Source organism: Crocodylus siamensis, chromosome 4 (genome assembly GCF_052110815.1).
Source record: "Crocodylus siamensis isolate JL-2025a chromosome 4, ASM5211081v1, whole genome shotgun sequence".
Lineage (NCBI taxonomy): Eukaryota > Metazoa > Chordata > Crocodylia > Crocodylidae > Crocodylus > Crocodylus siamensis.
The window spans coordinates 71,994,625-72,138,803 of NC_143398.1; the positions used below are offsets into that span (position 1 = coordinate 71,994,625).

At 45.7% G+C, this 144,179-nt stretch overlaps 2 protein-coding genes across 3 annotated transcripts; both read right to left on the reverse strand.

The window, feature by feature from the left end:
- Positions 1 to 8,156: 8,156 nt before the first annotated feature.
- On the reverse strand, positions 8,157 to 20,047 carry KRR1 (KRR1 small subunit processome component). 2 transcript variants are annotated; one of them, XM_090042557.1, is made up of 10 exons: positions 19,847 to 20,001; positions 19,032 to 19,210; positions 18,348 to 18,482; positions 17,905 to 18,030; positions 17,738 to 17,821; positions 15,291 to 15,347; positions 13,913 to 14,083; positions 13,657 to 13,734; positions 13,450 to 13,543; positions 8,157 to 12,270 (listed from the first exon to the last, which is right to left on the reverse strand). In XM_090042557.1, exons 1-10 carry the CDS (start codon positions 19,938 to 19,940, stop codon positions 12,128 to 12,130), a joined length of 1,161 nt encoding a protein of 386 aa, XP_089898683.1. In that variant the 5' UTR covers positions 19,941 to 20,001; the 3' UTR covers positions 8,157 to 12,127. The 2 variants fall into 2 exon arrangements, with proteins under 2 accessions (XP_089898683.1, XP_089898684.1); XM_090042558.1 differs by lacking the exon at positions 19,032 to 19,210 and having other exon boundaries at positions 19,847 to 20,047.
- Positions 20,048 to 26,258: 6,211 nt separating this feature from the next.
- Positions 26,259 to 114,594, reverse strand: LOC149865860 (uncharacterized). Its single transcript, XM_090042559.1, has 7 exons — positions 114,413 to 114,594; positions 93,188 to 93,243; positions 52,418 to 52,633; positions 51,798 to 52,033; positions 47,645 to 47,924; positions 46,910 to 46,987; positions 26,259 to 35,801 (listed from the first exon to the last, which is right to left on the reverse strand). Exon 7 carries the CDS (start codon positions 34,004 to 34,006, stop codon positions 32,078 to 32,080), a length of 1,929 nt encoding a protein of 642 aa, XP_089898685.1. The 5' UTR covers positions 34,007 to 35,801; positions 46,910 to 46,987; positions 47,645 to 47,924; positions 51,798 to 52,033; positions 52,418 to 52,633; positions 93,188 to 93,243; positions 114,413 to 114,594; the 3' UTR covers positions 26,259 to 32,077.
- Between the last annotated feature and the right edge of the window lie 29,585 nt (positions 114,595 to 144,179).

Genomic DNA, 144,179 nt, shown 5'->3' on the forward strand with positions numbered 1-144,179 from the left:
TCTGGATGAAAGTAACTGAAGCATCTCACTGGTGCTTCTGCAGAAACACTGGTGATGGTTAGGGTGTTTTGATCTTAACTGACAACATACAGACACTGACCTCTATTTCTTTGTTTCCTTTATTTTAAACCAGGATTACAGTTACCCAAACAAGGTGTTTGAAATGGGCAGTTAGAAACAAAGTGTATTTTGAACAACAACAAATGTATTTATTTATTTTCCCCCCAATTTCTCTTCTCTTTTAAAATCCATTTTACATTCATTTATTTGCATACTTACTGACTCTGTAGCTCAGTGGGTAGGGCACTCACCTGGGATGTCAGACATCTAGGTTCAGTTCATTGTTCCAGCGAATAGTTTCATAGTAGCTAAGGTCAGGAGGGACCTGAACAGATCATTTGGCCTGACCCCCAGCCACAGGCAGGAATGAATGCTGGGTTCACAAGACCCCAGACAGGTGATCGATCATCCAACCTCCTCTTGAATTTGCCCAAGGTAAGGGCGAGGACCACTTCCCTGGGAAGCTGGTTCCTAATTTTGGCCACCCAAACTGTAAAATATTGCCTTCTGATCTCTAACCAAAACCTATTCTCCATCCGCTTATTACCACTGTTCCTTGTCACCCCAGGAGGTGCTGGGGAGAATAGGGCTCTTCAGTTACGATAAAATGGAAAGCTCCCGTCTCTACCACCATTCTCCACTTCTCAATAGCCTTTTGAACGGGCCATAAAGGGGAATTCCACTGAGAAATGGTGGGCTCCACCAATCCGGCCTGCAATAGTCCCTGCACCATTTCACTCACCCCTTTTTCAGCCTCAGGCATCACGGGACAGGGATGCACAAAACGTGGCTTTGCTCTCTTTTCTAGTTTGACTTGTATTTCAACTTTAGTATTCCCCACATCCCACTCTGAGCAGACCTGTGGCCCGTCCATGGGCATGGGAACCTCCTTTTCTAGGGCCATCACTCTTTGGCAGGACCTGTCTATAACACAGTGACTCAGGACATTGGTTTCTAAAATCCTTATTGGGTGCCAAGTAGCCAAACTTTACCATACCTTTAATTTCTCGTCCTCTAATTGCTTCACCCCCTACCCCTTTTAGTACTACAGGGCACCCATTGGGGGGGGGGGTCTCATTGAAAGACTGTAACCTCTGCCCCTGTATCCATCAGGAACCACCCTGCCACCTCCCCACCTTCCATCTTAATTTGGACGAAATGGTACCTCCTAGAATCCCTGGGGATTCACCCCATCGGGAATGAGGGAAGGGGCGTCTGTTGCATCCCCTCCCTGCCCCCCCCCCAGTCTAGGTGTAAAGTCTTCAAATTGGGAAAGTGCCTGACCAGTGTCAGGCTTTTCTGGGGGGGTGGGGGGGGCAGGGGCGGCTGAGGGGACCGCCACAACTGCACAGCAGTTTTTATTCCCCGAGGTTATTCTCTCTCCAAAGTCTATACAAGTCACTGGTGGGTTTCCCATCAATTTGCCGTAAAGGGATCCCCTTCTTCCTTAGCTCAAACCAGAGTTGTCGGAGGGGAATTTTCTTTGAGTTCACTGACATCTCTTTTACTATCGCCACCTGCTTCAACTTTGGGTGTTCCCCTGTCAAATTAGTTGAGAGTTTGCAACCCTTTTATTATCTCCTTTAGGGGATGGTCTGTCCAGGTGTCGTATCATTGCAGCAAAAGGCCTTGCAAGGGACCTGACCCTTTACGAAGGGTGCTTTCCCAGGCAGTCCCAGTGACTATGACCCGCAGCGGGTCTGTCTCTAAGCGTCCCTTCAAAGCTGCCTCGATGAACACATCTCTGCTTAACTGTTGCACCGCCCCCAGCAGTCAACGCACCTTGGTTCTGTAGCGTGCCAATCTTTAGCCAATTCCCATGTGTCCAAGGTTTTTAATGCAAACCCAATTAACTGATAAGCATAATACCCTGACATCTTCAAATCACAGAATCATAGAAGTAGGGTTGGAAGGGACCTTGTAGATCTTCAAGTCCAACCCCCTGTCCGAGTGGGAGAAAAAAAGAAAAGAAAAAACTGGACTCAAATGAGTCCAGCCAGGTAGGCATCAAGCCTCTTCTTAAAGACCCCCAGGGTAGGAGCCAGCACCACTTCCCTAGGAAGTTCGTTCCAGCTCCTAGCCGCCCTAACTGTGAAGTAGTTCTTGCGGATGTCTAATCTAAACCTACTCTCCAATAATTTGTGTCCATTGTTCCTTGTCATGCCAGGGGGTGCTAGGTGAAACAGTATCTCCCCCAAATCCTTCTGGTCCTCCCTAGTTTATAGACAGTCACCAGGTCCCCCCTCAGCCTTCTCTTGTGAAGGCTGAACAGGTTTAGGTCCTGCAGTCTTTCAATGTAGGGTCTGCCCCGTAGTCCCCAGATCATGCGGGTGGCCCTCCTCTGGACCCTTTCAATGTTGTCCACATCCCTCCTGAAATGGGGCACACAGAACTGGATACAGTACTCCAGCTGTGGCCTGACCAGCGTCGCAGAGGGGGAGGATCACCTCCCTGGCTTTACCTGAAATGCACCTGTGGATGCACAACAAGGTCCGGTTAGCCCTGCCAACCGTGACCTCACATTGTCGGCCCACGTTCATCTTGGAGTCAGTAATGACTCCAAGATCCCTTTCTGCCTCCGTGCTCTCAAGAAGGGAGTTTCCCATTCTATAAGTGTGCTGCTGGTTTCTACTGCCTAAGTGCAGCACCCTGCACTTGTCAGTATTCAAACGCATCCTGTTTATGTTAGCCCACTCCTGTAACCTATCCAGATCTTGCTGCAATCTTTCCCTCCCTACTAGCGTGCTCACCTCACCCCAAATTTTGGTATCATCAGCAAATTTAAGTAGGTTGCTTTTCACCCCGTTGTCCAAATAGCTGATGAAGAAATTGAACAGCAGGCCCAAGGACCGAGCCCTGGGGGACTCCACTACTCACTTCCCCCCAGGTTGAATATGACCCATCCACCACCACCCTCTAAGTATGACCCTTGAGCCAATCTGCAATCCATCTGACTGTGTAGGCATCAATGCCACAGTCGCCTAGTTTTTTAAAAAGGATGGGGTGGGAGACGGTGTCAAAGGCCTTACTGAAGTCTAGAAAGACTACATCCACAGCGACACCTGCATCCATTGCCTTTGTGACCTGATCATAAAAGGCAATCGGGTTGGTCTGACATGACCTGCCCCTAATGAAACCATGCTGGTTGCCCTTGAGTATCATCCCTGAAGCCAGCCCATCACAGATGTGCTCCTTGAGGATCTTCTCAAAGTTTCCCAAGGATAGAGATAAGACTGACAGGCCTATAGTTGCCCAAGTCCACTCTCTTCCCTTTTTGAAGATGGGGACTTCAGCTATCTTCCAGTCATCTGGCACCTGGCCCAAGCACCACAACCGCTTGTAAAGCCATGCCAAGGGCCCTGCAATAACCTCAGCTAGCTCCCTCAACACCCTGGAGTGGAGAGCATCTGGACCCGCTGACTTGAACACGTCCAGCCCCTCCAGCAGCTCTCTAACCCAGTCCTCCCCAACCTGAGGTCTGGAGGCGTTCCCCTCAAGTCTGTCTGGCATCACAGCGGGGAAGTCCTGGTCCTTGCACAAGAAAACGGAGGTGAAGAATTGGTTAAAGAGTTCCGCTTTCTCCTCTGGCGCAACCACCAGATTGCCCAGCGTACTTTGCAGGGGCCCTGCATTACCTGGTGCCTTCTTCATCCTCCCTATGCATTTGAAAAAGGACTTCTTATTATCCTTGATCTTGGACACTAGTCCTAGCTCTATGTCCACCTTAGCTTTCCTGACAGCCCCTCTACAGCCCCAAGCAGAGGAGGTATACTCCTCTTTGGAGATAGCACCCCCCTTCCACTGGGTGTATGCCATCTTTTTGGTAAGCAGGCATTTCTGGACACCCTTGGTGAGCACTCTTGCCCCCCTTGCTTTTTGTTGGGATGGACTCTTGGGCCCTGAGTATCGTTTCCTTAAGGAACGACCACTCGTCCTGGACACTGAGTTCCCCTGCCCTCAAGGACCCCAGCGTCTCACCCACTAGTCTCAACTTGTTGAAGTTGGCCCTCCTAAAGTCTAGGACTACCATCTTGCTGCAGGCCCTTGACACCCTATTGAAATATATTCTCCGAAGCTTGTGCTGACTTATACCATTTCCCTGTGAAAATTTTTGTTATTACTGTCATTGCCTCTCGCAGGGTGAAGAATTTATCTTTCTGCCGGGTCACTACTTGATTAGTGGCCAAGTTTCTTTTGCGTCTTTTTCCCAGCCTCCCAGTTCAGTTTGGAGGTCTGCTGGCTTCCAAGGAGTCACCTCCCATTGCTGTAGGCCAGACCGCCCATGTTGATCCTGCTGCACTCTAGACTTCATAATGTTACTTACCTCTGATTGCACTGGAGGGGATCCTCCCTCCTAGGAGGTTGTCTCCTCTTTTATTTCTGGAACAGAGAGGGCAGGTTGGTCACCCTGGTCCCCGACTAGATCGGTTGCTGCCACTTCTGGTCCCTCCCCCTGGTTCCAGATCCTCTGATGGCAACAAAGTCGTCACCATTTGCCACAACAAAGAAATGGCACCTTTTAGCAACACGGTTTTCCCGAATTTTCTGCCTATTTGCCACTGGGCAAAAATGCCTTCCACCACAGCAAGGTCCCTCACCTCAGAGGACACCCATAGATGCACTCTTTTACTAAGCTCCACCAGACTCGTGGTTTTTCCCCGGCGTATGAACATATCCACTACTCCTCAGACACAGCTGGCCAGGCCGCCCTCAAGGAGGGGTCTTTCATGCCTGCGTTCTCCACCACTTGTAGGGGCTCCCTCCCTTCCCAAGGGGGAAAGTGAGTTACCCACAAGTTACACGCCAAGGTAAAACCCAGTTAAAACTCTTCATTGCAAAGAAAGCAGTATACACACAACCCAAATTATTATTGTAGCACACCTACAAACTGCTAGTGCGTCAGGCTGGAGGCAAAGGCACTCCAAACCCTATCCCATGTATTACCTGCTAGGTCTCAGGAACCCCACCCTGTGTCCAAGGTGGCGAGACTACCTCCTTTATCAGGTCCTCAACCTTGTCCTCTCCGAAGTAGTTCCGCCCAAGGCTTTGTTCTTATGACCTTTATACCTTTCTGCCTCCCAACCCCATGGGATCCTCCAATCACACAAATCTAGCCTTATCACCTTTTACGGGTTAGAGCAAGCCTCAGCATATGCTGCAAAGCAGAGTTACCTCGGGTCTTGCCACAGTTCCCTTTCCAAGGCAGTTATTTCAGGCCCTTAAGTTACTTAAAGCAGATCCCCTTTTTGTTATCTGCAGCAGATCAGCAGATGCATTAGGTCATTATCCCATGGCCTCCGGGTTCTCCGAAGCCCACTCCCACCCTGGGATGTCAGTTTGGCCTCCTCAGGACGGGCCTCACAAAAGTGCGGTGCCCAGTACTGGACACAGTACTCCAACTGCTGCCTGACCAAAGTCGCAGAGAGGGAGAGTATCCCTACTCTGGACCAGCTTGAGATGCATCTTTGGATGCATGACAAGGTATGACTGGCCTTGCTGGCTGCGGTCTGGCACTGGCAGCTCATGTTCATCTTGGAGTCAATAATGACCCCAAGATCCCATTCCGCCTCTATGCTTTCAAGAGGAGAACTCCCCAGGCTGTATGCATGATAGCTGCTCATGAAAATAGCTGATCATGAAAAACAGAACACCTTCAAACAGGAGAGACTGATAGAAGCTCACTCCACAATACACAATAGACTAGTGGTTAGAGAACTCCCTTGGGATATGAAAGGCCTAGGTTAAAGTCCCTCCTGCAAGTCAGGCAGAAGAAGGAGTTAAAAAACAGGTTTCACACCTCCTAGGTGAGTACTCTAACTAGCAACTTGGAACAATAGAGGATAACACTCTCTCTTCCACCTCATCTCCAATTATCTTGCAAGAGCCCAGTCTTTTAGGTCTGCTAGATCAGTCCATCAGCAGCAGCAGAAAGGGGTTTTGAGTACCTCCTGTCACTAGGCAACAAAGCTCCTTTCTAGATTAAACTCCAAAACCTAAGGAGCCAGATTAAAAGCCTTCTGCTCTGATCTCTTCAAGTGATTTTGCACAGCTGTATCTTGTGCTGATATGGAAACTGGTGCAAACATTTGCCTGCATGGGACAAATATAGATATGTCACCTTTATGATCATACCTCATTTCCTACCACAGTAAGAGGAGTGCAGAGGCTCTGCTGCTGGATCCTCAGGAGTCCTAATGAATAAAAATAAGCACAGCAAGAATTCTACTCCCCCTATCAAGGTTAACTTACACCCTGTTTTAAGTACATTGAAGGTCAAAGAGAGACTGAAGTCCGAAGTGTTCACATTTTGACATTTCTGCCACACTTTCAGCATATTCTCATCTGAAAGCTTTAAATCAAGAAAGTTGTAAATACTCATTATTTTAGAAATAAGACAGAGAACACTATATTTATAAAACAAAAATGCTTGAAAGTTGAGAAATTCAGCATGAAGGGTCACTAAACAAACTTTGACCTCATAAAATGAGTGTTAACAAGCCATTTTTTCCCCAACCACTATATCCCCATTTCCATAATTCATGCACATTTCCATTATGAACTACAAACCTTCATTCTCTCTAGTATAAAAGCAGTTACATATGGACCAGTCTAAGGCACAAAGCTTTCCTCCTTCAGCTACTTTCCATTTCTCAGGCAACCTGCAGTGTAAATAACCTATCAACACTACATTAAAGACCCAGTCTGCTTGAAGTACTGTGGCTCACTGCTGGGAAAAGGAAAACCAACAAGTCCAAATCATCACTTTGCCTTTCTTTTTCAACTTTTTATGTACTGTGCTGTTGGAACTGCAGTGACATCCCATTGTGAAAAGATACAAACTATAGGATGATTACATTCAGCTAGCTACCAGTAAGGAGTAAACATTGGGCAAAAAAGATGGTTAGATTAAATGGCTCACAGAAATTTAATTGGACGTTTCTTTATTTTCAGTGCAAGCCTCTTCTACTTAAAATTCACAAACCAACAGCCCCTGAAAGCCACCCTGCCATAAATTAAATACAAAGAAACTCTACCTGAAGCAGAGATTTTACCCTGAAAATGGTGAAATGCTGTAGATTTCACCAGGGACTTTACTATTTCTAATGGTTTTCCATTAAAAGTTCTCAGACACAGATATGAAAAAAACCCAGAGATAGTCAGATTTTTCCTCTTATTTGACCTTACTTTTGCATTTCCTGAGTCGAGGTGGAATGCGCTCACTGTCTCTCTCTCATTAAACACAAACACAGGCAAACATAAGGGTAGATCCCCCCCACCCCCAACACACTTAAGTCTTATCAAACGTAACATTTACCTTTGAACACTAAACTTATGAATGGAAGGTGGTCAAACATCCACATTTCAGGGTAGAATTTGACAAACAGAAACTATTTATCGAGGTCCTCTGTAATTACAGGAACATCATTAGCTCAAGAAAAAAAATCACTTAAAAATTCTATCAACTGCAAGCAACCAGACTAGTACTAAATGTGGAAGACATCAAAAGATATTTTTTCAGGATTTCTTGTGTCAGCATTTTCCCTCTCATTTTCAGCTACTGCGTATCTTAGTCACCCCTGTACAAATAAAGGTCACTTCTACAAATATACTTACATAATGAATAACTTTATCAGGCAAACAGTAATCATCAGGACACTGATCACATGAGATATTTGGAGAATCAGGACTTGATTTAGCTTCCTGTGTTATCTGTAGTTTCTTCACATAGCTATGAGATAGGGAAAAAAGGCAAAAAAGGCTTTTTAAATACTAAAAAAAAAAAAATACACTGCAGATCCATGCAAATTGGAAAGGACATTAATGGACAGGCACTAGACCCAAGGCTAATTTTAACTTGTATTTTAGTTAAATGGATTTCAAATTGACATGTCTCCTTGAACAAAGCCTTGGTAATTTATTGTTACTCAAGTTCTAGTTTCTATTTTAACTGGTAGAATTTTTTTATATTTAATTGCTCTCTCTCTCAGAAAGTAATTAACAATAAGATGCATCTCAGTGGTTTTAAGTGACCATCAAACCACAAAATTGAGACAAACACAATGTTGGGAAAGTAGGCTCTATACAAGTGCAAAACCTTGCAGGGTTAAGAATAGATTTTATTAACAAAGTCTAATCAAGTATGCTCCAAGTGTCGTAGGCTTAAAATATTCAAATCATCAACATGTTATAGCTACATGGCCAAAAAATGGAAATAAAACAAAGGGTAACAACTGATTTGCGAGATGCAGATTTCAGATACAATAAAGGAACGAAAACATATGAAGGATCAAGTACTATACAGTGCAGGCTCATAATAAGAATCTGACCATTATCACACAAGCCAGTGATGTAGAGTAGTCTGAGATCCAACTTGCAGCTATAGATATCATTGAAAACCAACAGAAAAAGGTTGGTTTCCATTTCCAGCTGGAACTAACTGCAGAAAGCACACTATCTGATACTTCACTTCAGCTGGCCCAGCCTTTCAATTAGATAACCTAAATCTCCACAGCCTTGCAATCTGTTGACTTGCACCTGTGCAAAGTAAATGAAAAATATTTTCTTCAGACTGGGTATCCAGATATGGTCGTTCTTACTGGAGAGTTAATAATCACCATGCCAAAGCTTAAGTGGAACATATATACATGCACATATGCTCACGGTCCACACAATGAGCTATTTAACATTTAATAAAAGCAGTTCAGTATGTATTTATTACAAAAATTATGCGGGGAAAGAGACTATACAAGATTTTGAAGCAATCTTTGGATAAAAGCCCATCATATACAACTCACACTTTGGGTTAGAGACAATCATATTTTTATCATAGGTTAATCATATATTAGGCTGAGTTTAGCCATGTAAGCTCGTAACTGCTATTCAGAAAGTTCCTGCTTAGCTGCTGCCTAATTCTTGGGCACCTACATTTTCTAGGTACCTCCCTGCTTGATTAGGCTCCTACAGTTTTGCCTCGGCGGCCTGTACCGCACACTTAAGTGCTTAACCAGTTAATCATATTTTAAATTGTAACCTGGCCACACATTCAATCAACCAAGGGTGTAATAAAACAAGGAATAAGTCACAAAATTACTCAACAAAAAATGTACAATGACCTCCTTCCTATCACACCGTTAATTGAACTTATGGCCAGGTGCTCCCCTGTGGCTAGGAGCCCAATCTGTTGATGAGGCTCCCAGCTGCAGGGGCACACACAGCTGATGGGGCTCACAGCTGCAGACATACCCCATGCACTCAAGCGGATGGGAGTGCTGCAACTAACAGGACCCCTAGCCACAGGAGCTTGCTACTAGCCAATGCTATTCTTCACTAGATCAGTCCCTAATCATTGCACACCCTTTTCCTCCAAGATCAAGTTTCTTTGTCAGTCTCTTCAATTACACACACACTCTGTATATGGGCTTTTTATCACGGATGTGGTTCCCCCCCCCGCCTTTTTATAGGAAATAAGCTACTTGCTTGGTCTAAATAAGAGATCACCAACCTGAAAAGCAGAAAAACTGCATAATGGATTGGTTACTGTTTTGTGTGCAAGTGGTCACACATTCACATCTGGTTATTTACTTTGTGAGTGAGAATCTAGTGCCTTTGTTATACAGATGCCTCGCTAAGTAACTGTTATATTTACTCCTGGTTTTAAAACTCTATTATTCTCAGGCATCTGAACAGAGTGACTTGTTAATCTTGTAAGCACCTTCAATTGCATTTACTAAACTAAAAGAAAATCCCAAATATCTGTTTGAAAAAACAAAAGCTTTGTTTAGGAAAGGCTATGGTTACAAAAAGAACAAAGAGGAGGAAAAGCAGGAGTAAAATTCCTTCAAAATGAAAGCCAAACTTCATATATTACTTGCCAAAAGAACCAGAGCTCCAGATGCTACCAAGAATTCCATGGGGGCAGGCTTCTCATCCCATGTACCTTAAAGTTTAATTTAATAAAAATAACTTAAGAGTCATCTTAATCATCGCATTAGGATGTTTTTTGTTTTAGGTATTCCTTTCCAGTGATTCATGTGGATCTCTAAGTCAAGGTTACCTACTAACCAGAAAAACCCAAGTGAAGTTTGAGTGGTAATAAATGATAAGTTTGTACATGGCACCATATTTTGCATAATGCAGACAAGTTACTCAAGACACCAAATTACATAACCACCGCTATAATAAATTACACGATAACGAATATTCTAAGCAAGTTAAGGATAAGAACTAGGTTTGAGTTCTACGGTATTTTGATATTGAGGTACTCCTATTAAACTTTGGTCAATTTAACAAATGTTCCAAAATTCTGCTTTTGCAGAAAAAAAAGTGTAGACCAGCGGTTCCCAAACTCAGATAAATTGCGCACTACCAATTTAAAACGATACAACCTTAAATACCACAAGCAAATTTGTCAATTCAACCTTAAGTACCACCAGCTAATTTTTCTCAGACACAGTAATTATAATAAATTTGTTACCATGTACCACTGACAGGTTGTCTGCATACCACTGGTGTTACGTATACCACAGACTGGGAACTGCTGATGTAGACCATATGTCTGTCTATTTATGCTGTGAGTTAGGAGGCAAAGGAACACAAGAACTGAAAGGGGCCTTCTGCAACAACAAGTCAAGTCCTCTACATACATAAACAGTCCAGGAATCCCCCTCATCTTGTCACTTTGAAGCCCCATATCCAAATACAAGGCACAATAAATAACACATCAAGGACATTCTGAAACACACCATAGGTAAAAACACAGACAACAAAGACACTACTTATGTCCTGCCACTGCAATAACATGAAAGTAATCAGTTAACAAATGCTAAGATCCCACAGCAGTGCTGTCCTATTGGCAGCCTGGGGGCTGCATACAGCTTGCAAGAGATTATTGGTGGTCCCCAAGGCCCAGGCCACTCCACAATGTGCTGATGCCAGGAGTCTGTAAAAAACTTAGCAACAGTTAGGATGCTAGCATGAGCTGCTTGCCCGCCACTGATTCCTGACCCTTGTTTGTCCCATAGATTATAAGCTATTTTTTGCCAGGCACTCTCTCTGTTACATTTGTACCGTGGTGTCCTAACTTACTAGTAGGTGCTACAGTAACACAAATAAGCCATTGTATACCCAGCCTTAGAGACTGAAATTTAAAAAAAAAAAAAAAAAAAGAATCACAGCTTCAATGCAACTCAAAAGTGACATCAACCAATCCTTTTCTGACTTCTGCTGTTGATTCTTGTTTTTTTTTAACGCCATTTTAAAATTATGCATGGCAATCATCCAGTATTCCAGAAAGGCTGTACTTTGATTAGTATGCTTCTCACACCTGCACTTCTCTTTCTTAGCTCAATTAAGGTGTGACATCTCACTCAACTAGTTTTTACTGAATATTAAATTTTTTTCCAAATACTTAGTTTGCTTCAAATCTGTTTCCACAAAATGAGCAATATGTTTTCAGGGACTGCTAGAAAGCAATACCATTCAATCATGTTATAAGGAGCAAAAGATGAATAGGTAAAAGGGATGTAACATTGTATTAAAACACCAACACAGTTATGCAAAAATAATTATTAGCTCTGATAGAAACATACAATATATGACAATCTACTTAAATGCTCATACAAATGTTATCTTCATACATGTTGTACTCTGCCTCTCCCTTACAGAAATGCTTCCTGTAAATCATGTTCTCATCAAATTCTTATGACTTCCTGATTAATATTATGCATCTGAATCCCCATCCTGATGTCTGTACTATGCTATAAACTCTGGATCACTCCCAAGGAGATGATAAAATGAACAAAAAGTTACTATTTTACTTTCTCATACCTGCTTTGCCACCCCCTAAGCAACTAAAACATTTTCTTTTCAGGCCCTGAAGATTTTAAAATTGTTGCTTTATGTTCATAAAGTCCCAGCATGTGCATAACAGAAAAAGGATGTATTTCTTTAGTCTTTTCATCTGTATTCCAAGGCAGCATAGCATTGTTGATAACCCCAGTCCCATACCTTCAGTGTACAAAAAGTTTCTTTGCAAAATACAGTACAAAATGTTGGTCCCCCAAATAAATCATTTCTTTTTTTTTTTCTTCTTTTCATCTGCTGCAATTTTTAGTTTGGCTTCTTCCACTGTAAGTGCTCCCAGCTTCTTCTTTTTTGCTTTCTTTACCTTTTCCTTGATAGCTTCAATATCAATTTTTGTTTCAGTAGAAGCTATGTAAAAAGAGTTAAAAAAGAGAATCAGTCACCCATTCTGTTTTTTTTTTTTTTTTTAAGTATACACTAGAAATTGACTACAAAGCAAGTCCATATCTGTATACCTTAAGTGGTCTCTAAGAAAAATAAAATTCAAGGCGCAGAATTTTAAAGGTTTTTTTAAACTATTCTAACATTATTCCATAGCTGGATTTGGTAGAGTTGATAGCATATAACATGTATTAGAAACCATTTTTTTAAATAGCATCTGAGAACAGATGATGGACTCTGCACTGAGACACAATATCTGACACCTGTCAAAGCATGAATGCATTTTTGTTCCAAAAATTAACTTAAGGGATGTGCTGCCTGGCTAAAACATCCTGGCTAAAACATCCACAAATGCGTTAAAGAGGTGTTTTGTTTTGTTTTTAGTTTTGGAGGAAGGACACGAGTTGTGGAATTTTTTCTCTCCTTATTTTAATTCACCAGTCACGGACCTGTGCAGAGGAACAGTAGTGATATTGTTAAAAGTATATTTATACTAAGCATATCAGAGCATACGAAGAATCATGAGTTTGCACAAAGTGTTCTTATTTTTCATAAACTACTACTTATTCCTACACAAAAATGAACCAGCACTTTGGGATTTCAGTTCTTTCCTAACATATAAAATACTCTTGTAATTTATATGGGAAGATAAAGAGGTAAACGTATCATACATAATATCCCAAAACGTAATTCCCCATTTGACAAAGGAGATTGTTGCTGACAAAGCTCATCTCCCTGACTAGTTAGTCCCTAAGGGGGACTAACCCTGCTATACCTTCTGCTGTAATTTGTCTTTATATTTCAAGTGCCATCCACAAAGTTGGTCATTTCTTTCAAATTAATGAAAGCACGAGCATGCCACAGTGAATACATTTCTATTGCTACTTCTTAATACCCAAAAGCTGAAGTAAGAAACAAATCTGTGATCCAGGGGACCCTCGTGAAACTACAGAAATACTGTTCTTGGATATTTTATTTACCCCTACCTATCTGCAATTCCACTAATGGATTTAGTTGGTGAAAATCAACCTAGGCTGGTCCTTCTTGCCACAAAATAAATTTTCATATTCTATACTACCACCCACTAAACTAAGGAACAGCAGACAAAACAGCAGAAAGGGTTTTAAAACAGGAAATAAAACTTACCTTTCTTAGGTTTTACAACTGGCTTTTCCTTGGGTGGGATGAATGCTTTGTTTCTTTCCTCTTGTCTTCTACTAATGGCTTCAGCTTGTTTTGCCTAATATTACAAGAAATATGGTCAAAAACTTTTGTTGCCAAGCACATAAAACAAAGCAAGAATATGACTAACCTGTATGATAAAGGCGAAAACAAAAATCAGAATAACTTTACCTTTTTCTCTTCTACTCTCTTTCTTTTTTTCAGGCTCTCTTTCAAGAAATATTCTCCACTTGCCAATTCTTTATCAATCTGTAACACAAAATCAAAAACATGTTTATGGACTATGAAGAAAATGTAGCCAAGGTGTTTAAACTATGACTTCTCAACAACAGGTATCAACTGAGTAAGGCTCCCAGTCACAAACTACTTTGGATCAAGATGGTCAAGCCCCTTTACCTTTCTGTGAAATAAAGCAGAACAGTCTGACCTGGCTTTCTGGCTGTGGAGGTGGGAATGGTGTGTATTCCTTCTTAATATTTTTCTTCTTTGGCTCCTTGCGTTTTTTCAAGTTCTTGTGTTTGAACCGCGGCAAAAATCTTTCCCAACTCTGTCCTCTTAGTTTAGGGTCTTTTGATAGCTCCCTTTTAATCATGAGAGTCTGTAATAATTAAAAAATAGTAAAAAGAAATATTTAAAAACAAGATCGCTGTAGCACCACAGAGATCCTGTTGGCATATATGCTAAATTGCATTACTTTAAGCATTACTACAATAAAGCACAGAAGAAAACTAGGTTGCTTTAAGCAAGAGCAGTGAGACTAGAGTGTACTTGCGCTCAGACTGAAGGACAAAGGCCCCTGACAGACTATCAATTAAAGGCATAAAGGGCATCTATACACATACTCTGGGAGTTGGGGGAGGAACACAGCCAGCACTTTACCGCTCTAATTAAAAGCGGCCAGAGCATCACGTGCATCAGCATCCCCCCGCTAGTTAGAGTGCCCACACTGCCATTTCTCAGCACAGGGATGTGACACTGGAGTCTATGACACTAGAAACGACTAGAGTGTGGTAATCACCACGCTCCAGCAGACTCAATCAATTCTGCTCTAACACGCTGTTATAACAACACATTGGAGCAGCCTCCCACCACATGTATAGTCACCTCATGGAATCTAATCCACAAACACAAGAATAGTGCCCTACCATCCTACATGTGCATGGCAGGAGGCACAACTGTGGCATCAAGGACCATATCCTAATCACATTCTATTGCCAGTGCAGGAGCCTGGGATCATGATCCCAGGCTCCCCTAGACTGGTAAGTACAAAGTTTAGCAGTGCCTGGTGCACCAAGCTCAAAGTGCCAGTCAGCCTGGCCACACGTTCAATTTAAGGCATGATGGGAATGAGCCACAAAAGTTATTACACATTTTGTATGAGAACTCTGTGGCTTATTCCCTATTTTATTAAAGCATTATTTGCATGAACTTGCAGCCTCGTTGCTACTTAAGATGCAATTTAGTAGTTAATTAAGTCCTAAGGGGCCAAAGTATACTAGTTTACACATAAATCAAGGCAACTTGGCTATCATATAAATGAACATGCAGTTTTCCTTTATTGCTCAATTAGATGCTATTATTATTCTACTGATGTACACAACTAAGGGTATTTCAAGATAATCTGAAGGAAATATAGTCTTCTTAAAAGGTGCAACATAAAAGAAATTCTCAAAATAAGGCATCATATGAATACTTAACAAAGATGCTTTATTACAAGGAATAGAATTTGGAGTGAAAGACTGCTAACCACATGTATGGTGTGAGTTAATGAGCTAGCTAGTCCATATACATAGAACTACACGCACCTTAATATTATATATGGGATGTATATTCTTCATGGTGTCCAAAACAGCTCTTCTAACCTAGTTTATAAAAAAAAATAAAAGGAAATTGAACTCATCATTGGCATTATAAATTGTACTAACATAATAAATATTAAACAATACTTTCAAACTCCTTCGTACCAGTGAAATATTAGAAGAAAAATCCTCCTCTGAACCTTTCTGAATTAGCTATCTTAGATGGCATTTGTAACTTGGGTAAATATGTTTAGAATAAGAATATTAAGATATGTGGGGAGCTGGAGGAAAAGCAAGGGCAACACTGGACCCCTTGTCAGATGGGACAACTGACAACCAGGAAAAAAACCAACCTATTAAATGTGTCCTTTCGTTGGTCTTTCATCAGTCCCATGGGATGCCCATGTCTGTGACGGGACAGGGAGGTCTGGCTGAGGGAGATCTCCTGCCCTCCATTAATGCTGAACTCGTGAAAGAACACCAGCTGGAGTACTGCGTCCAGTTTTGGGCTCCACAATTCAAAAAGGAAGTGGAGAAGCTTGAGAGAGTGCATAGAAGAGCCACGAGCATGATCAGAGATCAGGAAACAAGACCTTACGATGACAGGCTGAGAGCCATGGGGCTCTTTAGCCTGGAAAAGCGCAGGCTCAGGGGTGACCTGATGGTCACCTACAAGTTTATCAGGGGTGACCACCAGGATCTGGGGGAACGTTTGTTCATCAGAGCGCCCCACGGGATGACGAGGTCAAATGGTTATAAACTACTGCAAGACCGTTTCAGGCTGGACATAAGGAAGACTCTTTTTACTGTCCAAGCCCCCAAGGTCTGGAACAGCCTGCCATTGGAGGTGGTTCAAGCATCTACATTGAACACCTTCAAGAGTAAACTGAATGCTTATCTTGTTGGGATCCTATGACCCTTTGGGCAGTGGGGCTGGACTCGATGATCTTCCGAGGTCCTTTCCAGCCCTAACATCTATCAAATATGTTCATTACGTTAATGGCCTCTCTAAAGTGTGGCTGTTTCAATATAAAGGGGCAAAATCCAAATTTCTCAAATTTACTTTTGTTTTCTTTAAAAAAAAAAAAAAAAAGTTCACAATATTCTCTGGAACTGTTTAATTCCACTAAACAGTTGCTTTCAACACATTCTTTTGAAGCATTTATAACTCAATTTTACATTCAATCAAGGTTAGTTTTCCTTTAACACCAAGGAAATTAACATATTTACTTAGACATAAGATGTCCATGAACACAAGATGACCACCAATAATTATTCTATATATGAGAAATTTATACATTTGTTGCTATTTTTCAAATATTGAACCTAATTATTGGAGATTTGCCTTGAATTTGTCCCCCTTTCCACTGCTATAGAAGGGAATATATCTGGGACATCAGGCAGCCACCATGCCCTGTGCCTCCCCCCATATTTCTTCCACCTGTGGCCCCCTCCCCAGCTCCTGGCAGACCCTGCTCTCCCTGAGTACATGGAAATGAAGAACAAATTTGAAAACACTGACCTTAAAAATAAACAGAATGTTGGTTATATTTTTCCATTACTGAATGCATGCAGATTTTGGCAGCAGTTTAATGACAAACAATGTATTTAATGAGATTTCCTTGTGTGCACATGTGAGATCAGGGCTTTTTTTACCCCATGCTGATTATACTGTCTTGTATACAACCTTGTCTTGCATTTGAGTAAATACAGTAGTTTAAAATTCCTGTATCTTTGCATTTAAGTTTCCAAACGAAGACTATGTCTTGCATTGTTTCTGCTTCTTATGGTCTATGAAGGACATGGATCAATTTACATTTTTCTAAAAAGCAACATATTTAAGAGAGCTAAATTTATTCACTCATTCCTTGGAGTCTCAGAACAGCAAAGACTTCCTGGGCCTGAAAAAGGGTGATTGCACCCAAAAGCTTGTCAAGAACTTTTTTACAACTACTTAGTTGATCTAATAAAAGATACCACATCTACTCAAAGAACCTTGCCGGCCTATGTCCTTAGACCAGCACGGCTATAACCAAAAACCCCAGACTCATACATGCATATGCAATGAATTAACCCATTTAGCAGTAACAATATGATTCAGCTTATGGTAAACAAACTGCTTTTGTATTAAACAGCGGCACAGGTATCGTGTGGAAGGTTGATGGGTGTAGGAGTCTGTCTCACCTACCACTTAGGGCAGGAATTGGCAATCTTTTGCCGTCACAGGATACAACCCAGCCCCTGTCACAGGCCACAGATCTCCACACACTGACACCCGATCGAGGCAGTTTGGGTAAGTGTTAGAGGTGCTTACGTCTGCAAACTTTCAAAAGTTTGTCATTAAGAAACAGGTGCTTTCTAGATCTGCTTAAAGTTTGCTGGATCTGAGCTGGGAAGATGATGACTAAGATCTATCATGGAGCTGGAGGCACAAGTCTCTTAAATAAGCTTACCTCTTTTATCCCACTAAAAGGTCCAACAGCTGAAACGGTGTTCCCTTGTACCATGATGTAACAGTTTGTTAAAAGTTCCAGGGCCTATACAAAAAAGGAAACAAGTATAAACTGGAGACCCAACACACAGGTAAAATCTTTGTGATTGTTGTGCATGCATCATGTACCTTCAGAGTAGATCCTTTTGGCCCAATAAGTCTGCCTCTTCTTTTTAAAAACCTGTCTCTGTTTCTCACTAGAGATCCTATTTTAATGATATCGCATGCAGTGTCATCCTGAAGGATACGCACAGCCTAAAAGCAAAACCAAAGATAAGAAATACAAGAAATGGTTTATCCTACAGCAAATCCTCACCTTTCAGCGCACTAAACTAAATGAAGGAAAAACTCATTACTACATCTTAAGCATGTGCCAAGAAAAGTTTACTCTATCCCTCTGTTAAATACTTCATTATTCTATAAGCAGTTCTCTTTCAAAGCTCATGCTTTATTTTGTTCCACTGAATTGACTGAAAACCCTAACTTTTGAAATGAGAAATACTAAATTAGATTTAAGATAATATTAAAATCTCTTAAGTACTTTATATGAATTACTTTTTTTTTCTACAAACCTGCTCAAACAGAACACTTCTTGCTAAAAGCTTTATTAAGTCTCTTGCTCTGATGATCATATATGGGTCAAAGGTTTTCTTCGTTGTGGTGACAGTCATGCTACCTTCAATTAAATCCAACGATGCATTTATATGCTGCAATAGTTAAAAACAAATCATCAGCCACATGCAGCCAGTCTCATCTTTAATAAAAACCTAAGGATTTTCCATCAAAAGAAGTAGGATACCTGAAATAAAACATGTTCACACTATACATTTGATTTCTACTATTTCTAAACTGACTTCCAGATTATTAAGTCTGTGGGAGCAACAAGCTACAGTTTATTCCTAAATAGTGCTTGAAAAGACACCAATCTTGACCTGCACAAGTGGTTCAATTCGAGTCTGCAAGAACCTCAATTAGGTTTACAAGCTGGATTCTGACTGCTTCGCACAGTCCCCATTAATTTCAGCTGGGCTCCCCACAGACTCAAGAGTCTAACCTCTTAACTTCAACTGCAGAACTAGATGGTTCAGGTCTTAAGGTACACATGCATCTGGAAATACATACTGAGAATGCCATCAAAATAAAGTGAACCCACCCAGGAAGGTAGACTAAGTAACCTGCATAACTGCAATCAACTTTTCAAATGGCAAAATGTAGTTTTATGAGTTAGTCTATGAGTATCTAGGAGTCATTCATACATGTTCATTCAAGGCTTTCTGCACCAGTGGCCAGCACTCTTTCAAGTAAGCCTCTCTGTACTTTGGAAACAGAGTTGCGAAACTGCTTTCTTCTAGAAGTCCTCTTGGGTTATCTCCTTTTGTAAAGGGCGCTTCTTTCCAGCCGTCGGGGACAGTGAGAAGCTGTGATTCATCCACCACTACAGACAAAAACGTCCCAGCATTAGAGAGCTTCTCTTTTCATCACCAACTCCCTTTTTCCTTCTTTTAATGGGTGCATAATGTGCCAATTTAAGGTACATTAGCCATTTTCAAGGTGCATTCAGGGTGTAAGTCTATACATGCAAACCCTTAATGTGTCTTAAAAATGGTGATTTTAGGCTACTTGTGCCTAAAATTGACTTCTACAAAAGAAAGCATCACAATTAAGCAGGCACAGCTAAAGCACCTTAACGCACATGTAGATGTGCTAAGAAGCATTAACACTGTGTACACTGATTGACATGGGATGCATTTGAGTCACAAGTCGGTCTGCATTAATGACCCTTTGCGCATGCATGTGTAAACATGTGCTTCAACTACTTTAATGCACGTTACGGCTAGGCGCAAGTAAAAGCATGTGCAGATGGGCCCAGTAGGGGCAGAGGTGTATTAGACCCACGCTAAGGGAGGTGTTGAGTGTCTCCATCTCCCAACGCAAGGGCAAGGCGGTGCAGGAAACCCACAGGGGCGCAGAGTCCCCAGCCCCGCCCAGAGGAGGGGGAGAACGCGGCCCGCGTATGCGCCCCCAGCCCCGCGGCGGAACCCGACAACCGCCCGCGCCCGCGGAACATCACCGTTTCCCGCCTTCTTTTTAGCGCGGCGCTTGGCCCGAGCCGCCGCCGCCGCCGACCTCCCGCTCTCACTCTTGGCATCCACAGCCACCGCCATGCTGCCTGCCACGCTCTCACCCCTCCCCCAGCGCAGCGGCGGAAGTGGCGTAGCCGTGACCGGAAAAGCCGCCCGGCCCCGCCACAGTGCATGCTAGGAACGCCAGACTGGGCACTGCTGCGCGCAGGCGCCGTGCGAGCAAACCGCTGGCCCCCGGTCCTGGGGCTGCTGACGCGAGCGGAGGTGGAGCACGTGGGCTTCGTACTACAGCCGCGGCGCCTCCCGTGAGGAGCAGCTCGCGCTGCCCCAGGCCCCCAGAAAAAACAAGACGCGCCCGTGCCGGGCTCCCCTGCGCATCTACACGTGCACAGTCATGCAAAGCAACACAGTGTGGTCAACGCAGTTCCGGAGTTTATTGCCCCCAGGCGCCACGTTTACACGTACGCCCAGGACGCTGAGCCGGGTCGGTAGGGGCCAGGGCTCAGGCGGCTGCGGAGGGGCTGGCGGGTGAGGAGGCTCCAGGGGTGGGGGGGAGCCCCAGCTGGTATGTCAGCACCTATCGGTGTCACCACACCCAGAAAACCCCAGCAGGAGGCTAGTACTTGTGTTTACAAGTACGAACCTGGTGCGGAGCTGTTTCTTGCGGCCTACTAGGGCCACGTCTATAGACATGAATGCCATGTGCCCCCAGAGGCTGGGGGAGCACAGCAACTGCTCTTAGGCGGCTGGCCCATGGTGGGGGTGAGCAGGGAGGTCCTGCACGTGTCGGTGGGGGGGTGAGCACCAGCCAGTAGTTGGTGACTACCTGCAGACTGCCAGCGGTGGCAATCAGGGACTGCCTGCACATGCCACTGTTAGTATTGGCAGGAGGAGGTACTGCTGGCAACATCAACACCACTTGTTGCAGGGGGGTACACCACCAAGCTCAGGGGGGGTCCATGTGCACCCCCTACACATCGCTAATGCAGAGAAATTAACCATCTCTGCAGTAAGGCAACACCACAGTAAATGTGTAGGACCACCCTCAGTGACAGGCTTGCCCTGGCTCAAGCTGTGGTAGGGGGAGCAGCACTGCAGGAGGTTTGCATTTGTGTAGATCAACACCCAGAGCAAAGCAAGAGTGCCACCAAGTGGGCAGCTGCTGCTGCCAGCTGGCAAGGCCTGAGTGGCAGCAGGACAGACGAGATTTACAGTCAAGGCCCTGCCGCACATTACACATATTTAACCAGCTCGTGGTGTATTGTGCAATAAATTGAGACTGGCCAGGTGCAAAGCAAACCTGGCCACATGTGCAAAGTAATGATTTCATAGATTTCATAGACATTAGGGCTGGAAGGGACCTCGGGAGATCATCAAGTCCAGTCCCCTGCCCAAAGGGCAGGAAGTCAGCTGGGGTCATAGGATCCCAGCAAGATAAGCATCCAATTTACTCTTGAAGGTGTTCAGTGTAGGTGCTTGAACCACCTCCGCTGGCAGACTGTTCCAGACCTTGGGGGCTCGGACAGTAAAGAAATTCTTCCTTATGTCCAACCTGAAACGGTCTTGCAGGAGTTTGTGACCGTTCGACCTCGTCTTCCCTTGGGGCGCTCTAGTGAACAAACGTTCCCCCAGATACTGGTGGTCACCCCTGATAAACTTATAGGTAGCCATCAGATCACCCCTGAGCCTACACTTTTCCAGGCTAAAGAGTCCCATGGCTCTCAGCCTGTCATCATAAGATCTGTTTTTCTGACCTCTGATAATGCGCGTGGCTCTCCTCTGGACTCTCTCAAGCTTCTCCACATCCTTTTTGAATTGTGGAGCCCAAAACTGGACGCAGTACTCCAGCTGCGGCCTCACCAAGGCCGAGTACAAGGGGAGAATGACGTCCCGGGATTTGCTCGAGAAGCATCTATGGATGCAAGCCAGCGTTTTGGTCGCTTTACTAGCCGCAGCATCGCATTGCAGGCTCATGTTCATCTTGTGGTCAATGATGACCCCCAAGTCTCTTTCTTCTGTAGTGCTATCCAACGTAGCACTGCCGAGCCTATAAGCATGCTGCAGGTTTTTCCTCCCAAGGTGGAGAACCTTGCATTTTTTGGTGTTAAACACCATCAGGTTCTCGTCTGCCCATTTGCTGAGCTTGTCCAGGTCAGCCTGGATCACCCGCCTATCTTCTGGCGTGGATGCTTTGCCCCAAAGTTTGGTGTCATCGGCGAACTTGGCCAGTCCACTCCTGACTCCAATGTCCACATCATTAATGAAGATGTTGAACAGGATGGGTCCCAGGACAGAGCCTTGAGGGACCCCACTGGTCACAGGACACCACGATGAGTGACTGCCATCGATTACAACCCTCTGGGTCTGACCACGCACCCAGTTTCCCAGCCAGCGGATCGTGGTGGAGCCAAGGCCACAACTGGCCAGTTTGGCCAAGAGGTGATCGTGGGATACCAGATCAAAGGCTTTTTTGAAGTCAAGATATATGACATCAATCTCTTCTCCCTTGTCCAGGTGATAGGTCACCTGGTCATGAAAGGAAATGAGATTGGTCAAACAAGACCTACCTGCAACAAACCCATGCTGGCTATCCCTTAGAATGTTAGCCTGGGCCAGTCTGTCAAGGATGGCCTCCTTAATAAGCTTTTCTAAGATCTTCCCCAGGATAGAAGTCAGGCTAATGGGCCTGTAGTTAGCCGGATCCACTCTCCTCCCTTTCTTGAAAATCGGCACCACATTGGCCTTCTTCCAGTCTTCGGGCACTAGAACACATCGCCAGGAGTTTTCAAAGATCCGTGCCAGGGGCTGGGCTATGACGCTCGCCAGCTCCTTGAGTACCTTGGGGTGTAGATTGTCAGGGCTGGCTGACTTGAAGGTATCCAGCTTCTCAAGGTGTTCCTTCACGAGGTCAGCATTTATGGAGGGTAGGGGATCCCCCTCACCCAGATTTCCCTGTCCCATAGCAGGCATGGGCGTCCCGTGGGACTGATGAAAGACTGATGCAAAGTACCTATTTAATAGGTTGGCTTTTTCCTGGGTGTCAGTTGCCAGTTGCCCCATCTGGTTTAGCAGGGGTCCAACATTGCCCTTGCTTTTTCTCCAGCTCCCCACATATCTGAAAAAGGACTTTCTGTTGTCCTTGATGCTTGAAACTAGTTGGAGATCAGTTGCAGCCTTGGCTTTCCTGGTTTGCTCCCTGCAGGACCAGACCAGCGTGGAGTAATCCTCCTTGGAGGTGAATCCCATCCTCCATCCTTTCTAGGCTTTCCTTTTTAGCCGCAGGAGGTCCGCTAGGTCCCTAGAGAGCCAGGGGAGCTGCTGTGCCTTCTTGCTGCCTTTCCTCCGTTGTTGGAATAGATTTAGCTTGTGCATTGAGGATCGCTTCCTTGAGAAGCAACCACTCTTCTTGAACTCCCATCTCCCTGGGGTCAGGGTCCCTGACGGCCTGACCGACAAGCCTCTTGAGCTTGTCAAAGTCGGCTTTTCTGAAGTCAAGGACTTCTGTGTTGCTGACTGACTTGCCAGCTTTACGGCGGATGGTGAAGGTGATCAGTTCGTGGTCGCTGTCACCCACGTGGTCATCCACACACGAGAGAAAGCTTTGCGACCACTCGGATTTTGCTGAGTGATCTTCCCACGAGATGTCCGGGTAATTGAAGTCACCCATGACAACCAAGGTCCTGGAGCAAGCGGCCTCAGTCAGTTCCCGGGCGAACTCCTGGTCAAGCTCAGGACTTTGAGTGGGAGGTCTGTAGTAGACTCCCACCATTGTGTCCCCTGTGCCGTTTTTCCCACGAATTTTTACCCAGAGGGTCTCTAGCTGTCCATGCCGGTCGCCAGCATCAGCTTGCAGGGACATGTAGCTTTCCTTCACATAGAGAGCTACACCCCCACCCCTTTTGTCAACACGATCCCTCCTGTACAGGGTATAGCCCTCTATACCCGTGGTCCAGTCATGGGTGGAGTCTCACCAAGTCTCCGTTATCCCAATGACATCATAATTCTTTGCACTGAGCAGGAGGACAAGCTCCTCCTGCTTGTTACCCAGGCTCCTGGCATTAGTGTACAGGCAGGCAAGTGTGCCCTTGGGGGCTCTTGCCTTGCCCACAGATTGTGCCAGGGCTGGGGCAGGGGTGGGCTCCCTTAAGTGCCTTGGTCTGCTGGCTTTGCAACGGTTGCTCAGCGGGCCAGCAGTGGCAGTAGTCCCCCCATTCCCCAGCGGGCTTAGTTTAAAGCCCGGTGGAGCAGGTCAGCCAGCCTGGCTGAGAAGAGCCTCCTCCCCAGGGGAGAGAGGTGGAGGCCATCTCTTCCCAGCAGCTCGCTGCCTCTCTTGCCAAAGAGCGGGCTGTGGTCATGGAAGCCAAAGCCTTCCCGATGACACCAGCTCTGCAGTCTTTGGTTCACTGTGTGGATCCTCCTCTCCCTCCTCAGCCCATAGCCCGAGACTGGGAGGATCGACGAAAACACCACCTGAGCTCCCAGACCCCTAAGCCCCACTCCCAACTCCCAACTCCCTGTAGCGCCTCATGACCTGGCTGGGGGTGCTCCGAGCCATGTCATTGGTGCCCACGTGAATAAGGAGCATGGGGTAGTGGTCTGTGGGCCGGAGGAGCTGCGGGATCCTCTCCGCAATGTCTCGGATGTGGGCCCCCGGGAAGCAGCAGACTTCCTGGGCTAAGGGGTTGCGGTGGCAGATTGCCCCCTCAGTGCCCCGCAGGATGGAGTCTCCCACAACAAACACCTTATGCTTTGTCTTGGGGAGAGCGGGGCCAGTAGCTGCGGTTGAGCCTGGGTTGCCTGCGGGAGCTGGCAACTGAGCAGGCTCTGCTGGGGCTGCAAGAGGTGCAAATCTGTTGCTAAGCTCCTGCGAGGGAGGGGCCTTGGTGCGGCGGGCCTTCGGGCCCTTGACCACCTTGGTCCATGCCCCTGACTGGGCAGAGCGGGAGGTCCCAGAGTCCTCCTTAGTCGTGGAGGGAGACGGCGCTGTCCCCTGCGGCTCCCGGGGGAGAAGGGCCTGGCAGTAGGAGTGTATCTCCTGCTCGCAGTCCCTGATGACACGCAGTCTCTGGACTGTGGCCTGGAGCTCCTCCAGCTGGCGCGCCAGAGACCCCAGTAGGGAGCAGACCCCGCAAGGGGAGGTGGCCATGTTCCTGGGCCCCAGAGCCTGAAAAAGGGACAGGCAGCCCCCGCAGCCAAGAGCCAGGGGCTCCGTCTGCGTGGAGCCCGGAACCATGGGCTCCGTCTGGGTGGCCGTCTCTGAGGTGCCCGATGGGGGGGCCACAGAGCCCGAGGGGACCCTCGGGGTGCGGCGCGTGCCCATGCGTGTCATGCCTCTGGTAGGCTGGCTACGGCTGGGGCTGACTACTCTGGGGGGCCGCAGGCAGGGTCTCGTGCCCTCCCACGCCCTCTCCTGCACGAACTCCACGCTAACTCGAGCGCCTGTTTATGCAGCCTGTTCGTGCGGCTCCGGTCGCGGGGTCTCTGGGGGGCTGGGCCAAGTAGGGTCCTGGGCGGGGGCTTGACCCGGCTGGCACCAGGCAGCGGCCCCCTCCCAGGGAGCGAGGCGTTAACCCCTTCCCGCCACAAGCCCTGCTTACCTCCGGCTGTGCTGGGGGTCGGCAGGGGGCTCTGCGGCTGCTGAGGGGGCGTCTGGTGGGTTTCGGGGGAGCAGGGGCGCAGCAGGCTTTACCCGCACGTCTCTCACCGCTCCAGAGCCTAACTGAGCCTTTTTTCCCCCCCCCCCCCATTTGGCGGGCCCTTTTAAACTGTGTGCATGCGCAGTGGGCCTGCTGTCGGGGAACGCTGGTTTCTCAGGCCAGGGGGGCCCTGCCCGGGATTTGGGGGGCCCTGCCTTACAGGAGGGGGACTGGTGAGTACCCCACTCTTTCTCTTGTCACTCCCTGGGGGGCTGGGCCAAGTAGGGGCCTGGGCAGGGGGGCTTGACCCGGCCGGCACCAGGCAGCGGCGTCCTCCCAGGGATCGAGGAGTTAACCCCTTCCCACCATGATCGTGTAATTAACTAGTTGATCCTGCAATAAAAATAGAAACCAGCCATACCTGTGAATTATCACACCATAGAAATAGCATCCAGCAATAAAAAGAACCAACCACCTACAAAGTTCATGCTTGAAAGTGTGTAACAGTTTTCTAGCTGTTTCTATCCAGCTCGGGTTACCATACATCCAGCTTTTCCCAGACACATCCTCTTGTTGGATCCTCCAATCTCCATCTGGGCAGGGTTTTTTTAATATAATTAAATGTCCAGGATTTTGGTTCAGCTCAGCTTCAAAGTTTTTCCCAGCTTGCCCTAGCAAGGAGCTGCTCAAGGCTGGGGGGTGTGGACAGGATCTTTTATAATGGCTGGACTTATGCAGATCACACTCGATTTACAGGGTCAGGCTTGATTTTATTATTAAACGAACAAAATCACTATACTGGGTGCACCAGGGAGCACCCACTCACACTCGTGTGGAAGCGGGGAGGGGTCGCCGGGATCAGGCAGGTCTGGCATCCTTCCCTCCGGCTGATCAGGCCGAAGGTCACTCCGTGTCAGTCGTCGTGGGGTACGTTTCGTTCCGTCGGGCGCGCAAAGACCCCGAAGTTCACAGCACGATGAGTTTTATACTCTCTGTGATGCGGGGCGGTCTAATTACATGCGGCGCTTTCTCATTTTCCCGGGGCGGTGACCGTCACATTATTGACAAGCCCTGGACTTCCCCTTGAGAGACCCCGTGCGGAAAATTCCAGCCGCATGCTGCTTCCACGCTGCAGCCCCAGAGCCTCCCATCCACCCAGCACCTGCCACACAAACGCTAAGCACATGCGAACATGGCCACCTATAGCACTCAGCAAGTGCAAAATAATTACAACATGCCCCCCGGCCATGTGAGCCAAGTGGCTTACAACAAATTGGTAAACGAACCACTACAATAATAAGATAACAAAAGGAACATCAAACAGCTGTAAACATTGGAGTTGCTTCCGTTACTTAACACACTCAAAACCTTAGAGGGAAAATGGGGCAATGGCCCAAACACTCAAAGCGCAGTTGAACAGAAACCTTAACAGGTCTAGTTCAGTTCAAGGTAAGTATTACCATTAAACTTAACTAGTTAAACAGAAATGGAACTTGGCTACTGAACTAGCTCTATAATGAGCTTCGCCTTATTTCTTGAGGGTAAACATTTGTCTGGGGAAAGTGCTTGTGATGTGTAATAAGCATAACAGATGTAACCTGACGTCGGATACAATGGGCAACTAGGCCAATACAACAAGACCCAACTAAAATCACAATCAAGATTGTAAACAGGGGGGTTAACAGATTTACTAACCACGGCGAAGCCAAAGGTTAAATAGTGATTCAAATGTGCTTGTTAACCAATTAAAAGGGGTCTGAACAATTGTGCGTGTGTCTTCCGCTACCTTGCGGATTTGGCTGATAGCTTTGGAGAGGGGTTCTGAGGCATTATAAATGATGAGACAGCAAGTCTCATGTGGTGCAGTGAGGTTCAACGTCGCGCAGAACCCACCCTCTTTAGCTAGCATAAAATCCAGTACAAGACGGTTTTGGAACACCATTTTAGAGGTGTCCTGCAACTGGCGGTTAAACACTTCTAAAGCATCTGCCGTACCGTTAGCGAGTCTTGCTAACAATTCTAAAGTCTGTAACTGCTGAATGGCTAAAGCAGAGGCAGAAGCACCAGTGGCGAACATGCCATATAAAGTCCATCCGGTAGCAAACTTTCTACGCTCAGTGTGGGTCATATTGGACCAGAATTTGGGTTCTCCCATGACACCTGTGATTTGGTCAGTGGAAACTACATTACGGCGTTTCCGAGCGTTATTTGGGAGTGTGAGCAGGGCGGTCCAATGAGTGACATTGGAAAACTGATAAGGGCATAGGGTAACCTGTACCAAGATACAACAAATGTTCAAGTGATATGGAAAATGACTATATAAAATGGCCTGGGTTGAATTTTCATCCCGTTGGCAATAAAACATGGTGTCATGGGGAGCTGGAATTAGCCCCACTGGGGGGGGGTTTGGTATTGAAAAGAGCCAATAATGACTTGAGATCCGAGCTAAAGTGGTTGGTAAAGGTTTTAAATGCCTTACAGTGAGCAGGTAAACCAAAATTGCTCCCTGTTGTCATAAAAGCTTTTGTGGAGAACAAACGGAATGCCATAATATCTTCAAAAGCCCTCCGGGACACGGACGTTCTGAAGGTACACGGAATAGTGTGACACCCCGGCCAAAAACACTGGGTGTCAAGGGTAGAGAGTTTAACCTTTACTGCTTGTAAAACGGCTTGAGGAAGTGACGGGATAGAAAGAGTGACATTATTGGGGTCGGGCACGATGGAGTGCGGTGCTCCCCACGGTGGCCCATGGGTAAGATTAAAGCAACCCTGTGGCATATCTTGGACCGTGCAATTAATCGGGTGGGTACCATTCCACTTCCATGCATAAGTAAGGGTTTTAACAGAACAAGTCGTTCTACATGCTAAATAGTGGATAGTTTCATTACCGGAAGAATTACGTGTAAAACTCAAAAATAACTCCGTGTAATTAACAGGGATAACAGCTATACGAAAAGGGCTATCTGCAGCTGAGGTAGGTGCATGGGCACAAACCGAGCCTGAGGTATGTCCAGTAAGTAACATCCACTCCCGTGAGGTGCAGAGGAATAAGTTATCCGCAGCGGGTAATGGGGATAAATCTAAACTTCGCTTCGCGCATTTTGTAAAGGAAAGCATTACAATGACATTAGTTAACAACAAGAAATAGATCAAAAACAGTAACCATAGCTTCCGACGTCGGCGTGGGATTACACTCGGTACCGATGTGGGGGCAGTTGCTCCCGATCCCCTTGGTCTCCCCACAAGTCTCACCCATAGCCCCACAAATGACAGGGGCAGTGCCCGTGGGTCTTGCGGTGGCAGCATGATGGGTGGGCAGATGAGAGGTTCGGTAGCGGCCTCCTCGTCCTGTCGACGGGTGGACATCGCGAGGAGTTACCTGACTTAGAAAACAAACAGTTGTTAACTTAACAAAACACTGCGAGGTTTTAACCAGTTGAAATGTACTAAATGCTCACGATCGTCGACTGGGTCAGTCAAACGGAGCTTGTAGGTATGGGCCAAAGGTGTGGGTTCAACGACCACGCCGGGAAATGTGGGTGGATACTTGGTGGGAGTCGAGGTTGGGAAGGCAACCCATACAGGGTCCCCGGGTTTAAAGTCTGGGTCCCATCCCTCTCGAGTCTGAAGAGGCCCTATGGCCCAGAGGTGTTTTCCACTGTTGAGGTTGAGCAGGGTACTTTCGACCATCCCTTGAAATCGGTTTGTCTCAGTTCCAATAAGAGTTTACGCTTTAATTCCACGACGCCATTAGACTGGGGATGATATGGTAGGTGTATGTGATGACGAATATTATGCATCGTGAGAAAATTGCGAATATGGTGACTGTTGAAAGGTGGCCCACCATCAGATTGTATTTCTCGTGGAGTCTGCCATTGAGAAAATTGGTGCAACAGAGCTTGAGCGCACCGAGGCCCGTCGGTTTTAGTCATGGGAATCGCACCGACCATACGGGAACCGAGGTCGACAACAACAAGCGCCTTAGGATGCTGGCGCGCATTGGGAAGTGGGCCCATTAGGTCAACCTGCCAAAATGCGCCAGGTTGATGTTGTTCGGCGTTGTAAGCTCCCTGGAAAAAAAATTTTCTGAAAGGTTTAATCTGGGCACATTGGTGGCAGGCTTGAAGCACACGTCGCCAATCGCGTGGTGTGGGTAGGCCATTACGAGTGGTATATTGCCAGCCGCCTACATTACGATAACGCCGCATGGTGGTGTCTGAGCTGGGATGGCCCCATAAATCATGAAGCCATTTAAGGTACGGATCGCAGACCGGTTTTGGCGACCTATGTACTTCGGCGGCTGGATGAATAATGTCATCCATACAATCGGATGATGCTGGCTTTGGACCTAGAGCTAACCAGTCATCAACAGCCTGATGCAATGGGTCGGTGTCCGGCACGTGGGAATTAGTATGTCGGATCATCGGGAGATGATTCATGCAGTGAAGTACTTGAAAGATGTCATCCCATTGGGAACGAAAACGTTCTGGTTCGGCTACTCCCGTAAGGACATCACAGACCCAGCGAGAATCCAGGACAAGGACCACTGTCGTGAATGGCTGATCATGTGTGATAGCGATATGTTTAAGTGCACCGATGGCTCCTCGCAGTTTGAGCTCCTGTGCTTGATGTGTAAGGGGTGTGTCTGGTGTGTCATGCCAGTTGGGGTTCGCCCATTCTATGTGGCTGGCAGCACATAGTGAACACTTCCAAGCAAACCCACCACCGAATTGCGACGTACCATCACTGGCCACGTTTCCTGAAAGCGAAGTCCCGTACAAGATAGGATGGGAAGAGACAGTCGGGGTAACGGTGGCACTGTCGTGACACGTCCATGCAGCCCAATCGTATTGGGTGTGTGTCACCAGCGTATGCCAGGTGGAAGGAGCCCCATGGAAGTCTCCTGGAATTCGTGTAGGATCGAGGTGTGTAAGTAGGGTGGCACCTGGGCCGTAGAGGTCGTGAACGCTGTGGTGAAGATGATGTTCAGACGCTAAACGTAGGCAGAGCAATAATTTGCCCAGGTGTCCATAACGATGTTGCTCCTTATGGAGGGTCCGGTTAAGAAATGTTGCTGGGCCGTTAGAGGTGTGCGCTGTGACCCAAAGATGTGTAGGAGTCCAACCGACGGTGACACGAAGCGGTGTCGTTGGGCTATATGGCACTAGGGGTGTGGTAGTGGCAGCTTGGATAAGGTCATGGACCTGGCGATTATCCCATGTCCAGGGTTGATGACTTGTCGTCCTCTTTCGCAATCAACGCTGCAATGTCGCAAGTGTACCGAGGTGTTCGGGCGCAACGTGATGGCGGAGCCAATTGATGCTGCCTAAAAATCGTTGGGCTTGTTTTGCCGTAGGACTTGTATCAGAGGCTATATCCCATGGCGGGGTAGGCACTGCAGTTGGTGATGCGACGCGACCCTGAGGAGTGTATTGAGTACCCAGAAATACACAGCTGGAGGAGGGTTCCAACTGAGACTTAGCAATGTTGATGTCCCATCCTTCCTCCCGTAGGTGGTTGACGAGGTCGGCGGTGACACGTTTAACGAGTTCTGGTGGAGTCCCCAGGACCAAGACGTCATCTACATAGTTGAAGAATTTCACGTTGCAATGGGAGTTGGGAAAATGCTGAAGGGATTGATTCATGGCGGCCGTAGCAAGCGCAGGTGAGTTACAATATCCCTGAGGGCAAACCCTCCAACGGAATATGCGACCTTGAATACCCATACACAGGATTCCCTCAGGATCAAAAAGAGGAAGGGTGAAGAACATATTTGACAGGTCAATGGTGGTAGCAGTCCAAGAGCCTTGGGTCATGGCCTGTAAGAGTTCCACCTGGAGGTCCGGTAGCGTTACAACTGGGACAAGCTGGACTAGGTCTGAGCGTTTATTGGCCTGACGGTAGTCAACAACCAAGCGAGCTTCAGAGGGATTTTTCGGTTTAGGGATTCCCCAGCCAGGGGATACGTAATGGCTGTACTGCACCAGTTCGATTTTTCCTTACGCCGTAAGGCTATCGAGGAGAGCAAGCAAAGATGGGATCAGATGAGGTTTGGTATGGATAGGGGTGAACTGCCACGGAGGGGCTGTCGGGTCTTTCAGTCGCGGTGTGAACGGAGGTGGCAGGCGGGATACATTCCCGGTAACTGGGAGGGCGCTGCACACGAGATCTTTCATGTGTAGTGCTCGTAATTCCGATATGCCGAGCAGATTGAGATGTCCCAATGCGGCGACTATGGTTATTATTGGATTGCCGAGACGTACCTTAACTAGGGGGACTGTAGAGGTAGCATTAACGCCAGCAACATGAATGGTACGTCGAGTGGGAGTATGGGGGGTGGTGGCAGGATCGATAACGGTAATCTCTGCACCAGTATCTAACAAGAAACGAATTGGCAGTTGTTGTCTCGTGATGGGGTGGACAACTGGTACGACTGCGTAGGGGCAAGAATCCAAGGTAGCATTGTTAAGCACTTGGTAAGGAGGCTTTTCCAAGTTGGGGATGTCTTGTGGCTGCGGAGGATCACTAATATCACTGCACCGGCGGGCGCTTGGATCCGCAGTATCAGCGTCCGCCCATACTAGTTTTTTGGCTTGGGGGTGAACTGGAAGCCAAGCTTAACCGCTAACTGTCTCTGAGTCTCCTTGTCTAGGTGACAAAGCATTTCCTTTCTTATGCCAGCATGATTTAGGAGGAACCCAAAACGGGCGCGTTCCTCCAGGGTACGTTCGGGATACCGACGTGGAGCTTCACGGACGAAGTTGGTGATTTTGGCTAACAGGGCTTGTGCGGGGTGTTTTGGTGCTCCGTGCTCATGCTGTCGTTGTTGTCGTCTGTGTTGGAACTGGTACAACGCTGCAATGGGCTGATGATGAAGAGAGCTAACTTGAAGCTCTGCGAGCTCTGGATTATCTGCATAGATGTCGATCACGGCTTGTAAAATTGCTGGGGAAATCTGAAGTTGGAGAGGGTCCTTGCAATGCCGCTGAGGCCACGGGTCATAACCACGACGAGACTGTTGCGTTGGTCGATTGGGTGATGCCTCTGGTCCGGTGGATGTGGAATCCGGTGGCCTGGAAGAGGTAGGTATGTCATCACTGGAGTGATGTTCGTCCCCGTCATCATCGTCGCTATCGTCGTTATCGCCCTTGTTTCCTGCTCGGGTGAGAACAGATATGCTGGCATCAATCGTGGAACGTCTCTTCGGGATAGAGAGATACACTCCGCCAGCCAATGCATTAGCAAACGGCTGTGAATGCGGAGCGTGCATCAGCTGGGCCCCCTCGTGCGCTTGATGTGGCTTCTCGTGAATGGCTCCTGCCACTAGAGCGGGAAGCGAAATAGGCCACGGAGTACGTGCAATTTCTAGGACATTAGATCCGGGTAGAAGTCCTAAGCTGTAACTGCCATGTGTGGTCAGAACGACAGCCTCGCGATGGCTGAGCGTTTCATGACCGCATTCCAAAACCAGGCGTCCTAGCCACTGGGTTGGCGTCTCATCGCTTTGGCGGGCTGTCCTGCTTATGAGTTCATTCATTTCACCACTATCACGGTCTCTAGTAGTTCGCTCGGTGATAATGTTGCCGTCGTTGTCCTGACGGGTCTTCACAATTTCAATAGGATAAACCTGAAGCGGAGGGGTTGACACAGAGTTGGCTGCTGGAGGAGGAGCTGGAGGAGGAGTTGAAGGAGGAGCTGAAGGAGGGGCTGGAGGAGGACGAGTCTTGCCCCGCCCTTCAAGGAGTGGCGGGTATAGTGACGTCACCGGTGGTGGTGGTGCCTTGTCTCCCAAATATGGTGGTGGGGGTGGTACGGTGGGCGGAGCAGTAGGCGGGGGCTCTGGCGTGTCTCCGCCGCTCGGCCGCTGCTGACAGGCGCCATCTTTGCTGGTGCGGCTCATAGTCACAACCGCTACCTCGTGATCATTCAAGCGGTTGAGGGTGGCTACGAGGGTTTCACAACAAGCACGCAGGCACGCGACTTTCCTTCCCCTCTTTCTCCCTTCTTTTAACACCCCGAGATCTTCGGCCAGGGTGTGCAGCCGCCGGTGACTGACGCCGCCGGGGATCATAGATGGAGAGGGGGGAGCGATTCCCTGCAGGCACCCCTTGTCACCCGCAAGCACCGCGATCGCCTCTACACAACCGTCCCAGTCCTGGGAGGGGGTAACGTCCCACTCGGGAGGGGGGAACTCACTGGCTGCGGCGACCTGCTCCCCTTGGGCCGACGGGATAGAGAACGCGACCGCGGGATCTCTCAATATACAGCCGAGAGCGCGGCCTGTAAGACGGGCCTCCCAAGGTCTCCTGGGGTTTTCCCCAAGCCACACACAAAATGCTTGGGTCCCGTCATTATCAGTGTGGCTGGGGGCCTGATGAAATTGGAGATGGCGCCACAGTTCATCAGCGTCCACTAGCTGCCTGCAGCCGGACGCCCAAGGACATGCCTGACAGCGGGACTGATCATCCCTGTCATGATCTGCAGCCGACCATCCTGTTCGTGACGCCATGTGGACAGGATCTTTTATAATGGCCGGACTTATGCAGATCACACTCGATTTACAGGGTCAGGCTTGATTTTATTATTAAACGAACAAAATCACTATACTGGGTGCACCAGGGAGCACCCACTCACACTCGTGTGGAAGCGGGGAGGGGTCGCCGGGATCAGGCGGGTCTGGCGTCCTTCCCCCTGGCTGATCAGGCCGAAGGTCGCTCCGTGTCAGTCGTCGTGGGGTACATTTCATTCCGTCGGGCGCGCAAAGACCCCGAAGTTCACAGCGTGATGATTTTTATACTCTCTGTGATGCGGGGCGGTCTAATTACATGCGGCGCTTTCTCATTTTCCCGGGGCGGTGACCGTCACATTATTGACAAGCCCTGGACTTCCTCTTGAGAGACCCCGTGCGGAAAATTCCAGCCGCATGCTGCTTCCACGCTGCAGCCCCAGAGCCTCCCATCCACCCAGCACCTGCCACACAAACACTAAGCACATGCGAACATGGCCACCTATAGCACTCAGCAAGTGCAAAATAATTACAACAGGGGGGAGGGCAATAGATGCAGGATGCACACACATGGCCAGCATGCAACCAGGCAGGGTGGTGGGAGCAGCTGGATGCAGGTAAGTTTTAGGGATTAGAGGGCCAGGGCACGCATGTGTGTTTTTGTGTGTGGGGCAGAGTGTGTGGAAGGGATGGTAAGTTGGGAGGGGTGGGTGCTTGCCAGCACCAGGGCTTGGGGGGGAGGGGAAAGAGGGAAGGAGGGGATGTGCCTGCCCCCCCAATGGGGGAAGGGGGTGGGAGCACCTTTCAGGGGCAGCAGGAGTCTGAATAGCTGGGCCAGTGATGCTAGGACACACTGCAGGGAACAGGGGCGACAGGATACTTCAGGTTGGGGGTGAAGGGCACTGGCAGGGCTGGTAGTGGGGGAAGGGGCTGTGGAATATCATTACCTCCCCTGACAGGTGCCCTCTTTTTTGGAACTGGAAACACGGTAACCCTAACTAGCTTTAATTTGATTGTGAGGCAGGGCCCTCAGATGTTCAGGGACTAAGGCACAGTAGCAAAATATGATCAAGCTTGGATAGTGGTTTGTAAGTATTTTACTTGTTCTTTGGTAGGAGATGGCAGCACTAGTTTAAAACAGATATTGGGAGCAATACCCATCTGTGAAGGAGCTTCAGTTTCTGAGAAAGTTGAATTTAGGCTACTGAGGCTGATTTTAAATTCTCTAGTATTGGAGGAACTTGAATGCCAGCTGCCCGACCTCTGAAAGACTTTGCAATTTACATGGAGAAAAATAAACATTTTCCTATCACTTTGTCCTTCTCCAGAGACCTAAAGGTGAAAATAAAGTTAATGCACATACACACTGATATACTACAGGAAAAACAACATTGACTTCCCTGTTAAAATTACACTTCATGTCATTGGGTGCTTGATAACTCAGGTCACATGACAAATCAAAAATATCTGCTTGTTCTTTGTAAATTGAAAAACATAATCTTAAATAAAGGTCATTCTGATTTAAACAGTGTTCAAGTGGTGTGTCAACAGCACAGTCAATGCAGTTCTCACGGGTATGCCCAAGCTAGCTTTAAAGTGACTCATCCGGGTACTCAGCAGGACAGCACTAACTGTCAGCATACTCACCTAGCTTCTCAGACAGGCTTTGCAGGTAAGCTTCACAAGCAAAGGGTAACTTCCCAAGAAATTTCATAACAGAGAGAAGGGAAGGTGCCAATTGATCCCTCCTTTCCATCATCTCTAGTTTCCTATCCATATTCTTCTTCAGTTTTTACTACTTCCATCCACATGCAACATGAGAAAAAAAATTAAAGCAAGTTTTATAATTAGATCATATTAAGTTATATTGATAAGTGACAGTGCGCATAACTAAAGGAAATGCACTGCCCTCCTGAACTGATCCAACAGTTCAGTTCATTCATTAACTGCAGTTGTAGATTCACCAGGGCTTATTTTTCTGTTCTTTAGGCATTCCACAGCAGAATTCACCCTACCTGATACCCCATTTAAACTATTCAACACACTGCTTTTGAGTTCAGTAATTAAAATGGTAATTAGGTAGTTTTGTGGAAAAGCAAGCGGGTGTATGTTTTATGTTATTCTTCAATGGGTGGTCCTGTATGAGGATCATATTAGGATGCAGGACTGGAAAGGACCCAAGGAATAACCTTGTTCATCCCCCTGCTTTGAAACAGGATTAAGTATACCTGATGCACTTCCAGGGTGTGAGTTACATGGGAGCCCCAGGGGCAGGGGCTCAGGCCCCTCAGAGACAAGAGCTCCCCTGTAAGATTTGAAAGTCATAACCCCTGGGGGGGTGGGGATCTTCAATTGGATTGTTCCTTCCAATGAACTGGTTAAATTTTTTTTGCAACCCCCCCCCCCCACAAGAGTCAAAGTGTAATTTGAACCCTATGTATGTCTAAGACCTCCAGTGATATGGATTCTACAGGCCTCTCTTGTTGACAGTCTAGTGTTTACCCGTAACTGGAATTTTTTTTTTAATATGTAATCAGTACATGTCCATAGGAAACACATTTCCATCCCAATAAAGACCTTTATTTCTATCCAACTAGTTCATCATGAAAAGATTTTTGCAGTACTTACTAAGTCAGATGGTCCTTCCTATTCCTGTAATAATTTTTTGTCCAAAACTCAATTACCTGATGCTGAGTTGGTGAGGTTTCCTTGTGCAGTATAATGCAAACACATGAGCTATACATATGTTCTGCACTATTTCAATTCCCTTTTGTTAACTTGATCAGGGATGTAGAAAAAGAGAAACTATTTCCTTTGAAAAGTTGTTTAACATCTTCCTGTGCAAGAATAAGCCATTGGTCTTTTATATTAATTCTTGTTACAATATGTAGGTCTTTAAAAATATAATGTTACACTCAGATATTCCATTTGATTTGTGATGAGGAAGTATGCTGATCCTCCTAGTGCCAAGTGCTGAATTATTTTATATATATATATATATATATACAGTGAAGGAGTTACACAGCAGTTGTTTGTGTGCAGAAGACCTGAGCAAGTTGAACTCTACTTGAAAACAGTAATTTTCACCTGTTATGCTGATTTTGTTTTTTATGGCTGAAATAGTGCAAACCGCACCAGACTTTTAAACCACTATATTAAGAGTAATTTACCATATTTACTCCATTAGGAGACAAGGGGTATTTTCCCCCTCCCATTTAGCACGGTGGGGAAAGCCTCTAATCTTACAATTGATCACAAGGCAGCAAGGGGGCAGGCAGCTGCTGTGGTTCTGGCCCAAACCCCCAGTTGTAGACAGTCACAGCTGCTCCCTGCCCCCCGCCCCCACCTCTGCACACCCCATCACTCCTCCGCCGCAGCCTCAAGCCCTCATTTCTTCCTGTCTTCCCCTCCCTGCTGCCACACTCCCCCTTACTTCTGCTCCTTGCCGGCAGACCCTGTTGCTGCAGCCTGGAGCACAGAACCAGCCTGACCCTGCTGCAGCAGTGTTGACTACATGGCTAGGGACAGAAATTACACATAAACCAGTTTAAGTGATCAGAAACTGGTTTAAATTTGTAACAGAAGAGACATTCAGTGCATATAAACCAGTTTCAAACTGGCTGAAACCAATTTGAGATGAACCTGGTTGAATTATCAGACTTAACTGATTTGACTCAAACTGGTTTATGCAATGTCTGTCCCAGACCCCTTGTCTGGTTTAGGTTAAACCCAGCAATGTCTGTCCCAGACCACCAGCATCTCTGCATGCTCTCTGGGCCGGGCTCTCTGCCCCAGCCCAGCCAGGGTGGGCCTGCCCCTCTGCTCTCCAGCCAGTGCAGGGACCAGCAGGGGCAGGAATCTGGCCAGGAAGGGTTTAATTCCCCTCTCTCTCTATACCACTAGCGGGGAACCGAGTAGCATCTGCCGGGTGCTCCCCACTCGCTGCTGCAGCAGTGGGGCACCATGGCCCCTGAGGCAGAAAGGGGCATGGAGGAGAGTTAGTCTCCCCTCTACCTCCACTGGCAGCTGGGTCTCCCTGCTCTTGCCACCATGCTTCCTGCCCCTCCCAGCAGCCCTGTCTAGCCATGCCCTCTCTCCACCACTGCAGTGGGAGGGGGCAGAGCCCTTGTTGGGGGCAGCAGCCCCTGTCAATGTGCGGGAGCCCAAGCCCCTTTCTGGTAGGGGCTCTGTGCTGTGGGGCTGGCAGAGTTGCAGCGGGCTGCAAGTACCAGCACCAGGGTCCTGAATGGGCCAGAGCTCTGCAGGTCCCCTAGAGTGCTACTGCGCTTCGGGGCAGCTGAGCCAGCCCCACAGAGCAGCCCCCGTCGGGAAGGGGCTTGTGCTCTAGGAAGCCATGACAGGCTGCTGCCCAGCACGTTCACTTACCGCTCGCCGTTCCAGCTGCTGGGTGGGGGCGGGGGCTCGGTCTGTGCTTGGGACCAGCCCCCTTCCGGCAGGAGGGGACTTACTTAGCCACTGGCCCCAACCACAGGCCGAGTAGCGGCTGTGGCCAAGCCAGGCCAACCCTGCTGCGGTGCCAGTGGCTAGCAGCCGAACAAGCCCCCTCCTGTCAGGAGTGGGCTTGCCCCAAGCAGGGGGACTGCTGGCACTGCAGCTGGTTCTGCCTGGTTTGGCCACCTCTACTCTGTGCTCAGGGCCAGTGGCTGAATAAGCCCCTTCCTGCTGGGAGGGGGATGGCTCCAAGCATACAGTGGTAGCAGCAGCTGGGCCAGGTAAACCCTATTGTGATGCCAGTGGCCTCTTTGTGCTTGGGACAAGCCCCTTCCCAGCAGTATGGAGCTTATTCAGCTGCTAGCACTGCAGTGGGGTTTGCCTGGCCCAGCTACAGCTGCCATTTGGCCTATAAGCGGGGCCAGCTCCTGAATAAGCCCCCTCTTGCCAGAAGGGGACTTGCCACAAGCACAGACCAAGCAGTGGGGATCAGGCCCTGCCTCCACCCGGCAGCTGGAGTGGCGAGCAGTAAGTGACCCGAAGCACAAGTAAAAATCTTTTTCTGTCTTGCAATAACCTAAGACACCTAATATACAAGAGTTAAGTTATATTCTCATTCTTCCATTAGGTGGCAGTGAACACTCAGTTCCTTTGGCTGGCAGCAATTGCTACTACACAGAACAACCAAAATTGCCCTGTCTCATAAGCTTTAGGGCTTTATTTTTTTCCCCCCTTGTCAGGTGGAGGAGGGAGACTGACATGCAGGGGAAAAATAAATGATTTACATTTTGACTGTATTCCTTTGCACATAATGATGTTGTACACAGATTCGCTGAGTATTTGGGGCTACATTGTGGAACATGGGTGCAGTCTACACAAAAGTGCATTGTCCAAGGACAGCACCAAGGAGCTTTTTCACTCTCTCTGAGCTCTTAGGGACAAGAGACTGTCCATTTAATCATCACAGGACCTGGGCACCAGTCCTGGATCAGGACCCTATCGATCCAGTCAATGTACAAACACAAAAATACAGTCTCTATCCTGTACCCTCTACCTCTTCAAGGTACAATTTTCAATGTAAATCAAGAGACAACAAATGGATACAAAAAGACAATGGCCTTCAAGACAACAAGGAGACAATACTGGTCAGCATCATAGGCTGTGCTCTTAATATGTCAGCAGGAAAAAAAATGTTAAGTAGTCTGCAGGCACCATGATCAAGGGCGATTTTGAAAAAGGGTTATTAGCTGCAAGTATTTATGGTAAGGCGCAACATGGGGGAAAACACAGATGTGCTTGTTTGACAATGTACAATGGAGACTGGCATCATGCACCAACTGGAAATGAGAGTCAGTCTTACAGACTGAATCTTAAGATAGAGAGAAAAGGTAATGAAGGAATAAGCCATGAAGGACCTTGAATGTGAAGAATGAGGTGTGATACAATGGAGAACAGGAAAAAAGTAGAGAGATGGAAAGAGCAGGCAACAAGGTCAAAGCAACAAGATGGAGAAATTGTCTTTGCAGCAGCATTTTAAATTGATACAAGCAGAGCAAGATGCATTTTTTTAGGGCAGAAAAGGAAGTTGTAATAACTCTGTGGGTACAGTTTGCTTTCCTCCATATGGCACAGCTGGTGAGGTCTTTTGCCCAGCATGTGTGCCATGATGTGAAATTATTTCCTCATCTCCTCCCATTGTCTTTCTGGGGTATTTGTACCCACTAGGGAACAAGAACAAAATGATCCTTGTTCTTGACTGCCTAGAGAGAAGGAAAGACTCCTCTTGCCTTCACATCTAAGCATCGTGCATAAAACTGGCTATTCGGGTGTATGTTAATGCTGCTTAAATTTAAAATTTATTAATACTGATTAAAACATTGCTCTGCCCAGTCTTACAGTACTGGAAATACAGTATGACTGTTCTCAATAGATTTGGAAGCCGGGAGTTAAGGAAGTTCCTCACGTCAGCCCCTACTGAATACGTGAAGCAAGGGGGAGGGAATTTCAGCAGGTGCCCTCCATGATATCTGAAGTCCCTTTCTGTTAGTAGGAAGCTATTTCCCTCATTTTTCAGATGCCATAGGACATGCTCACAGCCCTCAACCTACACTTCTGTGAGATGTTCCAGGATCTACAAATGACTGAACAGTATGTAAATTAAAAGTAATTCAATTGGTCACATTTTTATTAGCCACAATTAAATGAGACAAAGAGGCTGAATGACTGGGAGGGAGGGGTGCACTGTCACTGTGTGCTGAGCATTGTGGAATTGGGTCTAAGGGTAGAAACAAACATTGCCAAACCAAACCAAATCAGCCATGGCAGGACATGATCTGCCACGGCTGATCGGCTTTCTTAGGTGAAACATGCATCACCTCTTGCCAGGAAATTCTCTGCCTCCTTTACTGCTCCCTGCCTCCTTGCTGGTACCCACAGGATCAGGCCCCTCAAGCTTCCAGTCACCTGCCCAGGGCAATGGAGAGCCTATGCTCTCCTGCCACAAAGCAAACATACCCACCACAATAAAATGGCACAATCTTACCATCTTTGTCATGCCCACCAATTTTGGGCATATGTAAAAACAGCTGTATGATTGCTTAGAACTCCAGTTTGAAACTGGAAATAGGCCTGTTGAAAGTGTCTGGGTTAGGGTCAGAGGAGAGAGCAACAAGGGCAATGTCAAAGTGGGGGTCTGCTATAGACCACCAGACCAGGAGGAAGTGGTGGATGAGGCTTTCTTCAAACAGGTAGCAGAAGTTTCCTGATCACAGGCCCTGGTTCTCTCATAGGGGGCTTCAGTCACCCTGACATCTGCTGGGAGGGCAATACAGCACTGCACAGGAAATCCAGGAAGTTTTTGGAAAGTGTTGGGGACAACTTCCTGGTGCAAGTGTTGGAAAGGCCAACTAGGGGCCGTTCTCTTTTTGACCCGCTGCTCACAAACAGGGAAGAATTGGTGGGGAATGTAGTAAGTGGATGGCAACTTGGGCAGCAGTGACAACAAGATGATGGAGTTCAGGCTCCCGAGGAAAAGAAAGAAAGGAGAGCAGCAGAGTAAGGACCCTGGACTTCAGAAAAGCAGACTTTGATTGGCGCAGGGAATTTCATGGGCAGGATCCCCTGGGAGGCCCATCTGAAGGGGAAAGAAGTCCAGGAGTTCTGGTTGTATTTTAAAGAAACCTTACTGAGCACATATGAATGAACTATTCTGATTCACAGGAAGACTAGCCAGTAGGGCATAAGGGCAGCTTGGCTTAGCAGGGAGCTCTTCAATGAGCTAACACACAAAAAAGCTTGCAGAAGCAACTGGGGAGGAGTATAAGTATTGCTCAGACATACACAGATGAAGTCAGGAAGGCCAAAGTGCAATTGGAGTTGCAGCTAGCAAGGGATGTGAAGGTTAAGAAGAAGAGTTTTTACAAGTATGTCAGCAACAAAAGGAAAATAAGAATGTGCGAGTCCCTTACTGAATAGTGCAGGCAACCTAGTGACAGATGATATGGAAGAGACTGAAATATTCAATGCCTTTTTCACCTCAGCTTTCTCAGGCATGGTCAGCTCCCAGACCTGGCAGCACAATTTGGGAAGGAGGTGAGCAGCCAACAGTGGGAAAAGAACAGGTTAGGAACTATTTAGAAAAACTGGATGTGTACTGCATTAAGCTTGCAACCTGGCTAACTTAGCTATGCGATGAGGATTGGTGTGCATCTGTTAAAAGGTGAACCAAATTATGCAGTGCTTTTCAAAAGCCCTTTCCATAGTTATGAAGCCAGGTAAGTTACTTGAATGCTGCATCCACCAAGTTTATGCCAACATATTTAATTTTTTTTCCTGTAAACTACACCAAAGCAGCAAAAAAAAAAAAAAAAAAAAGCAACAACCTTGGAAATTTCCAATAAATTAAAACACTTCAAAAAGCCAGTTAAGCTTCCCAAGTGGCAATGATGTACTCACCTATCAAAATGCACTGAGAATGCTTAAATGCCATGTGGGATTTTTCTAAGTATCATTTTCTCAAAAGCTTATTTGATTTTCATTGTCATAGTGATCCAGTATATCACCCTTTTCCAAGTTTTAAATGTAATAATTTTAATAATAAAAGACCTGAAGTCTGAAAGGATCCACCTGGATGGACCCATTTTCCTGCTCACCTGAGGGTCATACTCAGTACCATGTCTATATGCTTTCATTTTACACAGCACACGCACCTGTAGGCTCAGTGAGGAGAGACAGGCCACGGCTATTGAAACAAAGTTACCTATTTACTCAGCAGTACAGTAATTATTTCCTAATCAGTAGATAGGACTACAGCCACTTGGCACTTCTCCATATGACATTTTCAGATCCAAAAGAGCAGTTGGGGATTTTGAGACAATTCAAGCAACCAGATGCACTAATGTCTGTGGCATTCATTCTCTAGACATCTCATATAACACCCATTCAGTCTTATCACCCATAATCCTTATGCTCATGTTTTATCAATTTTTAACTTTTAAACAGCAGGTTATGATTGTTGTGCAAGGCATTTTCTGTGAATTAATAAGCACCTTATGTTGATGACTCAAGTGGAGGGTCATTAACTGCTTCTAGATGGTCATTAATCCCTAGTAAATGCTCTGCACATGGACCATTACTACATAATTAAATAATCAATATTACCCTTTGATTCATAAACCTGAAGTAATATATTCCAAGTTTATCTTGGCTAGGGCTATGCTTAGTTCTTGTAGTTTATGGTGCATGGGAAGAATAACAGTATGGCAAGAGAAAGCCAAATTTAATCTGTTGGCTCTTAAAGTAACAGTTACTTTATAAAAATGGCAATCAGTGGTTGTATACATATAATTTAGAGAATCACCAATGTTTTCCTGTTTAAGAAAGTATAATGGAACAAATAGATGCAAACTGAGAAAAATTGTTCAGCCTTGGGCATTGAAAATTCATATTATCTTCCTCCATTTAATTTCATTTCCTTACATTCAAAACATTAAAAATACCTATACAAAGGTTCTCATTGCTCCAACACCTAACATTAAAACAGAACCTCAGCTGAATTAAAATAATCAGACAGGAACTTTGCCTGATAGCCAGCCATCTATAAGGAAAGCTACTTTCCACCCTTTTGTCATTTTAGGTATAGTCTCCTCCCTCCTAAACAGACACTAATTGGGCCTCCATTTCTCTTTTCTTTTTGCTTTTTCTGTTGCAGTGGAGAACACTCTGCCTTCTTTAAAATGCTTGCCTTTGTAACTAGAATCTACCTATCAAGGCATTAGCAGATGAAGACAATGGTACCCACTTCAAACTCAGTCAAGCAAGGACCACACCATGTTGTTCCACCAAGATAATAGCATCACTGAATTTCATACAAAAAGCTTTTGAAACGGCTAAGAAAATACAGTACTATATATGATACGTACAAAGACCAAAGATTTTCATCTGAAGTCCCCGACAGATGTTAAAACAGGCACGAGATTGGTATCTGAGAGTTTTTATGCCCAGTACCAGAAATTGTGTGTACATGGCAAGATGCACGATTTTTGGGATTAGGCATAAAATTCCTCAGATCCCAATCATGCAACTGCCAGAGCATACGCCTGGGGATCAGAGCTCCCTGACCCCAGATGCCTGCACTGCAGGAGGGCTTTAGGGGTGCAGATAGTAATGCAGCTTCCAGCTGTAACTTAGAAAGATTTTTGCGAAGTGTTTTGAGTTACAACATTACCCCAAACCAAGCAGAAGTTCACTGTTGGTTCCAAGAGAGGGGAATCTAGCTGCCCACAGGAGCCTGCAGCCAGGTTCCCATAGGAATTGCCAGGGCTCTCCACCGGTGTTCATTGTCTTCAGAATAGGAGGGGAGAAAGGTAGCGGAAGGAGCTCATTTTGGCTCTGCAGATGGCGCTGAAGGTGGGTGGGTTAATGGGAGCCCCCCCTACCTGGCAGGGGGCGGGGACTGCAATATACCCTCCCTTCAGACTGAACTCCCTCCACTCCCTCTCCCCCCTCCCATTCTGAAAACACCAACAGGCTGGGAGCTCAGCAGGGACAAGTTACAAAAGACACTACATTTAGTGACATCTTTATCCGATACCTCGCGCAATGTGGGGTCAGATTTTCACCCAATAAGCCGTTTTTGAAGCTGTATGCAGCCACGCACTTGTCTGGTCACAGCTATAAGCTACTTTCTGTAGCCAGATCAGGCAAAAACTGTCACTTCTGTCTGCACCTTAAATGTCCCCTAGTGCAAAGAGCCAGATTCCCACGCTGCAAATCTGTGCACTGCAGAATCCAAGACCAGGGGCTGCCTCCATGGGATCTCACAAGGGGAAGCCCTGGATCTGAGTTTGGGACCAGGGGATGTTCCCTGCCCAATCCCAAGATTCAGACACAGGGTGGCTGTGTTCCAGACCTGGGGGCTGCTTCCTGCCTGATGCAAACCATTAGCTGATAGACAGCATCAGGCAGGCGCAGCCCCAGCTGTGGTACGCATGCCACTTGTTCAGTTTAAAGTACATGGAGCCCAAAAGCTTTCCCCAAGAAAAACCTGTTGGCAATAAAGAGTTTTGACAGAGTTAAAGGGATGGATGAGAAACAGGAAATTAATTACAAAGAAGTCAGCAGGTTTAGGTCATAAATTATTTATGGCAGCAGCTGCCTCATCCTGTGTTTGTACTATACAGAGCAGACCAAGGCCCTGATCTTAGCTGTTGCTTGTAGGCACTACCCTAAAACATGTAACACCACTGTTATGCATGTTTCAAAATCTTGAATGTAAAGAGGAAGGAAAGATGGCAGGGGTAGATCCAGAGGGGCTGCGGCAGCCTGGTTACACCTCCTTCTGCCTGTAGTCTCAGAGATCACCAGCATGTCAGTAGAGCTCTGTATGTGCTGTGAGCTCTATAAGCTCACTGGTACAGTGTCTGCCTAGAGTTCCTGCTTTCATGCAGTGCTGGAGCTTGCTGCCATTTGCTCTTCCCCTCCCTGCTTCCTCTTGTATTCCTCAAATTCAGCAGCAGGGGAAAGGGGCACACTACTGCCCCTTGTCTCCTCCTTTCCCCTGCTCCTAAATTGAATGAGCTCTCTTCACTTTGTATGCACCACACTGCCTAAGGGGTTGTGGCAGCATCCCTGTCATTCTGATATTGGATGTGCCCATTAAAGAACCCAGTGGTAGAGTGCAGAAGTGAGGAGTCTGAGATATTGTGACCATATGGGACCAGGGGGAATCAGGGATACTGCCCCACCCTCCTCCCCCAAGTTCAGTGGCACTGCTGTAGGCAGAGGCAGAATGGCACAGTGTGGCAATTCCACGACACTTGTTTGAATTTCTGCTGATGGGCCAACACTAGCCTACGAAATCTGGGACTGTCCCAACCAAACCGGGACATACGGTCACCCTAGGTCAGAGACCAAGGAGGAGGAAAACAGGATGTTAAACGTGTAGGGAATCAAAGAAACATGTAAAGAAAGCTTGGCATGCATCGCGTTCATGTCTCAAAGAAAATGCCAAGGTCAGAACATAGGACTATACCTTTCTAATACAGACCACCTCTACCCTCCTTTTGCCCCAAGCTATGGCAAACAATAGCCTGTTCTCAAAGGTCCAGAGACAATTCCACAAAGTTCCTTCTATCTGGCATGGAAACCATCACATTTTAGGACTATAAGAAATGCCATAGTGGGTCGTACCATCTAGTCTAGCATCCCGTATCTCATAGTCCTCCAGCCTTCCAGAGCTCATTGTGGGGCCCCTGCCACAACAGGCCCCACAGCACTCCCCACCACACTATCTTAAAAGGCTGGGGGATACGAAGCCAGTCTGACTCTGAATTGCCCATCACTGCCAGCTCTACATGCTCATGGTGTGCACCTGCCACCATCCCATCCTTGTGTCCTGCCCAGACACTAAGTGGTAGGATACTCTCAGCTGGGATAATCCCATGAACCACCAGGGATCTCAGCTGGTGGCTCCTCCACAGAGCTGTTGACATGGGTGCGTACCTGGTGCTGTTCACAGATACCACCGACATCTGCCCCTTCCGTGAGCAGAGGGAGACCCTGGTGCATGCCTACCTGGAGTGCGCCAGGCTGCAGCCCCATCACTGCCTCCTCCAGAACCTCCTGCCGAGGTTCTGGGTGCACTTCTCCCCTCATCCGTTTCTTTACACACTCCCTGTCCATGGTCTCATCGAGTACAGGACCTCCGGTCAACCTCCTCCTGGCCCTCGCCAAGCCAGTGATATATCTCAATGGTAAGAAGGTTCTGGCCAGGAAGACCCCTGGGGACTGTAGGCCCCTTTGCTGTCCCTGGTCTAATCCCATGTTTAGGCAGAGTACTTCCAGGCAGCATCCACTGGCTTCTTGGGCTCATTTGAGGGCTAGTGGGCACTGTCCAGCACACTCTGATTTTTGCTGGACTCTATAGGCTTTTCACATTAGTCACTTCACACTTACCTACTGCGGGCTAATGGAGAAGGGAAGATTGCTCCATAGAGGAATACTGGTTCAGTACGTAATGCACCTGCCCAGGACCTGGGAGAGCGGGAGAGGCAGGTTTAGTTTCCTACTGCACCCTATGCACCCTGTGTGACCTTGGGCAAGTCTCCTAGCCTCTTTGCTTCAGTTCTCCATCTGTAAAATGGAGAAACCATGTTTTCTGACATACAGTGCACCCCCATATAGATAGGCACATTGTTTTTGAAAGGTAGAATGGAGGAAAAAATCCTTCCAGAGTTATGGCTGCATAGAGCAGGAAGGCAGCCTAATCTTCAGTGAACTCACCCTCCCTTTTCTACATAACTAAAGCTGATTCCCTAGCTGCTGCTGAAGTCTAGTCTTCATAGATAGAGCTATGATTTTGAAAAGAGCTAAAGAGCCTGTGTTAAATAGTTAAAGGGTCTGAGTTAAAGAGCTAAATAACAGCTAGCCGGATTAGTGGAACATCAGACCCAACAAAAAGGAGAGATGATCCTTAACACCTGTAGAGTGAAGAACAATCAGACATTAACTCAACTGACTCCCTCAGCTGCCTGAACAGTAATACCACAGCTGCTGCACTGAAGAGCAGGAATCAAATCGAGATGGATTTCAACCCTGGGTAGCAAATCAGTTTCTCAGCTTAATATATGCATCCCAATTTTGGGGGAAAGGGTATGTGCTGTACGTGACAAAATATGTTAATATTGCTACCTGACTTCACAAGGATGTTCTGGAGACACTGAAGACTGTGACAAACTCAGTAATGAAGTCATATAAGTCTTCTTCTTCAGCAATACCTCATAGTCAAAATAACTGTCTTTCACGAATATCTTATCTGTGGGTCTGAAGATGGCTGATGAGGTTGATCTGGGATTGACAGACTCTGCTGCAACTCAGGCACGTTTTCGTGCAGATTCTTGATTTGGTCTGTAACATGCTGTTTCTGCCGCTCCTGCTTTTCTGTCTCCTGTTATCGTTGCATATAAGTACCCTGGATGGAAAGAAATATTTTCCCACAAACTTAAAAGACAGAAGCTGCAATACAAGAACTGGGAATACAGCAAAATCAATACTTTGAGAGGGGCATCCATCAGCAGTCTATATCTTGTGCAGCTGGCATGAGAGATTCCCTTACTGGTTTTATCAGTCAAGCTTTTTGATAAATGTATGGCACTAACATACAACTAAAGAGTTTTACTGGTTGCTGATTATGCTGTTTTTAAGCCCTTGGCTTCATTCATGACTCCATTATTCCAGTTTTACGTTAGTATAACACCACAAAAAAGTCGAGCCAAAAATAAGTTGATAACTTGCCATGGCTAGTAGTTGAAGAGCTTCTTTCCCCATCCATTGTATTGGACTTTGAGCTCTCTTTTCTATTCCAATTTGTATTTTCCCCCCACTGTCCATCATTTATTCCCTATTGCAGTGAACATGACTTGGCTTCATTTATTTTTTTGCAGGTCAGCATCATTATGGGCCAGATTTTTCCAGGCTTAATCAGGTAGTATAGTGTTTGAGCAGCATGAGCAATCCCACTGAAGAACAAGGTACAGCTCAGCCTGCATAAAGGCAGAATTTGGGTTTACTACATCAGGGCAGTTAAAAAATAAGGGTAAATTAATTTACCATAGTCATCCTCTTTGTTTTTTCTAAATTAGCAGAGCACAAAAACTTTCTAAATCCTATAAAACTGTTGCTCTTTTAAAAAAAAATGTATTCACAAGGCTGTGATGTATATTGAAGAGAGACTTCACATTCAAAAACAAGATTATGAAAATATTTTGAAGTCAGACCTAAATACACTGGCTTTAACCCCATAATTTTTAAAGAATTCAACAAATGCCTCTGAGCATTTGTCTGAACACATGAAAAATAATTTGACAGCCTATTTTTTTCCACGGGATGCAAACATTATTATGTCAGTTTCCACTTGTAGCAGGGCACCAGGGTGCCTGCTACTAGATAATGGTGTGTAGCAGGGCACTAAGGAGCCTGCTACTGATAATGGTGATATAGGCTTAGCTGCCACTCAATAGGGCAGCACAGCTGTGAGTTGCCAAAGCAACTAATTGGATCAGCTGACTGCCAGGGGGCAAGGCCTGGCCTTTATAAACAGAGAAGGCCGAGGCCAGAGGCAGTTTCCCTCTGGCAGCCTAAGGAATAAGAGCCCTGCTAGAGCGAGCAGGGCAGTGTTGTGCACCAGCGTGCAGATACAGGGTGGAGAGGACCCTGACAGGGATGAGAGAAGGATAGCCAGGTTGGCCTAAGGGGCTTTGTGTTTCTGTTTTGGTTGGTTGTTGTGATTATTACACTGGAGGACTGGGCGAGGCTGTAGGGGTGGAGGAGGCCTCATTAGGAGCTCCCCAGTAAAGCGGGGGTGTTCCTGGCACCACAAGGGGTGCCGCGTTTTGGGGGTGTCCCAATCCCAGCCCAGTGTGGGCAGCTTCGGGAAGAGCTCGGTGCGTAGGCAGAAGCCCCAGTGGGGCATAGGCCGAAGAGGCAGGTCTGGGGGCCAGGTAAGGCTAAGGCCGCCTAAGCCCCAATCCAGGGAAGCCCGAGTCGGGCATACAAGGCCCCAGTGCGGGCGGGCCCCGGTGCGGGCAGAGAGCGCGAGGAGTGTGAGCAAGGGCCCCGGTGTGGGTGGAGAGCGCGAGGAGCGTGAGCAAGGGCCCCGGTGCAGGCGGAGAGTCTATTGAGCAGGCCCCGGGAAGGGGGTGCGCGTATAGAGGGAAGGCCCAGAGTGGGTGGCGGTAGAAGGGCAAGGCCCCGGCGTGGATTACAAGAACACAGGAGATAGGCCCCGGTGTGGCAAGGGCTGCGGGAGAAATGAGGGGGCACCCATGAGAGCGCAGCTCCAGTACAGTAAGACCCTATGCCAAGGAGGGCAGGAAGGCAGCCTCCCATTTAATGATATACCAACAAGACGTGGCAAGCGAGATAGAGGGTGCATTCAAGACCCAATTTGGCATGGCAGCCAGGGGGCGCTAGGGGAGGTCACGGCACCCCTAGAGAGCATCCTGTCACACCACTACAGGGAAATTATAGCAGAATAGATAGCTTCCATGTACATGAAGGGGAACCCCATTATAACTTCAGTAACTCTCCATAAGTATCATTGCTATTATATCAATTCAAGTGACAGAAAACAATTTTTAATTAAAAATATTTATAGCAAGCATAATATCAACTGCCAGCTTTACTATCCAGTGCATGCGTTTTGCAGCTGGTACTTATTCTCTCTTATTTCAGTGAAGTTAGCCAATATCAGCTGTTCATTAAGCAGAAGACATTTCAGGAGTATCCCCATTATGTGTTGTTACTAACTGAGAAGTCCTTTCTTTGAAGAATTTTAGGAAACCAAGTTTGCTTTGACACATTATGCTAGGATTTTATAATGAAGTCATTTCCCAGTCATTTCAGTTGGCCACATCAGTTTAATTTACTCAGTCCTATAAAGTGCTTAAGCTTTCCATTAGATAATAATTTTTAATTAGCAATAGCTCTTTTGCCAGTTATCTGTGGAAAAGAGAGGGGGCAGATGGGAAAGTGATTTTACCAAGCCCTTTATTTTACTGGGACAGAAGTACAATAAGAAGGTGCCACTGGGATCATAGGCAAATTAATTCTGAAATACGGCTACCTAAGGCCAAATGATGTTCCTCTTGCCCACATTGAAATGCACCTTCCATGGTGAGCAAGCCCACTCATGTTTTCAAAGGGACTATTGTTCCCTTAGTTCAGTGGTGTAAAACTCATCTGGCCCCACAACCTGGAGTAGTAGTGTGAGGACTGTCTGCAGCCCAGATCTGGCCCACAAACTACCCAACATGACAATCCAAGCACAGGTCCAGGAGCAGCCAAAGCAGGCAATGCAGAGCGGCCTCAGAGCAGCTGGATTGGGTGCCGCATGTGGTGTGGTCCCAGACTAGCTGCTCTGCGACTGAGCCACACACAGCATTCACTCTGGCCACATGGCACTTACTCCAGTGTACATCTGCTTCATTCCAGATCCTGCATGTGTCCCAAAGTGTGTGCCTGCTCTGGGAGGTCCACTATAGCAACACAGGGCACGCTGCTTGGGCAGCAGACAGAGCTGTCCGGGGTGGGGGGGGCAGGGAGGAATCAGGGGGACTGCCCCAGGCCCCGCACTTTGGGGGGTTCTGCAGGGCCGGGCACAGTGGCCACAGCCCCTGCTGGTCCCACTCTGTGCTACCGACGTGTGCCACTTCCCTGCGCCACTGGCTTTGTGTCCAGGCACTCGCTACCCTCTGCCATGCTGATGATTGTGTGCTATCTGGGGTGTGTGGGGCAGTGCTGCAGCACTGGATTTTCTCCTGGCTCCTCACCCCCTTAGGGTCGGCTCTGGCAGCAGGGCTGGGGAGGCAGGGGGCTGCAGGTCCGGAGTGAGAGACACCAGCAGGGCTGGTGGGGTGCAGGGTTGCAGATCAGGAGTGAGGGGCATGGGGGAAAGGATGTGCGACTGTGGGTTGGGTGTGCAGGGCACTGGCAGTGCCAGGGTGCTGCAGGTCAGAAGTGAGGGGCACTGAGAAGGGGTGGGGGACAGCGTACTGCTGTTCGGGAGTGAGGGGCACTGGCAGGGCTGGGTTGTAGCTGGTCAGTGAGTGGCAACAGAATGGGCAGGGGCAGGGCACTGCCATGTCACTGCCCCCCCCCCCTTTGGTAACAGGTGTCCTCTTTCTTTTTTGGACCTGGACATATGGTAACCCTACAATTCTTAGTGGTTGCCAGAGTTGCTACACTAACTTTGGCTACTGGCATTTGCTCTCACTCCAGTGGAATGCAAGCCACCAGAGGATCGGACACAGAGCAATTCGGGTCCTCCATGCTCCCACTTACTTACAGCACTATTAACACATACTCCTTTCAACTCTGTAGGTTGAGTGAGGTGCAGTTGATATACGAGGGGGCTACATTGTCTCCAACAGATTTCTGCTTAGGAGGATTCCCCCTAAATAAAGAGGTCTTCCAAAGTTAGTCTGTGGTTGGTTTTAGATGCATGTGGCACAAAGTGAGCTCAGCAGACTAGAGAATCTGCCCTACAGAGTCTCATATAGCATTCCATCTTCTGCATCCACCCTTCAAAAAAAATAAATGGAATAATTGGTGAAAATTTCCCTTTTGACTTGTCAAAACAACAGCTGGTTATTCACAAACACAAGGCAGTTAAATATCGTTTGCTTTAGAATTTGTTAAATCGCATATGGTCAGCCATTCTTTGCTTTAAAATATTGAGTTTTAACTCCCACATCTAGCATATTTTACAGACTGTAATTTCCTTTGGTTAAATACCTTATAAAATGTTTTTCTCTCAATTTCTGATTTATTTATAACAATTTATTTCTGTATAAACAAACAATCCTGTATAGAATAAAAATAAGTAAAAAAAGAGCCCCAAAAAACAAACTAAACACTTCCATTACCTCCTGGCCTAGAACCACAGAAATACACCTTTGCACTTACCTAATTGTGCGCCAGTCAGGAATAGGCAACAACCTCAACAAGCCAGTATCCAGCTGTGCATCGGTTAGATGTAGAAATGCCCATCCATAGAAAAGAGGGTTGTTGTCAAGGAGCCTCTGAGCCAACTGATGATCTTCCTTTACTCTTTTTAGTGCATCCAAGTCAAGCTGATATTCTCTATAGCTTTATCATTTGGCTTTTGTTTTGTGCCTGTGGCTGAGGGCAGAGGAAACTTGGATTAACTTGATTAGTATTATATATGTGTCTACCAACTGGAAATCCATTGCATCTGTCCATAGATAGTCACAACAACAAAGAACATAGCATTCTCTCTCCCAGTCCTGATATTCTATACAAGCAGGTTTGTTCATGAAATAGCAAAAGGGAAAAACAGATGGCCAGCTCTTTTCCAGGCTGCACATGGGTTAGGGACAGAAGACTGGGATCAAGTGATATCTTTTGTTCAGTTGATACACGAGAGGCAGCTGGACTAGCACATATTTGTCCAATTTCTTGACCACAGGGAGCTAGATTATGTTATAGGCATTATGTTCAGGAGCCAGATGGCAAATAAACCGTATAAAATTCTATGGTGAGAGGTATATTCAGAGAGTATTAATACTGGCCACTTCTACAACTCTTTTCTCCCATGGCTCTCAAAGGGGTCTGCTAGCATTATCATTCTGGGGCTTCAGGGGTTGCCTCCATGGTATGGATGGGGAACCTGTGGCACAGAGGGGAAAGATCCCTCTGAACTATGAAAACATGGGGGTAAGAAGAGGACTCTTCATAACACAGCTGTTTCATGCCACTCAGTTCTGCAGAGCTAGAGGACAGAGTGGCTGTTAGGTTCACCTCATCCCCCCCTCCCTGTAAGCTACCGCTATAGCACGGTGTGAGGGAGCGGTGGCTAGGGGCGGCCGTGAGCTCCCTAGCGCCGCCTACCGTCACTTTAGGGTGACGTAGCACCCTCAGAACCTCGCCCGCCACGACTTTGATGTTAAGATATATGATGTGGAGGCTGCCAGTTTCCCTAATGGACGGTCTAGTTCTTCGTCCCTACTCCAGACTGGGGATTTAATAAGCGTCCTGCCTTAAGGGCAATGCGTGCCTCCAAGCCTCCCCCTTAGCACGCCCCAAGCCTCGCAGCTATTCCGGGGAACGCTTGTATGGTCCCTCGCCCCTCGGGTGCCCTTGTTCTCACACTCGGGCACCGGGGCTCTTCGCCCACCTGGCGCCTCCTTGGGTCGGGCCCCAGTCTCTGGCCCGTTCCCCACGCCCTGGGCCTATCACGCTGGCGCCCAGCTACTTGCTGGCGCCTCCTAGGTCGGCTCCTCCAGCGCCGCTCACTACCGGCCCCCTGGGCCGGTTCTAGCCGGCGCCTGGCTAATCGCCGGCTCTGCCTGAGTCTGGAGCACTCTCGCCGCCCTAGCCTCGGCGCCCTTGGGCCGGCACGCTCCCTCTCCCGGATCTCGGCTCTCTCGCCGCCCTTGTCTCGGCGCCCTCGGGCCGGCTCGCTCTTGCTGCCCTTGTCTCGGCGCCCTCGGGCCGGCTCGCTCTCGCCTGGCGCACTTGCCTTAGCTCTATCGCCGCCCTAGTCTCGGCGCCCTTGGGCCGGCGCTATCGCCGCCCTAGTCTCGGCGCCCTTGGGCCGGCGCTATCGCCGCCCTAGTCTCGGCGCCCTTGGGCCGGCGCTATCGCCGCCCTAGTCTCGGCGCCCTTGGGCCGGCGCTATCGCCGCCCTAGTCTCGGCGCCCTTGGGCCGGCGCTATCGCCGCCCTAGTCTCGGCGCCCTTGGGCCGGCGCTATCGCCGCCCTAGTCTCGGCGCCCTCGGGTGGCTAGCTAGGCCTGGCTATTCGGCCCCTCTCTGGGGCCTTGCCCCTCAGGGGCCACTACCGCGCTCCCTGCGCGTTGCCCCTTCGGGCTTTCCCCTTCCGGGGCCGACACGCCACGCGCCCTGCGCCCTGTCTCTGCCCCGCTTTCGGGCCTTGCCCTCTCGGGGCGGACTCCGCGCCCCTGGCGCCCTGTCTCTGCCCCGCTCCGGGGCCTTGCCCTCTCGGGGCTGACTTCCGCGCCTCTGGCGCCCTGGCCCTGCCCCGCTCCGGGGCTAAACACCGCCCTTATGGGCTGGGGTCTATAACCCCGCACACTGCACCTCCCTGGTGCAATATAATGCCCAGCCGCACTGACACTAGTGCCCCTGGCACTGTGCCTCAACTGGGCCCTGGGAACCCCCAAGCTGTTGGGGAGCTCCCCTGAGGCCTCCTCGCTCCCCTACAGCCTCCCCGGTCCTCCGGATGTAAACTATAACTAAACACTCAAGCCATCTGGCTATAACATAAATACAAAGGCTCCACACGCCTAACAACTCCAAGCCCCACCAGGGCCCGCAATCCTACCTCCAGTCAGGGCTATGCTGTTCCCGGCATCATTGCAGCCGGGTAGCGCGATGAAGTAGCAGCCACTAACCCAGGCCGCTCAGCTCAGCTCAGCTCAGCCGCAGAGCTCCTGCTCCTGCGGCAGCCAGAAGGGAACTGTGTCTCAGGCTCTGGCCTGAGCTGGTTTTAAAGGCCTGGCCCTGCCCCCTTCCGGTCATGTGACCGCCTGGTTGCCCTGGTAACCCGGCACCTGAGCTGCCTGGGTGATTGGCAGCCCTGCCAATCAGCCTCAGAATCACGGGGCACCTCTGTGACTCCGTGACACACGGTCTTGGGCTGGCTCAAAGATGCAGCCACAAATAGAGGGAAATATTCTACATCCTGCTCTGTGGAACCAGCTCCATTCATAGTTGCAGCTTACCTAGCCCCCACTTCAACAGTAGCCTGAACAGGAGTCCTGCTCATTTCTTGATTTCACACCATGAGCCAATGCCTCTCCCTGTCATAGATGGTCCTGTGCCCTTCTTTTCTCCCCTATCTTCCCCCAAGATTCAGAGATTGTGCCAGGCAGTAGGCCTGTGCGAAGTGGCTAATATTCATTTTGAATTTGGATTCAGGGGACAGTGGATTCGATTCAGCGATTTGCATCACTGCCCCGATTCAATTCGGCAATTCGCATCACTGTCCCAATTTGATTCGGATGAATCAGCCAGGCCAGGCCCATCCCCCGCCTGCTCTCCCAGCCCAGCAGTGGCTGCCCCGCCTGCCCCAGCTCCCAGCACTTGGGGCGGGAAAAAAAAAGCCCCGACTCAGCAGGTGCTGCTGGGTGGGAGGTGATCCCCGCTGCCCCCCCACTGCCCCATACTGCATGGGGGCTTGGCACAAGCCCCTGAATCCCACCCCTGCTCCCCAGCCCCCCCGACATGGGCTAGCTCCAGCCCTTTAAAGAAAAAACAAACAAACAAACAAACAAACAAAACCCCTGAAGAAACTCCCGCTGCCAGGGGGCGATCCCTGCTGCACCCCCGTCCCCCCGCGGGGCTCTGCACAAGCCCCCAAAGCCCCAAGGCTGCACCAGGAGCACCGAGTCTCCAGGCTTTTCTCATCTTTTTTTTTCCTTAAAGGGCCAGAGCCCCAGCAGGCAGGGATCACCCCCTGCCTGGCAGCACTTGGTGAGCACCAGGGCTTTTTTTTTTTTTTTAAAGTACCAGGAGCTCGGGTAAGCGGGGGAAGCCATGGGGGGGAGGGGGCTGGCAGGCCCCCCTCCCCCCTTCTCCTGTGCCCTAGTACTTACTAGCTTGGAGTGGCTGCAGCCTGCTGCAGCCACTGGGGATTGTCTGAATCAAAACTCTCCAAATCTTTGCGAGACATCTTTAAATTCGGACATTTAAATTGGTCCTCTGATTCGATTCGGATTCAAAGATTCAGCACCAGAAAAATCGGGCCAAATCTCCTCCAAATCGAATCACCACCCAAAGCTTCGCACAGCCCTTCTAGGCAGGTCTCCCTGCCATTAGCCTTGTAGACCTTGACTATGGCCATTGAAACATGTTGCCTTACGCTGCCTGTGGAAGCTGAAGAAAACTGCACTAGGTAGACATACAAGTAAGTCATGCATTAGCTTCAGAGCCAGAAGAATAGCCATGTTAACAATGAGCTGAGCTCAAGTTTATGAAGTACTGACCCTTAATGCAGCTAGGTTAGTCCTAACACAGTGCCATATGAATGCAACTACCCAGGTCGTAGCACCAGAGCTTGCGTTTACAGAGCTTACTTGATACAGTGCTGCTTTGTTAACATAGACACACTTTTCAAAGATTCTAATCACAGTACCCGACCCCCGCCCCCCAAAAAAAAAGACATATAGGCCAGCTCCAGCCTGCAGGCCACCAGGTGTACTTCCTGGACTAATGGATAGCACATAGATCCATGAAGCCTGGGTGCTGTTCCTGGCTCTGCTACTAAGCTACTATGTGCCCTTGGACAAGTCAATTTTCCACTCTATTTCTCATCCTGCCTCTCCTGCAGATTAGACTGTGAATCCTTGAGGGCAGGGATTGTTTTTCTATTGTCTGTACAGTGGCTAGAACAATTAGTCCCCAACCAGGAATAGGGGCCATGTGTAGTACAGTAACATAAGTAAAAAACAGTTGCTCAATGCAGATTTTTCTAAGTCATATTATTTCAAAGTAGAATGTGGTACAACAGACTGGACAGGCAGCCAATTTGCTGTTACAAGAACCACTTTAAATGAAATTCTACAATTCATGTTTGATTTATACAATTTTGATTTCTTCTTAATCAATGTCATATGCAAAGTCTTCATCTGTATTTCAGAGTTTTTGCATCATTAAATCAAAACACTAAGCTTGGCAAAGCCATAGATAAGCCTTAACAAGAGGGGAGTCAATGAAGTTTATCTGAAAGCAACATAAAATTCTGTTTATTGCTAGGAAATTATGCCAGATTATTTTCACTGGTTTGGCTCATCCTGATTAGCAGACAGAGACAGAGTGTACTCAAAAAATAGGTACAATATAAACTGCTGAGCCTGGCTAGGAGTTTCTCTGGCCAGCTCACTGCAGGAAGAATGCATGCGTTTGTCTTAGCACACAAGGAACACCATTATCATACACCTCAGCAGGGTGGTAGATGTCAGCCAAATAATTGGTTATGTTTAGAATAATATGCCTAATTCATGAACGAGGCATTTTTGGTGTCCTGGAAAGACTTACGCAAATCAGCTGGAATCCCATTGACAGTCAAAGCTTTTTCCTTTCCTTCCCACAACATTGCTTTTTGTAAGACAGAGCCTGAAATTAGAGGAGTCCGTCAAAAATCATACACCCTTGAGCAGTAAAATCTACTGGTAGAAAACATCTTATGTCCTAAATTTAATGTCTGACAGTTCTTCATTAACCATCTAAGGCAAGCATTTTATCACCAGCAACAGCATTTACTACTTGAATGAGTACTGAGAAAACATATCTATGGGCATTTTAAAAGGCTGTTGCTTTAGGATCCACTAAATGTGGGTAGTTTTGAGCAGTTTTACGATGCTTTGGAAATCTCAATCTAATTTGCATTTTAACAGCAAAACCTCTGCCCTTTCCTTTGCTGTTGAGTATAAAGAAAATATAACAACTTTAATCTATGAATTTACAGTTGCTCATACAATGCAGGAAGAGAGTTCTGGCTAGCTTTTCCTAAATCAGTGGTGGTGAAGTATATTTTCTTGCTGTATTGGCATTTACCATTAATGGGTACTAAGGGGTTTAAGAATACTGAACAGATAAAATTCTGAATTGGGATAGGCTCACTACTATATGGAGATGGTAAAATTATTCATGCTGAAAAGGCAAGTTAATTAAATATTTGTATTCTGTATTTGGAAAGAGGCAAGGCAATAGAGGAGGATGAGGTACATTCCAGTCCATTAGTAATTAAGGACATTGTTAAGCAACATTATAAATTAACAGGCTTGTTAACTCATGATCAAGAGTCCTAAAAGAGTTGGGTAAGATGTTAATTTTTTAAATAAATCTGGTAATACCAGTGAAATTCCAGAAGACTGGAACCTAACTAGCACAGAGGATGCAGAGTGGCCCAAATAATCCTACACCAGATTAGTTTCACATGAGTCCCAAGGAAATCATGAAAAAGCTGATACTGCATTCAATTAATAAAGAACTAAAGGATATGAATGTAATAAATGGTAGGCAACCTGTTTTTAATGGAAAATGGGTCTTTCTAAACAAACTTTTCATTCTTTGAGTTTGGCACATTTAGGTATAATATACTTAACCTGTTATTAAAAAATATATTTGATTTATTATCATGACAACCCGCATTTAAAATTAGTATTATAAAATATCAATAAAGTAGTCATTAAAATGGATTAATCAGATCTTAAAAAGAAGATGTGAGTTTTATATCAACATCAGATGTGGGTGTTTCCAGAAAGCTGAAGCAACCAGTCCCAGGTCTAATGCTATTTTTTTTTAAATCAATCATCTGGAACAAAATATAAAAATAACTGCAGAGAAAATATGGAGACATGAACTGGAAGAGTAGTAAATAAAGCAGGACTGTCATATAGTCTGTATCACTTCGTAAGCTGGAACTATTCGATCACAATGCAATTTAAAATCACCCAAGGGAAAAGTTCTACGTTTAGTAACAAGGAAGATAGGGCATGTCTACAGAAAGCAGGGACTCTGAACAGGATTTAGGGGATTTATGTTGGACAATTGACTCTGTACAATTTCCCAGTTCAAAGTTGGAACCAAAAATGCTAATATGAATCTTGGCTGTAAAAATAAGAAAATCAGAAGAGAGGTTTGATTGTACCTGTGTATGTAGCTTTGCTCAGACTCATGCTAGAATCACATACACAGTTCTGGTACCCATGTTGTAAAATGTGCAGGATAAGGCCCCAACATGAAGAACACCTAGCCCAACTAAAATGCTAAGGCCATAAAATGCCAGAAAATTCCCCTCAGAATTTGGCAATGATCCCCAAAATCAGGACTTCTCAGAATAAAAGTACTTCAAACAGACACAGATGCCTGAGAAAGACTAGTATCTCATAGGATTTTGAAGACTACTGTCATTAGCTACCTGTAAACTACCTTGGAGTCTCTGCAGTGAGATTTTTCTGACATAACATGGCAGAAGGTCTGTGTTCAAATCTTTTGGAAGTGCTGGAGCAAAAGTTATATTTCTAGTACTTTTTAATTTGTTACTCAGACTTATCATGGTGGTTTCTGTGGCCTTAAAAATCTGGATCCCATTCTGCCAGGACTTCAGATCATCATAGAATCATAAAAAGAAAAAAAATAGGGTTGGAAGGGACATCAGTAAGTCATCAAAGCAGGACCATCCACAACTAGATCATCCCAGCCAAGGCTTTGTCTAGACAGGTCTTAAAAACCTCCAAGGATGTAGATTTCACCACCTCTCTGGGTAGTCTGTTCCAGTGCTTTACTACCCTCCTGGTGAGAAAGGTTTTCCTAATAACCAACCAAACTTCCTTTGCTACAACTTGAGACCACAGCTCCATGTTCTGTTATCTGCCACCACTGACAACACTCTAGCTCGGGGGTTGTCAACTGGGGGGTACTTAGACAGGTCCTAGGGCGTACACTTGTGTGGGCAGGGATGGAGCACCACTGCCTCCCAGAAGAAGGGCCAGGGCAGGGCAAGGGCAACAGCGGCCCTCTGCAGGGTAGGGAAGCTCTCACATGGTGGCTGCCACTGCCACATACCAGTCTGATGAGTTTCCCTGCCCTGCAGAGGGGTGCCACTGCCTTCACTCAGCCTGGTGAGCTTCCCTGCCTCGCCCAGACCCTGCTCCTGCGAGGCAGCAGCGCTCCGTTACCACCCACCTACCCACCACTCCCCTGCTCCATGTCCGGCCACGCGCTACTGCTCCCCCAGCCCAGCATTCGGCCATGTGCTACTCCCTCTACTCCTGACTGCCAAACAACAGGGAAGGGAAGGGGCTTAGGCAAAAAAATCATTGAAAACCCCCTGATCTAGCTCCATCCTCTCTGGAACCCCACTTCAGGTAGTTGAAGGCTATTAAACCCCTCACTCTTCTCTTCTCCAGACTAAATAAGCCCAATTCCCTCTGCCACTCTTCATAAGTGAAGTGTACCAGTTTCATTGCCCTCTGCTGGACTTTCTCCAATTTGTCCACATCCTTTCTGTAGTGGGGGACCAAAAACTGGACACACTACTCCAGATGTGGCCTCACCAGTGCTGAATAGAGGGGAAGAATCACTTCCCTTAACGCCTTGGCAACATACCTACCAATGCAGCCCAGTATACCATTAGCCTTCTTCACAACAAAAGCACATTGTTGGCTTATATTCCACTTACTGTCCACTGTAACCCCCAGGCCCTTTTCTACTGCTTAGACAGTTGGCCCCAAGCCTGTGCATGGAATTTTGCACTTGTCCTCGTTGAACCTCATAAGATTTCTTTTGGCTTAATCCTCCAATTTGTCAACGTCTCTCTGAATCCTAGCCCTATCCTCCAGTATATCTACAATTCCCCTCAGCTTGGTGTCATCTGCAATCCATCCCATCTTCCAAATCATTAATGAAAATATTGAACAAAACCAGGCCCAGGACTGACCCCTGGGGCACTCCACTTGATACTGGCTGCCAACTAGACATCAAGCCATTGATTACTACTCCCTGATCCTGACCAGCCAGCCAGTTTTCTATCCACCTTATAGACCTTTCAACCGACTCATACTTCCTTAGCCTGCTTTTGAGAACATTGTGCAAAACTGTATCAAAAGTCAACGTATCATGTCCATTGGTCTTCCCACATTCACAGAGTCAGTTATGTTATTGTAGAAGGCAATCAGGTTGGTCAGGCATAACTTGCCTCGGTGAATCTGTGCTGACTGTTCCTTATCATTTTCTTCTCCTCCAAGTGCTTAGAAATGGATTCCTTGAGGACCTGCTCCATGATTTTTCTAGGGACAGAGAAGACTGACAAGTTTATAGTTCTGTAGATCCTCCTTCCCTTTCTTCAAGATGGGCACTGTATCTGCCCTTTTCCAATCATTTGGGACCTTTCCTGATCGTCATAAGTTCTCAAAGATGATGGCCAGCAGCTCTGTGATCATATCAGCCAACTCCCTCAACACCTTCAGGCACATCCCATCTAGCTCCATAGGCTTGTACTTACCCTGCTTTTCTAGTCGCTAACCTGTTCTTTTGCCATTGTTGGCTGCTTACCTCCTCCCCAAACTGTGCTGCCAGGTGCAGTAATCTGGGAGCTGACCTTGCCTGTGAAGACTGAGGTGAAAAAAAGGCATTGAGCACTTCAGCCTTTTGTGCATCCTGTTACTAGGTTGCCTCCCCCATTCAGAGTAAGGGACCCACGCTTTCCCTGACGTTCCTCTTGTTGCCAACATACTCGTAGAAACCCTTCATGTCTCTTGCTAGCTGCAACTCCAGTTGTGCTTTGGCCTTTCATCCCTACATTCCCAAGCAATTATGACAATTCAGGCTACAAAGCCATAGAATGAACCATTACAGCATTTGATTTCTACTCTTATATACTGTCAGTTGCAGCCACACGTGTTCTCGCTCAAGTTCTTTCAGCAAACAGTTGAAAAGAGCTTGAATTGATTTTGCACACTGTTAATATAATCTCCAACTCCTACTTAAAAGAATTGGCACTAGAAGTCATTTCACTGAAACCAAATTACCTTTAAGCTTCATAGCTGAAGTCTTGTTTAAACAAGAGTAAAATACTATCTATCGATCTCAGCACAACTCAAAAATGACCTCAGTAAGAATGTTCTTTCAAATGGCACCCAGAGGGATGACGGTCCAATCAGAGAGGTCACATGCTTTTCTACAAAAGTATAGGAAGATTTTTTTTTTTATGCCCTTACTTCTAAAGCAGACAGTTAACCTTGACATGAGGACTGACTTGATGGGGATTGATTTGAGCTCGGATAGCTCTCCCCATTTATATCCTGTGTTAGCCTTTCAGTTGCTAGAAATGCTATTCTCTGTCAAATGAACTATGGTACACACATTTTGCCGGATAAGCAAAACATCTGGTATTCCTGGTAACTCACCGTCACAGATACACCATCATTCATGGATAGATTTGTGGACAAACAGGAGCAGAAGCAAAAATGGCTTATCATCCTTGACCCTATGCAACCCCTCCCCCCACCCCACCCCCCACACACACTGGCTTTTACAATTTTGAAAATGTTTATAACCTTCTTCAGTGTTTTCTGGCAAATCAAACATCTTAGCCCAAGCAAAGGAAAGAATGAAAATCCAGTAACAGAGATTATTTTACCTTGCCAGGCTCAGATCATACAGAAGAAGGGGGGTCTTCTGACTCATTTATTCCTATCCCCTGTGTTCTCAGGCAATCAATTGTTTATTCAAGAAAACTGCCAAAACCATAACTTCAGAACACTCGCACACAAGAAGTACTAAGAACACCTTGTAACCACAAGAGATAAAAGTAGGGGAGACGAGAGGACTGCCAATACCTTGCCCCTACAATGTCAAGGAGGTCACTGGTCAATATATGGTGAAAAGATCCAAACAAAGGACCATGCCCAATGCTACAGAGCAAGACAAACCCCCAGTAATGTGTGTCCATCTCACTAGGGGGGTAGGGGGAGCAGGGAGGGCAAGGGGATTTCTTCCTGCCCTTATATTAAGTGATGTGCATAATTCAGAGCAGATACCAAGGTCCTCTAGCAAGGAAACTCTGGACAGGAGAATCAGTAGACCAGAATCAAAAAACCCAGCCTTAGCTGTGACCAGTAGTCCAAGGTTTCAGAAAAACAAAAACAAACAACACCCCTCTCCCCCCCCCAGCAAATCAAAGCAATCCTCCCCCTAAAACCAAGACGCATTCATACCAAATTCCTTCCTGGCCCCAGTTGGTGACTAACAGAAATCCCAAAGCAATGAATACCAGATACCTTCCACACTGCAAGAGACCTACTTCTATATCCCTATCTGGGGATCACAAACATATGACTCCACATATCATGTGACACTGAATATTGAGCCAGAGGTCCCTTTCCTATCATACCACCTCTTCCATAAATGTATCCGGTGCAATTCAGGTTCTGGCCCCCACAACTTTGCTTGGAAGGGCATTCCAAAACTTCACTCTTTCGACAGCCTGAAATCTGATTCTCATTCCTACTCTAAAAATGTATCCATAGCTACTAGTGTGTAGCCACTTGATCTGTGATGATACTGTTTTATTTTGTGTAATAAAAACAACATGTTCTTTCATAGAAGCGTTGCCAAATCACCCTCAGGTCTACAGAACACTTAAAGACAGTGCTCTATACCAGCTCCTCCCAAACTTGTACTTAAAATACTGTTGTGAAGTGTATGGATGGGACATGGGGTTCAAACGTCACCGGTGATGCAAAGACTGGAGTGTGGGAATCCCTGGACAAGATGCTTCTTGCTTCCCTCACATTGATAAATCCACAGGAAGCGAAACTTGAGGACACTGAAGTTCACCTTTTCACTTATCGCTCACTCCTACTTTTCCATGTGGTCAAAAAAAGTGTATAGTTCCCAAGCTTGGTAGTATATAAAGGATCCACATGTGGATCCTCTTGTTCAAGCCCTAGAGATATCCACAAGGAGGGAGGCTCTTTAAGACTCCACGCTCCTTTGTTAGCATAGTTCCTAAGGGATCAGCTCCTTCTCCACAGCTGCACATTCCTACTCCCCCGGGGAGAGTTAATGCTGATCAGAATAGGAAACACCTAATATATATATATTTTGGCTGCTATATAAAGCTGTCTCAGCTTGCATAGATTTTAAGCTTCTTTATCAGGGTGGTGCGCTGTGGGATGAGAGTTTCCTCATTTCCACTTCCTCTCCAGACTACCCTCTCTCCACTGAGTACCCAGGGAATTCCAAACATGTGGGGCTAGTATAGCCTGCATGGGTTGCTTCCATTTCTGTATGAGCATTTCCTGCTCCTTTACTCCCTTTCATGCTATGTAAGGCAATAGGCACCTTTGGCTCATTACCAGAAATATTTTCTTTCACAGTTAACATTCGTCTGGAGAGAAGGTACTTTCCATCACAAGTAGCCTCCGACCGCAACGCCTCTATTCATAGTGGCCAACTTGAGACAACTTTAGCCTGAATTAAAGAGGCTCATCTATCTCATTTAGTTCAATAGTGCTGGTGCTAAGCACTTTTGAATATTTATTCTCAAGATACCACAAGTTGAACACTTAAAAGACCAAGACATTGAGAAATCAGAACTATAGACACTTTTTCTGATGTTGCCTCCTAAGGGAGTCTAGAAACAAACAAAGCCAAACAGCAGAAATGGAACCATGAAACCAATTCAATCAAAACTGACTGTTCTCCTTCTGTTTAGACACGTGAATCTTTCTGCGATTTTAGTTTCTTCATCAAAAGGATAAGGAGTAAACATCCGTATAATTTCCTCATTTCCATTTTCTTTTCAGTTGCAGTATGTTTTTTTTTCAGAATGAAAAGCACAACAGATAAAAATAGATACATGCACATTCCATTTGAAACCAAAGGGAATTGCATGCAGATACAAGAGGAAGATCTGACACTGGGGGGTTTGTGATAATCCTCTCATTATTCAAGATATTTCCCTCAAATGCCTTCCCCTTTTCAAGAATATAGCTTTTTAAAAATTCTAACTGAATCTCTTATGAATGCAGTGATAACTTCTTTCCCTGTTCAACCAATTTATTATCGACTTTCAGGAACAAATATCTGTGTATCATTTTGAACAGTAAAGACCAAGCCCCCAAAGAACAGGGACATATACATCTTTTAGATGATTTAAGCCTTTGAAGGTGCAATATGAGCTGGTTTTGTCTTCTGAAGACTAGTAAGAAGAGTAACAATAAATGGGTAAATTTTTACATGCTTAGGATCTAAAATGAAAATGTCCTTTTTTGTTATTTTTGAACCTGAATAAAGGGTTCTGATGGCATTTCATACTTTGTTATACATGTAGAAAAATAATACCTACATAGTGATGTCATGAGATTTATGAGCAACACATTTTTGGATAATTCAGTGATTAGTATTAAAATGCTACATTTGTGAACATTGGTTAAATAAAGGTTACACCTGAATTAGCCCATGGCCATTTCTAAAAACAAAGAGAAACCTTTGGATTCTTCAGGCATAGGTGACTAATGATACATACAGCTGTAAAAAGATGCAATGGAAAGTTGCGAGAATAAGCCTCAGGGGCTTATTTTAGCTTATCCTTTTTCCATCTCTCAAGAATTTCACTGGAGGGAAAAGAGAACTAATCAGACAGTAAAAAATGTTTACATTAGAAGGCAACTCATTAGCCAAGTGGGACGCAAACACTATTAGAAATGAAAGAGAGGTGCCAAGAAAGTGGCTACATTATTTGACATGAGATTTAATTATACAAATTGTATTCTTTGGTCAAACACTTACTTATTTCTGTACGATTTAATACCCTACCAAATAAATGTTTGATCAGAACAATTAACTAGATAATATACAATCTTTCATTAAATTGTAGTAATTATCCTACAGTTTTATATTGCAACAGTTTGATTCATAACTGCAGTTTAAAATCCAAGTATTATTGTGGGAAACATATTCTTATTTAAGATTATGAAAGTGACAGACCAAATCCTGTGGATTTCACATGTAAATATTTTGAAATACAATTTTAAAAAAAAATCCATCTATGAAGCCAAAAGCAGCACATGATATGTTTTTAAGAAGTTATTTATGAAAATGTCCCATTTTAAAGTAAAGATGTGGCCAACACATTATTTAAATTGGATTTTCGCCAAAAAATAAGGAGGGGACATCTTTAATTAAAAAAAACAAAAACAAAAAACTCTTTCTACTTTTCTTAGTCTGTGAAAGCTATATTTTATTAAATAATATAAGTGATGGTCTCCTCCTCCTTCATGTATGCACCAAAATAATTGCAGTCATTGTTTTTCTATTCTGGTCATTCTCACGTTTAAATTTGATCCCACGCATGCCATAAAAAATTAAGCTCCATGAGAAAAAGTTTTGTGGCTGTTGAACTTCGAACTGAGCAATTATGTGGTAGGTAGATCTTTTAAAATTCTTTATGGAGGACATTATTAGTCAGAACATCTTATACAATCCTTCTGAGCACACCATTGTTTCCTTTTTAGCTGTGCAGATGAGGTTGGGGGTGGAAACAGAAGGACAACAGAATGATCTCACTGGAGTCGCTGACTTCATTCTTGCCCATGTGTTCAGCTCTTCAGGGCTCTTGCAGTGCTCAATAGGCACTGAGATGTAGCAGGACCACCTTCACAGTAGAGGATACTGTACTATCAAGTAGCGAAGAGGAACACATTCAGTGAGGGGAGCCCATCTTTTAGGACATGTCCTTTTTCTGCTTATCCTATAGGGTTTCAAACAATCAACCAATGAGGTTATTTTTATTTTGGGAATTCTCTTTAGCCAAGACCTCATAACTTCCACGTAGCCAGCAGTTCAGACATTCTTGGCTGGGATTCCTGTCCTTTAACAGGCACACTTGATACTTTTAGATGGCCTGTTGACTGATCTGTTTGAATGGCATCATGCCAGAACATAGACTTTTGGCCTCTTTGAATAAGAAATTATCACACCATGATAAATTTAGATGGGCTGCCTCTAAACAACACTACAAGATTCATATCTTTTACAGGAAGTAAGTCTGTGCCAACATTAAAGCATTAACAACACATGCCATTGTACACTTGACATCTGTGGACACTTACAGTATGTGACAAAAGGAGCTGCACAATGAAAGAGGAAAAGACGACATACAGTTTATAGGCATGGCTGACTGCCAGTAAAGGGAGTGAATTGCATCAGGTGCCCAGGAAACCCATTAAGAATCTTGGAGGTATCATTTTTGGGTTTGGTTTTTTGGGGTTTTTTTAACCACGAGACCGCTGACGGCAGGCATTCTGTTTCAAAGCCAGTCCATGACAGAACAACAAGCCAGGGGAGCTATCGTAGTAGCAAACAAGTCAAGGTAGTGGGACACTAAATACACAAGCTGTACACATATAACCCTTCTCACCTACCAAAGAACATCAGTATGCCAAATACCAACAAGCTAAATAGGACACACAATCCATTTTGTCCAGGACAATATGAGGAGAGTGATTTCCATTTAGTAATCCTACATGAGAAGTGCCTGGAGTTGTGAGATATGCAGAAAGGGGCAGCTGAGGTAGCTCTTAGTCAGCCAGATGACTGACATGGCCTGATTTACCCAACATAAAAATTATCCACAGCTGTTTATATATCCATCACTAGCAAAGCACAACAAATGTCTTTAAGGGAACAATTGCTCCTGCAAAGGGTTCAATATGTTCCCCAGCCAATACGTGGCCTTTTTTGGCCTCTGTGGGTGCTTGTACACATGATGATCATCACCATGTACACATGACAAATTTCCTTTGTGTGGCTTAATAGCATCCCACAATACACATGCGTGAGGTTTGGGAACTGCAAGTGAGTTTGCAATGTTGCCAACTACATCCCATCCCCATGTAGTTTAGTTTGCAATGTTGCTACTTGGAATGTTGCAGGCTTTAATCTGACAGCTTGCCCCCGGCTGTGGGAGAGGCAGACAAGTTCTGCAGAAAACGCCCCCCAGAGGATTGGGGCCCTAGCCACTTCTTCTTTCACCAGGTGCCTGGCAGCCACAGGTGCTTGGTAAAGGCAGTAGCGGTGAGGGGCCTGATACCCCAGCATGGTGCCTGCCCATCACTCCCACAGCCGGGGGGGGGACAGAGGGGGGCAAGCTGCTGGCAAGTTGAACAGCCCCAGAGTTATGGGGAGCCCCGTCCTTCCCCCTGAAGCACCCCCTGGGGCTACCTAGGTGGGCTGCTATGAGGCCAGGGGCTGCCTCAGCTCAGAGGCAGTGCCAGCTGGACCCAACTCTTCCCTGAGCCCACAGTGGCTTCCAGCACCTGCATTGTCCCCCACGACCTTTCTGCTGCCTGGGACTACCCAGGAATGGGCTGGCTTGCCCTTGGGACAGTATGGGGAGGCAGCAGGAGGGTGGCTGGAGAAGGTGGTGGGGATTGTGCATGGGGCGCTGGAAGCCCAGGTGGGCTCAGGGAAGCTTGGGCTTGGCAGACTTCCAGCACACCATCCACCGTCCCTACCACCTTCTCTGGCTGCCAGTAAACCCACACTGCCCCAGGGGTAAGCCAGCCTGTTTCCAGGTGGTCCCAGGCACCAGGAAGGTGGCAGGGACAGCGAATGGGGTGCTGAAAGCCATGGCAGGCTTAGGGAAAAGTTGGGTCCAGCTGAGTGCTGCCTCCAAACTGAGATAGCATCTGGCTATTTAGCAGTCAGCTTGGGCAGCTCCAAGGAGGAGCTCTGCTGCAACATGAAGGACCAAGGCCCCCTGCAGCTCAGGGGCTGCTTAGCCAGCTACAGCTCACCCCCCAGACACAGACAGGCTTTGTCCCGAACAGGAAGGAAAAAAAAAAAAGAGATCGGACCCTTTGCCATAACGTTACAGAAAAATTGAAAGAGTTTAGTCATCAGGGTTTTATTGTATACCCCACCATTTCAGTTTAGGGGGCATAAAATAAAACCTTGAGGATTAAACCCCCATCACATGTACAAGCACTCTAAAGGGTCCCCATGGGCTTGCAGCTCAGATTCACAATATGTGGCCCTCTCTGGCCTCTGCCTCATGGTCTAAACTGTAGCTTGTGCTCTGCCCAGGCACGCTTAAGCCTCCTTATGCTATTGGGATCTCCACCTTCCCTTGCTAGTCCCAACCAGTCTGCCAGTCATGACTACAATGAAAAGACAAGCCCTCCAGCAATAACTCAGCCTAGAAGAGTCTGGGCTACCCAACACAGTTTGGCTCTTGGCAAACCCCCAGCTTCTTACTTGCAGTCCACAAGACAGTGGGGTTCCCCCCAGCAGTCTCTCAGCCACAGTCATCGATATGAAGAGCTCCATCCCTCACATGATTAGCCCTCTTCTCCAAACTCAGCCTGGCTTATATGTCCACTAAGCTATGCCCCTGGGAGTCATGCATCTTCCTTTGGCCCAGTGCAGGTGTCCTCGGTTAAGTCTGCAGACCTGGCCAAACTGTAGTAGCAGTTTCCATCTTCTCCAGGCTAAACTCTGTGCTACCAGCACTGCAGTAAGTACTCTGCTCTCTGGGCCACTCTGCCCCATCACCTTACTGCTGAACCTCTTGTTCTGCACTGGGTGCCTGCAACCCATCAGTCCCCAGTCTCTCCTGGCTGTTAGTAAACAATTCCCTGCACCTGGGAGTCCTTGTGGCTCTTGGCCAATCTTAAAAATAACAGGGAATCCTAGGCCCCTGTTATAGGGAGCCCTTAGCACCATTCAGGATTGGCCAGGAGCCTTTTTAAAGCATTTCAGAACATGAGCTAAGTCTGTTTGGTTAAGTGCTCTTTTAAAGTTTAGGAAAGATAAAACAAAGGAAATGGCTGTTCAGTCATCAGTGAGTCATCCTTAGATGGATCTAGCCTTGCTCTCTTTCACATTCCCCAAAACTGAATATGTAATGCAGACTCATAGGTATCCCAGAGGAAAAGATGCAACATTGAAGTAGGTCACAGACTTGGTTAGGGATTCATCAGCTATCATTAGAGTCTTGAAGATGCATAAGTTTTGCTAGTGAACACAATGTAATTGGAGAGAAAGGATTATTGTAACCACGACAGAGGGGAGTTGAAGTATTTTGCATCTCAGAGGACAGAGTGTATTGTGTAACAGTACACCAAATTGATATTTCACATTATCTCCCAGCAGTCCCTACCAAGATCTAACTTTCAAAAGTCCCTTACCTTGTCGTACTTTTGTTCAGCAAATCTAGTCCCCCACTTTTGTCAATAGATGGATATCGAGAATAGGGCTGTTCAACAAGAAACAGAGTTATGCAAATTATACATGTCAGTATTACTTAATCTAAAAAAATCCCTGAAAAGTCCTGGGAGAAGTTATTCCAAGAGCAGGAAGCAGCATTTGAAGAGTCACAAAATCAGAATTTGAAAACAAATAAATGGAAGTAGCCTGAAGGACAGGCTGGATATATACAACTTGACATATAATTTAAATCCCAGCTACAACAGCAAGGCTGGTGGGAGCCAATGGTAGGTTCTTTGGCTGGAGGGTAGTTCACATTAGAAAATGTGAGCATTCAATGCACCAGGCATTTTGTGGCCAGATTGCCCTAAGCTCTGCTGCACCATTTTAAATTCAATTTTATTTCATCACTGATGCCTTAATACAACAGCACAACAAAAGCAGCATGTACTGAGACATATCACCTTATTGCAAAAACAGTGTGTGGGTGGCTGGGACCAAGGCAAGCGCAGTTTGGCCTAGTGGTTAAACACCAGCAATATGGGACAGCCCAGGCCAGCTTCCCAGAAGCAGGGATACAAAGGGATCTGGTGTTGGAACTGGGAGCCATAGCCAAGGTCAAGACAGACTGGGGTCAGAAGCCAGAAACAAGGCAAGCCAAAGGTTAACCATGATCAGAAGCTGGAGGTTGAACTAGAATCAGGGGACGCCAAGGGTCTTACCAGAATCGGGAGCCAGAGCTAGAGCCAGGAGTCAAAAATCAGAGAACCAACAAGAAAGTACACAGAAGGGCAGGAGCAAAAACTTGTGCTTTGCCCAGACGAAGAAGACTGAAGGCTGGACTTGGCTTTTATGGGCTACAGCAGATGGGGTCTGTTGCCTGTGGCTTCAGGAGATGTGGCTGTCCTTATGGCCTCACTCAGCCTAGGTGGTGCAGAGCACTGCTCTGGGCTTGCTGCATGCGGCGCTTGTCAAAGAGATAAATTGTCCTAATCTCCTGATTGGGACCAGCAGGGGCCAGGTTTCTGATCTGGCTTCAGTAGGGTAGGAAGAACAGTGGAGAAAATGAGATTAAATGGGCATGGTGAAGCTTTGGCAGAAGAACTGGAAGCAGCTGGATTAACACATGGGCTGATGTGGGACTCAACAAAAAATTGCGGGGAGAGAGAGAGAGGATTTAAGGATTTGTCCCAGATTAAAAGGAATTACTACTCTTGGACCAGGCTTTGTAAAAAGTGCCATATTACCGAGTCAGCAGACAGATATGGTTTCCATGATACACTACCTTGATTTAATTAATAACGTGGGAACACAACAAAAAATGCTCATGGAGTTTCTTTTTCACAAGTTTCTGGGTATTTTTTCCACTGGTTTTAATGAAACCAAAACATTGATGCTGTAACTTTGACATGCCAGGTGATCAGCACCCTGTCTCCAGCAGGCTCCAGTACTAGCTGTTTCAGAATAAGGCTCAAGAATCCCTGCAGAAGGCAGAAAGTAGTTCCTATCAAGAACATAAAAATCAGCTTGAACATTTTTCACTTCCTTCTGAGCTCATGTGGCTTTATAGGTTTCTTAAATTGCTCACAATAAAACAAACAACTGATAATCTCTCAATTTTTTCCCCCTTTTTAAATTCCTGCACCTGCACCTTTTAATGCCTTTTCCTTTTAAAAAAGCTGCATCATATTGATCTGACAACCTTGCACATCAATATGAACCTGTCAGTTCTCCAAAAGCCTCAGAACTGGTTTTCTTCTATCAAAAGAGATTATGTTAGTCATATCACCTCTCTTCATAGAGAGCAACAACCAGGATCTTATCATCCTTATAAAAGTCAGAATGATTGATCTTCATAACACCAGGAATTATATTTTAATATTTTCTACCACCAAGATACAAACCATTAAAAAGATTCAAACTGGAATGTTGAGTTCTACTGTTAATAGACAAGCTCATTTTAAACATTAGAATTTTTTTTATTATTATTTTCATCAGTTGGCCAGACCCTTAATCAAGTTCTGGTTCTCTTTGGGAGAAAAGTTCTCCAAAAAATGAAAAACAAGGCATTTTTCTAGGCATCACATAAGACATTTCAATAAGTGGCAATTATCTTGGGTAATGAGAATATTCCCCAAATGTCCACCCTTTACTGATCTAGCTCCTAAAAAAATGAAAGAGACACAGGAATATGCACCTGGAAACAAAATTTTGACAGATGATAGGATTAGCTTTGCAGCAGGTAACTCTATCTGCAGCTCAACTTAGTCAACTGCATGCAGGCAAAATAAAGCCAACTCTATAGGACTCTGAAAAACAAACCATTTTTTATTCGATTCCCAGCCCTTGCCTGACTAAATTTCTCAAAATTGAATTCCCTGTTTTGGTTCATTTTTCCCCCCAGTTTGTTTTTTTTGTTTGATTGTGCCACTATCTCTATTCTTGGGGTGCTGTCTTGCCTTTCTGTGGATTGATCTTTCAGGAACATATGCAATGTACTCCCAAATATGGATGGATCATGGAAAAATAGTCCTGAATCCCAAGGCAGATAATTGGCTCTGACAACAGGAATGTATGAGAAATTTTCAGCTGACTCAATAGTGTCCATACACATTCCAGGTGAACTAGTGCTGTATATGAAACAGTACATCAAGTGTGCCTATGAAAACCTCCCTGTTTTTTAATGTTTTTTGTTATTGCAATTAATAGTACTGAACACCACACAGGATAAACTAGGAACACATCCAAAAAAAATGCTGACAGTCAATTCGGAGATTTCCGTCATGCTCAGTTATATATACGTGAACAGCATAGCTACCAGTGCAGACAGGTTCCAACGTAAGCATATTATCACTGCAATGTGACCTTCTTATGACAAAGGCAGTCATTCTATCCTGGTCTGTGCAATATCCTACAGGGACTTAAAAATCCTCTCCAGGACTCTGCAATCTGCTTATGTGTAGTGCCAGAAGCAGCCTTATGCAGCTATAACTTGCACTTTCTAGCAGTTCTTGGAGGGTGCAACTGAAGGAGATATTTGATCTCAGCCACACTTATTTGGTCATTGAATCTTCAGCATCACCAAGTGAATCAATAGTACCTCTCTAGTTAAGGAGGGCCTAGACCCCATGTCTCCCACACCCTGAGCAAGTGGGAGATATTGAATTAAATAGCCAGAGGATGGTCTTCTGCCTCTGATTTTTTTTTTTTAACTTACACAAAGCTAGGGGCCTTCTGAGAAGAGGGGAGTAGAATACAGAATCTCTTGGTCTGAAGTGCCACTTCTGCAGCTCAAGTTCATAGATATATTAGGGTTGGGAGGGACCTCAGGAGGCCAGCTAGTCCAACTCCCAGCTCAAAGCAGGACCATCCCCACCTAGATCATCCCAGTCAAAGATTTGTCTAGCCATCTTATAAATCTCCAAGGATGGAGATTCCACCACCTCTCTAGGTAACCCATTCCAATGCTTTAGGATGCTCCTACTGAGAAAATTCTTCCTAATAGCCAACCTAAACTTCCCTTGCTGTAACTTGAGACCACTGCTCCTTGTTCTGTCATCACTAAGATCAGTGTAGGTCTATCCTCTTGTGAACCCTCCTTTAAGTAGTTGAAGGCTGCTATTAAATCCCCCCTCAGTCTTCTTTTTTCCAGACTAAATAAGCCCAGTTCCCTCAGCCTCTACTCAGAAATTGTGCCCCAGCCCCCGAACCATTTTTGTTGCCTTCTCATGGACTCACTCCAATTTGTCCACATCCTTTCTGTAGTGGGGGGCCCAAAACTGGACATAGTACTCCAGATGTGGCCTCACCAGTGCAGAAGAGATGGGATAATCACTTCCCTTGACCTGCTGGCAACACTCCTACCAGTGCAGCTCAGTATGCCGCTAGCCTTCTTGGCAACAAGGACACAATGTTGGCTCATTCAGTTTATTGTCCACTGTAACCCCCAGCTCCTTTTCTGCGGAGCTGCTGCCCAGCCAGTTAGCCCCAAGCCCGTATTGGTGCATAGGGTTATTCCACACTAAGTGCAGGACTTTGTATTTGTCCTTGTTGAACCGCGTGAGAGGTCTTTTCTCCCAATCCTCCAATTTGGCTAGCCCTACTAATCCTAGCCCTACCATCCAGCGTATCTACTACTCCCCCAAAGCTTGGTGTCACTTTATGCCATTGTCCAGGTCAAGGATGAAGATATTGAATAAAACCAGCCCGAGGATAAACCCCTGGGCACTCCACTTGATAACAGCTGCCAACTAGACATGGAGCCATTAACTACTACCTTCTGAGTCCAGTGATCCAGCCAGTTTTCTAGCCACCTTACAGTTCGTACTTCTTTAGCTTGCCTGAGAAAAGGTTGCAGAAGACCATATCAAAAGGCTTGCTAAAAGTCAAGGTATACTACATCCACTGCATCCACAGAGCTAGTTATCTCATCATAGAAAACAATCAGGTTGGTCAGGCATGACTTGCCATTGGTGAATCCATGGTAACCATTCCTAAACACCTTCTTCTTCTCCTCCTGGTGCTTCAGAATGGATTTCTCAAGAATTTGCTCCATGATTTTTCAGACTGAGGTGAGGCTAACTGGTTTGTAGTTCCCTGGATTTTCTTCCCCCTCCCTCACTTCCTTAAACATGGGTACTGTTTTTGCCTTTTTCCAATCATCTGGGACCTCTCCCAATAGCCATGAGTTTTCAAAAATGTTGACCAGCGGCTCTGCAATTACATCAGCCAACTCCCTCAGCACTCTTGGGATGCTTGGGTGCATCCCACCCTTGGCTGCAAGCCCCATGGACTTGTATATGTCCAGCTTTTCTAAATAGTTCCTAACCTTGTTCTTTCAACACTGTTGGCTGCTCACCTTCTCCCCAAACTATGCTGCCAGGTTCAGTAGTCTGGGAGCTGACCTTGCCTGTGAAGACTAAGGTGAAAAAGGCACCTGTGTACTTCAGGTTTTGCTGCACAATCTGTCCCTAGGTTCCCTCCCCTGTTCAGTAAAGGAACCACTCTTTCCCTGATCCTCCTTTTGTTGCTGACATACTTGTAGAAACCCTTCTTGTTACCCTTCACATCCCTTACTAGCTGCAATCAAATTGCACTTTGGCCTTCCTGACTTCATCCCTGCATGCCCAAGCAGTACTTTTATATTCCTCCCTAGTTGTTTGTCCAAGTTTCCACTTCTTATAAAGCTTTTTGTGATTTAGCTTACCAAATAGTTCTCGCCTAAGCCAAGCTGATCTTCTACCATATTTGCTAGTCTTCCTGCACATAAGGGTGGTTTGTTCTTGCACACTCAGAAAAGTTTCTTTGAAGTACAGCCAGCTCTCCTGGACTCTTCTCCCCCACAGACTGGCTTCCCAGGGGATCCTACCCATGAGTTCCCTGAGCAAGTTGAAGTCTGGTTTTCTGAAGTTCAGGGTCCTTACTCTGCTGCTCTCCATCCTTCCTTTCCTCAGGATGCTTAACTCAAATCATCTCATGGTCGCTGCTGCCCAAGTTGCCATCCACAACTACACTCCCAACCAATTCTTCCTGTTTGTGAGCAACAGGTCAAGAAGAGCATGGCCCTTAGTTGGCCTTTCCAGCATTTGCACCAGGAAGTTGTGCCCACCACTCTCCAAAAGCTTCCTGGATTGCCTGTGCAGTGCTGTATTGCCCTCCCAGGAGATGTCAGGGTGATTGAAGTCCCCCATGAGAACCAGGGCCTATGATCAGTCAACTTCCTCTAGTTCTTTGAAGAAAGCCTCATCTACCACTTCCTCCTGGTCTGGTGGTCTATAGCAACCATGACGTTGTTTTCTCCTCTGACCCTAACCCAGAGACCCTCAAAGGCTTATCTCCAATTTCCTACTACAGCTCTGAGCAATCCTATGGCTCTTTTACATAAAGTGCAACAACTCCTCCTCTTCTCCCCTACCTGTCCTTCTTGAACAGTTTTTTTCCAGCCATGACAGTGCTCCAGTCATACAAGCTCCCACCAAGTCTCTGTTATTCCAATCATGTCATAGTTCCGTGACTGTGCAAAGACTTTCTATTCTTCCTGCTCATTTCCCAGGCTCTGTGCAGGCACCTGGGGTAACTAGTTGATTGCCTTGATTTCTCAGGAAGAATGAGAATACCTCCCTTATTGTCCCCTCCTGCTTGTTCTTTCTCCAGGTCACCCACTTCCCCACTTACTTCAGGGATTTGGTCTCCATCCCCTGGTGAACCTAGTTTAAAGCCCTCCTCACTAGGTTAGCGAGCCCATCTGCGAAGATGCTCCTCCCTCTCTTCGCAAGGTGTATCTTATCTCTTCCCAGAAATCCTTCTTCTTGGAACATCATCCTATAGTCAAAGAAGCCAAAGCCCTGCTGGCAACACCACATGCACAACCAGACATTTATCTGCAGGATGCACCCACTCGTGCCTGGGCCCTTTCCCTCAGCCAGAAGGATCAAAGAGAACACCACCTGAGCTCCTGTCCCCTTCACTCTTGCACCCAGAGCCCAGTAGTTACTTTTGATCTGCTCAGGGTCTCCCCAGCAGTATCACTGGTACCCACACAGATGAGCAGCATGGGGTAGTAGTCAGAGGACCAGATGAGCCTCAGTAGTCCCACCATGACATTTTGGATCTGGGCTCCAAGCAAGCAGCAGACTTCCTGAGACGACAGGTCAGGTCAGCAGATGGCTCCCTCCATCCCCTGCAAAAGGGAGTGTCCAACCACAACCACCCGTCGCTTCTTTTTGGTGGTGATCATCTCTATCCTTCCCACCTTGGGAAGGCCTGATCTGTCTTCCTCCTCCACCAATGCAATGTGCTCCTCACCCTCTGCTGCTAGGGCTCCATATCTATTCTCCAGGCAAACTGCTGAAGGTGGAGATGAAGATTTCTGCTTGCCACCAGAGGTCAGAAGTTTCCATCTTCCATCTTGCTGGGAGTCCATTTCCTCTCTCTTCTGTAGCACTGCCTGTGGCAGTTCTTCCTCCACAGTCCTAGACATCTCCTCCATCAACAAACTGATTAACTCCTCATGGCACAGGATGGTTTGGAGCCTCACCACCCGCTCCTATAGCTTTCTTACCCATTCCTTGAGAGACACCAGGAAGCACCACTCACACCACAGGCACTCCTCCACAGCACCAAATCTGGACCTGGGTGGAAGCCTTGATGGCAAGCGGTCCTGCCTAGACAGAAGCCTCACAAGTGCAAGCAGAGGCAGTGGCCATTTCCCTGGGTCTCTTACTATGCCTCTGATCTCTTACCACCCTTCTTCCAAGCATACCTTCTTAGCAAACTTACCTGGAAGCTGGCCCGTTTCCTGTTCCAAAGGCTTCCTTTTTCCTTGCTTCCTCACACCAAGCTGAAAGGGCAATGGGGGACAGCAAACTGACCTGTGAACTGACCTGCAAACAGTTTACCCTATTTGCTGCCCCTGGTTGCTGGCTCCCTGGTCACTTGGCGAGTCTCCTTTTATACTGGGCTAGGCCTAGACTGGCTTCACCACCTCGTTAGGTCTTGTCAGACACAGGCACCAATCACTCAGCTAGCAACACTCCCAGCTTCTCAGAGCACACACCTCAAACACATCCATAGCCCTCCAAACAACACTCATCAAGTCAAATGTATAGGCAGCTCTGGATCACTTACCTTCCCTGGGCAGGATCTGGTGCCTGGCTTCTCTTCCCCTTCCTCCTCTTGCTCCCAGCAAACTGCCTGCAAAATGTTAGCTGCACAAATACCATTTATCTGACTAAAAAGCACAGCTGGAGCTGGACTTAAGGGTATATGATTATGTTTTCTTTCTGTTATTATAAACATGCCTGTATAAACTACTCTGCCCTAACAAGGGAATTAAGAGCTGCCAAACACTCAATAGTATCAAAAGTAGGAGAGTTAGCTGGAAGCAGAGGCAACTTTTTCACTAAATGTTAACCATAACAATGTCTAAATATTCAAGTTCACACAGCTAGAAAGTAACTAAATCCCATTAAGTTTCAGTGGGATAGTATTTGTAAAAAAGTTAATGACATTCTGTTAACCTACTTTAAGGCTTGGATGTGTTCATCTAATAACCTGATTATTGATTCTATTCTATGTTATTGCAAATTCAATTCTGCATGAATTCAATTCCTACTGAATCTTTAATTTAATAATTGCAACATTATTTTTAGTTAAAGACGTGTGTGAAGATAATTAGCCATCATAAAATGTTACTGTTAGGTTGGGGGCCAAGGTGGCACAGGTGCTAAAGGAGCATGACTGACAACCCAGAGGTCACAGATTTGAGGCCACAGCAGAATACAAAACTCTAAGCCTATCACCTCTGAACCAAGAAGTTTAGCATGTTGTATTCCTCTCTGTCTCAGACCAACACAGGTACAAAACAGATCCCCGAGACCACAGCAGAAGTGCTTATGGCACATCCCTGTCAGATTCTAACGGAAGAGCAAATTCCGCTAAATAGTGTGCAACAAAGACATGAAAAAAGGAAAAGACTTAAGTTCTCTGCTCACAAATTTATAATAAAATCCACATAAAGCTGTTTTTTTCTTTCAAAACTGCAAGGACTAGGATGTTTGAGGGAAAGGTAATTTAGTAGAAATACTTACAAATAGTACATGTCCGTCACGTTGACTTGACTATTCTTAGTGTTGACCTGCACTGGGGGACATCTTTGAATAAGCATTGTCAGGCACAGCCACATTTCAAAGCAAAGTATAAAGTTGTTCCAGCTGCCATCTATGGGTCCTCTGATACAGCTAAGTCCAATTTTTGAAAAACACAGCTGCCCATGAGAGCTGAACAGGTAAAAAGCAAACCATGATACTGCCAGGTGTGTTTGTACCAGAGACAATCTGGAGCCGCCCCTTCCCCCCCCCCCCCCTTACTGCTCCATTTTCTAATGATTTTTCAAAACTATAACCTGCAACCCTGCCAATCTAATAAATATCTCACCAGTTATCCGCTGGAATTTTGTACTTTTTCAAGATGTCTTTCACATTATCTTTGTATCACTTGTATTGGCCCCCCTTGTTTAGGATGGCCATTCCATAGCTGACCATGTAGTAAGTAGTTGGAAAGTTTTCTGTTAGGTGTTCTCTGAACACATCCTACCCAGTAAAGCAGTACTTCAATTATTATACTTTAACCAATGCTAGTTCCCTTGGCTTTCTGAAATACTGTTGCATTGTTGACCTGGTCTTCCCAGTTGATAAATAGGATGATACATAATTTACATTAATGGAAGCACTCAAATTCTTTGATGTGCCCTCAGTGAGATGGTCCAGATTTCACATCCATATAGCAGGACTGAGAGCACCCTTGCCCGATACTCTTGAATCCAGAAACAAAATGGCTTGTCCTTTCCTGGAAGAAGCTGGACACTGCCACTCCCAAAGTATATGTTGCCCAGAAAGCCTTAATCCCTCAAATTCTGATTTCTTTTCCAACAGATTTCTAAATAATGTTAACATTTTGACACATCTAAGGAGATCCAGGATGCAAGGGTAAATTTTGGCCAGGCTTTTCCTTGAAATCTCTAAAATTATTGTGAAAGAGAAGTCCCCAAATTTTTAAGAACACAAAGTGTCAAACTTGAGTAGAATTTCTTGGCTGTCACTAGTTGATGCCAAAATGAATTTTTTTTTTTTAATTTGCAGACAGTTTGTATTTACATTTTGAATAACAGAAAATATTTTAAATAACATTTTTTGTGAAAAAGGGAGATGGCACAAAATTGAAACAGTGGACTGAAAGTTTTTACATTTTAGATGGAGAAAAAATGTTTGTATTTGAATCTCCAGATTCTAATTTACTCTCTCATCAAAAGTTTTCCTTCATACTTGTCCTATTAGAGATGTGGCTGAAACGCACACTCAAGATATTGCCATTTTGGAACAAGATTTCAGAAGACATCCTCATGAAAGTTTTGTGCTTAAAACTATATCACTGTCAAAATTCAGCCTTGACTTAAACACTATCCTAAACCAAACCTTGATCATAACACTTTAGATGAAGTCTAATAAAAAAACAGTATGCATTATTTCCCCATGATTTACGCATAGCATTTGTCATTCCAGTTCTTTAACTTAAATTTATAGGTTCATGCTTTTTATAGTTGTTTAAGAATGTGAGGAAGGTTGAAATATAAGCCTACATGTGATAATAGGTCTATTATAAGCAACAGAATCTGTTGTGGCATCCTAAACTCCTTCAACAAAACCAGGCAGAAGAGCTATTAAATAAGACTGTAGCAATGAAATACTAAATCAACTCAGTATACTGTGTCTAGTGCTACATGCATGTTATGCACTCCTGCCAATAGCTGGTGCTATTCTGCATTGTGCTTATATCCTGCTGCCAGCTGTTTTGCTTGAAAACCATTCAGCTAAGCCCTGCTGTTTTACAAGAAAGATGGCTGCTCCCCAAGTGATCTCACAGAGGCAATCAAAACCCTGCAATACACAAAGTATACTCATAGAGTAGGGATAACAAACATTTAAAATAACTGATCTTCTTAGGGAGTACCTTTCCCACATCCAAATTAACCACAAGTACTCTTGAGTCCACAAAAAGCAACATAAGGACCACTAAGAAAAAAAAGTGAATGTAAAATACTCTTCTGAATCAGCAGCATTTCATATCCAACCTTACACTGACTTTGCATAGGTTTTTGGACTGCACAATACAGAACGTGCAGCTCAGTAAGCTTTGGGTAAGTGTTTTCAGGATTGGGATCCTACTGATCAAGTGTGATACAACTGCTGTCACCAACGTGTCTTTTTCTCCCTTGTCTACTGATAGTACTGTACCACCTATTTCTGCCTCAGCTCTAATTACTGCAGCATCTGTTACCAGCTTCTTGTTCCATGTTTTAAAACAACTCTTTAGTATAATTGTTAACTATAAGATATGGCTCTTAAAGTGACTACTTGACTTAAGATAGTTTAAAAACAAACAAAAAGAATTTGCTCATACAAGTAAGCTTTTAAAAGGCTGAATAATATGTTTCTAAATATGATGCTTAAGATAAAAAGAGTGATTGCTAATTACAGCAGATCTACTGGCCCAGTACTGGGTATATCCAGTATTATTTTTAATTGTCAATAGGCAAGTCTTTGGTAAATGTTCCTTTCAATTTTCTTTTTAAAAAGAATGAAATTTTCTTACTACTTACAAAACCATCTTCATAATCCATCTTTATGGTCACAACAGCATTCAGCACTCTGGAATGCCGTTATGAGGCTATAGAGATTGTAAATGTATTGCAAAACAACTTATTACATATTATCTGCTGTGGTAGTGGTGTATTTATGCACCGAGTGCTAAAACACACAGAAATTCCATTACAGGAAATTAAAAACAATGTAAGATGAAGGCAAGGGCATTTGGTATAAAGTTACTGAAAGAGAAGGGTTTTTTTAATGGATGAAAGAATTAAAGAAGTCAGGAAAATGCACAGTATAAAATTCATACATAAAGCCAGAATAAGCCACTGGAATCATCTATTTGACAAAGGCAGAGGACTTCCTTGAATTAATTCTTATTTGAGCTACAGTATCCAATGTGAAGTTTCCAGTGATAGGAGACCCCCATCCAACCGCTGGTAGGTTGTTCCAATGGTTTCCTACCCTCAGTATTAGAAGAAAAAAAAAAGATGCATTAAAAAAAAATCTTAAACATTTATTTTCCATGTCCAGGCATTGGACATTGTTATATCTTTGTTTGCTAGACTGAAGAGCATTATCAAATTTCTGTCCACTATATATGTACCTATAGACTGTGATCAGGAGATCCCTACATCTTCTCTTCCCTTTAACATCTGGAGCCCCCTTCCAGTTCCATTTCTCTGTGATTCTATGATAAACAAACTGAGATGCTGAAGTCTTTCCATATACAACATATATTCCAATCCTTCTATCATTTGTATGGCTCTTCTCTGAGCCTTCTTTAATTTATCAAGATCACACTTCAATTCCTGACATCAGAACTGGTCTCCAAACACAAAGGTAGCATAACCTTGCTACTTGGACTTGATTGTCTCCTGTTGATACAGCCAAAGATTTCATTAGCCCTATGGATCCCGGCAAAACCCAGCCAGATTTCATTCAGCTCTAATGTGGTTGGATGGAATAATGGACACATCACTTTTACATACACTTCACAATCGAAGCAGTTGTGCCGTAGCTAGGCTAGTGCAATGGGGACATCAAAGTTCAGATGAGTCTTTGAGAGTTTCATAGGTTAAGAATCCTGGATCTTGTAAGCATACCAGGCAGGTTTTTTGTTCTTATATGTACCAATTTGCTGTACTAAAATGCATACTGTCTGGTTGTACCAACTGGGACAGAGTGCCTTGTACCAGTGACCTGTCCTCTTCATTATTTACTGCTTCCCCAATCTGTGTCATCTATAACAATTTTAAAAGCCAACAGAGCATTCATAGGATCATAGGTATTTCATGTCCTGTGACAGTAAAATAAATTGTTTTCTTGTTCAACCAAAGACAAGTGTATCCGGTACTTTTCAGGATATAAAGCTTGCTCTTCTCTCTCAGTCTTTCTTCAGACTCCAAAACCATGAACATTGATCTTTTATGGTAAGCAAACCAACAGATTGTGCATGAAGCATTTCTTTCAGTTATGAAAGATGCATGTAGTCTAGATAGAAGATGAGATTTTCTTTTTAATTACTGGGAAGTGTTTAGCAGCCATTGACCATGATGTTGAAGAATAAAGCTGCTGAATTACTAATTCTCATCATGAAATATTGATTATTCATTTTAATTTCACAGATAAGCACAGTTGCATTTCTTCTTATTGCTAACATTTACATTTATTAGTCATTTTGTTCATCCTGTCACTGACCTTTTTACACTTCTTTCTGCCCATCTGACACTACTATCTCAGCCCTATAGCATCTTTTTGACTTTCAAGCCACTAACGAAAAAATTGTTTTATCTGTTGTTTGCCACTTGCACACAAATGGAACCATTTTATTTGCATGGAATAACATGTATTAAATACAAGCCTGCAAAGACACCCATAATCCGAGTCCTAAGATCCTCCTCTCACTGAATCCAAGAGGAAAATATGCACCAAATTCAAGGAAAACAGGATGAATCCCACTGTTGGATATTTACTGTGAAAAGTAGCAAAAAATAGGCTGGTGTAAGAGGTCATGAAGGGACAGAGGAAGGGGGACTTGTTTCAGGTGGTCTCCTTGCATTTTATAAGCTCTGCTCCATACTTATGTGGTTCTATGTACAGAACACTGTATGGACAAGACACAAGTCAAACCAACAAGGTGCGATCTCAAACAAACAAAAAAACAAAATGTGCACATGAAAAATATCAAGGACAGATGCATCAACTGTTAATTAATATTAAAAGTTTATTTGTACATAGTACATGACTTCCAGGCAGCAGGGCTGCTTGGTGAAAATATTTCCCTTGCTTGGTGTTGTTAGTTACAATTTATCCTATTTTTATGGTCATTCTTCATGTATATTACCCATGGGATCATATGGTGCACCTTTTTATGATTTGTGCATAATATAATGATAATGAATGACAATGAAAGAGATAATTAACTGGTTCTATTGAGCTTTATCCTCCACTTCCCACAGTGTTCACACATACACAAGATGACACACATCAGACCTTTTTCTGCTAATACCAATTTAATTGCCACAAAACAATTATGTTAAGCCATTCTTGCAGTTTGGATAAGATCATAGCATCCAGGCTCCTCTGAAGACAGGATATTAGATTATTGGATGACTAATGCAATGCCAGTACTTTGTTCTCACACTTACTGGCAAGATTCATGTCCCTGGAGATCACACACATCCTTTTATATTGTGTGTGAAGCTACTGCTAGTGAGAAGAAAGCTATTTGTGATTTATGCTCTTTAAAGCTTACCAACTTCATGGCAAAAAGCAAAAGACCAAAAACAGGGAACACAACCTTTCATGGTGAGCTTGCATAAGCTAGAACACAGAATTTAAAAGAATAAATTAGAGAGATTCCAAAGGTTGCCACAAAGATTAAATGACCTAGGAGAAGAAAAAGAAAAAACAAATGGGTGCAGTCTAGAGAAGAGACAGCAGAGTAACAGACTGCTGTTGGGTTCTGTATTCCACTCCAGTGGGGAACAGAAAACAGACTCAAACACAACCAGCTCTATGCTGCTTGTTGCTAGTGTCCTGCGCACCCCAGTGCAGAGCATAAATTCAGAGAGCAGAGAGGGTACAAAGGCAGAACACACTTGATGAACCTGAGCTGGCAAGATACCCAAGGGAAATATTATTATTATATTTAGAACAGCCCTAAGGTTAAACCAAGACTCACTTTCCCCCAGGGCTGGGGGAGTACAAAACTGGCTTAATATGGTCTTTGCCCCTCTCCATCAGTATTTCAACAAAGGTGCCTTGGTAGAACCCAAGGATCTGTTAACCAATAAATATATGAGGGTCCAATGGAAACTAGTGAGGTTAGTTTCAATAAGTATCAGATGCCGCATATTAGACATACACAGCCAGATTTTCACTCTGCAGTTTCATAAAGTTCTAGAAATGTGTGCAACTCAGTGTTTGTATCCACACAAATTAGGCAAATGAAAAATTGTACTTTAGAAGGTTTGGGTGGATGTGGGAGGTGGAAACCTAAGACTGTAGTTGGTATGAAGTCCACAGGAGTTTCAACATCCAGAAAACTATCTGGATTTTGCTCTTGGACCACAACTACTAAGGATCTCTCATCTTTACATAAAAAACTCATTTCAGGATAGTTTCTCGGAGTGTCTACATGTGCATTACTGGGGATTTTCCAAAATTTAGTACCTCCAATACAAAGTACTAAATGCGTGTCTCAGCGCGGGGTCCTAGAGGTGGCCGTGATCTCCCCTAGCGCCCCCTACCATGCCAAGTTTGTCTCAAAGCACCCTCATTCTCTCCTGCCACGTCTTGTTCTTTTATATGTATAAAGGGAGGCTGCCTTTCATCCCCTTGGACACGGTGCTCTGTTGTATCCTGGCCCCTGTTCTGTACTGTGCGACTCAGTGCACCCCAGCCTTATGGGCTATGTATGGCTCCAACCACCCCTTTACCATGCCCCAAGCCTTGCCGATATCCTGGATATTGTTCAGTTTGTCCGGCTCTCTGCGCCCTCTCTGGCGCTCAGGCTTTCCACAGCCCTTGTCTCGCAACATTGCGCCCCACAGGCACTCTTCAATCGTTGCCCCCTTACTCTGGGGCTTCTCTCATTGCCCCCTTTGCCTCAGGGTGCTTATCATACTGCCCCCTGCTCTGGGGCTACCGCAGCCTTGGGGCTCAGGTGGTTGTAGCCGTACCTGGCCCCAACTCTCCTCCTTGGGGTCTCGAATGCCCTGCAGGGCTCAGGCGGCCTCAGTCTTACCTGGCCTCCGATTCTCCACTTTCCTTCTCAGGCTGGGGTCAGTGCACCCCCCAAATGCTGCACCCTCTCTGGTGACAGTCTCCCCACGCTACCGTGGAGCCCCTATGAGGCCTCCTCCAACCTCTAATAGCCTCACCCAGCCCTCCAGTTGTAAATAGTAAACCATCAACACAAACTCATGTCCCTTGTCTGCAAAATAAATTCAAGCCATCCAACTATAACCACATTCAAGCCTGTCACAGAGTCTCTCCCTCTCTCACCCACGCATCCTGGCCTCTTCTCTTTCCTTGCTCCGGCAGGGTTCCCACCCCTATGGCAGCTGGCAGGGAACTGCCTGCCGTGCCCTAGCCTGGGTTTAAATGAGAACCAGGCCCTGCCCCTTCCGGTCAGCTGACTCACCAGTTTCCCTGGGAACCCACAGCTGTGCTTCTTTATTACTACTGTGGCTGCCCTAGTAACCAGCAGCTGGGCTCCTTACTTGCTGCTCCACAAGTAGCAGGCACCTCAGTGCCCTGCTACACACCTCCCCTCTTTATAGGAGCAAAGCACCAAGGTGCTCTGCAACACACACTTCCCCTCTTTATAGGAGTGGAGCACCGAGGTGCTCCGCAACAATGTGCATTAGGCTGCGCTAACACACCGCACATTTGCACCATTTTTTAGTAACGCTTAATGTGCAATAGACTATTTTACTGTGTATTAGTGTAATGCCACCGTTTTTTACATGATGGTTTGATGTGCAGTAAATAGTCTACTGCGCATTAAAGCACACATGTAGATATGCCCACTGCTAACTGTTGTCTACAGTCTGCAATAATTGGGTTCCATGTTTCAAGAAGGAAGAGAAAGGTTCTTCAATTATATGAGTCACTTGGGACCACAGTCCATTCCTAGCATCTGACAAAGTTTGAATCAGGTTGTTCAGATGGCAGGGTAGATTTGTACTTTATAGACTAACTAAATTAGACTTTTTATAGAGTAAGTTTTCATGAGCTGAAGCTTACTTGATCAGATGCTGTGAAAAGATGGCACAAAGCAGTATATAAAATTGTGAGAGTGATTTGGATATAAAAGGTAGAAAGGGAATGGGAAAAAAGGGGAGAAGTGATGGGGGGCAGTGCTGAAAGAGAAAAACAAGCAGTAAACCCATAGGGGGAAAAAAAAAGTGGTAAAAAAAACTAATCCAGGTAGTGGCATAAGACTCTGTAGTCCTTTAAGACACAGTAAACATAACTCAATCTGTGGAAGTAGGTTGTTCCCTATGAAAGCTCATAGGGAACATCCAATATGAACTAATTAAATCTTTAAGATGCCATCCTGCTCTAACCTTCTGCCTAACTTCAGACTAACATGGCTAACTACCACTTTTCAGGACTGTGTTCTTCTCTGTGTATATCTGATGGTATGAACTTCAAAAGAAGGACAACTGTTGCCTAACATGGGTCTAGAAGATACACCTAAAAGAAATGGGCTGAAGTTAAGCAGTATTTTCTGGAGAAATATATCTAATGACCATTACTTGATTATTTAAAATTGGGCTGGACAAAATGCTGGAGAATACAGTACAGACAGTCCTCGACTTACAACGTTTCAAGTTACAACATTTTGCACTTACAACATTTATAAATTGACATCCTGTTTCACCTTGGATGTCAGTTTCGACTACAGCACTTGATCCGACATGATGTGAAAACCAGCAAACAAGCCTGCTGTGTCACCCATGTCCCTGGAGCACATCTGTCCAAACTTGCTTGGACATTTTAAGAAAGCAGACAGGACTCCAGAAAAACCTGCAGCCAATTATCCTGAGAAGACTCCAGCCAAGAACCCTTCAAAAAGTCCAACAAAGAGCCCTCAAGAAGTCCAGCAAAATCACCTCAAAGAAGTCCTTTCAAATACATTTATATTGTAAATAGCAATCATATTTATCAATGTAGCTATATTATTCATCTATAAATTGACTGAGTACAAAATTCTAGGTTATTTCTGGTGAAAATAGAGTATTGGGCTTTGGTTCAGGAACTGATTGTGAGGGAGTGGGGCCTAGGAGCGGCCGTGAACTCCCTAGCGCCTCCCTACCGTCACCTCAGGTGGACTCAGCACCCTTAGTTTCTCCCCCACCACGTCTTTGATGGTAATAAGTTTATATGGGAGGCTGCCTTTATCCCCTGGTGAACGGTACGTGTGTTCCTACCCCTACTCCATATGGGGTGCCTCTGCGCACCCCTGCCTTAAGGGCTATGCGTGCCTCCTACCTCCCCTTTAGCGTGCCCCAAGCCTCGCAGCTGTTGTCTGGATGTTGTTTGGTCCCTTGCCCTCTGGCGCCCTCTCTGGCGCCCCTGGGCCTATCACGCCCTGGTGCGTCTCTCTGGCTCCCCTGGGCTTACCACACACTTGGCGCCCTGAGGCTGTCCCGCCTCGGCGCCCCCCTCTAGAACTTCTGTTGTTACCGGCGCCCCTGGGCCTGGCGTGTAGCTGCTGCCCTGTTACCGGTGCCCCTGAGCCTGGTACGTAGCCACCGCCCTGTTACCAGTGCCCCTGGACCTGGCACGTAGCCGCCGCCCTGTTACCGGCGCCCCTGGACCTGTTGCGCCCTTGGGTTACCACTCAGCCCGCTGCCCCACTCTGGGGCCTATGCCGCGCTCTTCGCGCCCGCTGCCCCCTTCTGGGGCCTATGCCGCGCTCTTCGCGCCCGCTGCCCCTTTCTGGGGTCTATGCCGCGCCTCACGCGTGCTCGTTGCCCTCTCTAGGGCCTGTGTTGCGCCTCTTGCGCCCACTGCCCGCTTCCGGAGCCTAAGCTGCACCTCGCGCGCCCTGCTGCCCCTCTCTGGGACCTATTCTGCGCTCCGCACGCCTGTTGCCCCTCTCTGGGGCCTGTGCCGTGCCTCGTGCCCGTTGCCCGCTTCCAGAGCCTAAGCCGCGCTTCCCGCGCTGGGGCTACAACCCCCACTCACCGAGGACTGTGGCACATGCTCCATGCCCCCCGCTGGGCACCAGGAGCCCCCAAGCCACTGGGGCACTCCTGTGAGGCCTCCTCATGCCCCTACAGCCTCACCCAGTCCTCCGGTTCTAACCATCGATAAACCCAAACAGCCAGCCGGCTACAACATAACAAAAGGCCTACCGGCTTATAATCCAAACTCCACACAGTGCTGACTCTCAGTCATACTGCTGTCTGGATTCTCTCTCTCCCCTCACATCATTGCAGCCAGCCAAACCACCATCATTGACCCTGCTGCTCAGCTCTCCCGCAGAGCTGCAGCTCCTGCGGCTGCCAAAGGGGAACTACCACTAGGCTGCGGCCTGAGCTGTTATAAAGGGCCCGGCCCTGCCCCCTTCGGTCACCTGACCGGCTGGTTGCCATAGCAACCTACAGCTGCCCTGCCCTGTTGATTGACATCTCTCCTTCCACTTATCTAAGGCACAGGACACCTCAGTGCTCCTGTGACACTGATCCCCATTTAAAACATTGTTTCCAATGGGAAAAACAGTTCCAAGTTACAATGTTTCAACTTAAGATGCAGTTTTCAGGAACCAATTATGTCGAAAGTCTGAGGACTGCCTGTATAGGAAATAATCGTGCATTGGCAGACTAGGACCCCTGCCAAATGTTACATTTAACCATGTGATGGGGTCTGAGAAGTTTTATCCCAGATTCCAAAAACTGTGCATCTTGCCATGCCAATCCTCCCCAGTTCAGGCTTCCCACAAGCCCCTTACACTAAGTGACATGCCAGGCATGGGAAATTGTCATGGGATGCTGTCACATCAAAAAAGTTGTCAATTTAATCAAAAACGTCGTGGGCAGATTTGTAAATTTTGTTGCAGTTTCACAATTTTTATAATGGGATAACTCACTTGAGTGTTTAGCATGTTACAAAAAGTTACATAAAAAATCACTGTCAACTAGCATCACATGTACCATCCAGAAGGGGCCTAGATACCCTCCTACATCTATTCCATCCCTTACTTTCAGGATTCTTCAGTAACTACAGCTTTTTGTACATCAAATTCTCCTCCAGGCTGAGCTAATAAATACTCAGGCATACCAGTTCTCTTTATTAAGTCTATTTAATGAATGCCTAGTTCCCCTTCCTGCTATTGCTTTGATTGGAGGGCTAACATTTAAGGGGAGAGTCTCTATTCTTAAGTGACTATAAAATTAAATTAAAAATTAAATTGAAAAGATTGCTTGGCATTTGCTTAGTAATTATTGTAATTATACTGACCTTCTTTGTAGAATGCTTTGGATCTACAGATGAAAACGATTACAGAAAAGAACAAGGTATTATTATTGCAGTTAAACCCAGTGGATAGGCTGCCACGTGTTCCATAGTTAATTTATCATATATAAATGTCCTTGCCACTTCACACACAATAAATATACCTTTCTAAGGTAGCCCCGCAATCAACTATCCTACACAGTCATGCACACATTTTTGTTATAGTTCACCGGCCCCAAATGTAAGTACACAAGCATCTCAACTATTTTAGAAAAACAAATTCTTCCCATTGCCAAATTTCATTTTTCACTCATCTTTATTTCTTGTAAAGAGGCTTAATACTCCTTTATGAATACCGGAGCTAGAACAATTAACAAAGGAGATTTAAAGCCATCTCCTCTTATGCCGCTGTCCATTAATAAAAGTCTGTACTGATTTTTATTATTCATCCTGTGGTGTGTCTTTTCCTTGGTTTCTCAGACAACTACAGGAATTTTAAAAAGACCCGTCAGAAATGGCTCTCTCAATTCTGAAGGCTGTTGAAAAGGATGCTCGCAAGCTCTTTCCTCCGAGTTTATTTTACATATCTATTATAAAAATTCCTGTAGTTATATATATTTTTAAAACCTCACTATTAAATAACACCCTTTCAGAAGCCCGAATATATTTTATCTGGACTGCACTGAGGTCTAGCTAGGAATAGACCAGATCCAATTTAATTTATGTGGAGTTTCAGCCATGGTTTCTAGAAAAGGATTAGTTCAGCCACCAGAAAAGTATAGGTCAAGCCATTCATAACCTTGTAGCTGGGCTATCCAACTGGCAGTCCACAGGCCAATTGTGGCCTCCACAGAGTCAACATGTGATCCCCAGGCTCCCAACCCAGATGCCAGTCTCCCCCATCACTCTCATGCTGCCACTTCTGGGGTCTCCAGGATCTCACTCCTTCCTCCAGCTTCTGCTTCATACTCCCATTCAAGGAGCAGAGGGAGGCCACAGTCGACAGGTTTGTGGGGGACCCAGCAGGCATGAGAGTGTCAGCATGGCATACCGTGCAGTCTGTACTACAATATAACACTCAGGTGTTCAGAAGGAAAAGACTATGACATTAACCCACTATTTTGCATCATTACCAGGGTTTGTTTTAGTTTCTTGGGTGATACATATTTTGCTTTTTATTTTTCTGGTATCTAAAGTTTTGCAAAATCATCAGCAGCAGAAGTAAAAGCTTTAGTTTACTGCATTTATTTAAAGGAACAAGACTATTTTCTCCAAGGAGAACATTAAGATAAAAAAGGTATGCCATATAATAAAACATAACTGAAAAAGCTGCGTTCTCATTCTCTGCTATATTTGAAGACAGCTTTGAAAATAAATATTTTTATATAGCCATGCTATAGGATACAAGAATGTGTATTTCTCTTCCCCCCCCCTTCTTTTTTTTGTTACCAGGGTAAGATCAATCTTGAACAATAGCTACTCTGTATGTGTTTGAAGAACCATGATAGCATCAGTTACTTAGATAACAACATGAATAGCTGCAATAGAGTAAAAGGAAATTTAGAAAGCCAAGACTAAAGCAATACTTTTGGTACAACTGAATTATGTGGTGAGAGAAGTAAAATTGTACTGAATTTCTCTTGGCACATGACTCTGTTATTCAAGTTTATCTATTTTCTTCTTCTTTCCCTATACTAACAATATTTTCCTGCAGCATTCATTTATTTCCCCATGATCCATTTCCTGTGGCACTTCTAAGTAATTTCAGCTCTTTTATTGGGTCTTAAAAATTGTAGCTTTTTATTCTTTTGTTCTTTCTTCTCTTTTACTTTTGGATTCCTTTCCTATATCAGTTCTATAGTTGCTACAATATATTCAACAATCTGCATCAACAGCCCATAGCAAAGATTTTAGTACACTGATCACATGCCATTGTTCTTTGCTACTATACCCAAATGAAATCTCATTTCTGTCTTCAAAGCCAATTAGTTCCTAACATACCAGCTGTTGTTACATGCCTGTTTTACTTTTCAGAGGTAGATTAGTTTGTACTCTGGTGGAAGAGGAGCAGTAACTCAAAGCTAATCTCTCACATAGGCACATGGCATTGAACCCTAGGCAGTAAATTGGTTAAAGAGTACACAGGAATAATCCTTATAGCACCTATGAGAGGTGGTAAAACACAACAAACAAAGTAACAGTGGGGTAACAGTTGGTGCACAGTCATAGATCCATGTCTTTAGTGTTGTTCAGATGGGCCTGCCCTCGTCTTGGGGCACACTGCTTTCAGTACAGGGCTTGCCAAAGAAGAGTTCTTCAAAACCAACCAAGCTCACTTGAGCCAAGGAGACCAAAATAGCATATGATTTTTCATTATTTGCAAGACAATGGCACTTACGAGTGTAACTGTCTTATAGTTTTTAGCAAAGACTTTATATTATTTTCTCTTTTCTGTATAACTGCCGCACGGCACTCTCACATTTATGTAACCTTGAAGTCGACTGTTAATCAAAATGAACGCTTTGTACTTTTCTCCACTGGCATTAAGCTACACATGCGCATTCTGTAAATTTCATTTCTTATCTAAAAGTGTCATTTCTACAGAAATGAAACTTATGTAGAAAATCTGCCTAGCAATAATTATGTAAAAGAAAATTATCCTATCTGTATACTATAGTTAGTGTCATAGAGGCAGTCCAACAAACATCTATAAAAGAGGCAAAAAAGCAGGAAGCAGCAGAGACGACAACTGGAAAACTCTGTGGGCCTGATCACCCCGCAGACAGGTTCTCAGCCTCCCCGCCTGGGCGTATCCCAGCGAAGATAAAGGCCTCAGAAATCCGACAACTGACAACGATTCACTGTGTTACAGTATTGCATTGTATTTCCCATTCATGAGCCGTTGACCAGTTCTGGGACTTAAGGAGTCGGCAGCCGCACCTAGCTTTGGACTTGTTCCACTGTTGGAACGCAAGGGCTGGCTCTGGAACCTCGTGAACCAGCGGACACCCTATAGATTAAGAGACACTAACTACTTACTCTAAGTCGTCTACTTGTGCCAACTCGGCGAACCTCGAGGGCGGCTAAGAGCTACCTCAATTCCGCCCCACAAGCCGCGCGCTCGCACAACTCCGCAAAGCCCGCGGCTCCCCTAAGCGGTGCCGGAGCCGCTAGCCCGGCATTTCGCCACAATGAGGCCCTGATTTTTCACAAGAAACTCACTGTATCAGGTGTTGTACAAACACCTAGTAAGAAACAGTCCTTGCCCCAGACAGTTTACATTATCAATAGATAAGACATCATTATCATAATTTTCATTGTTCTGCAATCAGTTCCCCATCTATAAAGTGCCTTACCTAGGTCTGCAACAGGGCCAGGATTTAAATCTATGTCCTCCTGATCCCAAAGATTCCTGTTAAGACAAGAAAGTAGCACAGACCTCTAATGAGAAAAAAGTACTTTTACTTTCCCAAGGTCTTAAATAGTCCTTGGCTTTCTTACATCCCTATACTGGAAAAGGAGAGAAAACTTTGTGTCCTTTCCTTAGAAATCCCCAAAGCCACTTTCTTTTCTTGCCTCAGTCTAGCTCATGAGGATCCAACGCATTTGATCCAAGGGCCAGATGCAGACAGTGTGGCTTCTCACAGGCCAAATGACCCACCTTAAGTGATGGGGCAGTACCTTGTTGGCATAGCTGCTGGAGCTGCTGCATTTGCATGGCTCCAGAACATGATCACCCTTGCCCTGCCCGCTTTTCCCCACCAGTTTTAGTTACTGTTGCCAATGAAGATGCCAAAAACTCAGTGGCAGGTGAGGAGGCAGGGTGGCAAGCAGTGGTAGCATTCACCCCCCCACCCCCCTGGGGTCATGGCAGCTGAGTCAAATTTCATTGGCCACAATTTAACCCTGATCTAGCTAAGTAGTTTTATGCAATGTTATCTGGTTCTCCCTGAAGGATAGTGAGGGTTTTGTACCCTAATCCCATCTAATTCCAGCGGAGAACAATAACAAACCCCAGAAAGTTCCCCAATTAAGCTTTTTCTTTTCTTTGTTTTAATAATAATTGTAAAACCAATAAATTCTATGTGCTTTTCATTTTTTTATTCAGAAGATCCAGATAGCCAATGAGAGATAATCATATAGGTCATATTTAAACTGTCAGGGTCTGTAATTCATACTAAATAAAATACTCAGTCACTCATCAAGGATCACCTTTACTATTTCAAAGGTCACTTAAAGACAGATCTATAACTGCACAATGTTGGTTTTTATGGTCATATTTCAGAGTGGAGCTGCACATTAAAATGACATCATTGAATTCAGTGCTTGCTTTTAGGTGACCGCATAGCAAAAAATATACAATTTACAAATATAAAAAGATGTATTTTTCTCTACCTGCCAGTCATGCAAAGCCAACCTGATCCCTGAGAATCTGCATTCTTTTCTGCTTGTGTATAACCACCAATAATAAAAAACTTTTGAGAGTTAAAACTTGCCTTCTGTTATACCTATATATGGCCGCATCCACGCATGTAAGCATGTGTGCTTGCAGCAGCTTAAATAGAAGTGGTGCAAATTTGAGCCAGGGCTTTTTGCCTCAGCACACATGCTCAGACATGCTCTTTGTGGTGGAGCAAATTGTACCACTAGGGGCAAAACCTGCCTGGCTCCGCCCGGATCTTCAGCCAGGGGGCACTAGAGCCTGGGGCCAGCACCTGTGCTATCCACAGCAGTATAAAAAGCTGCTCTGTCCTGGTCCCAGCAGTATAAAAAGCTACCCTGGCAAGTAGCTTAGGGCTACTAGCTCTCAGGAGCTTCTGGGGCCCAGCCAATTGGTACCTGTGGACACTACCCCTTGTGCTAGCTGGACTGCTGAAGCAGCCCTGAAAGTTCCCTGAACCCTCTACCCAGACTGCAACAGTCTGGCAGTGGGGGCTGCTGTCTGGCTGTGACCAGCTGTGCACCTGCCAGACTTGGATGGGGACTGCACAGCCAGTAGAGGCATCTGCCCCTCTGGGCCAGCTGCCAGTGGACTGCAGTTGCAGGGCTGGCCTTTGTGCAGCACTATTGCCATTTGCGCCCCTTGCCCAGCCATCTGGGCAGCTATCACCCGGAAGATGCTCCGGGTGTGGTGGCCTGCTCTGAACTGTCAAAGCATGTCCTCCTGGCCCCATTTACCCAGGAGGTCAGCCACAGCCAGATGAGTCCAAGGTGCCAGCTCTGAGCAAGCAGGGTCCTGCCACTGGCCTCCCTAGCAAGAATTCTGGTGTTCTCTATTGGAAAATTGAAAAATCCCCAATTAAAAAAATCCCAAAATTACTCTCTGAAATACCCCCAAATCCATGTTCTTCCACAAGTAAAACAAAATACCACTATAAAGACAGAGAGAGAGTGAGATAGAGACAACAATCAGTTGGACAATGTTTTATTGATACATCTACAGTGTTAAAGCAAGACTCTTATCATAATAATAAAGTGAACTCTAAATACAGGTTTCATGAATTCATGAATACATATTTTGCTGCCCTCCCACAGGACAATGGCCCCCACACAAGGGGTTGGTCCCCCACACAAGGGCTATGGCCCCCAAACATGGGATTCAGCCCCCACACAAGGGGTTCAGCCCCCCAGCAGGGACCAAGTGGCCCCCACAGGGGCTATCACCCCCCCTGCAAGGCTCACATGCCCCATCCCAGCCCCAGCCCCCTCCAGCTGCTGTCCCACCTGGCCCCAGCGCCCACCAGCTACTGCAGCCCCCCCAATGGCTGTCCTACCCAGCCCCACTCCCCAGTTCCCCCCCAATGGCTTCCCCACCCAGCCTCACCCCCCAACTTGCACCCCCAAGCTCCCAAGGCTACCCCCACAACCCCAGGCACCATCACTTAAAAGAAAAACAACCCAGAAAAAGAACAGGAAAAAAGTGGGGGAAAAAAGCCTCTGCTTACCTTAGAAGCAGGGGTGGGGGGGCTCCGGGACCTCCTGGTAGAGCTCCCCGGCAGTACAGGACAGTGGAGGGGCAGGAGGGCCCAGGTTGGGGCCACTGGGGCTGTTAACCTGCCCCAAATTGTGCAGGCAGGGCCCCAGTCAGATAGACAGCAGCTCCAACTGCCAGGAAGTGCCGGGGTTTTCTTTTCTTTCTTTTTTTTTTTTTTTTGAAGTATGGGGTGGGGGAGCAGGGATGGGGGAAGTTTGAGGGGGATGGGGCCAGACAGAGCGGCATCAAGGGGCTCAGAGGGGCTGGCAGGGGGAGAAGCGAGTCCCAGCAGTGTTTGGGAGGGCTGGTGGGGGAAGGGGCCATTCCCAGCAGGGTTTGGGAGGGCTGGCGGGGCCATCAGAGGTCCCCCCCACAGTCCCTTCCCCACTCCTCCTGTCCCCCTGACCCCTTACTCACCAGCAATGGAGCCCTGGTCCTGCAACACATGGCCTGGCAGGCCATGTGTTTCAGTACCAGAGTGAGGGGCAACCGTAGAAACGCTCTGGCAGCCAGAGCATCTCTTTGGAGAACCCAGCCTCTGCTTGCCTCAGGGCACGGTCGGGGATTGTGCCCTGCGCTACTTTTTTATACTTCACTTTTTTTAGACCCCTAAATATCCACATGTCTAATTTTCTCCCCACGCTGCAAGTTTGCAGTGCAGGTAACATCTTTTTGTTCCTGCATGTGCCTATTGCCCCACCTCAAAGGGGTTTGAGGCAGATTAAGAGGCACATGTGTACTCCTGTGGACGCGCCCATAGAGTCAGTTCATTTGGTCAAATTTCCTTTCCTTTTACCCATCACAGGGGTGCCTATTATATAACCACATGCAATGAATGCGATGTAGAATTGGAACATATTTAATAATTCTACTAGGTAGAATAGAGCCTAGTCTTTTGGCTCTGAACTGCTAACAGGAGTAAAAATTAGCAAAGCAAAGAAAGAAGTCTATTAATTGCTGTAGTAATCAGATCCACTGATTAAGCAGATGCCTCATTAACAAAGTCACTTTTTTAACTGCTGTACTTTCATTTGGCATCTTCAATCAAGAGTGAAAAGGAATTTGTAGTATGCTTTTAAGAATAGCTTCAACAGAGGTAAGTGGATATTTGAAAGAGAATCCTCATGTGCGATGCCTATTATATATATGAAATGTGTGAACTGGTGCTCTGGATACAAATGTCAGCCTTGAACTTTTGTTGCATACATTCAGCATGCCATAACATCTTCATTAATGATTTGGATGATGAAACTAAGTGCATGCTTAGCTAATTTGCAGATGACATCAAGTTGGGTAGAGCTGCAGACACTCTGGAAGGCATAGCTACTATTCAGAATGACCTGGATAAACTGGACAAGTGGTCCTCAATCAAGCAGATGATATTCAACAAGGACAAGTGCAAAGACCTGCACTTGGGATGGAATAATTGCATGCACAAATACAGACTAGGGAATGACTGGCTTGGCTGCAGTACTGCAGAGAAGGACCTGGGGGTTTCACAGATGTCAAAGACATTAGGGCTGGAAGGGACCTTGGAAGATCATCGAGTCCAGTCCCCTGCCCCAGGGGCAGAAAGCCAGCTGGGGGTCAAAGGATCCCAACAAGGTAAACATCCAAATGTCTCTTAAAAGGAGTCCAGAGTAGGTGCATGCACCACCTCTGGAGGCAGTCTGTTCCAGGCCTTGGGGCCTCAGACAGTAAAGAAGTTCTTCCCTATGTGCAGCCTGAAATGGTCTTGGAGGAGTTTGTGACTGTTTAACCTTGTCATCCCTTGGGGTGCTCTGGTGAACAGGCGTTCCCCCAGGTCCTGATGTACACCCCTTATATACTTATAGGCAGCCACTAGGTCTCCTCTCAGCCTACGCTTTTCCAGACTGAAGAGTCCCATGGCTCTAGGCCTCTCATCATAAGGCCTGTTCTCTTGCCCGCTCATCAAGTGTGTGGCTCTCCTCTGGACTCTCTCAAGATTCTCCACATCCTTTTTGAATTGTGGAGCTGAGAATTGGATGAAGCACTCCAGTTGCAGCCTCACCAAGACCGAGTAAAGTGGGAGGATGATATCCTGAGATTGCTTGAGAAGCATCTATGGATGCAAGCCAGAGTTTTGCTCACTTTATCAGCTGCAACATCACATTGGTGGCTCATATTCATCTTGTGATCAGTCATGACCCCCAAGTCCCTTTCAGCTGTGCTGCTATCAAGCATAGCACTACCAAGGCTATAAGTGTGCTGTGGGTCCCACCCCCCGCCCCTCGGCCAAGGTGGAGTACCTTGCATTTTTTGGTGTTGAATACCATCAGGTTTTCATCTGCCCATCTTTTGAGCCTGTCTAGGTCGGCCTAGATCACCATCCTATCCTCAGGTATAGATGCTCTACCCCAAAGTTTGGTGTCATCAGCAAGACCGTTTCAGTCTTGGAAGAATTTCTTTACTGTCCAAGCCCCCAAGGTCTGGAACAGCCTGCCATCAGAGGTGGTTCAAACACCTACATTGAACACCTTCAAGAGTAAACTGGATGCTTATCTTGCTGGGATCCTATGACTCCAGCTGACTTTGGGCAGGGGGCTGGACTCGATGATCTTCTGAGGTCCCTTCCAGCCCTAATGTCTATGAAATCTATGAAACTTGGCCAGTCTCCTTCTGATACCAATGTCTACATCATTAATAAAGATGTTAAACAGTATAGGCCCAGGGATGGAGCCTTGGGGGACCTCACTTCTCATGGCACAGGACCTCACTTGTCATGGCACAGAACAATGATTTACTGCCATCAACTACCATTCTCTGGGTCTGATCTCAGAGCCAATTCCCCAGCCATTGGACTACGATGAGGCGGCAGTTAGCCAATTTTTCCCCATGAGGAGATCATGGGACACCAGATTGAAGGCTTTTTTAAAATCAAGATACTCAATGTCCATCTCATCTCCCTTGTTCAGGTGATATGTCACCTGGTCATAGAAGGAGATGAGATTGGTCAGGCAAGACCTACCTACAACAAACCTAGGCTGGCTATCCCTCACGATGTTGCCATCAGCCATCTTGTCAAGAATGGTCTCTTTGATAATTTTTTCCAAGATCTTCCCCGGGATAGAGTTCAGGCTGATAGGCCTGTAGTTCCCTGGATCTACTTTCCTCCCTTTCTTGACGATAGGTACCACATTAGCCTTCTTCCAATTTTCAGACACTTCACCTGAGTACCACTAGTTCTTGAAGATCCATGACAGTCACTGAGTTCTTATGCCTGCCAGCTCCTTAAGTACCCTGGGGTATAAACTGTCAAGGCCAGCTGACTTGAAGGTGTCCAGCCTCTCAAGGTGTTCCTTCACATGGTCTACATTAATGTAGGGTAAAAATTCTCATTCACCCTGGCTGTTCCATACCATATAGAGCAGGGCCATCCCTTGGGGTTGGTGAAAAACCAAACGCAAAATACCCATTAAGCAGGTTGGCTTTTTTCTAGGCATCAGTTGTTAATTATCCCATTTGGTTTAGCAGGTGTTCAATGTTACCCTTGCTTTTACTCCAGCTCCCCACATAACTAAAAAAAGACTTTTTATTATCTTTGATACGTGTAGCCAGTTGGAGTTCAGTCGCAGCCTTGGCTTTCCTGGTTTGCTCCCTACAGGTCTGGACCAGTGCAGAATTCTCCTCCTTTGAGGTGGTTCCAGTCTTCTATCCTTTATAGGTCTTTCTTTTTAGACACAGGGGGTCCACAAGTTCCCTGCAGAGCCGTTTTGCTGCCTTTCCTCCAAGATGGGATTGACATTGCTTGTGTTTTCAGGATCACTCCCTTAAGGAGCAACCACTCATCCCAAATTCCCCTCCCCTTCAGGTCATGGTCCCTTAAGGCCTCACCACCAAGCCTCCTAAGCTTGTCAAAGTCAGCTTTCCTGAAGTCAAGGACTTCTTCCTTGCTGACTGACTGTCCAGATTTACAGTGGATAGCGAATGTGATCAGCTCATAGGCATTGTCTCCCAGCTTCCCTTCGATCATTAGGTCACTGACTAAATCATCCCCCTGTTGCTAGTGCCAGGTTGAGCAGTGCTTTGCATCTTGTCAGTTCATAGCCTTCTTGAGTCAGATACAGCTCATCCACGTGCATAAGGAAGCTTTGTGACCGTTCGGATTTGGTTGAGTGCTCTTCCCATGAGATGTCTGGGTAGTTGAAGTCTCCCGTGACAACCACGCACTGGGAGTGTGCAGCCTCAGCCAGTTCCTCGGTGAATTCCTGGTTGAGCTCTTGATCGTGATTAGGAGGTCTGTAGCAGACTCCTACCATTGTATCCCCTATGCCATATTCACCACAGATTTTAACCCAGAGAGTCTTCGGTCATCCACCCTGGATGCCAATGTCAGTTTGAAGGGATGTGTAGCTTCCCTTGATAGAGAGAGCTACACCTCTGCCCCTATGATCTCTCCTGTTGCCTTGTCATAGCTGGAGTCCCACCAGGTCTCCGTTATCCCTATGAAATCATAGTCATTCTTGTTTAGCAGAAGAACCAGTTCCTCCTGTTTATTCCTCAAGCTGGTGTACAGGCGTGTAAGTGTCCCATTGGAGGCCCTAGTTTTTCCTACACATCATTCCGGGGCTGGGGTAGGGGTGGGTTCCTTTGAGTGTCTTAGCCTGCTGGGTTGCAATAGACTGTAAGCTGAATATGAGCTAACAATGCATCATGTCCAGGTTTGGTTCCCACATAAAAAGAAGGATCTGGACGAGTTGGAAAGAGTCCAGCACAGAGAGACAAAATGATTAGGGGCAGGGTTCAAATCACACTTTGACTCTTTGGAGGGTGTGCAAAAAAAAAAAAAAAAATTGGGCTGTCCCTCACAATGCCCTAATAAAATCAGAGACCCCCCCCCCCACCTCCAGGGTATGATTTAAAAATTGTATAGGGCGCTCATCTCTTATGCAGGGGAGGGCTGAGCCCTCCCCTCCCCCTGAGCTCTCCTGTAATTTGATCCCTGATTAGGGGCCCTAGGGCATGTGTAGACAAAATGGGGGCCCTAAATTGAAGTGGTGGGTTTTTAAAAACACCACTTCAATTTAAGGCCATTTAAACCCCTGTGTTGTGCATGCACCCAAACTTACCTGCCTCTCCAGTATCAGGGAGGGGAGGGTGAGCTGCTGATGCGTGCAGCAGTTCCTGGGCTGCAGGGGGGGTAGGGGGGAGGGGCTGGTGCTTTTCTGTGCAGCAGTGGTGGCTCCCCACAGGAGGCACCACAGCCACAGAGAGAAGCACCAGGCCCCCAGCGCAGCTCAGGCAAGCAGGCTGTGGGGGGAAGGGGGAAGAAAATCAATCAATCAGGCTCACAGTTGGGTTTTTTTTTCTTCTTGGACGGATGCTACCTTCCCAGGCTTCTGCCAGGCTGCCTGCAAGGCTTCCTGCAGAGCCTTGGAGCCTGGTGCTTTGCTCCACAGCTGTAGGGCAGTGCCCCAAGTCAGTTAAGGCACATTACATTGCCAAATTTGCTACAGTGGCTGGAATTACTGTGCAAAACACCGCCAACATGTGCAAAAACCAACACCATTAAAGCAGTGCAAAAGCTTTTAACCCACTTTAAAGTGTCATGCACACATGCCCCTCATTTACTCTACACACGGCCCTAGAAAACAACACTTATGTGGAAAGTCTGAAAGAACTAGACCTATTCAGTCAGAAGAGAAGACTGGGGGCTGGGTAGGGGTTGGCAGGGCCTGATAACAGTTTTCAAATACCTGAAAGGCAATTATAGAGAACATGGAGATGGCCTTTTGTCTGTGATGTAGGGGACAGGATTAGGAACAATGTACTCAAACTTCAGCAGCGGAAATTTAGGTTGGAGATTAGGAGGAACCTTCTGATTATAAGGATGGTCAAGCATTGGAACAGGCTATCTAGAGAAGTTGCGGAATGTCTGTTCTTGGAAATTTTCAAAATCAGTTTGGAGAGATCCTTGGTTGGGAAGATTGAGTTAGGGATGATCCTACCTTGAGCAGGGGCCTGTACTACATGACCTCAAGAGGTTCCTTCCAGCCATAATTTCCTATGATCCTATCATCCTAAAACAGTATGTAATTGGGTACTGTATAATTTACCCACATGCATGAGGAACCAAGTGCTTTAAATGAAAATAATTAATCACTTTTATAATCATTAACTCTAACTTGGGGGTAGCCAACCTACACACCTGTGGCACAGGCAGCCTCTATATGGCACACAGTACACTGGGGAAGGAGCAGGGAACACTCCAACAGATAGGACAGGTAGCAGAAAGCAGAGCAACAGATCAAGCAGGGGGAGGACATCAGAGTGTCACTTGGAGAGAATGTGGAGCTTAGCTGGTGGCATGCCAGCCAAAAAGGTTGGCTCCCACTGCTCTAGCCTTTTCTAACTTTAACATTTTTCAGCACTGAAGCTAATGTAAGTGATTCTTATTTCTTACATATACTTTGTCTCCATGCTTGTATTTTTGAAACAACTGAAATCAATCACTTTCTCAACTTCTAAGCATGTATAAGAATTATGTACAAAAGAGCAAGAGTTACCCTAAGGATATCTGGCTTGGTTCCTAATATTCTAGTCCAGACACGTTCTGTTCAGCCAATAGCTGATAGTTGCTCTAGCAAATCTGGAGCAAGTTCACCATCTTCTCAAGCAGAGCATAGGGAAGGCAAGGCAAGGCATTCATAACAGTGGTGATGCCCATGCATCCCAAGAGTGCCGGGTGGCAGGAGTGGCTGTGGGAGGACCCTCTCCAGTCCGTGGGACTGGTCGCGGTGGGGGTGGGGGGAGTGTCACCAGTCGCCCATGATCCATACAGGCTATTTTTTATAAAACTAGTCTGCCTTGGAGGAAAAAATCACATAGTGACCTAAATCCAAAGGACTGAGTTACAGTCTCAATATTTGGGTATTGGGTTTAAAAAGTACAATGACAAATTAAACAGACTGCATTTAGGACACAAAAAGAGATTAGGAAAGAAAGATATAAATGTATTACTTGGAGTGAAGAGCAGTAGAGAGCCATCTTCCAATTTTGATGTTTCCACCTTCAAAACGTCACTAGGAAGATAGGAAATCTAATTCTCCAATTATTATTTATCCACTGAAGGATACACTTCAGCATATGCTGCCTTTTATGTCTACAAGAGCATCTTAGATATCTACCACAGATATATGTGACACTATAAGTTAAACAACAAGGTCAAATACGGGCATTTAAGACTCTAGTTAGACATTCTGCTGGGTACATCCATATCCAAACACTGTTTTGAGCTATAAAGAGCTTCAAGATTATCTTACCTCTCCTATTGCACTCTGGCACCACAGCCTGGTGAAAAAATCTAATCTCCATGAAGTTGTCCTTTTAAAGAGCTGCATGAAAATCTTGTCTTGTTTTATCTTGTTAGTAGGGTCGGAAGGGACCTGAGCAGATCATCAAGTCCGACCCCCTGCCATGACAAACAACCCCAGAAAGGTGATTGTCTAGCCTTGTTTTAAAAGGCCCCCAAGGTAGGAGCCAGCACCACTTCTCTTGGAAGTTGGTTCCAGATCCTAGCTGCCCTGACAATGAAATAGCACCTCCTGATGTCTAATCTGAATTTACCCTCTGCCTGCTTGTGACCGTTATTTCTAGTTACTCCTGGTAGTGCTTGGGGGAACAGGGACTCCCCCAATGCCTGCTGGTCCCCTCTGAATAGTTTGTAACAGGCCACTAGATCCCCTCTCAGCCTTCTCTTGTGGAGGCTGAACAAGTTCAGGTCCCATAGCCTCTCCTCGTAGGGCCTGCCCTGTTGCCCCCGATCATGCAAGTGGCCCTCCTCTGGACCCTCTCCATGTTGTCCACATCCCTCCTGAAGTGTGGCACCCAGAACTGGACACAGTACTCCAGCTGCGGCCTGACCAATGCCGCATAGAGGGGGACGATCACCTCCTTGGACCTGCTTGAGATCCATCTGTGGATGCATGACAGGGTACGGTTGGCCTTCTTGACTGCCTCCCCACACTGCCGGCCCATGTTCATCTTGGCATCAATGATGACTCCAAGATCCTTTTCTGCCTCTGCACTGACGAGAAGAGAGTTCCCCAGCCTGTAGGTATTCTGCTGGTTCTTTCTCCCCAGGTGCATCACCTTGCCCTTGTCAGTGTTGAATTCCATCCCGTTCTCATCCAGCCACCCCTGTAACTATCTAGGTCCGATTGTAGCCTATTCCTTCCTTCTAATGTGCCCACATCCCCCCACATCTTAGTGTCACCAGAAAATTTGAACAGGGTGCTTTTTACCCCCTCATCCAAGTCACTGATGAAGATGTTGAACAGTGCGGGCCCGAGGACCAAACCCTGGGGGACCCCACTGCCCACATCCCTCCAGGTCAAAAATGACCCATCCACCACCACTCTCTGGGTGTGGCCCTCCAGCCAGTTGGTGACCCATTTGACTGTGTAGGTATTGACACCACAGTCCCCCAGTTTTTTAATGAGAACAGGGCAAGAGACAGTGTCAAAGGCCTTCAGAAAGTCCAGAAAGACTATGTCCACTGCTACCCCTGCATCTTAGGATTTTGTGACCTGGTCATAGAAGGCCACCAGGTTGGTCTGACACGACCTGCCTCTAATGAACCCGTGTTGGTTGCCCCTAAGCATAATCTTCCCTGCTGGCCCCTTGTGGACATGTGCCAGAATAATTCTCTCAAAAAGCTTACCCAGGATCGAGGTAAGACTAACTGGCCTATAGTTTCCCGGGTCGTCCTTCTTCCCTTTTTTGAAGATGGGAACCACGTTAGCCCTCTTCCAGTCCTCCGGTACCTCACCAGAGCACCACGAGTGCTCGTAAAGCCAGGGGGTCCCGCAATGACCTCAGCTAATTACCTCAGCACTCTGGGGTGGAGATCATCCAGACCAACTGATTTAAATACATCCAATCCCTCCAGAAGTTCCCTGACTAGATCCTCACTGACCCTTGACCTAGGTGCACCTTCCCTGGGGCCTGAGGGGAGCCAGTGGGGGGGCTGATCCAGTCCCTGTTCAAGAAAATGGAGGCAAATAAGTCATTAAATAGGTTAGCTTTGTCATCTGGTCTGAGTTGATAGAATTTATTTTTCAAGGAAGCCCACAAGACAGTTGCATTCCTTGGTCTTAAACAGAGATGTGGGACAGTGTATATTGCAACACAGAGTACTGCATCACTGAGCAAACAACCAATTTTGTGATCCATCCCTACAAGGATGTTTGACCAAAATGATGTAATGTTCTAAAAGTTGTTGGAATAAAGATAGGATAATCAATAAAACATGTCTTGACAAGTTTGATTCCACTGACAATCAGTGATATTACAGAGAGATTTCTGGCAAAGCTTGTGTCCAACTCTACCAAATAACAACGACTGATGGAACTAGACAGCCTGATGATGTTCATGATATGTGACAGCACCAAACTGAAGGGCAGTACAATAGCAACAGCACTAAGCATTATTTAATACAGAATTTAATGTGGATGATGACATGGCTGTCTAACACAAAATTCACTGATGTCTTAGACCAGCCACATAGGGAGTTTTGACAAGCTGTCATGGGCCAGATCAGCACCTCCCTCCCGCCCCCAATTCACTAAAATTTCCTAGATAGGATGCGGCCACAGGCAGATGGGGAGCAGTGTTTGGGAGTAGGATGGGCAGGTGAGGCTGAGATCATGAGGTGCAGTCGAGGGGCAGTGATAATGCAAGGCTAGGGCCTGGGGCACAGCTACAATTGGCAAACATGCAGGGAGCAGACTGCGACTCTGCCCCAGCCCTGCACTGTCACCACCCCAAGATTCAAGACCCACCCATCCAGCTGTGCACCCTGGCCACACAGCTCCTGGCTCCCAGGATCATGGGGCAGACAGGCAGGGATGTACAGGGCTGGAGCCTGAGGTAGAGCTGCAATCTGCTCCCTGCATGCCCCTGCCCTTTAGGGAGGGTGTGGGGGGGGGCAGGGAGGCTGCCTGGGTGCTAGGTCCTGGAGCTAGCAGGGGTAGAAGGGGGTATGGGGTGCATGCAGCAGAGCTTGTCCAGGTTGTGTGGTCTGCAGTTGCCTCCACAGTGCTCCACATCAGGCCTTTGGAAAAGGGCGGGGCATTGCTTCCCTTGTGCTGCCTCCAGATTGGTGGGCAGGCTCCACCAATCAAACAGCAGACCCTTGATCCTGAGACTCAAGCCAAGCTTGGAGAAGGTAAGCTTGCTACATGCACATTAAGGACACATACTGATCAGGACTCACAGATGTTGGTGTTGACCGTCTTAGTTTTGGGGCCTTCCTACTATACTAAGGATTGCTTGAATATCACAAGGATGTAGTGCCCTACCTAGGAGGACTAGGAGATATCAAAGTCTTTTACTGGTTAAGAAGTGATTGTAAATACCTCCTAACCAGTATCTTGTCAATCAGGGTATAGCAAGTGACTTGGAAGTTGACAACAGTCAAGGAATACAGAAAATGGGTTCAAATGATAATATGCAAAAGAAAGGAATAATCTCAGATGGTTCTAGAAATAATGCATTTATAAAGAGTTATGTTCTCAGGAGAACATTGACTTTGCATACCCTGGCATTTATTGTCTCTTGTTAGTTGGACTGACCAGCAAACTGAAGTGAATATAGGCTATTTGGTTTCTTTTCACTGACAAACCTGCAGCTGTAGGACAGAGAGAACTGTTCCTAAAAGTTGCAGAAGTTGGGTCACCATGTGGTAGTTGCAAACAGCTTTGAGCTCACATTTAATTTAACAAGGACCAAAGTCATCAGCCAGTAACTTGCAAGATTTTTGTGCTACCCACACTGCAATTGTGAAGAATGACTTCCTGCATCTTGTGAGTTCTACTCCAAGGGTTGTGCGCTGACAGATCAAATCAATACCAATAAGTATGGGTTTTTTTAGTCCTGAAAATAAGCAGTTTGCCAAAGGCACTATTTAAGTAGATCTGCAGGCATCAAATTAATTAATTAATTAAAAAAATAAAATAAAATCAAGGTCTCTACACCATTTCATGTTTGCCAGACTGTGGAAGTGATGCTCCCAGTAGCTGAAGAAAGTCCACCGCATTTCCTGAGGTCCCTCCTGACGTTCAAATAGTCTGACTAATACCAAGGTGCTGCAATGAGCCAGTTATTACAGCACCGAAGCCAAGCCAGCTATATCACAGGCATGGGTGATGAGCACATACCTAAATTGCTATTATACAGAGAACTAGAATGCAATCAGTGAGGTAAAGATGGCTGAGAAAGTGTCTTGCATTCAAAAGCTTGTCTAACTTTATCCCAACTACACAGCTCGTCCAATAAGAGTTACAATGTCCTTTGCATGATGGCTGAGAAAGCAGTTGGAGATCTACTGAAATCCCATATTATTCAGAGCTGGATACCAACTGACCACTGAGAGTTGCTAGCTGAAGAGAGGATGAAGCAGAGCATTGATCTGGGTTGAAGGAGCAAGAGCAACAGACACTACAGCCCATGTATCTGCCACAGGATTGCATGCAGTATTGCAGGAAATGCAATCAAAGCCTTTTTTTTAATTACAATTTGGCCTAGTGAGGCAGATACACAATTGTCACACCACTAGGCATCCTTCATTGACTATCTCCTCAGGCTGAGATGGCTAGATTGATTGGACTTGGATGCCCTGGCTGGATCATCAGTGAATCCAAAAGACTGACAGCAACAATGATACAAGTTTACATAATGCATGTAGTTCTACACATTGAGGATCTGAATTCTAGCACAGGCAGACAGAGGAAGGATTCTTTAGTGTTTAAAGACATTAGTCAGGAACATAGGAGACCTAAGCTCAATATTCACCTTTGCTCAGATTTCCTGCTTGACCTTGGTCAAGTCATTTGATCTCTTTGCATCTCATATCCCTGGCTGTGAAAGGGGAAAATGATACTTCCTTTATTTGTCTTGCCTATGTTTATTAACTTTTGAGGGCAGGAATCATCTCTCATTATGCATACAATACCTACCAGTGGGGCCCTTTTGTAATTTGGAGCCTCTAAGATATTATTACTGGGACAACTTAACTGAATTAATAAAAAAAAATAGATTGCTCAAGGTAAAACCAAGCAACTCTTCTGCTGGCTATTCCAATACATTAAAGTTTGCTAAAATATTAAAGGTAGAAATAGCTCTGGTCCACAGTACCCTTGAGGAACACATGCATTATCCATTCCAATCCTTATTAAACATTTGGAAGTCAGCAGATCAAGATTTCTCATTTTCTTAGATGCATTTAAGAGGCATTTGCCTGCCATGAACTGAGAATTAAGCCAACAAGGGGTTTCCAAATGAGAAGATTCAAAGTGTTTATAGCTTCCAATGGTACAAACTACTTTGAGATCTACTTCAATATCTGAGAAAGCTGAAGGGACAGCAGCAATTTATTGTCAATACAAGTCTGGGTCAACCAAAGCGATGGAAAATTACAGATTACGTAAAGTAAAACAAAAAGCAACGTGCAGACCCTCTAAACTTCTTGGAAACACAAACACTTGTTCACGTAATCATTGCAGAACTGCCAGTGAAAAACACTTTCCCCAAGTAATAACATTCTCTCTTGTGAAGAGGTATAATGTAATCAAATACAGACAGGCATGTTTCACCCTATCTTTATACTTGCCTTCTCTTGCCATAAAACCCTGAGCTACAAGAAATAGAGAAGTCAAATAATGAAAAAAAAAAAATTACATTGTTCATAGTCTCAGTGTTACTAACTAATCATCATTTCCAGTGACAAGTCACAGATTTTTTTCTGAGATTTTCATTTGTGTTCAAACTGCATGAATTTAATTTAAAATATAAAGCATGTGTATGCATACTACACACACATGTAGATCTGTATACTAATAATTTTACACCCAATTCTCCAATGCTTACTCATAAAGAGTAGTAGCTTGCTTCCTAGCCAGGCTCATCTCAATGTATGGGAATAAGTGCAGTGTCACACTACTCGATATGAGAATGCCAGAACTGGCCCTTTCAGGTAAGCCTAAAAGCCAGAACCAGATGGCTAAATTAGGGGCATAAGCAGAATTAAAGCACCTAAATTACAAAGGCAATCCTAAATAATTATATTCTGGGACCCATAAAATTCAGTAGGTCCCTACATTTTGGCCCACAGAGCCCTTTGCTCCAAAAATTAGGCTTCCACATAGACAGGGAAGCATCCCACCGTGAGCAGAAAAGCACATAGCTTCTGCCTCCACTTGGTCATTATCCAAAGGGGAGATAGATGACACCTTAGGTAGATTTCAGTCCCTGAAGGGGCTAAATTCAGTAGCCATGCTGTGAGCACACCTAATGCACACCAACAGCACTGATTTCAGTGCAAAGTACAGCAGACAGAGTTGCTGACATTCAAGAGCTGCCCCCAACTGCCCTGCCTCAGTCAAGGTGTAGCAAAACCCCAAGTTTTTCTTTTTCTCTTTTTTCCCCTTTAAATGCATTCCCTCCCCTTCCCCAATTTCCCCATTTCTGACTTTGTCTCTCCCTCTCCATTCCCTATAGAGAAGTATAAGTTGGCTAAGACATAGGATAAGCTTCATCATTTTATTTTGATAGCAAGTTGTATTTGTTTTGTTTTTTCTCCTTCTTTATATTGTATAAGTATTATGTTTATATTTACTTTTACTGTTCTATATTACCGTTTTACAGGTACTATATAATTTAGGCCTACATATGTAAGTTAGCATAAGTCATGTCAAGTTTCCATTTTTTGTCAAGTCTCCATCCTGTCTCCAGGCCTGGTTGTGTAACCCATGACTCACACCTACTCCTCCTAAGTAACTTGGTTCCTGAATGAATGGGGATGAATGAGGGTGCTTGAGAAACAATGGCAGTAGGTCTAAAAATAGCTCCCTCTGAATGACGAACGATCAACACCAATACCTGTGTTAGAAATATTATTAAAAATGTATAATGAATAGAGTGTTGTTAGAACTGCACAGTTTGTATCTCGTACCTGATAAGAGAAAAAAAACACTACCAAGGACTCTTTGTGCTAAAGTATCACTCCCTTTTTCCTCTTGGCTAATTTACTGTCTTTTTTCCTATACTTCCCCCAAGCATCCCTCTGCTTTCTCATGTAGATTACAGAGGCTGTGATTTAATTGGCTGTGTCCTTGAGAAAGAGAGGGGTTTGAACTTTTGGTAACCTGGAGAGCTTTCTAAGCATGCGTAATTAGCTAATGCATATATGCCTATCCGCCCCGCATACTTAAGTAGTTAATTATAATGCACATGTGACGGATGACATGACGTCATTTCATGTATGTTTGTATGAACCGGAAATGAGTTGTAAGAGTTCATGCTTCTGCACACGTGCCCAGGAGGGAAGGGATAAAAGCCAGCTAAGAGTTTTCCTCGGGGGCAGAGTGGTCTTTTGTCTTCACTCTGACCCTATTTGCAAATATATCCTTTGTGTTACTAACAATGTGTGCCTGAGGAATTATTATTTGTGAGCCTCCAAAACGAACCGCAATTTTCATATCACCTGGACCAAAGACCCAGCCCTTGGAACCACCTTCAGCATTCAAGAAACAAAAGATGAGGCAACCCACCATTGTGCCAAGGCTGCACATGCTCAGTAAGAACACCTGGAGCCCTCTGGAACAGGACTGGCCTTGCCTGGACAGGCCCTCCTCATAGGAGATCAGAGGTAGTCTGCCCAATAAAAGGGGTAGTGAAGACTGACTCCTTGGGACACCCTCTCCATCTGGACCAGCACCATGCCATACCACCTATCCACCCAAAGGCCCTGCTGGCAACCCCCCTCTGGACAACATCTACTGGACAAGGACCCCTTTCCAGCCTGGATAGGTAGTTATCACCCCCCCTTCAACCAAGGACTTGGACTCCGCTTCTCTTCCATACCTGGAATCCAGCCCCTCCACTGAGTCTCCTTCTCCTGGTGTGTGTGTGTGAACTAATAACTTCATGGGGCTGTGTAGTATGTTGTCTGTGTAATAAAACTGTTATTTAGACCCCTAAGTTGGGTTTTACTTTTGTAGCAGCATTTAAAAAATGGACCCACCTGAAAGAATGGGAAGGGCTGCCTGGCAGAGAGAGACAGAGTTTGTCCCAGCAGGGCCACTGTAGGCTCTGAGGGCAAGTGAAGCTGCTTTGGAGGCAGCCCTGTTGGAAGTGGGAGGGGTGATGTAACCCCAGCGAAGTTTTGAAAGAAAGCCTTTAGCAAAAGCCCGGGAAGGGCTCTGGGCTGGGATTGGCTGAGAGGCTTGGATAAAAGCGGGGGAGCAGTTTTCCTGCGGGAGGGAACAAGACAGAGAGAGAGAGTAGGGCTAAGGGGCAGGCTGGAGACCAGAGGCCGACTCTCAACACAGCGATTCCTTGGAGAGCCCCTAGGAGTGCCCTGAGGAGCAGCAGGAAGGGCTGCCAGGGGAGAGATACAGTATCCAGTTCCTCTCTCCAGCCCCCCAGCCTGCAGAGGCAGGGTCAGAGCAGGGCTGACTCTGTGGAGACTCCAAGCCAGGAAAGACCTGCCTGCAGCCTGGTGAATGGCTGGGTGAGCACAACAGAGCTGGGGGTGGGGGGGAGACTGCCAGAGTCTGCCCTGTTTTCCGTGAGGGGCTCCAGGGGCAGGAAAAGTCCAGGGAGGGGCTGCGTTTGCCAGGCTCTGAGGTAGGAGAGTTGCTATAGCCTGCAGCTCAGATACTGCTCCCTGCTTAGCCAGGGAAGGGGATGAAAGACAGGGGAAGGCTGTCTTTGCAGGGACTGCAGAGGAGAAGCTGCTGCCCGGTACCCAGAGACCCTTGCTGCCTGGAGACCCCAACAGCACGGAGACGGACACCAGCACCAGGGAGTGTCCACAGACCACGTGCAGGGACACAGACTGTTCCACTCCCTGAGACACCCTGCCAGAGGCAGTGCACATGGGATCCCTTGGTACTGGGTGCAAGTGAGAGACTGTGTAAATAATTTCTTGAGGGTCTATTAGTTGGTATATCAAGGTGTTTATTTAATGGTTATTTGTTAGGTTGTAAATAATTAAATCTTGTAAATAGTTTGAGAATTGTCTGCGAGGGTGCTTGCAAGGGGAGGCTCTCCACTCAGGGGCACTGCAACAGCTTCCAAGGGGGGCTGGGCAGGGCTACTGGCTACCAGGTACCCCAGGATCCCACTATTCAGATGATGGTGCGTGTTGTGCGGCACCCAGGGTTGCACTTTATTATGGTTTGGCCCTACTCCAATCTCTGCCCTACTCCAACCTCTGCTCCTCTAACTTCTGTCTCATTTCTCCTTCTCCTGCTTCTGTCTCACTGCCACCTCCAACACTTGTCCAGAGCACCTTTCTGGTGCCAACCCCCCCTGTTTTCTTTGCCACTGTCTTATCCCCACTGCCTTTTCCTTTTCCCCTGAGCAACTAGGTTTCTGCCTCAGTTTCTTACCTGGCTGTCTCCTCCTCACCACCACTTATCCCCCACCTCTCCACCCCCCCACAATATCTCAGCTGTCTGTTTCAGTTTCCAGCTCCAGTCTACCTTATGTAAACCCAAGCCTCAGTTTCTCAGTCAGCTTCTCTGAGTCAACCGGTTCTAATCCCAGTTCTGGAAACTTTCACTCCCTACACTTTAACTTTCTCTCTCTCACCTGAACCTTCCCCCAGGTACCCCAAGCACACACATACACACTGTACCATCCAAGTTAGGAACTTACTTGTGTGTATGTGTAGATGGGTTGTATGTATGTGAACTGGGGGGGGTGTATATACAAGTCATTGTGTGCATAATATACGAATTAGTGATCTGTCTAACTTTTGGGGTGTATAGTGTATGTGCTTGAATTGGTGATAAGTATGCATGTGCCTAGGCTGGTTTGGATGTGTATGTGCCTGAGCTGGTAGTGTGTGTATGCACCTAATTGATTTTGTGTGTTTGTATATGTGCAATTGTGTCACACCCTCCTGTCTAACAGCACAATATTGAGATCCTGAGAGTTGGCCTGACCCCAAAGGGCAACAGCAACACTGTTGCTGGCATCGATACATGCTTTGGCATGCAAGCCCACCTAGCTGTGGGGGTGTGGGCTGCTCAATAAAGTTTTTCGCTATCTCCCACCTGCCTGCATTCTAAGGGGTGGGAAGGGGAGAACTCAGGAGCCAGGGGAATATAGCTGGCCTGGGTGGGGGGTGGGGGGAGGGCAGCTAAACAGACAAGATGGACACATTAGAGCCTCATTCTAAACAAACATGGAATCTTCTTGGAAAGTGATATTTCCTTTACTTAGAAAGAAAGAGTGCAGAAATAGGGGAAAAACAGACAAATTACTGAAAAATATGACTGATAAATAGTCTCTCTCTGGAGGCAGGGGAATTACAAATATATAACTAATTTCCCATTCCTCAGATGTATTTATATTTGTCATCTGGAAATCATACTAGGCTCAAAACATGATTTATATTACTTTATTTTCTTGCCATACTTGTTTTTCCTTCATTTTACCCCATTTGAAATAATGACAAATAAACATTTTGAAGCAATCAATGTGCAAATGCTTGACTGTGTAAATGTTCATTTGCTCTCTGGACGTTTCTGTTTATTTAAGTACTGGCATTTAACACTCTAGAGTACATAATATTCTTTAGTCAATGCATCTTATAAAAGATTTGGCACCTCCACTGATCAAGCACAAACAAATTGAAACTGTAACTCCATTTATTAGCAGCACTACTTGTTTTACATTGCAATGTATAAATGATGCATTTGTGCAACCCTAGAATATCTTGTTTCCTGCATTACTTCAGCATGCTTTGTACTGCAACATGCTATAGCATGAAGGGAAGAGAGAAGTGCTAGCTGGGCTCTACATCTTGCTGTCATTTTCTTGCTACTGCTAATGAGTCCTCTAAGTATGAAGACTCTGAGACAGTGGTAATTCAGCCTCATTCTGAAACCAACTTTTTGAGTCTCTTAGGAATTCCTGTGTTTCAGCAAGGAACAGATCCTGGTAAAGAGTACAAAAGATGCTCTAAGAATATTGGAGGATGAGACCATCAGGAGAAAAAATAGAAAAGAAAAATAACTACTCTTTGAAATAGTCTCCATCTTCCTAGCTCTCCAGGGAGGTAAGCAGATGTACAAGAATACAAATCAAACAAGGTCTTCAGAGAAATAGTTCCTGGTAAGTGTTTTTACCTAAGGTGCCATTAGGCATCCTAGTCTGTGACTGAACAGTTTGAAGGGAATCTCCACAGATTCAAAGATTTTTTGATCATGTTAGGAAGAAAAAAAACCAAAACTGTTGTGAGGCTGGAAATATTAAATAGGCTATAAACAGCCAGACTTAAGACCACAAGGTCTTACAGTTGAAGGTGGCTGTACTGCAAGACAAATAAAAGTTTGCATAAACTCCGACACTGAGCCAGCCACTTGCACAGCAACCTAGAAGATGTCTTTACCTAGGCAAGGCTCTTTAACACATACAGCTTTGGGCAGGGAGTCTCAGTTTTGGCCAGCTCAGAGTCAGAAGCAAGGTGTTCCTGTGTGTGGTTTAGAGGGAAAAGACCACTACTACAATATAGCTGGTTCACATCACTCAGGAGTAATCAAACTAGAGAGGGAAAATAGACAATCAGTCTTACCTTACAAATATCTCTAAGTAGTTCAGGTATTTGGAGGGGATAAAGCATTCAGTTTCTCATAATCATTGTGCTTCCAGGTCTGGGAGCCTCCTGGCTTCAGCTCTCTTTTGGGTTAGAAGAAAGTGAATTACTACAGTCCTGTGGTGTAACTAAACAGTCCATTTCCCAGGATCTTCATTGTCTTCTAGCTTTCTCTCCCCAGGCTAGGAGCAAAGAAGAAGAACATTTCCTTCTTCCTTAGAAAACCACAAAGCTGCTTCCCCTTCCTGTGTATACAGCTGTTTTGGTGAACCCAGATGGGAATTCTTTCCAGAGACAGCAGCCTGAGTGCTCCTTAGGGATGGGAAAGCTCTTTGGTCTAGCTCCCCTTGCAAAGCATGAACCCCTTCCTTATCAGGAGGTATCTCCATTAACTGCATCAGTGAAGAAGCAGCACAAGTATTAGCACAGGTTGCACATGTCCGCCAGAACCCTAGGTACTGCTTACTCAGTGTTTAGATGCCTTGAGTTAGCTAGATTGGAGATAGTTCACTTACATCTTTCAGTCATGCCTGTTACTTGTGGTAGAAACCAGTTTGAGGGCAGTCACCACTCTTCAAAGGGCCCAAAATCTTTAAGAATTGGGGGAATTGTGGCCAATCTCAGCATAGGGAATTCAGCTCCAAGTGTGGGGAACCAGTCATTGTGGCATCTTTAGAGAAGAAAAGCTGTAATTTGTTTTTTAATAGCTTTTACAGCTGCAGCATCTCTGGTGCTGAAATTCAGAGTTATTAATCATCTACACTGATCAGAAAGCTTAAAATTAGGTCAGAATAAAGCAGTTCAACAAGTTTTATTTTTACTGAATGCTCTCAAGGGTACATTTTTGCATAGGAAGTGAATACACAGATCTTACTTACTGACAATAGATGTTATGTAAGCAAAATTACTATAGTGTGGGTATCCTCAGAGACAGTTCTACACACGTATGCAGAAATCAGTAACACTTCCTTTTCACAGTGCACAAATAGCATGTAATTACTGTTTATGTCTTTGGCAGTTACTTAGGGCCCAAATATTCCACTTCCCAATCTCACAGAAAAATTATTTTGGTAGAATGATTTTATTAATCTCTAGGGATTAATGCTCAAATTCTACAGGAATGGTTTTCAAACTTCTGAGTGCAAGAACCTCCTTTTCCAACCCAAGATTACTGTTCCATCTAACCAGGAACAAGCTGGCTTTCTCCTATTTAGTTATAGGGAAGGATAACGAGATAAAGAATCACAGCCCCTGTTCTATTGTGATGAGGTTCATGCAAGTAGATAGACAGAACCTACGGTCAAAATACAGAGTTTAAGGACTGTTGCTGAAAACAGGATCATGCAAATCCCAAATTTGTATTTTTCAGCACCTGATAAGGTTTAGGAATGACTTCAGTTAAATGAAGAATTCAAAGGAAAGTTCTGCCATTTACTTACAGGACCAAGATTTTAGCTTAATTCTTTTTAAAACTATTTCACTGAAAACAACCAACAGCTGTCTAAGATATGAAAGGAAAATCTAAACATTGCTGCTCTGATTTTTATAATCTGCACCCAGACCTTATAGCAGCAGGGGCTTATTAAATTAATATAACACAATAACCATAACAATTCGTGGAATTATGATTTGTATAGCTCACAAAAAGCTGCTGTCCAGTATTACTAAAGAATACCAAAGCATACTAAAATGTCAGGCTTTGGTAAACAAGCTATTAATACTAGATGGACTCTATCAGACTCTGCATCTTAACAGAAATGACACAATGTATAAATAGCATGCATCACATAAATATATTTGTGCATGCTCTAAGCAAACAGCCCTGCGCTAAACCAAAGTTAAACTGCTAAGTACACCAAGAAAAAAAATCGGTAATAATATTGCATTTTCTTTTCTAAGTTACTAATTGCCTATCATTTTAATCCATTATAAAAGGTCATTATAGTTTTGCTGTAGGTACTATTCTGAGCCATTCTAGAAGTTGGTAAATTTTGCAGAGAGGAATAAATGTCTTTCACAGATTTATGTGTAGGTATGTTCTTCTGTTGGGAATTCCCTTGTTCATTTGTGCAATCTTGTGCCTCCTGCAGAACTCCAAAGACAGTGTCTTCATCTAAGTAAACACTGATATTTGCTATGAATGCCATAGATTAAAAAGTAATTTACACAAGGATAACCTGCAATAGTGTTATTAAAATATATGGGGAGAGAGCTGGATGACCATAAAAATGGTGGTTCTGTTTCTGAAGTGCTGGCCTACAGGTTATCAGCTCTAAGCAATACTTGCAACAATGTGCAGCAATCACCTACACAGCAAATTTGGAACCACCTTAGCACTCGAGATTACTATCAAGTTTATTGTAGTAATTCCTAATGGAAAACTGGGAATGGGGCCTCACTCTGCTAGGTACTGTACAAACTGTGAGTGGTGGATTGTCCATGTTTGGAAGCACTTACAATTTGAATGGGTAAGATAGACACAGGATGGGAGAAAAGGGGTATAATCCACAAGCACTATGAATAAGATGTGCCAAGCATTGTGTTAGCTTTATGTTTCTCTATTCCAAGCATTGTGTTAGCTTTATGGTTTTCTATTTGGTGGGTTTAATCAGAGATGAAAATTGAAAAGGAAGGAAGAGCGAAGGACAAGGCAGATGGGGGAGTGAACAGGGCAGATCAAAGTAAGAGGGTCAGGTGTGACATGAAACTGAGGTGAAACATGAGGGAGGGAGAGAGAAGAATTTGGAGCAAAAAGTCAAGCACCAGAGGGTATGCTTCCTAACTTAGGAGTGGATCAGGACCAGTGGGTTTGCAAGGATGTCACTGAAGGCAGAATTGGGGAACAGTTTACAAGACTTGCTGTTTAAGATTCTTCCTTGTCACTTGCTTCTGAGTGTGTTCTGCATACCAAACACTCCCAATCACAAAAGCAAGTGAAATCCTTTAATGCTAATGAAATCCAGATGCTATATTTATTATTTCACCTCTGCTACTTCTGAAAGTAGATATTAAAATACTTAAGCAATGCCTAAAGCAGCACTTTACCTTGTCAGCTATATTAAAAATATTATTTAAACAAGCATTCAGGTTTAAAAAATAGGGAGAAAAAAAATCACAGTGCTACTCAAAAGTGTGTAATGTGCTTTTCCTTAAGCATACTGTATAAATTACAATTTCATCCACTGTAACTATGCATGAGTCTAAGATATAATTTCATGTCTCCTTAAACAATTTGTTTCATATGACATGGTAGTTATAGCCAATTAATAAGATTTTCAATAAATATTTTAATTGATGCCTAATTAACCTGCCTTGGAATTTAAGTACATTTATAACTGCTGCTAAGGGGACATTTCTAAACAGTACAATAATGGCATTTTACAGAAATGGGGTCCATAATAGTAGTGTAATTATACTCCTAGCTGCAATGTGCATAATTGGTAATCTTGTAGGTTAATTCTGCCTGGGCTGCACTCCAGTATTCAGCAGTAACAAGTAATTACCAGCGAGACCTCCCCGGGACAGTAGCTCACTCTTGCCTTCGTATGCATTTCTTTAGTCAAACATTAATTCCAGAAAAACCATACAGGAAAATGAGGCTGGGCTTGAAAGGGTAATTCCTAATTACAAAAATGAGAGGGATAATCTAGATCAGTGGAGTAAGAACCAAACCAAAGAGACACTGGGGGGGGGGGTGAATCACAGAATCATAGAAGTCGGGTCGGAAGGGACCTTGTAGATCTTCAAGTCCAAACCCCTGCCTGGGCAGGAGAAAAAACTGGGCTCAAATGATCCCAGCTAGATAGGCATCAAGCCTCCTCTTAAAGACCCCCAGGGTAGGAGCGAGCACCACTTCCCCTGGAAGTTGATTCCAGATCCTAGCCACCCTGACAGTGAAGTAGTACTTACGGATGTCTAATCTAAACCTCCTCTCCAACAACTTGTGGCCGTTATTCCTTGTTATGCCAGGGGGCACTAGGGGAAACAAGGTCTCTCCCCCCTAGAAAGGGGGGAGAGAACTTCTGGTCCCCCCCTAGTGAATTTATAGACTGTCACCAGGTCCCCCCTCAGCCTTCTCTTGTGAAGGCTGAACAGATGAAATTGGGCCCTAAATTGAAGCAGTAGGTTTTTAAAAACACTGCTTCAATTTAGGGCCAAGTAAACTCCCATGTCGTGCACACACTCATGCACTTACCTGCTTCTCTGGTGATGGGGAAAAGGAGGGTGAGCTGCTGGAAGGCAGAGCAGTCCCTGGACTGTGGGGGTGGGGAGGGCTGGTGCTTCCCTCCACAACAGCGGTGGCTCCCCCCACAGGAGGCACCTGCCCACAGGATACTCCACTCAGGCAGTCCTGGGGGGGCACCGCAGTTGCGAAGGGAAGCACTGGGGCCCCATGCAGCTTAGGCAGGCAGGCTCCAGGAAGGAAAAAAAAAGGATTACTGCTTTATTTTCTCTTGGGCAGAGCCTGCCTTCCCAGGTTGCTGCCAGTTGCCTGCACGGGCTTCCTGCAGAGCCCCTGGTCTGCACAGAACCCTGTGCTTCGCTCTGCAGCTATAAGGGTGGGAGGAGTTTTAGTTTGCTGCACCCCAGGTCATTTAAGGTGCATTATGCCTCTGTATTTGCTACAGTGGCTGGAATTAATGTGCAACACACCACCAACATGTGCAAACACCAACACCATTAAAGCGGTGCAAAAGCATTTAACCCACTTTAAAGTGTCGTGCACACATGCCCCTCATTTCGTCTACACATGGCCTTAAGTTCCACTTTAAGTACCTAATTTCTACCTAGGTGGCTAAGGTTGTGAACAAATCTAACACTTTTACCAGTAGTAAATTATACTTGTATAAGCTCTTTAGATACAACTGTTATGTCTGTCTGTTCCTATCCTGCTATAAGTGGAGGTGAATTGCTGTAACCTCCATCAGTACCTTGTTTTTTCACGCCATACTTTCCCAGACACCAAGAGTTGGATCTAGAGCAGTGGTTCCCAACCTTGAGTTGCAACCCAAACGAGGGTCATGGGGGCAATGCCAGCAGTGCCACACAAACGACGAGCTGCACCATGTGCCGGGAGCTCCCCTGCCCCTGGGCCACTGCCGCCACCATGCTCCGTTCCCAGCAGTGGGTCATGGCAAAAAAAGGTTGGGAACCACTGATCTAGAGTTTGCACATGCCAGAATTGCTCTAATTGTGACAGGGCTGATCAACTCAGTGTCATCTAAGAGCCACAGAGATTCAGAAGCTAGGCATTTCCCCATCCTAGTCCCCAAATGGACTTGATTCAGGAAGTTGTGGCTGCCATTTTCTTATCCAATGGCCCAGTGGTTAGGACACTCCTTCAGGAAGTGGGTAACCTGAGTTTCAATTCCCTTCTCCGAATTAGGAGGTTCAAAGCCATGTTGCCTTCAGAAGTGCTCTAATTACCTCAACTAGTCTTGTTGGGGGGAAGCAATCTCCATCCCTCCTGCTAATGCTGTCCCACATTGTGGAACAGGATTCCAGATTCTTTGGGCCAGAGGAAAAGAGCCTTTAGCTTAGTGGTTAGGGCATTCACTTGGGGTTTGAGTGAGGGAAGTGATTATTCCCCTCTGTTTGGCACTAATGAGGCCACATCTATGTCCAGTTTTGGGTCCCTTGCTACAGAAAGGATGTAGAGAAATTGGAGAGAGTCCAGTGGAGGGCAATGAAAGTGGTTTGGGGGCTGGGGCACATGACTTCTGAGGAGAGGCTGAGGGAACTGGGCTTATTTAGTCTGGAGAAGAGAAGACTGAGGGGGGATTTCATAATAGCCTTCAACTACCTGAAGTGGGGTTCCAGAGAAGATGGAGCTAGGCCAGGGGTGGGCAAAATGGTGGATCTGGCTGGTTACCCAGAGAGCTTGTGGACTCTCCATCCTTGGAGTTTTCTAAGACCCGGCTAGACAAAGCCTCAGCTGGGAGAATCTAAATGGGGGTGGTCCTGCTTTGAGCAGGGGATTGGACTAGAAGACCTCCTGGGGTCTTTTCAATATTTTCTTTCCTAATTTTCTAGGATTCTGTGATTTTAAAAGAAATGTAGAGAAGAATGCATGAAGAAAGGTTGTACGTAGGTCACCTACTCTCAGGAGAGAGTTCCAGACTGTGGATCACATGTGGATAGCAGCACTTTCTTGTAGCCCTGGGTGAAGAGTCTTAGCCCTAGAGAGGAGCAGAGGATCCGATACCTCTGTCTTTAGTGTTTCATATTCATCAGATCTAGGCTAGCAATGTGCCACTTATTTCAGCTCCTATTCTGAAGCAACCGACTATAGTTCCCTCCAGACATTGAAGGGCAAGACCAGATACATAAGCAGGTACCTAAAAGTTAGGTGTTGCAGTGTCCAAATGCTTTGGTGGATCTAACCCTAAGAACAACCTTTATATCGCAGCAAGTAGGCAGGATGAAAATTAAGGGAACTCTGGCACCTTACTGCCATGTTAGCACTTACATCCTAAAGTGAGATTCTCAGGAACCCTTTCTAAGCCTGGAGACACCTGAATTGCTTGGGCACCTAAGTCTCCCCCCAGTAAAGTTCTGTCAACATTTAAGTTTCTGCCATTGAGTCTGCACTCAGTACCATGCTTGCCTCATCTAAGATGGAGTCCTAATTCTCCACCCCCACAACTTGTTAGGCCTGATTGCTAAGCATGCTCTGAGCCAAAGACAGAATAGTGAGGGAAAGCGCTGGCCCTACTCCAGCATTACAACACTTCTAAGAAAAAGGATTGACCTGGGTTCAGCAGCTAGCTCCAAATGTATGGCTGAGATCCCCCAGTGGACATAAGAACCTCTCCTCAACTGGGAGGTTAGTGCCTAACTCTTACAGGGTGCCATAGCTTAGCAACTAACTAGTTTAGCCAGCTCCTCAGTAGCAAGCTGGATTTTGTGAATCCTATTACTCTTCACACAGATTGCATAGAAGACTAAGCCCCTAATTCAGAATTCTGGATTTTACTAACATGGAAGGGCACCCAAGAATTAGGCATTGCTGTGCTAAGCCAAAACAAACCTTATAAATCTAGCCCCAACTTGCTTTAATCCCATTTGCTTCCCAAGAGATAATATTTCTGCTCTGTCACCTGGATACGCTTCCTCTTGATTTAAAAAAGTATGGTATTCATGCAACAGAATACACAAACAGACCTACAGTTTCTGTCTCTTTCTCCCCATGCCCTCTTTTAGTTCCTTTGCAGACATTAGGACTGTCCAACAAGCAGAAACAGCACCCACTGCAGATGTCAGTGCTCTTCTCCATTATGGAGAGCGCAGAATTTGGCCATTTGCATTTCTACACATTCTTATATTTCCATGGCAATACTTTCATTTATATTATCTCAATATTATCGCCAGCCTCTCACTTATATTTTTCCAGTCACCCTCCATACCATAAACAAGGGCAAGGCCCAAAGGAAAAAAAAGTTTTTCCTTTATGTAAGGAACCAAATTAGGAGGAGAGGACACAAAGGAGTAGGAGTTTCTCATAAAGATCTGGGGGAAGGGATCCCCTCTGGTTTGATTACAGAACTCTTATTTACACATATCTGACCTTTTCCATTTATTCTGTGCTCACTCATTATGCAGAATTATCAGTCAATAACATCAGCAGATATTTACCCTACATGGTTATGTTTCAAGCTCTGAGCAAGGCATGCTATTTACTGCAAGAGGGAAGCCACTTCCTCTTTGAAGAGAGAAAAAGAGAGGATGAGGGGAAAGAAACATTCTTTGGAAAAGAGTCACTTTTTAGAGGAAATGAAAACTGCTAGAAAACTTGTCTACCATTTTCCTGCATCAAGTAATAACAATGTAGGAGTACGTCTTGCCCTAACTTGTACTATCTGGGGACGGTCAATTAAATGACTGGTAATGAAGACAATTCCCATTTGTTCTATATAATCAGACTGCCCATCTGTGGTGTGAACTCAGTAATGATTCCACCAAAACTGCATGCCTGAGCAATGAAGATAATTTCACATCCTTTGTCATGTAAAAAACCATATGGGATTCTGATGCATTTCAGAAGCAATTTTTTAAAAGAATTATGTTAAATTTCAGGTAAATATGAAATGCAAACATTCGTAAGACACAATGTATATACAAATAGCAATTGTATGCACATAATTATTGTCAAATTATTTCCTCCAGTTTTGCATCTGGTAATATTGAAATACATTTATGGCTATTTAAGCCCAATTCTACAATATAAAACAATTCAGCATCAGTAATGTGCTATCATGTCTGAAGTTCTACACTCTCCAGATATACTGCCAGCTATGAAATACCAAAAGCACTGTCTATGAACCATAAAAATAAGAAGTATGGCTTTTCACAATTCCTTGGCCATGAAAGTGGTTATTACATAGCTTGTCATGCAGTGCATTCTGTAGCAGAGAAAGGAAATGTCAAATATAGAAGTCTACTGGCTCCATTAATGCTGAGCCTGGTGTCTAAAATGAAAAATAATATAATCAAATTTAATGTCTTTGGCTTATGTCTAAAGGCTATGCTCTTAGTGTTGAGCTTCTAGTAAGGTATTCATGTGGCATATCCCTACTCAAATGTAAAATACTATTAGAAAACAAGGTGAAGGGAAAGAATTCTAGTATGAATCATAGGAAATGAACATTTCAAGTGTCTTAAACTAGAAAAAGAGTGTCAAATTCAGTATATAGGGTGAAATCCTGACCCTTTCAAAGTCAATGCAAGTTTTGCCATTGACTCTAAGGGGGCAGGGATTCCATGCACAGAGCACTTCTGTTCAAGAGTAGGATGCAGAGAGTAGGATGCAGACCAATGGCTGGAAGTTGCAGCACATAACATTTAGATTAGATATCAGGAAAAAAAATATTCACTATTAGAACAGTGAGGCAGTGGAATAGACTGCCTAGAGAAGTTGTGGAGTCTCCATCACTGAAGGTGTTCAAGAAGAACCACTGGTCAGGAATGGTATGGGTGTAGCTATGCCTGTGTTCTGCTATGGGTATTTCCCATGCTTCTGGGTTTTGCTGGTTGCATCTGCCCCACCTTCTGCTACATGTGTCAGGGTGTTTTTAACCTTCCTCAGAGGCACTGGGGATTGACTGCAGCCAAGGCTGGGTATTTTGACTGGGGTGTGCCAATGTTTCAGCTGGGACTGAAGCTGGAGGTTCGTAGCTAGAACCTCCACTTAAGGTCAGACCAATCACTATATTTGGGGTCGGAAAGAAAATTTACTCTTTGGCCAGCTTAGTACAGACTGTGGAGGGGTTTGCCTTCCTCTATGGTAGAGGGTCAAAAAAGAAATGGGTAGTGGATGAGCCATAGTTCTAGCTGCCCAAAGACATTTGTTTCTTCAATGGAGCAGTTAGAATGAAAAAGTCATGGAGTTTGCCCTCTAAAAGCGGATAGCAGGTACGTCTACACAAGATGTACAAGTAAAGTGTCAGCATCTACATGTGTGTGGGATTTACTGCACAGTAATTTAGGCTAACACGCCATTTGCTAGTACCAGGAAATATAGGTACTGTACTAGATTAATGGCACATTAGCTACTGCGCAGTACCATGTGTAGGACGTTGACTGGGAGAAAATTGCTCCTGGTCAGCCCAGGCAGCAGGGGGCCTGGTGCTGCCTGGCTAAACCCCAATATGTGGGGAGCTGTGCTGGCTGTAGGGCCAGCTGTTTCCCCCAGTCCCTGTTGTGGCTGCTCGGACTGCTATGTCCCAGCCACACAGAGATTGGATCCCAGTTTATTAAGGAGGCCATCCTTGATGGACTGGCCCAGGCTAGCATCCTAAGGGATAGCCAGCACGGGTTTGTTGCGGGTAGGTCTTGTTTGACCAATCTCATTTCCTTCTATGACCAGGTGACCAATCACCTGGACAAGGGAGAAGAGATTGATGTCATATATCTTGACTTCAAAAAAGCCTTTGATCTGGTATCCCACGATCACCTCTTGGCCAAACTGGCCAGTTGTGGCCTTGGCTCCACCACGATCTGCTGGCTGGGAAACTGGCTCCATGGTCGGACCCAGAGGGTTGTAATCGATGGCAGTCACTCATCGTGGTGCCCTGTGACCAGTGGGGTCCCTCAAGGCTCTGTCTTGGGACCCATCCTGTTCAACATCTTCATTAATGATGTGGACATTGGAGTCAGGAGTGGACTGGCCAAGTTCGCCGATGACACCAAACTTTGGGGCAAAGCATCCACGCCAGAAGATAGGCAGGTGATCCAGGCTGACCTGGACAAGCTCAGCAAATGGGCGGACGAGAACCTCATGGTGTTTAACACCGAAAAATGCAAGGTTCTCCACCTTGGGAGGAAAAACCTGCAGCATCCTTATAGGCTCAGCAATGCTACGTTGGATAGCACTACAGAAGAAAGAGACTTGGGGGTCATCATTGACCACAAGACGAACATGAGCCTGCAATGCGATGCTGCGGCTAGTAAAGCAACCAAAACGCTAGCTTGCATCCATAGATGCTTCTTGAGCAAATCCCGGGACGTCATTCTCCCCTTGTACTCGGCCTTGGTGAGGCCGCAGCTGGAGTACCGCGTCCAGTTTTGGGCTCCACAATTCAAAAAGGATGTGGAGAAGCTTGAGAGAGTCCAGAGGAGAGCCACGCGCATGATCAGAGGTCAGGAAAACAGATCTTACGATGACAGGCTGAGAGCCATGGGACTCTTTAGCCTGGAAAAGTGTAGGCTCAGGGGTGATCTGATGGCCACCTATAAGTTTATCAGGGGTGACCACCCGTATCTGGGGGAACGTTTGTTCACCAGAGCGCCCCAAGGGATGACTAGGTCGAACGGTCACAAACTCCTGCAAGACCGTTTCAGGTTGGACATAAGGAAGAATTTCTTTACTGTCCGAGCCCCCAAGGTCTGGAACAGTCTGCCAGTGGAGGTGGTTCAAGCACCTACATTGAACACCTTCAAGAGTAAATTGGATGCTTATCTTGCTGGGATCCTATGACCCCAGCTGACTTCCTGCCCTTTGGGCAGGGGGCTGGACTCGATGATCTCCCGAGGTCCCTTCCAGCCCTAATGTCTATGAAATCTATGAAATCTACATGACTGAGAGAGCTGTCCAGCTGCCAGGACAGCTCTCCCATGCCCCATGCAGAACCAGGCCCCATGCCCTTTGCCAGCCACTGCCTTGGCTGCTTCAGGGGGGTAGAGCAGGACAGGAGCATCCCTGTAGTGAACTGCTCCCGACAAGAGCAAATTTGCTTCCAACGGGCACACATTCACATGTGTGCTGAAGTGCAGTTTAATGTGAAGAAAATTCAGGCACATTAACTACATAGGTAGATGTGCCCAGCATAAAGCAGCTGTGTAGTGTCTATATGGTTACTTCTAATCATTTACTCCCTTCAGGATCTACAAAACCCTTGGCAGCTGTGGAACTCTGCTAGGCTCCATAGTAGAGCTCACCCATAGGGCCTCAGTAGGTTTTTTACTTCTATTCAGGGAATAAGACAAGGTCTACTTAAATCTAACCCTGTAAGTGCCCTGCATACTTCAAACATGTGTTTGCTACTGGATAATAATTAAAAAGGTACTGGGCCAACCTGTCTTCAAACATGCATGTACAATATCACTGAAGTCATGCAAGGTTGTGCACAATATGTAAAAGAAGAATTTAGCACTCCAGGTTCAAATTCTGTGAAGCCTGTCCTTTTATTGACATTCAATTTACGATACCGCAGCAGCAGAAGGAAGAAGGCCACAAGCCCTAAAAACAGCTATGGAGCAGAAATGTTTGGACATAGCAGGTATGCACACCCCGTAGCTTTCTGCAAGCTCTAACTTACATGGCTTATAAACCAAAGGCACCTTGACCTTGGGCACCATTACATTACATAAAGATTATTCCTGTAGATGATTGTTCTTAAATAGCTCAGACTAGCTCCATTGACTTAACCGGGTTTAATGGAGGAATGAATTTGATCCATTGTATACTATGTGAGGGGGAAAAATAGGCTTTTCTTGAATGTACATATTATATTACACCCTTAAATTTATTATAACTGTCTTTATTGTGGGCAACATAAAGAAAACAAATCTCCATTTATAAGGGAATTCCTTCATGTCCCATTTACTGTAACAGCCTAAGGTATTCATGCTGTGGAGAATATACAATACATCCTTATATCTTTGTTCCCTTCAAGGCAACAGAGCCATACAACAGCTGGTAGGATTTGGTGCTATGTTGTGCCAGTAATTCAGCACTGAATCAGCAATTAAAATTACCCAATAAAACAACAGCTTGCTACTTAATTACATTAAGGATAACTTAAAATGAAGAAAAACTGGGCCAAATTCTGCTCTCACATAGAGTGATGAAAATCAAAGGTAAGTTTAGCAGCAAAATTTAAAATATATACAGTTAATATAACAAGACTAAAAGAAAAGGACAGCATTGAAAATGGAGGAATTCAAAAAAATTAAAGAGTTTAAGGAAAAATTGGAAAAGAAAGAAATAAAGTGAAATAAAATCTTCAGTGAGTATCTTACAGGAAGAGTTGAATTTAGGAAGTTAAAATATTTTTTATTCATAGACAACAAGAAAATTTTCAGATAAAGTAGAAGCTTATATTAGATCTCATTTTCTTCAATTAAAAAAAAAAAATCCAATAGTTTATTTCCTAATTGCGTTGTCTAAATTGCTTAGAGAATATCAGTTGTATAACTCAAAGCAAATCACTCAACTCTCCCATAGAGGTAGCTGGTAATACTTTAACCCTGTTTTTGTCAATTTTCTACTGTGTATACCTCTAATTAGATTCATAGCTCACACTGATATTGTGGTACCAACCATCCAGCAGGCACATCAATATTTCTCAAGCTTTCCAGCTGAAAATTATTCATAATTCAGTGTTACATATTGATTTTTAGGACTGATGACATTTGAGCTGCTATGAAAATGAATGGGGTTTACCTGGGGTCATGTCTTTAATCAGTAAATGTAATAGATATCTGGAATTTGCAGATTCTTCCCTAAACCAAGAGGTAGATAATGTGACTTTGTGGTGCCTAATTGTTATTGCAATTCAGGAAGTTTGAGAACTGACACTAAGCTTATGTTTGTACAGTATTCATAGCAAGTAAGACAGAGGGCACTTATGGGACTCCCTTCCAGACTGGGAAGAGAAGACAGACCTAGGAAAAGATAGATCACACTGAGACAGGCTGCCTGGGAGGCATTATGCTTCCAGATGACACAGACAGGGAGTAACACAGGTTACTTGCTACATTCCCAATATCACTCTGTATCCATATATCACTTGGCATCTCTCTTTCTTCCCACTATACTTCAGCACTTTCCAGTCAATCTATTTCTGTCTTGCTTATGGGCTGTCTGCACTCAATACCCTACTCTGGTATGCCAGACAATCCCATGCCACAAAGAACTTATTATCTTAATAATATAAAAAAAATTATTTGTAATAGCACGCTGCCCTGACCCTGTAGGAAGTACAGAAATCCAGTTCAACTGTGCAGGTACCTTATAAAGGTGCTGTGTTTGGACAACAATCGTCTGAGGAGGTTTCATGAGAATTCTACTATACAGTGTTTTGAATAATGACTAATTTCCACATTTCTTGTTGATTTTCTACACCTGACTCTCAAAATAAGATGTGAAATTGCTTTTAAGACTTTTTCCCAGAGGCATAAGAAAAGGTACTGTGATACCCTGAAGCTTATCTATGTCTATAATAACCATGCCATAGTCTGAAAAAAAAAAAAATCATCCACAAGAATTCTTGAGTCTCTCATATTTCCTGGACCATCATGGCAACAAGATCAATTCAACACTTAAGACTTTGGCATTAGAACCATTATCAAAGCTTCTGGCTGGCTAGGTATTACAGAATGGTTTACAGTATTATGTGAATGAAGGCACAGTCGTCATTCTCTGCTAATTGCTTTGAGCATTGTAGCAGCTAAGAACATGAACCTTTCTGCAGTGTTAACATTTTTTACCTAAACCTTTGAAGAGTACTAGACAACAGTAGGAAGGAAAAATAAACACAAAGAACTCAGACTGACGAGAACCTAACACAGTTATATTCTACTAAAATTTCACAAGAGTTTTTATTTGTGTTAATAGGATCCCAAACTGATCTTATGTATCCTCAGGGGAAGTTTTCTGCATTTAGGACTGATACTATGCCACCTCCTACTGCAGTATTCATCCCCACATACAGTACCTTGCAAAACCGGTTACACTGATATGTGTATAAAAGCAAGAAGCTTATTGTACCAACCTATGCACATGCTTTACCTATGAGTATTCCTAGGGGAAAATGTGAGTATGTGTATACTACTGTACAGGATCAGTTTCTCTGCAAAGTTATATATCAGAGGACAGAGTTGAGATATGACTCTACTAGCACTAGAAATTGGTCTATTAAAGTGTTTGTGATGGCAAAACTGTAAAAGACTTCAGAATTCTTTCCAAAAAAATGTAAAAAGTGAAATTACTGTAAGCAGATATTTTAGGAGATGATCCCAAGATCATTTAAGTCAATGGAAAGACTCCCATTGACTTATGAAATGGATGCTTCACTCGCCAAAGTGACCACTGGTACTCAGACAAGTACTCCCCCCACACAAAAAAACCACCAAAACCAAAACCCAACCCCAAAAGATTTGATGTTAATATATGGACACAGAAGAAGTGTGGGCACATTTCAATCTTTTGATTTTTTATAATACATTCCTAGATATATTTTTGTGGGAAACATTCATCCCACAGGACAGGAAATCCATCTGCATGAGAAGTGGTAGTCTAGGTCAATAGGACTAAATAACATATTTAAAAATATGTATTTTATTAAGAATGAATCATTACATATTCTGTCCAGTTTCTCTCTATGTATGAATTATTCATGAGAACATTCCTTTTAAATTTTTGATAAAGGAATAAGAGCAGTTTTCAAAAGAAAAGACTTTGTTGCAATGCAAACATTAGCAGTGATCATAAGTTCATAGGCAATTAGGGCTAGAAGCGACCTCATAAATTTATCTAATCCAGCCCCTTGCTGAAGGCAGAATCATCCCTGCATAAATCATTCCAGCCAAGTGTCTCTCCAACCTGTTTTTGAGAACTTTAAAGGATGGAGATGCCACAATTTCTCTGGGTAACCTGTTCCAATGCTCAAAGTCAGAGGGCACATCCAAACAAGCGCGCACGTGCCTCTTGCAACATCTCAAACTGTTTGAGATGCGGCAAGAGGCAGGCTGAGACCAAAAAAATGTTCCCCATGCTGCATATTTGCAGAGTGGGCTCAGAATTTGATACCTGGATTTCCAGGTGTCAAATAAAGACACTCGGAAAAAAGCAGTGCAGGGCACAGTTCCCCACCATGCCCTGAGGCAAGCCAGGGCTTGGACCTCCAGAGACACTTTGGCATCTGGCCACAGCATAGAGATGCTGTGGCCCCTGCTGCCCTACCAAGCTGTGTTCGCATATGGGGCAAGCAGGAGGGGCACAAGGCTGTGACCCGGACACTGTCCCCGGTACGTAGAAACTGGGGGTGGGTTGTGGAGGGGGCTGTAGATGTGTGAGGGTTGTGTGGGGGGTGGGGAGGCTGTTCAGGGGGTGTGGGTCCCCCACATGGCCCACAGTCCCCCCCACAGGGCCCCAGCTTCCCCCCACCACAGCAGTAGCCATGGGATGCTCAGGGTCTGCTGTGACCAGAGCCCCCTCGTGGTGTGGCATGGTCCCAATCACCTCAGAGCTGCCGCCGCCGCCTCCTGTGTCACCTGTTGCAGGGCCAGCCTGGCTCGGTGCAGTGTGGCGTGGGGCCGTGCGGCTTCAGGTAGCACCAGGGCTTCTGGGGCTGTCACCCGAATCCAGTTCTGAAGATTCAATGTTGATTCGGAGAATCAGCAATTCGGCCATAGACACAACTTTAAATGTTTTTTCTACATACCTCGAGATACCAGGTGTGGCTCATGAAGGTGCGGTACCAGGTGGGGTGGATGGAGCATCCTACAGGAGTGTGGGGGGGGGTGGAGCCCGCATGCTCGAGGGTGAACCTGGAAGTGGACCAGAAGTACTTCTGGTCCTCTTCTGGGTCGCCCACTGAGTGTGCTGGGGGGCCCCTCTGTGCCCGACCAGCTTGGTGATTGGCCATGGGGGGACCTTGGGTGCCCCCCCCAGTCCCAGGAGGCATTAGTCACCAAGCTAGGGGCTGGGGGGTTGGGAGAGTCCTCTGCACGCTCTCTGGCAGACCCAGAAGTGGACTGGAAGTGCTTCTAGTCCACTGCCAGGTCTGCTGCCGAGCGCACTGGGGACCTCTCCACACTCCCGTGGGATGCTCCATCTGCACCGCCATCTCAGCATTGACAAAGTGCCTTGTGGTATGTAGAAAAAACATTTAAAGCTGTGTCTATGTCTGAATCGTTGAATCTTTCCAAATCTCTCTGAATCAATTTGGAGGGTTCCGATTCAATTTGGAGAGATTAAAGGGTCTCCCGATTTGATCCGGAGATTCAGCCACCAAATCAGGCTAAATCTCCACTGAATCAAATCAGTGACCAGTTTCCCACAGCCCTATTCAGCAAGTGCTAAATTACTTCAAAAGATAAATGTTATGTGTTTATAGGGACCACAGTTTTTCGGTTAGATTTTTAAAAAATCAATAGTCTATATTAAAAGCTGCAGGAATTAACAGAATTAAGTATGTAGACTGCAGACTTTCTAGACTACCCAAACAGTATTCAGCATAAGACAGAGGGTGCAAAGGTGGCTTTAAACTGTTTGTGGATTTCAGCTCCTCATAGCAGGAGCTGGTCTAGAATAGATTATCCTGACTTGTCAGCCTCAGAAAATGACATGCTGTGCACGCACAGAAATTATGAGTAATGAAAGTGCCACACACCAGCTTTCTGAGTGCATAAGTGCGATGAAACATAGTGGGCCCAATTCACTTTTGACATGTGCTGATGTTAATTGGGAGTGACTACATTAATCCAATGATGTTATACCAGGGTGAGGGTGGGAGAGGGGAAAGTCAGGCTTATAGTTCATTAGGTAAAATAGATTCTGGACTCCTTCCAAAATCCAACCTGCCATCTTCCCTCTTTTCCTAACCACATGCATTTTGTACACAATTTGAGGATAATTTGAATGCCACATAGAGATGCTGTGGCCCCTGCTGCCCTACCAAGCTGTGTTCGCATATGGGGCAAGCAGGAGGGGCACAAGGCTGTGACCCGGGCACTGTCCCCGGTACATAGAAACTGGGGGTGGGTTGTGGAGGGGGCCGTAGATGTGTGAGGGTTGTGTGGGGGGTGGGGAGGCTGTTCAGGGGGTGTGGGTCCCCCACATGGCCCACAGTCCCCCCCACAACAGAGCAGGGTAAGAGCAGGGTAAGACATTAACCGTTCACTTTCAAGTGCCTTCTATTTCTTATTAAATGAAATGAAGGTTGTTGGTCTCTGGAAGAGGATTCTCACAGTGCATGCTGAGTGAACAGAACCTTTAACAATTGTTAAATCCATTTCCCTACAGTACAAAGGCTAAAATATTCATCAGCTTTCACTGACTTGGGTTAATTTCTATAGTTTTGAGAGGACTGATCTTTGAGCCTTAAACAAGAATCTCCACAGAAACAGCTTCAGAAATGTTTACTTGTTGGGTCCTCAGTAATAAAGTTTGTCTGTATAGGATTCTTGTATCTGTATCTTTTGTATCTGTATCTCTTAGGCTAGAGACAGACATTACACATAAATTGGTTTAAGTGATCAGAAACTGTTTTAAACCTGTAACAGAACAGATGTTCAGTGCACATAAACTGGTCTGAAAATGGCTGAAACCAGTTTGAGATAAACCTGGTTGAATGTAGTATCAGATTTAACTGATTTGGGTCAAACCAATCTTTGCAATATCTGTCCTAGACCCCTTGCTAGTTTAAGTTAAATCAGACTCCCCTAGCATCCTGGCATATGCTCTGGGCTGGGCTGGGGCTCTCTGCTCCACATCAGGGCTGGCTCCTCCCCTCTGCTCCCTGGCTGCAGCTCCAGCAGAGACTGCAGGCACAGCAAGGTCTGCCTGGCTTCCTCCTGATGTCCCCCTCCCTTTCCCACTCCCTGATAAGCAGGGATCCCCTATCTCCTCTGCCTTAAACAGACACCTCAGCATTAGCTATCAGACCACATGCTGGCTATGGTCCATACTGTGCCAGACAGCAGTGCCAGTTTAGTACTTTCTGGAACTAATCAACAGCTCAGGTGGCAATGTCCCTCCCTTTCTTCTTTGTTTAAGAAGAGCTTGAACTAATGAGACAGGCTGTTTGTTTTCTGATGAGGTGATAAATACTGATAACATATCTGATATATGCTCTGTTTTCAAGTGGGGGGACCCATCCCTAATCCTTATGAGGCCTGGCCATGCCCCCTTCAAGTCAGTCCTCTGGAAGGGAAGGGAGGGCTACTCTACAACCCCATGGCATGTACCTGCATGTTTGGGATGTCTGTGCAGTTACAAAGTGATTCAGCCTAGCCAGGTTAGACTAACCTGCAAAGATTGAATCAATTCAGGCTCAGGTTTTTGAATGTCTGTCCCTAGCCTTAAATTTTGTAATCTCTCTATCCTTCACGCAGAGAGAGCGAGAGAGAAAGAGAGAAACTGACAAGTAACAAATCCAAGATGAGGCAGATTATTTGTTTCATAGGTGCAGCAGAAATATTCATTCTGACTAAATAATCTGCATCTTGAAATAACAGCTTTTTAAAGAGCTATGTCAACAAGTCTACTATACTGCTGGTGATTTGGGAGAAGAGCACTCTGTTTTGTGCAAGAAGTGTATTATGCTGTGTGTTTAACTCCATTTGAATTTAATAGGATTTGGACACCCACCTCCTTCAAAATCCTTCATATAACCCAGTTTAAGAGGTTTTTTTGGTTGAGAAGTACAAAAACCATCCATGACTAAAATACACAGTAGCTACAGACCTACAGTAACAAAGATGTGTTTTTTTCCTTATTTGTTCATTTTCTACTACTCTTGTATTTCCCCCCACACCACAAAACAAACAAACGAAAAACAGAGAAATTTGAGGTTAAAATGACTGGAATACTAGTGCCTATTAAAAGAGAAAAGACATCAACTGAGCAACATAGACAGGTATCATTACTTAACAGTGAAACCAATACAACTTATAATTTCTTTATAAGCTGCATTTGGAATATACTTAATAAGAAAGAATCAAATTTTAGCATTTAAGCAATCTTAATGTTTTGTTCATCCTTTTTCCTACTTACACTACTTTTTAATATATATATGTCCAGTAATAATTAGCACTAATAATTAGTATTTGGACGTAATGGGCGCACCCACATATGCAAGCACATGCAGCAGGTCAAATAGAAGTGGTGCAAATCTTTTTGCCTCAGCATTTGTGCTTCAACATGCACTTTGTTGTGGAGCAAACTGTGCCACTTGGGGCAAAATAACCCTGTCTGGCTCCTACAGGATCTGCAGCTAGGGAGAGCTAGATCCTGGGGCCAGCACCTGTGCCAGCCCCAGCAGTATAAAAAGCTGCTCTGTCCTGGACCCATCAGTACAGAAAGCTGCCCTGTCAAATAGCTTAGGGCTACTTACTCTTAGGATCTTCTGGGACCCAGCCAGTTGGTACCTGGGGACACTACCCCTTGTGCCAGCTGGACTGCTGAAGCAGCCCTGAGAGTTCCCTGCACCCTCTATGCATTGTAGAAGTCTGGCAGAGGGGGCTGCTGCCTGGCTGTGACCTGATGGGGACTGCACAGACAGTAGAGGCATCTGCCCCTCTGGGCCAGCTGCCAGTAGGCTGTGGCTGCAGGGCTGGCCTCTGTGTGGCACTACTGCTACGTGTGCCCCTGCCCAACCATCTGGGCAGCTATCGCCTGGAAGATGTTTCCGGTGTGGTGGCCTGCTTTGAACTGTCAAATCATGTCTTCCTGGCCCCATTTGGCCAGGAGGTCAGCCACAGTCGGCTGGGTCCAAGGTGCCAGCTCTGAGCAGGCAGGGTCTTGCCACTGGCCTCCCTAGCAGGAATTCTGGTGTTCCTTATTGGAAAACTAAAAAATCCCTGATAAAAAAAAATCCCAAAGTCGCTCTGTAAAATCCCCCAAAATCCATGTTCCTCCACAAGTAAAACAAAAGACCACTATAAAGAGAGAGAAAGAGTGAGACAGAGACAGCGATCAGTTGGGCAATGTTTTATTGATATATCTTACAGTGTTAAAGCAATATGGAAGCCGACCAGTGTCTGTATCATCATAATAAAGTGAACTCTAAATACATGTATTCCTGAATTCATGAACCATGAATAGATATTTTGTTGCCCTCCCACAGGGGTTATGGCCCCCACACAGGGGCTCTGGCCTCCACACAGGGGCTATGCCCCCCGAACAAAGGCTACAGGCCCCAACAGGGGACAAATGGCCCCTGCAGAGGCTACCCCCCCACAAAGCCCACAGGTCCCACCCCAGCCCCCAAATGACTGCCCGACCCCATCCCCCACTTGCCCCCAACCCCAGGCACCATCACTTTAAAAGGAAAAAAACTGGGGAAAAAAAATGAAAAAACCCCCTCTACTTACCTTAGAAGCAGGGGCTGCGGGGGCTCCAGGGCCTCCTAGAAGAGCCCCCCCTGGGCAGCACAGGGAAGTGGGGGGCAGGAGGGCCCAGGCTGGGGCCACTGGTGCTGTCCCTTTGCCTTGCACTGTGCGGGCGGGGCCCCGGTGACCCTGACAGCAACTCCAACTGCCAGTAAGTGCTGGGGTTTTTTGTTTTGTTTTGTTTTCTTTTAAACTGCTGGGATGCTGGTGGGGGTCAAGGCAGGGTGGGGAGGCTGGAGGAGTGGGGCAGGCCAGTGTGGGTCCCTCCCATAGTCTCCTCCCTCCTCCTCCAGCCCCCTGACCCCTTACATTCGGCACTGGAGCCCTGGTCCTGAAGCAGCTGCTTCAGCACCAGGGCAAGGGGTCAACTACAGAGATGCTCTAGCAACCAGAGCGTCTCTGTAGAGGACCCAGCCTCCAGTTGCCTCAAGGCACTGCCCCACTTTTTTAACTTCATTTTTTTTAGACCCCTGGACATCCATTTTTTCATTCCCGCATGTGCCTCTTACCCCATCTCAAGAAGCACGTGCATGGTCATCTGGACTCGCCCAACAGGTCTAGTTTAGTTAAGCAGTCATATTTTTTTTATAATGACCATGTCCCAGGAGGACTCTTGGATATTATTGTGGAATATAAAACAATATGGTTTCATACATGTATACCCATTATCTAATAGTAGTAGCAACAAAACTCATCTGCAGCTTTTGAAATGAACCAGGTGTTAAATGCAAATAACAGAAGACTTCTACACAGCCATCAAGCAGATCATCTAGTACTTTATACATTCTTTTAGTCTTGGGTTTGTACATTATTTAGGTTTACTTTTGCTTCCGGTATCACCACAGCATATAAAAGTAGTATCTGCATAACACAAAGGCAATGTTATTTTATACTTGCATATCACATTTAACGATCTGACACAATTTTACGCACATGAATTACTTTTTGTAGTTATCCTGGAAGTAGGATACTGCTGTTGAGGCTCATGAAGAACGATTCACTCAAGGTCATGCAGGGAGTCTTTGGCAAATCTAACTAATCCAAATACCCTAGAAATTAGTCCTGAGCTGGAATTACAAGAGCATCCTTCTCTCAGTCTTTGGAAATGAACACTTGGAATGTCATGCTGATCTCCCAATATCAGTAAAATGTTGTAGGTGGTTGCAGAATGAAATCCTCAAAGATTTTAAATCCAGCGGAACTTATTTAAGGCAAGTTTATTTTAATTCTGCTACAGCATAAGAAAGAACGAAACCTGCAGGTTTACCAAGAACAACTGATGCTCATCTGGAGGCGTCCAAAAAAAAAACAAACACAAAAAATCACAAAAGGGAAAAAAAAAATTATCGCTGTGTCTGAGCCTTCAAAATACAGCAACTACAGAGCTGTGAGGGATGACTCAAGAGGATTAAGCACACTAGTAGTCACATTCTTATTGGATCTTTCTTCTGCTCATGGTGTAGCAGTCAGTGGTACGTCTACACATATGCACAGTCATTTAGTACTTGCTTTAGCATCGTACTTTGCATCGGTCTTTCATCAGTCCCATGGGATGCATCTGCCCATCACAGGACAGGGAGGCCTGGGTGAGGGAGATTCCTTGCTCTCCATCAATGCTGACCTTGTGAAAGAATACCTTGAGAGGCTGGACACCTTCAAGTCAGCCGGCCCTGTCAATCCCCAGGGTATTCAAGGAGCTGGCTAGCATCATAGCACAGCCCTGGTGTGGATCTTTGAGAACTCCCAGTGCTCTGGTGAAGTGCCTGAAGACTGGAAGAAGGCCAATGTGGTGCCTATCTTCAAGAAATGGAGGAAAGTGGATCCGGCTAACTACAGGCCCATCAGCCTGATCTCTATCCCGAGGAAGGTCTTAGAAAAGATTATCAAAGAGACCATTCTTAATGGACTGGCCGATGGTAACATCCTGAGGGATAGCCAGCATGGGTTTGTTGCGGGTAGGTCTTGCTTGACCAATCTTCTTTCCTTTTATGACCAGACGACCTATCACCTGGTGTCACCGAGTGGGACCTGGGAGCGGCCGTGAAGCTCCCTAGTGTCCCCTGCCGTGTCAATTAAGGTGATCCAGCACCCTCAACTCGCCCGCCATGTCTTTGATCTTATGAGTTCAGTTATGGGAGGCTGCCTACTTGCACCTTTGACACCGTGCTGATGTTACCTCTGTTCCTAGTGGGGTGCTCTCACCCCAGCCTTATGGGCAATGTGTGCCTCCTGCCTCCCCTTCAGCACGCCCCAAGCCTCGCAGCTGTTCCTGGACGTTCTTGGGTCCTTGCCCTTTGGCGCCCCTCTCTGGTGCCCCTGGGCTTGCTGGCCCTCTTAGGCCCACTGGCAATACTCTTCCAATCAGGCTCAGGGGACCTGAGCCTTACCTGGCCCCAAGCCTTACCTGGCCCCCTTGAACCTTCGGGGTCCTCTCTAGTTCACACCTCACTGGGTGTCAGACGGTTACATGCACTCGCTCCAGGGACCTGTTCCGCACTTCCCACACCCCTCGCCCTCTCTGGGGTCTATCCTGAGCTTCTCGTGCCCCTCACCCTCTCTTGGGGCCTATGCCGCGCTCCTCGCACTCCCTCGCCCTCTCTTGGGGCCTATGCCATGCTCCTCGCACTCCCTCATCCTCTCTGGGGCCTGTGCCACACTTCTCGCGCTCGTTGCCCCCTCAGGGGCCTCACTCTCGCGCTTCCCGCGCTGCACGCCCTCTTGGGCTGGGGCCTCAACCCCTATACGCCAAGCGCCTCTACAGCGCTCACTCGCCGTGCTCACTGTGGCTCTAGAGTCCCCAGCACTGTGGAGCCCTCCGGGACCCTCTCCTGGTCCTACACCCAGTTGGGGCTCAGGTGGCCACAGCCGTGCCTGGCCCCCTGGACCACCGTCTCGGTCACTTGCCCTACTAGGGCTTCCCCCCACATCTCGCCCCACAGGGTCAACACCCCGCAACACACGCCTCACTGGTGCAAACAGCTGTGCCTGCCCGGCATCGCTAGCTGTGCCCTGCTGGGCACCAGGAACCCCCAGATTATTGGGGAGCTCCCATGAGGCCTCCTCACACCCCTACAGCCTCACCCGGTCCTCCAGTATAACAATAAGTGAACCATGAGCCAAACGGCTGCAACATAAGAACAAGAAGCCTTCTGGCTTATAACATGCAGCCTCCGCTTCTTTGGCTCTCTAGCCATGCCGTAGTCGCTCAGGCGGTCATGCTGCAACCATCAGCTCCACTCTCCTGCAGAGCTCCTGCTCCTGTGGCTGCCAGAAAGGAACTGCCCCTAGGCTCCGGCCTGGGCTGTTTATAAAGGCCCGGCCCTGCCCCCTTCTGGCCACATGACCTGCCTGGTTGCCCCAGCAACCGGCACCTGGGCTGCCCTGGTGTTTGGCAGCTCTCTTTATTTCCTTTTAGGCACAGGGCACCCAAGTGCCCCCGTGACACCTGGACAAGGGAGAAGAGATTGATGTCATATATCTTGACTTTAAAAAAGCCTTCTATCTGGTATCCCATGATCACCTCTTGGTAAAATTGGCCAACTGCAGTCTCGGGTCCACCATGATCTGCTGGCCGGGGGAATAGGCTCTGCGATAGGATTCAGAGGGTGGTGGTCGATGGAGGTCAATCATCATGGTGCCCTGTGATCAGTGGGGTCCCCCAAGGCTCTGTCCTTGGACCCATATTGTTCAACATCTTCATTAATGATGCAGACATTGCAGTCAGAAGCGGACTGGCCAAGTTCATTGATGATACTAAACTTTGAGGTAAAGCATCCACACCTGAGGACAGGAGGGTGATCCAGGCTCAGCAAATGGGTAAATGAGAACCTGATGGTGTTTAACACTGAAAAATGCAAGGTTCTCCACCTTGGAAGGAAAAACCTGCAGCATACTTGTAAGCCTGGCAGTGCTACACTGGCTAGCACTATGGATGAAAGGGACTTGGCTGTGGCTAGTAAAGCAAACAAAATGCTGGCTTGCATCCATAGATGCTTCTCAAGCAAATCCCAGGACGTCATTCTCCCACTGTACTCAGCCTTGGTGAGGCCACAGCTGGAGTACTGCATCCGGTTTTGGGCTCCACAATTCAAAAAGGATGTGGAGAAGCTTGAGAGAGTCCAGAGAAGAGTCATGCACATGATCAGAGGTCAGGAAAACAGAACTTACAACAACAAGCTGAGAACTATGGGAATTTTTAGCCTGGAAAAGTGCAGGCTCAGGGGTGATCTGATGGCCACCTATACGTTTATAAGGAGTGTCCACCAGGATCTGGGGGAATGTTTGTTCACCAGAGCGCCCCAAAGGATGACAAGGTCTAATGGTTATAAACTCCTGCAAGACCATTTCAGGCTGGACATAAGAAAGAATTTCTTTACTGTCCAAGCCCCCAAGGTCTGGGAATAGCCTGCCATCAGAGGTGGTTCAAGCACCTACTTTGAATGCCTTCAAGAGAAATATGGATGTTTATTTTGCTGGGATCCTATGACCCCAGCTTACTTCCTGCCCTTGAGGCAGGGAGCTGGACTCAATGATCTTCTGAGGTCCCTCCCAGCCCTAATGTCTATGAAATCTATGAAGTAGCATTTAGTACACTCCCCCTAAATAAGTACCTGGGGCTAGTGCCCCATCTAGCCCTTCCAGGTACTACCGCTTGAATGTGAAAACTGAAAGAATATGGGCTCTAACACTTGCGTGATCACACATTAAGGATGGATGAATGGACTTTAGCTGACTTGCTAAAGCAAGTAGTAAATGACTGCGCAGTAACCATAAGTACTATGCAGTCCCATTGCCACACAGGTTATTTCAGACCTTACTGTGCAGTAGCAAAGAGCTATTGTGCAGTAGCTGTGGCATCACGGTTCATCTCCACCAATGTTATATCACCATAGCAACAAGCTACATCACAGTAGCTCATTGCTATGGGAACACAGCATCTCATGTAGATGTGCCCACTGTTAGCAACCAGTGTAAGTTAAGGTTATATATCAGTAAGGAAGTAAAAAAGAAAAGCAGGTAATACCAGCTAACCTAAGAGGTTATGGGGACCCTCATGGAAACATATTTTTCATGCATCTACATAACATCATGCATCGTGGCTACCAGAAACATATACATTCATGCACCTCCACATGCATCTAGTGCAACTGAATAAGCTCTGGCACAGTTCATGCTGGAGCTTATTGCTCCTAGGTGCTGCGTTTCCATGCATGCCTGGGACTGCAGGATGTTGAGCTGGATCACAGCAGTCAGTGGCGATGAGTAGAGGATACACGGGGGTACATGCACACCCCCTGAGAGTGCTGGTGCACCCCCTGTCTGGCTACACTCCCCTTTTGGCCAGTGGGCAGGGGGGCAGGTGGGAGCACCAGTGCTCCCACTGTGAGTACTGGCCAGGGAGCAGGGCCACCAGCAAAAGCAGCCATGCCCCCCCCCAGTCAGTGTGATCTGCCACTGGGGGACCCCCCCCGGTTGCTGATTGGTGTCAGGGGGGGCATCCCCCCAACTCAAGAGGCACCAGTCACCCATGAGAGCAGTCCAGCTGACAGGGAGTCCAGGGGGTGGGGGTCAACCTACCAGCCCAGGGCTGCTCCAGCCAGGTTCAGTGTGCCACAGACAGGTCAGCTGGGGCACAAGGTTGCTCCAGAGCAGGGTAGCTGCCAGGCAGCACCTGCATTGAAGCATCCTTATCATCCTTATGCCCCAGCCAGCCCCATCAGCATCTACATGTGTGTTGCGGTGCACTAAGTAATGCTGCCATAGGATAGTACTTGTGCTGACAAATACTATCCTACAGCAGCGCTTATTAGTTTACTGTGACCCAATAGGGCTGTACATGAAGATGCTGAGACTTTACTGTGGAGCTAATTAGTCAGATCCGCAGTAAATATCTCATGTTGGCATGCCCACTGAAAAGAAAAAATTCCAGCTTTTCCAACAAAATGAAGATTATATTTCTAACTTTATTGGTTCACGACATAGGGTTCAGCCTTTTACTTGACCTGCTTGAATATTACCCATTTGGGATTTGGGGGAGGAAATTCCACATGAAGCTGAAAGGGGAGCAATCTTTTCTAGTACTGGGAGTTTAAAATAATGGGATTCCAGGTACCAGACGTCTGAAATGTTCATGGTCATTATATAGGAGATGGATTATTGGGCTTGGTGCAGTTGATGTGCCCAAAGGTCCATTGCCTTTGCAATTGCATGTTTTTCATAAGGGCTATCGCCACTACACAAACAATTACACTTGCACCCAAAATTTACATATAAAAGGAAGTTGCTCATATACAGAAACTCAGATACTTTAAATTCACTCTTACTTTTTTTGACCCAATCCTTCCACTCCCACCTTACCCCATTTTTACACACAATGCCTATGGAAACACTCTTTAGTAACACCAAAGCTATGAATTTCCTTACTATAGTCAGACTCTGCAAGTACCAGTCACAAATCTAGCTAAGAGAATTGGTTTAATTATGGAGTCAGGAACTGACTCAGCTCAATATATTTGCCTTCACTCTCTGCATCACATGGGCAGCCATGGCAAAATGTGACTACCTTCTGGCATTTGGGACTTCCTGATAACATTGTGAAAGCATCATTGACACAGCTGGGCTCAGCTGTGTGGGTGGGAAAAACAATTTCTTGACTGTGTTGAACTTTTAATATTTTCCAAGGCATCTTTATAATACATTCACTTCTGGCTGGTAACATTTAACACTATAATGCATCAGAATCATGATGCCAAAACTCAATTGAACTTCAAAGTTAGCCTCTGGGAAACACATGAAAGAATTAAATCAGAATCCCATATTGTTCACTGAAAATTTAGAAAATGATTATTAGCTTTCTTTCCTTTTCAGTTGCATAAATCTTTGCACTTTCTGATTTCATCCATAAAGAGAAGCTAAAGGATTGAAATAGCAAATGAGTTTGCTATATTGACAGTGTCACTTCTAGACCACTCAAATCAAGAATCATTAGAAACTTAGGAAATTACATTCTGTCAAGGAGATTAAGATCCCAATCCTTCATTTATGCATGAACTAAACTACATATAGGAGTATTTGCAGGATCTTGATCTAAGTTCGTTACTTAAGACTTTCCCCCCACCCACCACAGTGGGACTACTGGCAGCACTCCCTTGTCACATTTTGGTTTCAAATGCAGGTTCGGTACAGCCAGGTTCCTTGGAGTTCTGCTGCTCCAGTCTTGTTTTTTGTTTCAGTTAGTGATAGAGCTGTTTGGACTATGAATCTTTAACATAACCTGAAACTCATTTAATATTAGCCTATATTCTCCTGTTCTCCTGGGCTAGGGACAGAAGTTATATGTAAACTGGTTTAAGTGATCAGAAACTGGTTTAAACCTTTACAAGAACAGAAGCTCAGTGTACATAAACCAGTTTCAAAATGGCTGAAACTAGTTTAAGATAAACCTGACTGAATGTAATATCAGACTTAACTGATTTGGGTCAGACCGGTTTATGAAACATCTGTCCCAGACCCCTTCATGGTTCAAGTTAAATCACAGTCCCCCAGCATCCCAGCATGCTTTCCCACCCTGAGCTGGGTTGGGCTGTGCTGTCTGCTCCAGACAGCAGAGCTGGCCCTGCCCCTCTGCTCCCCAGCTGAAGCAGTGAGGGCTGGCTGACAAGAGGGTGAGGGGGGCAAGCCCAGCTGGAAATGATAAGCAACACTGCAGAGTTTGGCTGCTGTGATTTTGGACTACAAATCCCAGAGGCCTGGGGGGGTGCAGCAGGAAAAGGAAGCAAACACACAGCCCATGCTGCCTACGTGCAAGAGAGCCATGCTCTAGCACCCTCTGGCTTCTGGCCTGAGCCACTGCAGGCATGTGCCTGCATTTCCTGAATCAAAGGTAAATGTGTGTTCACTTCTGTTTCTATATAATCTCTGAAGCTTAGACTAACCTGAAAAGACTGAATGAATTCAGCCTCAGGCTTTTGACTATCTGTAATCAGATGTGCAGAAGATTTAGAGTAACTTTCTTTTTACTTTGAACAGGGTTGCATAACCTACCCAATCTTATCCATCAGAAGGAGGACAAATCCTAGATGGTTTTATTTTTTAATACTTTTAAAGATTGATGAGGACTTTCTGAAGATCTTTTTTCTTTTGAAGATCTTTTTAAAGATGATAAGGTCTTTGACAGGTAGTAAGAACATATATTTCCTACATGTTTCAGAATAATTTCTTTGGCAAATCAATGTCCAGTTTGTGATATGGGGAGGATGGGATAAAGAAGACACACATGCACAAGTTCTGTGCCTTGGGCAAAATACCCTTCCATTCCTACGGCTGGGTGGCATGGGGCTAGCAAAGATTTGGTGGGGGGCAGCCATTCCTATACTCCACTTCACTCAGTGCCTGTGGCTAGTGCCCCTCTAGCCTTCCCATGTACACTAGTGCATGAATGTGAAACATAAAAGAATATGGGCTCTAACACTCATCTTGGGTGGTCTTACATTAAGGATGGATGAATGAACTGTCCTCAAATTTGCTTACCCTCACCACCACCGTTTCTATAATATATACCAAAACCAGAGCAAATTCTATTGCTAATATTTTGTTCTGTTTTGGTTTATTTTCTTTCAGGTCTAGAAATAAGTCAAAGCCACTGAACTTGCTGAACTTGTTTTTGGTCTTTAGTGTCAGTGGGAGTTCATGTTGTGCAAGTCAGTACTGAATTTGGATCAAGGTCTCTAGGAGCCTGGGAATGACTTCATGAATAAGACTGGATGGCAGACTGCTTTGATATACTAGACTTTAGGAGCAGCTCCTGAAGATTGAGTTCAGGCAACTGGCCAGCAACTGACTTCAGTATGACAGTTACTTCACTAAACACTGCAAGATGGGTTGACTGGCACTCAATAGTGTAAAGTTGGTCTATTTTTTTTCTGAAGCGGCACAAGTTCTCTGTTTTTATGAGCATACCCAAGGAGCTTTGTAATACTATTTATTTTGCTTTTTAGGCTATTTTGGACATGTTACAATGCACCTCAGGATTTTGTTTAAATACGTGAAAGCATTACAAAATGCCATCCCCTTTTCTGAGCTGACTCAGAATCAAACAAGAAAAAGGAGAGATGACAACAAGAAAAGCAAT

What these genes read in the sequence shown, in the direction of transcription:
- KRR1 (XM_090042557.1), bottom strand. Translation starts at nt 19,940, where the DNA reads ATGGCGGTGGCTGTGGATGCCAAGAGTGAGAGCGGGAGGTCGGCGGCG. An exon ending in AGAAAGCCTTGAATGAACAT is followed by an intron (nt 18,483 to 19,031) that starts GTATGAATGACT and finishes TAACTATTGCAG; the next exon opens with CATATAAATGCATCGTTGGA. An exon ending in AGTTGTAAAACCTAAGAAAG is followed by an intron (nt 12,271 to 13,449) that starts GTAAGTTTTATT and finishes CTTTTTACATAG; the next exon opens with CTTCTACTGAAACAAAAATT.
- LOC149865860 (XM_090042559.1), bottom strand. Translation starts at nt 34,006, where the DNA reads ATGGCGTCACGAACAGGATGGTCGGCTGCAGATCATGACAGGGATGAT.